This window comes from Oenanthe melanoleuca, chromosome 1A, assembly GCF_029582105.1.
Source record: "Oenanthe melanoleuca isolate GR-GAL-2019-014 chromosome 1A, OMel1.0, whole genome shotgun sequence".
Classification (NCBI taxonomy): Eukaryota; Metazoa; Chordata; class Aves; order Passeriformes; family Muscicapidae; genus Oenanthe; species Oenanthe melanoleuca.
In genome coordinates, this window is record NC_079334.1 from 28,245,433 (window position 1) to 28,365,514 (window position 120,082).

General features: G+C 40.6%; 2 protein-coding genes across 3 annotated transcripts; both read right to left on the bottom strand.

Moving 5' to 3' along the window:
- Positions 1-13,957: 13,957 nt before the first annotated feature.
- Positions 13,958-89,602, bottom strand: CRADD (CASP2 and RIPK1 domain containing adaptor with death domain). 2 transcript variants are annotated; one of them, XM_056482013.1, is made up of 3 exons: positions 89,383-89,602; positions 85,807-86,112; positions 13,958-14,476 (listed from the first exon to the last, which is right to left on the bottom strand). In XM_056482013.1, exons 2-3 carry the CDS (start codon positions 86,102-86,104, stop codon positions 14,181-14,183), a joined length of 594 nt encoding a protein of 197 aa, XP_056337988.1. In that variant the 5' UTR covers positions 86,105-86,112; positions 89,383-89,602; the 3' UTR covers positions 13,958-14,180. The 2 variants fall into 2 exon arrangements, with proteins under 2 accessions (XP_056337988.1, XP_056337987.1); XM_056482012.1 differs by lacking the exon at positions 89,383-89,602 and adding an exon at positions 88,918-89,169.
- Positions 89,603-96,980: 7,378 nt separating this feature from the next.
- On the bottom strand, positions 96,981-104,254 carry SOCS2 (suppressor of cytokine signaling 2). Its single transcript, XM_056482017.1, has 3 exons — positions 104,164-104,254; positions 102,415-102,685; positions 96,981-101,525 (listed from the first exon to the last, which is right to left on the bottom strand). Exons 2-3 carry the CDS (start codon positions 102,557-102,559, stop codon positions 101,077-101,079), a joined length of 594 nt encoding a protein of 197 aa, XP_056337992.1. The 5' UTR covers positions 102,560-102,685; positions 104,164-104,254; the 3' UTR covers positions 96,981-101,076.
- Between the last annotated feature and the right edge of the window lie 15,828 nt (positions 104,255-120,082).

Here is a 120,082-nt window from a genome sequence, read left to right on the forward strand (position 1 = left end):
ACAGAGATGCTTACTGCTCAGGTGGTCTTTCTCTGCATGCTGGGGAGGTTTGCCTTGTAAACAGAACAGAGGAACAGCCCCTGGGACTGCTCTGGGCTGATGCAGAAACAGCTACCACCTGCCCCTGCTCCTCCAGGGAGCCCCAACTTCGGGGCATAATCAGTCCTGGGTTCCTTTGCTGAGAAAGCCAACAAAAGTTATTATCATTAATATAAATTGTGGTGATGGACTCCCTAATTCTGTTCAGAGAGGTTATTACACAGCTATTACACTGCAACAAAATGTGACCACTACTGATCTGGGCTGGTTTGAATTAATGATCCAGAAATGAAAGGTTCTATATCCTATTAACAGTCTGCCAAGTAATGCCAAAGCCCATTACTTTGGTTTATTTGTAACCCGTCAGGAAGGACCCAATGCAAATCCAGATCTGGAGTCAATCCAGAGAAACTTGAAAATGCATCCCTACAGTCTCTCTGTAAAAAAGGGCAAAGCAGTGACTGCAGTGGGGAAACACTCATTTCCATTGTGTCTTGTTCACCCAGATGGAGAGTGATGGTGGAAAGTGACTGGGGAGACATGAAGAGGGACTTGGACCCCCACTTTGCAAAAGCCATCTGCTGCACCAGGGCTGCAAGGTGTAAATGCAAGACAACTACCTTCAAATGCAGCTCTGGACAGTGCACAACCTTGTCCTGTACTTTGCTGGCTGCATCTGGCAAAAGAGGAGCGGGTTTGGCAGTGGCAGGTGTGCAGCCCCTGGTGTGCACTGTGGGGACAGGTCCAAGCAGGTACACCCACCCCATGGCCTGTGACGTGCAACCCCTCTCCCTGCTGGTCGATTTGAGCCAGCAGAACCCTTCAGCTGGCACAGGCCACCACAACAGGACTGTCCCATGGCATGTTTCAACCCAGCTCCCCACCCTACCACCCACACGACTGTTGGTGCAGGGAATGAAAGTTTGCTACACAGTGATAACTTCATGTCCTTGTGTTAATTCAAGCAATAAAGTGATAAGGGAATACCAAGAATACTGTGCTGGGAGCGAGTTATGATTGTAGGGCCATGTGCCGGTCTTGGCAGCTTGATGCTGGTGATTGCCTATGAAGTAGCCCAGGTAGGCTGTGTGCTGGGCTGGCAGCCCAGTCACGTGCAGCACTGCAGGTTTTCTTCCTGCTTACTGCTGAAGACTGCAAGTAAGGATAAGTGTACAAGTGAGCTGAGGCGATCTGCAAAAAAGAAATCACAGCTTCCCTCCCCATCATTACCATCTGATGTGAATGGAGGAGGAGAAGGGGGAGAAAAGGCAGCCTTTCTTCCAGGCCCCCTGCATCCTCTGCTCCCAAATAAGCTGATGCAACAGCATCACCACCTCAGCAACTGACTGCAGCCTTGATCCAGTCCAGACTTTCTGCAGATCCCTACTGGAAGGAAGCCATTTTTCTTGAGTGTATTTCCAAGAAACAGTTGACAGGCTTGGCACAGCTATTCCTGGAAATGTTCAATAGGTCATCTTCTGGAAGAGAGTGCTGACTGATGGAATTGAACAGATCTTGTTCTGCATGCCGTGCACTGCTCACTCCCTCTCTCGTGGTATCTTGGCATTTGCCTTTGCCCTGTGCCCAGGTCCCCCCCCACTGCCTCGGCATCCCCAGCCACTGCCTTCAGCGGCTCACCAGCCTGCGTCCAACCTGCTCTGAACCAAAGTGGCCACAGGATTCAGTGTGCTGGGAACTGTATTTCCCTCCTGGCAGCACTGCCGTGACTGTCTTGTGCTGCCAGTACAATTGCTGCGTGAAGGCAAACGTCCCCAGACTGTAAATTACAGAGCTGTCCCCTTTGCACACAAGCACCAGTGCCATAGAAATCTTGTGTACATACAGAGACAGGCATGTGCGTGGCAGTCAGGAGCATGGGGACATAGGCTGTCCCACTGTGCTGTCCCTGACACAAGCATATGCTAGAGGTGAGCTTCTAGCTTTTGCATCATGTTGTTTGCCAGCAGTGAGGAAGCTCAGAGTGAAGTCATACTAGGAGAAAGTTGCTTAAGGTGAGGCATGCTGATGTGGGAAAAACCCAAGATCCATGTTGGGTGATTTCTTCTGAGCTTCTCCTGTGTTTAACCTGTTTCTGGTGGTAATTGCCAAGGAAGATCTATTCCCTTCACTGTTTTTGGGGTGGATCCTGGCATCTCTTGCTAATGAGGAAAAGGTCTTGGACAATGATCACGGCCCAACCTGAGCCAGGGCAGGTCAGGATGTCTTGCTGGCACTCCCACCCAGGGTGAATAAGTGCTGCCATGTGCCAGGACACCCCCGCTGGTGTCTGTTTACCAGCTTTGGCATGTAGAGACCGCCAAGGATTGTGCCCTCAGGGCATCAATCAGGGAGAAAAGTTGCTTCATTTTAGAAAAGCACTCAAGTTTGCTCTATGCAGAGTGCCATAGCCTGGCTCTGCAATGTCCCAACCAGCCTGGCTGCAGAAGAAGGAGAGCTCAGGACCCCACTACATCTGAGTTTCAGGGTCAGGCTTGCCTTTCTGCCCACAATAGGTATTTTATATCCATGTTCAGAGATATTTAGCATGGCTGGATGCTTTTAATTCTGGCCTAGATAGCTCCTTATCTTGCTGAAGGATCGTTGCTTCTGTAACAGCACAACCAGAAGCTATGTGCTACTACCACCAACAGCAGCCATGTAATGCTCCCTGCCACTGTCCAATGAGAGGAGCAAGAGCAGGGCTTGTCTTCAGGTCCATCCTCAATACTTGAAGATGGATAACACCCTGGAAGTAAAACCTAGGTTTTTAACTAGGATGTGACACAAAGAGCTGCCCTTTCACCTGCACTTGGGCTGTGGTGATTCTGCAGGTTAAATACTATTTTTCTTTTTCTTCTGCAGTCTGTGAACACAACTGTTCACTAAAATTATTTTTAAACAATGCGTTGCAGGTTGTATGTTGTCCCACTTAATGTTATCCACAAATAAGGAACTTTCTGTAAAAATATCAAGACCCTGTTTACAGATGAGCAGTGCAAGGGGGGGTGACCCTGAGCTCACTGTGGGGTGCACCTGCCCTGCCGCATTGGCAAAGCTGTGTTTTTCCAAATCTATGCCTTCCAGTGCTTTTTCAGAGGCATTAATAAATATTTCAAATCATCATTTATTACTGACTTAATCACTGGTTGTCACCACTCAGCAAGTATTTCAAACAGCTGACAGTGAGAAACACCCTGCCATGAGCAGTATGCAAGAGGAACTCTGGAAAAAAGAAAAAGATCTCTAAAATAAAGGAGGAGTCTTCAAAGTAACACTTTTTGGGGTCCTTGCTTCCTACGGGGTGGACATACAGAAAAATGTGCAAAAAAATCTTTTATCAAGCATTCATTCATTCATTCATTCATTCATTCTTAAAAAGCTTTTCAAAGACAGTGTAATTTTCAGAAGCTCAGGGATACCAGTGGGACCAGCTGCCATGCCTTCCTTGGGGTCTGGGGTACCTGCCCTGGCAGTGGAGGCTCCAATTCCATGGTCCTCTGCAGTGTTGAGCAGTGGGAGAGCCTCCTAGAAGAGAAGGCTTTGCAGAGCTGTGTCCAGCTGAAGAACACACCTTTCACCTGATCCTCTAGAGACCACTTTTCTTTATGCAAGACCTGCTGAGTCAGCAGGAAAAGCCTTTTATGGCTAATTGCAAGGTCAGGATAAGGGTAGGGAAGGGGTATAGCAGAATGGACAAGTTGTGGGGTTTTGAGTAACTGCAGGAGAACTGATTGTCCTCCAGATGAAAAAGAAATCCCAGCCTACAGTCTGGGACAGGATTCACATGGAAAATGTATCTTTCAAACCATACAGTGTTTATCAATAGAACATCCTTTTCTAAACCTAGATTCCCTATAGTTTGGTGTCTGCTGATGGGGCAGCTAACAGTCAGTTGCTTTGTCATTTTGTTCAGAGCTGTAAGTTTTTAGAAGCTATTTAGAAATATCTCTTCCATTTTACTTGCCTGTGCATCTCCTCAGTATCTGGCCAGCTTGTTGCTGATACTTCTCAGTGACTCACAGATAAAACCTATTTAAAAAAAACCCTGAGCAGTGACGCACCAGATGTGCAGTGAATTTTTAAAAACATGCTATGACTTTTTAGGAATACACGCAATTAATATTAAACAGATGCCTGAAGTTTCCTGCACAGCTGTTTCTCTGTTATGTGTCATGACTTTTAATGGCACTGAGGTGAGACATACAGACATGAGGAAAAGCAAGCCTATTCCAAATTCAAGCTTTTAAAATTCTAGCAACAAAGAGTATAGGGGGCGGCAGAGGTGGTGGGTTGAATCCAAGCCACTGAACCTCTCACAGGGCACAAAACAGAACATATTTCTTCAGGAGTGCTGCAAAGCAGATATTCAAGTATTTTGGTCAAGATAACATATACAATCTACTGCTGGGTATTTTATCACTTTTGTTGGGAACCCTCGTCTTTGCTGGTTTCCTCCAAAAGATGTATTTTTGTAGCAAGGATCAACCCTGTGTTTTTACACAGCTGGGACTAGAACTCGATTACAAGGCTGCATTTTCTTCCAGAATCCCTCTTGCTGTGCATGAACTATTTAGACAAACAGTAGGCATTTCTTCAAGGAAGTTTGTCTACCAAGTTTCAATTTCCTTTTATTGGGTACATGAACCCTTTATTACCCCCAGGAAGGCCTCCCTGAAATTCACCTTATCAGGACATCCACAACTAGTGAGATGGCAGAATGATGGCAGCAGAAGCATTAGGAGTTGAAAACACCTTGTCTCAAAGGGGAACGGGATGGGACATGACTGATTTAATTTGATACAAGGGATGGGATCTCAATTAATGTACACACCTATGGCTGATCTGGGCAGCAATTAGAGTCACTGGGGTGTGAATTCATCTCATCCTAGAAAAAAGCATAAGAAAAAGTAGATGAATTGCACCCAAAAGGCATTGCCTTCCCTCCCTTGACTGTAAAAGGATGTGATAGGGATCAGCTCTGATGCAGGTGTCACTATGGGAGATGTCTAAAGTTAGATGAATCCTTTGGCCTTCTAACACTAAATGTTTGGCCAAAGCTGGTCATCTATACTCCCTCAATAGTCGGTGGAAAAGAGATCCTTCAAGACGATGTCACCCATTTTTACCTGACAGGTGGATTGAGCTGCCTGCCAATAGGGCCCGTCTTCATTCTGCTGTCCACAGGAGAAGTGTAGGAGACATGCCTGATCATTAGCTGATGAAAGTCAGTAAAGCTGGTGAAGGGATGATGTCAGGTCTCCATCTTGTGGGGTTTCTTTTCTTCAGGCTCACATCCTCCTCATTCACAACTTCAGTAAGGCCACAGCTCATCTTTTGGCTTGCATGGTGCAAATATGTCTGTACCTCATTCCCTGTGTCATTTTGGAGGCTTGTTATAGTTCTGAGATTTGCTTTCTCACTATTCATCATGCCTTCTGCAGAGAGTCACAGCCAGTTTATCAGTTACCAGGAGCATGCTCTCAGGGCTGAAAAGCAATTTCCTTTTCTCCTCTTATTGCAGGAGCCTAAAGAGAGTTTGATTTATACCATCAGTTTTAGATTTAAAAATCTTCAGCTTCACCTAGGTACATTTCCTGGAGATCAGCAATGCTTAGTATAGTAAGCATTTAGTAATGCTTAACAGATGAGCAATTCTGCTATGCCATATGATCATCTCCAATACATTAGGTCTGGATTTTTCCTACCATGTTAGTTATAGCCACTATCAAACAGTGTCACTCTTCTTTTCCTCTTTCTCTTACCAAGCTTATGATCCCAGGAGAGGTCACAGCAGTGAATGTGGCAACCCTGCGTTTGCCTCTTCTGATCAGCTGTACTTCTGGCTTGCTATTGTGCAGCACTCCTACTTTGTTGCTGTAATAGCCCTTAAAAACATAAGTGTTCGCCAACATGCTCATGTAGGAGAGTACAATGGCATTATCTGAGAAATGTCTGCTGGGGAAGTGGCATTCACCACTGCATGGATGCCTTAAACTCAACTGTTGTTGGATTTCTGCAGGGCTTGTCAGAAGTATGAGCCACTGTGGTTCACCCCAAGGTTCTACACAAACCCACACTGTCCACAGTGGGGGAGGCACAGTGGTACTGGCCATGCATCAGGCCTAGCTTGGGCATACAGCAAAGAGATGCCATGAGGAATAAGCAGGAACACAGGCCTCTGTACTGAGCCTAGCACTCACCCCTCACTCTCTTCCAAGTTTGGAACAGGCTGCCCAGGGAGGTGGTAGATGCCCCAATCCATTCTAGGCCAGGTTGGACAGGTCTCTGAGCAAGCTGCTCTGGTTGTTTCCCAGCTGATTGCAATGGGCTGGACTAGATGGCCTTTAAAGGTCTCTTCCAACCTAAATTTTTCCACGATTCTATGATTTTATAAAACTTCAGAGAACAACCTGCATTTCTAAGATGGGACAGTTGAGAAAGATTTTGAAGCAGCTGATACTTCTGTTGAGTTTATTTGGTTCCCAAGGAACCAGCTATTTTGCTTGGCAGTGTCTTGAAGCAAGGCTGTTCTTTGACTCACAGGCCCATACCAGAGCTGGGCAAGTCCCTCACAGCCTCAGACCAAGCAGATTTATCCAGCCAAAGGAGCCTGACCTTCCTATGACACCCTCCAGCTCCACCAGAACTGCACCCAGTAACATGGACATTTAGATGCATCCTCAGCCCATGCCCTGAAAACCACCAGGAGGGCTTGAATGGGATGGCCAAGCCTCATTGTCCATCCCTGCATGGTGCATGTCCTGATACTGGCAGAGCACTGCTGTCCCCTGTGTGGTAGGACAGTGGTGGCTCTGCACCCCTCGGCCACCGCTGGGCGAGCGGCAGCCGCGGTCAGAAGCGTTTGTTGTTGCTGGCTGTGCTTGGTCGAGTGCCCACTGGTGCTCCTCTCGGGACAGCTTTGCTTCAGTCACTCATGGCTTGTCACCTTGCCAGGATGCACGCCTTGTGGGATTAGCTTTTGGAAATTGCAGCTGGGTTCCCTGTGAGCAATGTCCCTTCTAGGAAAGCATGTTAAACCTGAAGCTATCCTGTCAGCTGGATTGCACAATTTAATCTGATGTGTTGATAGTGTCTGCCTTGGAACAGAAAAAAAGAGAAAGAAAAATCCTACTTCTGTGGCATGTGCTGGCATCTAAGGACAGGGGACCAGCAGGCAGGGAGCTGGGGCAACACTGGGAAAGAAGCATATTTCCTCTTCTCCTGACCCCCTTTATTCCTGCCCTCTACAGGCTTATCCCTCTCTGATCTGCTTGCTACTCCCTGGCTTTACCAGATGCCCAACAGCTGACTCACCAGAGGCCCAAGCTGACATGGAAGCAGTGAAACCAACAATCCATCACAGGGAGCCCAGTCTGCAGCTGAAACAGAGAAATCACAGACCTCAAACTCACAGCCAACAGGACTTTGTTTCCACTGTGATTTTCTCCAGATCTTTGTTATTACTCTTGCCTGCTGATATTATGTGGCTCTTGCTTTAGACAACTAGTTTCAGGGATTTAGTGGATTTCCTTTTTTCAGAGTTCTGTGGGACCCACATATTTGGTGGTGGGTGAGAAAACCTAAGTGCATCACAAGGACCTCTGGTTGTCTCTTCAAGGCCCATGTTGATGTGCTTTGTACCATGACTGAGAAGCACACCCATGCTCCTCAGGGCTCTCTCTGCTCTGCAGAGGTGTTTGGGCCTCCCCCTGCTCGCTGTGCAATGGCTGCTTGCTTTGACAGCAACCCTAAGTGTGCACAATCTCAGGCTCAGCCTTCATTGAACTGTGCTCACCAAAAGTCTGCATCACTCTGCAAGCAGCAGTCTGAAGTGGTTTCTCAAATGTCGCAAAGTCAGGACCAGAAATGGAGAGCAAGAATATGCAATTATTGAGGCTCATTTCACATGCAGACATCAGACCCAATGCCACAGAGAGCCCAGTGAGAGGCAAAGAAAATTCCTTCAGAAGGTTTGGTTCCCAGGTCTCTTTGTGGCTTGTTTATAATCCTGAGATTTTTCTCAGAAGTCTTTATTATCCAGAACAAGGGTGTGTGCTGTTCGCATGCTGCTTCTTGGAAATTACTGGGAGGCAACTTACTGGGAGGTAATTCTAGATGGGAATCTGAACAAAAGGTGTTGCTCAAGCATTTCGAAGAATAATTGAGCACTTGCTTTGCAGTTTGTTTAATAACCTGAAAGATGGATCCTTATCAGAAGTCTCCACATGCTCTAGTTACTCAATTGCTTTCTTATTTAAATAAAGACTATCAAACATGTCCATAAAAATAAAAGTGCCTCATAAAAGGCAGTTTCTCCAAGGTGTGCCTGCTCTAGATAATTAAATTAAATGCTATATTTTCCTGCTAGCATGTCTTTACATCCTTCTTTTTACAGGGGTGATGTGTGCCTGTTGTTCTTTCAAGGACAATGACTGTGCCATGAGTCCCCAGCACTACTCCTCTTAAGGTGCCATGGTGGCAGATATGGGGTCATCTTTTCACTGACACAAGTACTACTTTGCACTATTCATTTCAAAGTAAATGCCACAAAAATAAAATAAAATAAAAAAAACAAAACAAAACAAAAAAAAACCAACATAAAAGTGGAGCCATTCAGCAAAGGACATTGGTAAGCCTCCAAAACCAAGTTAATTTTGAGTTTTGGAATGAGAATAATCCCATAAAACCTGGGATTTGATGGCTCAGGAGATCATTAATACATTAATGGAGTTTTCCACCTTGGGATCAAGGTTGCAAAGGCACTGTTGACCCAAAAGAAGCACAATGTAATACAAATCTGTGGGTTTTCTTTCTTCTTTTTTTTTACAACTTTCACATCTAATCCACACAGAACCAGTCCTTGCTATCAGACTTGGGAAATGCTTACTACATACACAAAACTCCCTTTCCTATTGATTGCTTCAAATCCAAAAAGATTGCTTTTTCAAAAGGAGATAGTAAAAGTACCATGCTTCAGCAGGTTCCAGTTAAAGAAAGCCTAATCCAGAGCTCACTGAAGTTAATAAGAGACTTTTTGTCTCTTAGCTATTGGGGCTTGAACCAGACATTGGCTTCAGAAACAGTACCTGTATCACATACAGATGTTTTAATGCAGTCTCTTCCTGCAGAAGAGACAGGAATCTTCCTATGCCATCATCAGCTCAGACCACCAGTTTCAAAGGGAAACTGCAATTAATCTCTTTTCACAACTAAAATGCTAGGTTCAGAAGTGAATTCTGCTAAAATACATACAAATTTTTAAATCTGGTTATTTTTTTGTTTCTGGCAAGTGCTCATTTTTCTCAGGTCATCAGTTAAAAAAAGACACTTCACTCAGAGAGGAAAAAAAGCCAAATCACTTTTAGATCTTTAGATCTTAGGCAACAGTACGACACCTTGAAAATTAAAATTCTTTCATTTAGTGAAATTGGGACAAAGATTTTGAATATTCATGTAAACAGACAAAGGTTTTATCAACTGTCCTTTTAGCTCTACTTCTACTATGTCTTGACATTGCTCTATGTCTATGGAGAATATGGAAGCTTATATAAACAGATTAGCTCTCAGAGACTGTTTTCATTTCCAATAAGAAACAAAACTGGCAGCATGATCACATTTAGCATGAGATGAGCATGCCTTTTATTTTCTTTGAATATAATACGACATTGTTTATTTTTCCAGACTTTTGGAAAATGTTTTATTCCATAGATCAATGACTGTCATAAAATATGACTCCAGATGGAAATTTCCCCCACTATATCTGGGAGAAGTGGCTCATAGATGACTGCATTTTCACTTTATACTCCAGCCACTCTTAAATGCTGGCAGTCTGACATGCTTTTACCCCATCCTTTGTGATCGTTCATACAGCTTATGCAGGTGAGAATTAGTGCTTTTAGGTCTTGCCTATCACCATGCTAAGAGTCCACCTGTACTTGCAGAGTACAAAACAGTTTTAAAGAGCTTATTTTCCACTTAGAAGAGTTAAATGGGATGTCAGAGTCTTCTCTGGAGACCGAGGAAGAAAATCAATGATGACTTCTTCCAAGGACTGCATGTTATGCCTTCTGCTTCAGTGGAAGCTCCAGCAGTGGCCACATTTATGCTTTCCTGTCTTGGAGCTCTTAGACTCTGCCACAAATAAGTAGATACCAATAATACCAGTTTCACTAGTGAGGATTTTTCGACATTGGTTAAGAAACCTAAACACATCAGAGAGAAGTTTCTGCTGGCTCACCTTTGCCAAACTCATGCTCCACCCCAAAGCCCAAAGAGGCTGAGCACCTCACCACAAGCAGTGGAACTGGGGTTCCCCTGGAAGTTAGCCTGCCCCTTGCACCAGTCCTGGAAGCCCAGTAGGCAGGGAGGACAGGAGCCCCTGTGCAAGTCTCCTGTCATTACCCAAACCTTGGCACAGAGGAGTTTGAGGCAAAGGGAGAGATGGGGAAACTCACTGAGTTGCCTCAGTCCTGAACAACACTCAAGTCACAGGCTTGTCCATGAAATTTAAATAAATAACATTTGCTCTTAAATTAGCAGAAAAGAATAAACATTTTAAGATCTTCTGAGTGTTCTGTGAGAGAATACGAGGCCTTACTATACATCTGAAGAATTAAATTGTCTTAATTGCATCCTTGTGCAAAATAAAGCATTACATACAGCAGAAAAATATTTTTAAGTGGATGGAAAAATCCACTGGGTTAAGGAATACTACTGTCAGTTAAATGTATCCCTGCATTTGTGTAGTACAAAAACAAGCTTTAATAAAAATGAAGAATCTAATAGGAACATTTCCATTAATTTAAAAATAACAGCAATGGAAACAATCTCATAAAAACAAGTAAACCTCTCCCTTTAATATTTGCAACTCAAGTATTAGAGCATTCATTTAGGTCTTGGGAATGTGAAAGCATGAAATATGAATTATGAATTATATGCTTTGCTCTACAATAGGAGAGGTAAGGTTTTACAACCCTTGTCTACCTGTGGCTCCTGTAATTTTAGTACCAGGTGCAAGGGTTGTACCATTTAGCCCACCTGAAGAAGTTGGCAAAATTACCTGATATGATACTCACCCATCGAGTTTCCAGAGGATCATAGTAGGTACTCAGACATCTGTACCTGGCTTGAAAGGAAGCCTTATTTGGCATGAAATTTCATATCTACTGGAGGTTGTTTTCTTAACCATTAAAAAGGTTCTAAGTATATTAGTTATGGATAACCTGACATTGGCCAGCTATATCCTGGGCTACATCAAAAGAAGTATGGCCAGCAGGTTAAAGGAGGTGATTCTCTGCTTCTTCTCCACTCTCAAAAAACCCCACCTGGAGTGCTGCTAACAGCTCTGGAGTCCACACACAGGAAGGACATAGGAATGCTGGAGTGAGTCCAGAGAAGTGTCATCAAGAGGACCAGAGGGCTGGAGCACCTCTCCTGTGAGGAAAGATTGTGGTAAGTTGGGACTGATCAGCCTGGAGAAGAGAAGGCTATGGGGAGACCTTATAGTCCAGTACCTAAAAAGAGCCAACAAGAAAGATGGAGAGGGACTTTTTACAAGGGCATGTAGTGATATGACAAGGAGGAATGGCTTCAAACTGGAAGAGGGTAGGTTTAGATTAAATATTAGGGAGAAATTCTCAGCTGTGAGGGTGATGAGGCACTGTAACAGATTGCCCAGAGATGTTTCGATGCCTCAATCCTGGAAGTGCTCAAGGCCAGGCTGGATGAGGCTTTGAGCAAACTGCTGTACTGAAAGGTTACCATGGCAGATGATCTTGGAGGTCCTTTTAAAACCAAACCATCCTACAATTTCACAAAATGAAGATCATGAAATGAAAAGTTCACCCAGAGAAGAAGGTACCAGGGTCCTGTGAGTGTGCCCATTACATTACTTTACCACCCAGACTGGTTGCCTCCTTGGAGCACTGTGCTTATTCTGGGTTAACTGGAGATGAACAGCCTTGAAGACAAGTCTGTGTTCAGACGTGGTCCATGTTGGTTCAGAACAAGATAAGGTACTTACATTTATGACACTGGGACTCAACTTCTTCCTCTAAATCACATTTTCAATAGTTTCTCCTGTCAATCATCTGTAGCTTTTTTTCCTCCAAGCTGCTGCCAGGAAGACTACTTTGCCTCTCTTCCCTAATATGCAAAACATGCTCCTGTCAATCTCACTGTGAGAATTGCATCAAAGTCCTCATCCCACTCCCTGTGCTGGGCTGTGCTCATACAAATTTGCCAGATGTCTGTACACCTGCTCTGGGATGGTTTTCCACCTAAAAAGAACATGTTGGCATTAAAGCATCATGAAACAGAAAAAATAAATAAATCCCAAACCCTAAATTGATTTATCATGTTTATATGGAATTTATCAATATTGTTAATCTCTGGAAGTAGGATATGAATAGCTGTGATCTGAAGATGATTAGTTAAGGTCTGAGTGAGGTATAGCAGTATCACAGTTTGCTGAAGGTCAGAACTGTATACAGAAGATTAAAACCAAAATATTACCTGATTGCTTCTGAACCTGCAGGAGCCAGATCCTGCCAGGATATGTTTTCTGTTTCCATGCTTCTAAAAAACAAGGTGTATAGGATTTCTTTTGGTATAAAAATAACAAATTTTTAAAAATAAAAAGCAGTAAAGTTTATTCTTGCCCCAGTCAAGACTTCAGACAAGGCTGTTAAGCTGTGAAATTAGAGCAAATTTTGCGGGATGGGAAGTTCTGTGGCAATGACTCTGTAGATGAAACATCTAAAGTAACTTGTTCATAAATAGACCTAGAAATTCAACATCAAAATTCTGTTCTACATTTACTTTATAGCAAACTACTCAGGGAGAATTAAAATCTATTCTGCCTCTTATTATTTGGCCTCAGAGGGTAGCTAGTCACTCCCATTGCCTTTGGGTATCCTGCAGAGTGATCCCCATTTGCCTAGTCAGCAAAAATCTCAGTATTTTTTTCCAGCAGGAATAAAATCTCCATGACAGAAAGGAAGGAGGAGACGACCACAAGCTTTACAGTTTTTCTGCATAAAATCTTCTCTTCACTGGTGGTACAACCGCACTGGCAAAGAACCGAGGACAGCAGTGTCCAAGCTGCCTCCACTAGGTGCAGAAAAGCTGGTAGATAGCAAATGAGCCTGGTGGATGGCTTGAGGGGTGCTGGAGGGAGAGCAGTGGAAAGTTCATCTTGACCAGAAAGGACCTGCAAAATTCACTACCCTGTTGAGTGTGCAGTGGTCAGAGCAATGTGCCTCTGGATGCTTGACCTCACCATGAAACAAGTTAGCCTGGAAACAGAGCACAGTTCAAAGACTCAGCAGGCACCAGACAGTCTCCCAGTTTATTAGAAGAGACAAACATGGACAACTTAGAAGTTGTCTCCTTTTTCAGGCTGCTTCTTGCTCAGTTTACCTGGTTCTTGCCTACTTCTGGTCATTTTTCCACTCTGTATTCCCTGAGAACACCCCACCTGTGACATGGCATATGCACATAGGGCCTGCCTGCAGAAACCTACACCCAGTAAATAACAGCAGAAACTCTCATAGGCACACTACACTCCTGCTGCTTCCACTTAGGGCCTTTTTCAAAGGCAGACCAAAGTGGCAGCCATCTATCCTAGCAAGAAACTGTATGCGCTGAAACTTTTATAAATGTGAGTTTAGCCACCTGCAATAACTGTTGTAAAATTGTTAAATTAGTAATGGTGATTAGTCTCATTTCTTGCTGTAGTATCAGGGAACTAGCATGAAACAGCAGTAAAAAGGCTCCTACATGATCCAGAAAATAAGTTAAACCAAGTCTTGCTCCCTTAGTGAAATTGAAAACCTTGCTGAACTCACTGCAGGCCCACCTGCTTGCAAGAACTTTGTCACCCTATATCCCCACTGAAATAGCACAAAAGGGAACAGGAAAAAGCGATCCACTTTTTAATGCCTGCTAAAAATTAATCTGGCATGAAAAGAATTACAAGTCACAAGATGCTATAGAAAACTGGAATGTTTAAGCTTAATAAAATCACAGGTCCCAGACCCACATTTTTTTACAGTTTGAGGCATCTGATCTTCAACATACATTTCCATCCTCTTTACTCGATTTAATGAAATACGTGGAAGCTGTGAATAAATGGCATGGTTTCACTCAAGCATGTACTGTATCACTGAAGGATCCACTTCCTCTGCCTTCAGACTGGCGTGCAGCCTTTGGATTGTTGCTTGTTTCCCCAAACGCTGTTTCCACAGGACAAACGCAGCTACGATCTGTGACTGCAGGTTGTGAGGGTGATTGACTTTACATCGATAGATGTCAGTATGGGACAAACCCAAGCACAGAACTACATGCTCCCATTCAGGTCCCAGCCTCCTCGCCAGCTTGTTCAACTGCTGATCTGTTGGTGACATCTTCAAAATGCATGGTGCAACTTCAGTTAAGTCTGTAAAAGAGAAAAAAAAAGGAGAGAAAGAAAAAGCATGTGTGTCACTAGGTAATGTTGCAAGAGTTAATGGGAGACCTTGACAAAGGAGGAAATAAGCATGAGCAAAGATGAGGTGAAAGACTTAATTAATCAAAGAAATGCAATACATATTTATCCAAAAAAATTATTTATGTAATCAACCAGAAGATTAATCAGAGGAAAACTAATGCCCAGTGGACCATACTAAGGAGCATTGTGGTTTTGGATGTCAGTAATCCAGACATCAGAACAGTACACCAAAGCTTAGGCTTCCAAAAGTAATTATAGATGAAAAAGAAAGGTTTTCAGGAAACCTGTTTCCAGCAGCCATCATCATGTGCTTGCACCAGTATGATATAGTGACAAGTGACAAACATGGGACTAATAATACTTTAATACTCCTCTTCTGTGACTCCATTTACACACTTCAGAAATAACTTTGATTCCTTAGTTAATAGATATTATTCTATTTTTTTCCTGAGAGTTGTTCACAGGAAATTCTGTCCTAAGATGCTACTTACCCTTTGTGCTCCGTCAAAGTGGCAAATTCATCCTGAGGAGACCAGCCTTGAGGGCTTTTCCACTATTTGAACAAATCCATAAGCATGGTTCAGGCAAACCCAAATGAACAAGGCATCAGCACTGTTCACAAATACAGATTATGCTTCCTTATCCCTCAGCCCAGTTCTTGTAACACTCCTGAAAGCAGGCATATATGTGCCACACCTCCATTCATCTGAGCTCCTTGAAGATGTTTTCAGGAGAATGCAAGGAGGTCCCATTTTTTCTCAGAGATTTTTGCCCAATGTTAAGTCTCTTAGGATTGTCCACATACCCAAGAGAATGCACTCTTCATCCAAAAAGATGTTTTAAATTGAATTGGTACCTGAGGAGGACAGGATCAATACAGCTATCAAAACAACTTTCATAGGAAGCATTAAGATAGCTGTAATTATCGTAGCAAGCTTGCTTGAACGAAGCATTTCTTACAAACACAATTGATCTCTTTATGTGTTCCCCAGGATAATCTGATAATTAAAATAAAACACCAAAAGTATTCACACAGTGTTAGTAGCCAAGTGAGAACACAGTGCTATTCAGAAACATGCTATATGGGATCCAGCTCACCTAACTACAGATAACACATACTAAACTAAATATGCTGGGATTAATTATTGCTGAGAAGAGAAATAGACTCTTCTAAAATACACTGGAAAGAAGATGTCTAAAATAATCAGATTAATTAAATAAAATCCTTTAAATGTTCACATTTCTCTCTACTTGTAAAAGGAGCACTGGGTATAAGTTCAAATGTTGACACAGATGCCAGTGCCAGTGCAATGATTCTGCCTGTAAGTTCAAACCACATGCCAGCCTTTAAAAAGATGCATTTAGAAAAGCAGCATAAAATACCTACCAAGCATATTTGTTCTTTGATAGCCTTTGTGATCAAAAGCTGAAATGAGCAATCAGTGCAGTCTGCAATTGCGGCTCTACTTCTCTTGCTGAAGATACTGTGACAAAACACAGGCATCCCCTCGAAAAATGCTGATTGTAGCCTGTTGGTCTGAAGCAGCAGACTCCCTGCAGAAACACTGCTTTGCAAAATCTAATTTATTGCTCCAATATCATGCTCAGAGTCTCCACTACATCAGAACAACACCACCAGGAAGCACCATTCCTTCATTTCATCAAAAGTAATTGTTTTTGCACAGAACACCCAGAGCCTGCAAATGTTTGTACAATTTCAGTCAAATAATACACAAGAACTATACAAAGCTGCTTTGAATAAAGACAAAATTGCTTTCTGAAGACTATTTAGGTCTCTTTGATCTTCCTGTCTCCAGACTGCCAAAGGAATCTGGGACAAGTGCTGGTTTGTGGATAGGGCAGAGGATGCACAACTTCTGAAGAAGTCTGAGCAATACCAGTGGGGCTGCCCTATGCTGTCACATCACATGTGATACCAGTTTCACAGGTAAGTTAGGACAAGGCAGTCTTTCATGAATGCAAACACTTGAGAATAAAATAAATATAGCTACACTGTGCTGTCACCGACAATACTTTTTGATGCTAAACCCTTTCCTTGGCTTATGGTCAGCTATCCAAAGCAGTAATAGCTGCCAGCCTGGGCTTTCTGTTCTTACATAGAAGTTTTCATATGTCACTTCCACTAGCAGAATGATTTTATGGTATTGAAATCTGATCAAGCAGGAAGGCCTAACAATAATACATGTCAGTTTGTCCATCCAGCCTTTGATATTAGGCAGGCATTTTTACTACAACAAGTATCTTGCCTTCAGTCTGTTATCAGCCCTTTAATAAGGATCAAAATAAAACCCATCCAGGAGATCTTTTCATCTTATGCTACCATCTGATTCTAATATGGATGTGGAAATTTCTGGGGCAGAAGCCAAATGTTAAATTTAATACAAAGGACTGGTATTTCGGTCTCATTTTATTCTCTGTGATAGCTCATTTTCAGCTCTGATACAAAAACACTGAGGAAAATTGGAGATAAATATTACATGACAGGCAATGTTATTTAGAGGTATAGAGAAATATTCAGTGAGATCTTTCAGTTATGATAAATACAAAATCACAAAAAGATCTGGATATGTTCTACGATTAATGCCACTTTTAATTTAATAAACATAATGGCATTTGAGGTGAAATAGAAATGAGTTCTCTGTGCTCATGCCCAAACTGCTTTGAATATATTGCAAAAATATTAAAGATACCTTTTTATTAGCTATGTTTACTACAAACTCTCACTTATAATCTCCACTTGTCAGGAACTGCCTGAGGGAGGCAATGAGATTAGAGAAAAAGTTTCAATTATGCAGATCCTGCAGTTGCACTTGAAAGGTACATCAGGATACTGAGACTTCGTTTTTGAAAAAAAAAAAGGTCAAGTTTTTCTTGCTCTAAGTGGGTCCAATGAGTAGATGTATGTGCTTCTTTCAGGCTTCTTTCAGTGCTTCTGCTTAGCAAAAAGAGGACTGCAGTGTTAAAAACAGAAGGAAGTGGAAGAAGTGGGGCTTGGGGCACCACCAGAGGATGTTGAGGATTGCTCTGGAGAAGGCAATTTGTGCTGCTGTCACCTCTAGCGAGAGTACCAAGCAAAACACTGTGTCCAGCTGTGGGCATGGTCTAAGCTGCAAGGTGCCGGGGCCACAGGCTGCAGAGATTTAGAGGCTGAAGTCTCACTGCTCATGATGAAGCCACTAAGGTCCTGAGGAATGAGGAGCCAACAGCTCTGTGCTGGGGAGACAGCCAGCCTGGTGCAGAGCTTCTCTCCCAGGACCACCAGCCAGCTGGCTGGCATGCTCTTGGGAACATGAAAATCCCCTTCCATAGGGCTGGAGATGGAAAGGACACTCTCCACTCTGGTTGTGAAGCTGACACGGATCCACAGAAAGACCTGTAGCTCCTTCTATTCAAAGATGTAGCACGAGGGAATGTGCTTCTCCCCATCACTGGTGAAGGAAGCTCACCCACACAAAGCTATATCCTAATTATTCCAGTTAAAAAACAGGAGATGTTGACAACTTCTGGCCTGCGTGTACATCTGTAATTCCAGACCACTGCACAAAACAAGAGTTACAATGGTGCTGGTGATTGTGGACAGGAAACAGAGCTGGATATAAATAGTACCACAGATACAGACCAGACAAAACAGAATCACCCAGATAACAAAGATACAAAAAACACATGGGGCAAAGGCAGACAGTCACTGCTTTTGTATTTCTTTTTCTTCAGAACATCTGTAGCTTTAAGTAGGAGACTCCAAGAAGATACTAGAAAAATCAGGGAGATGGGAAACAAACTCACCTCAGTTGTGTCCCACTCGGCACAAATGGGAGGGTGTAACATAAAGTCGACACAGGAGACAGCAGCAAAAAGGGCTGAGACATTTCTGGGTCACCTGCAAACTACCCAGCTGATTCCTCAGAACTGCTGAGGCCCAAAGTGTTTACGGTTTCTTCTACAGGACCCTTCTCCTTGTACGTGTTACTTCTTTGTGCATGACCAAAAGCATTTGTTGGAGTTTCAGAGAGACTTCTCCCCTTTGAAGTCAATACATTTCAATACAAACCCAACTTTTTTGCTTTTGCTTCCTGCTGTGTAAAAGGGACTTGGATGGAAATTGCATCTATATCCAAAGAGCTGTAAAAGTCTCAATCAGTTGCTGCCTAATCCTTCAAGAAAAATGCCACAGACAGTTCAGGATATATTATGGCCCATCTTCTATCTAATAACTAATAAATTTGTCTGTTGTGAAAGGTGTTTCTGCAGACTAGTCTCTGCTTCCAGCACTGCCTCGGTATTTTATCTGGTTAAAGGACCATGTCCATACTTGTCGGATAAGACAGAAGGAGCCCTGGAAGAGGAAATGGGAATCCAGCTATCTCTGTCTGAGCTGCACATTCTAATGCTGAGGTGCACAGATGTACTCCATTTCTCCTGGTAAATCATTACAGAAAAAATATAAAGATTTCCCTGGGAAGGGTTAAGAATGAGTCCTAGCCTCCAGAACAGCACCTACTTGAGAGAAAACTCTCCTGGGAATCAAGCAGTATGTTGAAATAAAGCATGCAAGAGCCCTTGGCAGGAACAATGCTAGGAAAATGTTCTAATTTTTATATAATCACATCAGAAACACATTGGTGAATCTGGTCTTCAGAGCCTGCATAACTGGAATGGGACTGTAAAGAGGAGTAACTGCTTGGGCATGCATCTGGCCCCAGCATCTCCTCCTGCTAAGTGTACGGAGTCCTTCAGCGATCTGGACTCAAGAGACCTAACTTAACTCTCTTATCAGATCCTAGCCATGATTTCTGAAGAGTTCAAAGCAAACATTTCAGAATCCTCTTTAATCATCTTTAATGGCATCTGGAGAACAGTTCTTCCCTGAGAAGCAGTAAAGTTAGATTAAGAGGTTCTACAAGCAGCAAACCAAAGAAGCCTCCCTTCCCCCCCAGGATGTGAATCCTACAGCTGACTTCAGGTCTTCTCCAGCTGCTTACCTGTTCTCAAGACACTCATGAAACTGCTCCTTTTCTTAACAACAAATAGACAGGCTTCTTGATGTTGGACAAGAGGTTCAGAAGCTACTAGGGCTAAAGGCATACACACAACACCCCATAGCAAAGGAGTGCATGGCCATGGTTAGTAGAGGAAATTAAGCTAAAAGGGACTCTGAAGCTCCTCAGAACCATCACGGCTAACATGCCATCAGTGGGGGCACTTCAGCTAAAGGAACACACCTAATAATGAATCTAGTGGGAGGTTCTGCCTCCCTCCAGCCCACTCATTCAACTAGCCTGAGCCATAGACCCAGCACTGGGTACAGAATGAGCATGGCTGCCAAGACTGTGTGCTGTGTGTTTTGGCAGCTGTGCCATGTTACAGAAATTATTTACTGATTGAATGTCACAACAGTAAACAACTTGCACATAAAAATGTATATTTGCTTTAGAGTAAAATCCCCTTGCTGTGAGCACAATAATGAGAGTGTGTCATGAAAAAAAACAACACTCAGCAGATCAGGTTAGGACAGGCATTCATAAGCCTGAGGTGAGGTTGCAGAACCTGAACTGAGGGACACTATGCAATACTTCCACTAATGGACAGATTGGAGATTTCTAGGAGCTGCAACCCCCCCGAGCTGCCAGAGATGCTGGTTGAAAGGGACGGCAGAGAAGAAGCATTTTGAGGGATCCCAGTAAGTGCTACAGATCATTGAAGTAAAACACAAGATTATGGTAGAGATCTTGGTGCGAAGGATGGAATAAAGAGAAGTTGTTGGGTAACTGCACGGGATGGCTTGGATTTGTTACAAAAGATGGAAGATTACAGTAAGTCTCCATTTGTACAGCTGCTCTGCTGCTTATATAGTGCTCTCTCCCAACACAGGTGAAACTGCCTATCCTCTTCCTACATCACATTCAAATTCATAAGCCAAACTGCAACCAGGAATGACTGGAGTGCCAGACAGGAAATTATCACACTGGATATACAATATTGGCAGGTCTTCATGGAGTGTCTAGCATTTAGTCCCTCCTGTGCAAGTCAAAAATTATCATGGAGCATTATAAAGTTATTTCATTGCAGTGAACTTTGGGATACAATTTGGGATCTGTTTAAACACAAGAAGCAAGTTCAAATTGCTAATCAGTGAAAAAAAGTAAAACAGACTATCCAGAAACCAGCCCCTACTACATAATTTGGGTGTTATTTGGTAATCTTGTGGTCATTGTTGCTAATTAAACACCAGACTGATTCAAAGGCCGAGAAGGGAACATTAGTATTTTGCAACAGCTCTGAATAATCATGCTCCAGAGAACATGGAAAAAATATTTCTCTTCTAGGTATCAGCACATTCATATATTCTATGTATCTGCAAACAGCATGGGTCACTCAGCCCATCCAAAGTCTACTCAAACCCATCAGGTCTGCCTTCTGATTTCAGTGGGTTTTAAAGAGTGTTTGACCAAGGAGTGAGAAAAATTGAACTGTATTATTTGCAGACAGATACTGCTCCATTAGAGATATTTTTCCATGTATAAAGTTAACACACCCAGCTTGAATTCACTTATAGAAGAAGAGTAAAATAACTTGGAGAAGTATAGCCCTCTCCTGCTTTTAGCATGTGCATGACTGTTTCTGTCTCTCCTGCCAAATGTGAGCAGTGAGTTACATGGGTAGCTGCAAGGTGGGAGGCTGTGAAAATAGCTGTCCCACTTGTTTGTGCTGATTGCCCCCTCTGAAGGCACCTGCTGGCTATCAAAGAAATGCCAACCTCCTTCATCCCATTTCAGGCTACTGGAGAACACCATCTGATGATGACTACTAAGCAAGGGCTGATCTCTGTTTTCTGCTTGGGAAATCCAGATACTTCCTTCCACAGAGTGGACTCGGCATGGGGAAATCCTGGTAATGGAAAACATGCACCTTTGTAGAAACAAAAGGTCCAATATCTTCTTAAGAATGTATACCTTCTTCCCTAATGCAATCAGTTCAAATCTCAGGCAGTTAAATACCCAGAGTAACCTACAGAATGGAATCTGTACAGTAAATACATTGAAAGAAAAACACCCAAGATAAAGCTTTAGAAAGCTGACCATGTTACAGTAAAACAAATCTAACAGAGAATTTTATGTTTGTTTGAGTCATCATGCTTCACTGTTTCCGTAAATTGATAACTTCTGATCTGATGAATGCAAACATTATATATGGAATTTGCATGGATAAAACCAACTTCTGTCAATTAGTGATCATAAAACACTTACTTGTAAGCATACTTCTGTCATGGTAATTTACATTTTCAAGTATCTTAATTAAATTATGAAAGGCACTAATCAAAAGGAAAGCAAATATGAACTACATTTTTAAGACTGGCTGCATTCTTCCTCATTGTGCTGGTTTTTATGACTTGCATTAAAAGATGCTAAGTTCTCTGTCTTATTTTTAACTAATTGGAATCTACCATACCTATGACAGTCAATATGCAGAATAAATTGTGACCATGATCCTTTGGTACTCAAATCTATGGCACTTCCCTGAAGCAAAGCACAATCCACCCAAGGAACCAAATTCAGCTCCTTCCTGCTGAAAGCTTGCTGGAACTCTGCATTAGTGGTGTAATTAAAAAGTACATATATCTTCATTTGTTGGGAGCTCTAAAACACCATATTTTGTGACATAAAATACGTTTTGGGTATTAGGATAAGAAAAACACAAAATTTTGTGAATTTACAGGTAATTCAAGAACACAAATATTTCTATTTTGGCTCAATACCAGCAGCTAATTCATATATTCTTTATCACTTGCTAAGGACTTCCTAGTAGCAGCAGATGTGGAAGCAGACTGCTAAAATCTGAAACATAAACATTCAGAATTCATGACAAAAGTTTTCAGCTGTATTCCCACCACTCACTTTCAGTAGCTATGCAGTTTTCTTGAACATTTTTTAATCTCTCCTACAGGTTTTGTACCTCTACAGATCTCTACTATATTGATAGTCTTCAGTACTAATCTGTATTAAACAGATTGTCAGAGAAGTCTGTAAATGAATTAATCCTCTCTTCAATTTCCATCCTTTTCAAGCCACAGGGAGTAGTCCCTTTGTTTAAGGAACTGAAAGAGATTGGGTTTTCACATCTTTGTTCACATTTTACTGGAAAGAGCAGGGAGGAAGTTTCAGCAGTTAATAGTGTGGATGTTATTTTGTCTCCCATGCAAAAGAAATTAATTACAATCCCACACAGTATTTCTCTGCTGCTTCATACCATGAGATCAAATAATTAATTTCATAAATAATTGGCAGGTGCAGATGCATGCAAGGAAAAGAGCACCTATGCAAAGTAAACAGAAACACAACATACTATAATGTCTACTCTCCTTTCAGGCAGGATGACCCTGCATTACAGGCAGGATTTGATTTCATCATACTATGGCTTTATACTTTACATTATATATTGTTGTAGACACTGAAGTAGAAGTAAAATTTGCTTGATATTTCCTATTAACTTCAAAATTTTATACATAAGTGAGCAATATGCATGAGCACTGAAACCACAGCTTATGATGGCATCTTTGCAGGGTGCCTTTGATATAAATGCATGAACAGGATCAGCATGCAGCAATACACTAAGAGAAAAAATAAATATCTACTCAGTTGTTAGGTTCTGTGGAACATTCAAACTTTCAGGAACTACTAGACAGTACAAAGACACCTGCTAGTCTGAAAGAGTAGAGTTTTTGTTTTACAGGCCAGCAGTTACCCCAACAGTTAACCCTAGAAATAATGCTGAAAAAAAATATATTCTGAAGTATGCTACTGCATTTCTATATAGTTTTCAATGCTCTGCAGCTCCTAGTGAATTGAATGATGTTTGATAATACAAAAGTTTCAACCATTAATTATAGATCTGAAGCCCACAGAGCCATAATTTCTCTTAGTCAAGTTTCTTCTCCACGCTATCACAAATAAAAATAAATGATCAGCAGGTGATTGTGTGAAGTTGTGGTGATCATTCATATTTGTTGTAGACTTCTCATGGTATCATAGGAGGCAAATGTTTACCCATGTGGGTTGGGCAGCTCTGACAGATTAATTCACCCACTCTAAGTGAAAAACAAAGCTAACTGCAGCAATTAATGATTGTTTTGTCAGCGAGGTGACAAAATCATCATGCAACTTTTGTCAGGGGATTGGAAGCTAACTTCTTTTGACAGACATTACTTGAATGCTTATTTCAAAAAGCCTGAACTGTCTTTCAAAGAGCTGAGGCAAGTGTTAATGCCGTTGCTCCTTTGCATGCAAGAATCAAAGACTCCTTCTTCTTTTCATCTGCTGAGTATAAAAAGTGAATAAACCTTTTTTACTAGCAACTTTGCTATCAAGAAATATTTCTAAAGGTTACAGCATTCAGCAATAAAATCATGTGCTTGAACTTCAGCTATCAATATTCCTTTCATGCAACAACAACAACGGCACTGCCAGTATGGACTGTTTTCTTCTAAAACAAAACTAATCACACATGTTTCCCTTGCAGGACTTAAACCAAATGTGACAATAAGCCATTATATTTAGCCTTGATAGAACTATTCATTCCTCCTTGAGTTTTTTTTTTCTTCAAGTTGGCTCTTCTTTTCACTTTGGCTCGAGTCTCTAGAAATATCAGAATCAAGATCTGCACAACAGATGGAGCTTGGTTGTGAAGAATGCCTTTGGCTGGTGAGGATCTTTCCCTGGCAGGTGTCAAACCAAAATTAATACTGCACATATTATAGTGAAGTGAGACTGCGTTCCTTCCTGACCACAAAAATATATTAATAGAACAAGCCATGCAGAGCAAGCTAAAACAGTACTGTCATTCTGCTGAATCCTCCACTGCTTGGCATATTATTTCATCACTTACATCCGTGCAAAACAAATAAACAAAGTGCAACAGGTTAGCTTAGTGTCTCTTTAAAAATATTTTGCATAGCTGTAATAGACTTCACAAAATGGATGTAGACCCCTCCTAGTTTCTTTTTTTCTTCCATTTTTTGTATCAGTGCTCTAAATGTTATGAACTTTAGTAGACTTTTTGACATTACAAAATCCACAGGAAAAAGAAGGTAGTAGTACTAAAATAGAGTGCTCAGCTACCATCAGTTGCTATGCTCGGCTTGCCAAAGGCAATTCAACAGCCTGGGTCAGAAGACAGAGCTTTCCATAGGTGTCAGGAAGGAGGGCTTCAGGTGGCATCACCTGCTTCTCTCCATTTTCAGATGAATGGGAGGCTTAGTACCACAAGCAGCCCTCTCAAGTGCCAGGTCAGTCGAAGATACGCAAGAAACCAATTTGGAATCTCATGGCTGGTTTCACAGATCCATACTGTCCAACAGCAACTTTAGCTATCCAGTAGTGCCGTAATTTTAGAAGGTCACAGCCACAAGACTTAGTTATCTGTAAAGCAAATGTGAGAATGCATTTTTGTGTGCACACACACACTCACACATATATATGTGTATGCATGTATGTATGTATGTATACACAAACACCCCTTAATTTTTCAAAATCATAATTAAATATATGAAAGTTTTAGATATATGCAAGTCAAATTCATTCTCTTTTTAGCATTTCATTTTCACAAATCCAGGTTATGGATCTGTCACCTGACCCTGGTAGGCAAAGGGTGAAAATGGGAGCGTGAGTGAAGTAGTTTTCAAAACCGAGGTCCTAACTCAGAGAGCACTTCACACCAGCAGGGATTGGATGAGCACTTCTTTCCTGCCTTGAGTCAGCACTGACCTAACAGCCCGCACCATGTGCTCAGCAGCAGGGCTCGTGGCTGCCCTGTGACATGGCTGGTGCCGGGTGACACAGCACGCTGATCACTGCCGTCATTAGAGATCAGAGAGCACCGAAAGTAAGGTGATGACTCACAGCTGCAACCATGCACTCGGGAGCTGAGGACCCAATTATTCTTCTGCTCACTCAGGAATAGCATTTTGCCAAAGGAACTGAATTAAGTTCAAAATTAAACAAGATATTAACAAACATTTGCATTACTTAGGCTATTTGTAGAAGATTTATGCTAGTATTAGTGGGATGATTCATATGCAAAATCTAAACATCTGAAAAAATATTTTGCTTAAACAATTAATTTTCATGTCTCAGGCATAGAGAACATTTTTCCTCATAGTTTTTTAGTCTACTAGCTGCCAGACTTTGATCCAGAATGGAAATTTTAATAATTTTGGCTTTTGTACCTAACAAATCAGAAATAAAAATGTTTTAACACCAGAATAAAAAGACTGGACTATCAATGGACCATAAAAGATTTATTTTACTTGGTTTGGGATTTTTACACAACTATGTCTAATCTAACTATAACTGAAAAAAAAACAAAAGGCAAAACTAAAACTAGACAAATCTCTTCTGTCCCAGAGATGCAGAAATACAAGTGAGGTTTGTGTCCCTGAAGGAGCCAAACCTGAAATCCTGCTACAAACAAGAGAGAAGGGCTGTTATTTCCTTGACAACTGTTCTCAATATAGCAGAAACCTCTTAGAGGTAACAATGGAAAAATAATCTTAAAAAAGGATTTTTTCTTTGCTTAAGCAAACATTTTTTAGGTTCTACAAACTCAGAAACAAAGAAATCAAGAGGCTTTTTTCATAGTGCTGAAAATTTTAGCAACAGAACTTTGAACACCAACATCTTTTCCTTCCTTCCATCCATCCCTCCCTCTTCAGATGCCATTATGCACTGTTTGACTTTATTACAGAAATCAAACACACCTTGAAATAACCTTCTGATTGATTTGAGGGTTAGATAGGGTGAAGTATTTTGATCTTCACATTCAACATGTAACCTAATTTTGTGTGTGTGCTCCTCAGAGAAGAGAAGATGACCTGGTGATTCGAGGTTAACACATTCTGCAGAAGTGGCCCCAGGTTCCCCTTTGCAGAAATGCACCACACCACATCAGCATATGAAAACCCAGCCCTGCTGTGTGCAAACCACACAGTGCCCCCCCACCTAACTGGGCCTTCCACTTGCTCTTTAGTGTGTGGAAATACCCTAATGACAGAGGGTTCATGTGCAAGATTACAAGCACCGAGTGCAGAAGACAGATGAAAATTTGGCTGCAATTCTTTGGTGTTCTCTGATCTTGGGAGATTTGAGCTTTGTAAGTCTGTTACAGAGCCTAAGAGTTGTATGCTAAAGCCACAAGACTGACCTATTTAAATACCTTTACTCAGTTTTCTTGATTGAAAATGGGGGCTTCTTATCTACTCAAAAGAGGTTGACAAGAACATGAAGGTAGTGCTACAACCCAAGCTTTTCAAGACATGTTATTTACCAGGCATTACATAGTATATTTATACTGTATTTGAGACATTTGAGAACTTCAAGCACCCCATGAAAAATCCTTGCTTGAGACATCTTGGCATTTATACATAATCGAAGGTTTTCACATCCAAAATTGCCTAGTAAAAGGGAATAGACAAGCTGAAAACTGCAAAGAGCCTCACTGTTCTCAGGAAGCTCTGTGCATGCAGATTGTGAGACTCAGGACAAGAATGCTTGGATCACTTCAAGAAAACACATCTCTTTTTAAACAATCCAGGTCTACAGCACTTGAAAAAGAGACTCAACAGACCCCCCCTGTAAAGCAAGCAAGGAAAGTAGAAGCCATTTTTAATATGGTTCTTTGTGTCATGCAAGTATTTCCACATGAAAGTAGAGAAACTCAGTCAACCAAAGTGCCTGTGTCTGTAAGTAAGGCAGGAGCACAGCTTTTACAGGGAGTAAATCTGTTTGGAACAGCTGAACAAAAGCTTGAAGAAGGAATTCATAAAAGAAGGAAGCACAAAAAATTGTCTCAGATACACAACTGAAAAAAAAAATTGTAGCTCTGTAAACCCACAGAATGCTCTTTTAAAGACTCTAAGGAACACAGAATAACTTGAGAATATCTATCTGAAAAGATCAGAGCTACATGCAGGGACAGCAGGAGGCAGCTGAAGCAATCTGCAGCACAGCACTAGTGCTCATCAGTCTCTGACCCCGAGAAAAAAAGATAATTACTGCATGAATGTGCACATTAGACCACATCTGAAAGCCTAGGAAAATACACATCTCTGCCAGAAAAAGAAGGTGAGAACTCCTCAGGTTTTACACAGTGGTCTACATCTCTGTATGTCCCAATCTAATATACTTTCTTCAACTGACAACACAGCTGTGGCTTCAATTTTGAAGTCCATGTTTTTCTGAGGGAGTCATTAAATAGAACATCTTTGTCCTGTTCAAAAGAAAAACAAATCCATCTCTATTTTTTTATTCCTCTGCAGCCTCAATTTAATTGTGCAACATTTCCTTTAGAAACAGCTCTGAAGATGTTTTAGATATGACCTCATTTATACACCATCCCAGGCTTTCCAGGAACTCTGAACCATCAGGCTCCTGGCCCTTCTTGTATCTGAACTACTGAATTTTAGGGCTTCCATGCTATACTGTCTGGATTCTCCCCATGCAACTGGGAGGGGAGAAGTTCTGATAAATACAAACACTAGGGAGGGGAGCTTGCAGTCTCAGGTGTGGGTTGTGAAAAAGGCTTTGTATGTATTAGGTTATGTACACAGAGTTTGCTATGATTATGCTCAAATAACTCCAGAAAGCTTGGCCTACACAGGTGAAAAAGGAAGAGCACCAGAGGAGCCAACAGCCCAGCAGCTCATCTATCCTGGATTTCCTACTCATGACCACAGCTTTGAAAGGTGCCCATCCTCAGATGCTGATGGAGCCCTGCTTCACCTCTACAGTTTCAATCAAAGAAGCCAACTGACCAGGTCCCAGAAAGATAAATAATAGATTGTCCCAAATAATCTTGAGTAAGGAACTGAGCATACTGGAATATGTAAATCCACAAAGGTACTGATAGCAAAAGGCAGCAGACAACCAAAGGGGTCAGTTGCTATTTGAGCTAGAAGGGCTGAAATGTTATGGAAACAATAGGTACATATCTGCATCTCAACTCTACTCTGCCAGCTGTTCCACATGGAATTTTAAGCCATTGGGTTTAATATGGAAAAGCATTATCCTTGATCCAAATTCTAATGTCTGCCTTTACACAAAGTGATAGTTTTTCCAGGACAGTTCACAATGTAGATTCCTTTTGGTCTCTTACTCTTAGCACTGACTTAATCTATTCCCACCTTCTGCCACTTGCTCAATCTCTCTTCTCTCCCCTGCCTCATGTTGCAATTGCTGGAGGATTCTGGAGCGAGGACAATGTGCTACTACCATGTCCACCCACCACAGAAAGGCAGCTGGTCTTTTCCCCAACCCAGCCCTCTCACTGGATAGGTAGACTTGTGTGTCAAAGGTATGTTGCAAGTTTTTCCATGACAAAAATCTCCTCCTACTGAAAAAAAAAAAAAAGTTTGTTTTTTTTCTTTTTCTCTTCCTTCTCCAACTTTTTCTTTCCTTTCCCCACTTTTTGAGCAGGAAGGAGAGTGACAGAAAGAATAATGATTTCCTCAGCTTCTATTGGAATAAAACCCACAAAAATTTTCCACCAAGAGTGAATTTTTTTCTGGTTTGTTTTGTTTGGTGTTTTCTTGTTTTCGTTTGGTTTTGGGTTTTTTTTTCCCCCAGTGAGGTTTTAAATTTAAAATTTCCTAAGTAAGGGTCCATTTAACACTGTCATTTTGTGTGGAAAGTTGCAGAGACCTGGTACCTCTGTTTCACTTAGCACAGATTCCAGCTGTAAGTGTGGCAAGAGGTCAGCTTGAACTTTTCTCTTGAGCTGCTTCTTTTCAAACCTCTTTTCAGGGTTTCAGTTGTATAAATCAAGCCCCATATCCCAGTGTGGATGCACAGCTTGTCAGGCTTTCCTTCTGCCAGTTGGCTCTGCACTTCCCAGTGTTAATTCCCACTGCCTCCACAGGTTCGAGAAGGAGGGAGGAAAGCACTAGTGAGCAAGGAGAGGACCAGAGCAGCCAAAAGCTGCAGTGGCCTTCCCATGGATGGAGAGAGCATCACACATGGGTGCAGCTGGTAAAAGAGAGGAAAAAAATGCTGAAGCCATTGTTTTTCCAATAGCATTGATGGGCAGGTCTCTGAGCAGGTTTGGGATCCTTCAGTCACTGACAAGAACAGAGTGTGTGTATGCACTGCACACGGTCTTGGTGTCAACTCAGGACTCAACCTTGTTTCACTTGTGCTTTGTCTCAGCAGATGGCACAGCATGATGGCTTTTGGGTTAAGATTTTGCTGCCAAACCAGCCCTGAGCTGTTTTCAGACTGCTGCTCTCTTTACCAATGCAGAAATAGCCATCTCCCTAATTCCCTCCTTCAAAGGATTATTTTTGGTATTACAGGAGCATATACCTAGCCAGACTATATAATTAACATTACACAATTTTTAATTATCTACCTATAACCATCTTCTTGCTCTAACTGGTGGTGGTGGTGTTGAAGGGTTGTTTTGATACTACCATGAAAATTTGAATTTCCAGGTAGAAACTAACTCAGGACAGAACCTGCACTACTAGGTGTAGAAGGTGACCATCAATCCAGCTGTACCACATCTCCCATGAAAAAAGGCTTGTGACACAGAAACAAGCCCAAACCTCATTTGCAATAGCAAGCACATAAGGCAGGACTGCTCCAGAAAACACAGTGACAGAAACACATACTTAATTAGTTTATTACTTTGTCAGCTGGGGTTTCTTCATTTATTTTTTTCAGGAATGTCCTATAAGCCTAGGTTGTTAACTGACTGGGACAGTTCAAGCACAGTCTCCAAGTCTGTGCTGCAACCACAGAGCAGCACAGCTTCCTTTGGGTATCTCTCCTTCTCACAGTGCAGCAGGGCTGACTAGCACAGCAAGATGTAACTCCATGCCACCCTGACCTAGCAGCAGGATGTTGGCCTCCTGAAACTCAACAACCATCTAAAAAACATGAAACAAGTGAAAATCCAAGCTCGTGACCTTGCTGGCACAAGTAAGTTTCAGACAAACCAACATAAATACAGCTCTTGGAAACACAATGAGTTCTGGGGATAAACAACCATCATGCTCTTTCCTCCATACCTCTGAGTTTGCTTGCTCCTGGAAACAGTGAAAGGAACACCCCAACTGCGTGTATAACTCATGCACTTCTCAGCAGACCGACATCAAGTGTTGATCCAGCAACTGAGCTGGAACACAGCAACCCTACACCGGCAGTAAAGCACCACTGGGTCAGATGTTATGGTGTCAGCCCAAATTAAGCATCATGAAGCATGCATCAGCCAAGCCAGCAGTCCTCCTTAGCTTCAGTGAGCCTTGAGCTGTGCTATGTGGAATTACTGCTTTCCATATGGAATATCTCATTCAAAGCAGGGGCTGTCACAGCAACTGCAATAGCACCACTGATTTTTGGTGTGATAAGATGTATTTAGAGCAGGAAAGTATTGCTCTGTGAGCTGAAAAGCAAACCAAACAATGAATGATAAAGTAATGAGCTTCAGGTTTTAATATCTGGTGTCAGTCCCATTTCCCAAAGCAAAGGGTAGTTAATGTACACTGTAGACATCTTCTGTCTGAAGCAATACTAACACATAATCTCTTTATTTATACAGCACATGAAGTGTCCTGCACCCTCACCCACACAATGGTCTGATTCTAGATCCACCCTACTGTTGTTTGTGGGAGGAAATCTAGGTGTGTTGCAGAATGGGTCCTGATATTCTGGAACAGCAGACAATGTGATTCCTTCCTCACAAGGCTCCAAGGTCCTCCTAGACCAATTTTTAAAAAGGAGAGGACAGGGAGGGGAGGAAATGGTAGACAGATCTGTGTTGGAACTAAAAACTCAGGACTGCACAATTATATCTCCTGTCTTCCACATAAACAGCAAATCTTTTTTCTCAGGGTATGAGATGATTAGGAAATTCCCTAAACTCACCTTACTTTGGTTTCTTCCCTCTTGTAATGGTGATTTCAAAAAAAAGATCAGGACATTAAATGTAGTCTAGACTATTGTTTCCAAACACTTCTTTCAGCATAGAAAGGACCAACCATGGAATAATAAAGCAAATCACCCTATTACACAACAGGCAAGAAAACTATTTGTGCTGCTACACTATGTTTTTAATTCCTCTGAAGGCAGCTTTCCCCTAGGGAATTCCAGTAATCTGACTGATTGAAGTCTGTTTTGACAAGTTATAACAGTCCAGAAAACCCACCTACAAAATTACATCCTGGTAGCATCTTCCAAAGTAAACTGAAATCTTGGTATCACAGCTCATTTTGGAAAGTACTGTGCCATAGCTTTCATTTGTTATGAGAACATAGCTTGAGTATTAGCTGTAGATAACAGGTGGTGTTACACGTATTGATGTGCAGCAAGATGTAATTTTCCCCTGTACCAGGTTTTCGTACCAGCAGAAGCCCCATGGATCATCTCCTGAAACTGACCAGAATAAAACCATCCAGTCTTAATATATTCTTATTTCATCTACTTTCTTTCACTTTAGGTGAACACATTGCAAAGTCATCTGCTCACGCTGAGGTTGTTTGGCCATCCTCAACAAAGTAAATCAGAACAAGCATAAATGTCCTGTTTGAAAAGACAGGAATACTAGCAGATTCTAAGGACCAAGCAATGTTATGCTGAGAAAGTCTTTTTACTACTCCCACCAGCAGTGACTGCAGGCCCCAGTCATGTGCCACATGCCAGGCACAGCAGATGGTTCCCATCACAAAGGTTTTCTCCAGTTACACCACTAGCCTACCAGTCTCACACTGTTTTTTGCTTGCCACTGCCACGGAGAGAAAATATTTGACTGGGTATGAAGCTCTTATATATAAGGAATTTAGGATTCAGAGGGCAGAAGTTTTAAAATGCTAGAAGTGAAAACATTTTGGAAAGTGAGTCCCAGTAAGTATGGATGGACCAACCCCATTCCATCTCTGGGCTCACCTCCAGCCCGGATGAGTTAGAACATCCTGGAGATATCTACTAGGAAGACAAAGGAGACAGAGATACTGAAAAGCTAGGAAGTCCCAGAACAACATATTTCATTTTTCCATATTTTTTTCCTGAATATCCCAAAACAGAAAGCAGACAGATTTTTTGCAGAAGTTACTAGGATTTATTAAAGACAGGATATTGATATGAAACATTCATGACCCTCAACTTAGCAGTATTTCTCTTGGATGGGGTAATGAAGTAAATTTATTACACATCAGTGCCAAGAAGCTCATAATAAAAATACAGATTATAGTTCTCAGATTCATCAACTCAAACCAGATATTGTTGAAAAAACAGTCCAGCAGGAAGAATGTCTCATAAGATTTTTGCACTACCAAAGCAACATATGAAATACATATTTTATCCAACAATAGGATACAAAGCAAACAGTTTGATTTAAAGACCCTGACACAAAGGCAGCCTGTGAAGACATGAGAAGGAGACCCCTTGTCATGTTATCTCAGGTGTGGAGTGTGTGGAAGATGATAGATATGTTAGACATGAGCAAAGCAAGCAGAGATTTTACAGCATCCAGAGTTGATTATTTTATGAGACATGAAATAAATTAATAAAGCATGGATAAAGCAAGATAGAGAAATACTGCAACTTCTTGGGAAGCCAGGCTTCAGCAAAGGTTCAGGCAGATCACAGCCATAGCAAATATTCACATCAATTCTACCCATATCATTTAGTCCCCTCTCCTCTTCCATTCCTGACCTTCATTGCTTTTTTTACAGGAACATGTCTAGTGAAGAATCAGTAATCAAGGACCAATTTATAAAATTCCTGATAGTGAGACCTAAATATTTCATTCTGCTTCTGCTGCACTCCCTACAAAGTAAAGATACCTCTTCAAAATGGTCCCAGAGCTTGCCTGTGTGGCATCTGCATGGTCTGCATGGCTCCAGGAACACCGAACACATCAGCCTGCTGTGAAAGGAGGAACTCACATGTCCTTAAGTACGATTGAAGGCATTGTCACTGCTGAAAGTTTCCATAAATTGGAGTATAACAGACCAACCCTTTAACAACTCGCCTCTTCTCATTCCCAGACATACTACCAAGGGGAAAAATTTCTTCTGCCAAGGATTTCCAGTGTTTCCAATTCCTCACTTCTTCCATCTCATCCTCAGGAAAAACAAAGCAAAGCCAAAAAAACACAACCCTCCTCCAAATTCCCAAAACAAAGAAAAATTAAACAAACAGAACAAGTAAGCACCACAGTGTTTCTAAATGCCTTCCAAAATACAACAAACAAAAAAACATTTAAAATTGCTTTAGTTTGGGAAAGTTACTAACCATGAGATCTCTAGTGTGTGTCTGTGTTTAATACAGAATGTAATGGAAAAAAAAAAAAATAGAACTTTAGTGACCATCCAAGAAAGATTTCATGAAAAACAGGGTGGAAAGCAGTTTGTTTGGATTTAATGTTTCCCCAGAAGCATCTCTAGTCCAAACATTACACCACAGGTCAAATGGAGGGGAGCCAAAAAGTGAAACACTTTAAAAATAACCCCTAAAAAGGAAAGTGAAAGTGGCCAGTCTACTATATATGTTATATATATGCATATGTATGCGTGTATACGTATATATATATATGTGTGTGTGTGTGTGTGTGTGTGTGTTAGAATCATAGACTGGTTTGGGTTGGAAGGGACCTTAAAGAATATATAGCTCCAACCCCCAGGTCATGGACAGGGACACCTTTCAGTACATCAGGTTGCTCAAAGCCCCATCCAATCTGGCCTTGAACACTTTCAGGAACGAGGAATCCACAACAGCTCTGGGCAACTTGTTCCATTTGCCTCATCACTCTAACTAAGAATTTCTCCCTAATATTTAATCTAAACCTACCCTCTTTCAGTTTGAAACCACTCCTCCTTGCTCTGTCACAACATGTCCTTGTAAAAGGTCTCGCTCCAAGTTCTACCTTTTGTGACCACGAAATGCAAATTCTGTGATAAAAACCAAATTTGGGCTCTGATACCATCACTGAACATCAGTAAATACTGCAACCTACACATGGGAAGTCCAAGTGAAAAATATAAGTTTGGCTTGTAAAATTCTTCCTGACTGGTACTGCTGCTTTTAATAAGCTTACATTACAATACTTCCATTTGGAACTGACAGTTTAAAATACTACAAACTGTCCTCAACCCTCCATTGGAGCCCTTTCAAGATGCCTCCTTGCAGACAGAGAATCTCAACAAAGCTCTCACATGAGACCACTTGCCAGCAACATCAGATAAACTGTACAGGGCAGGTGCCTTGGTAATGTTTTATAGCAATAAAATTCATCTTGCTGGTCTGTTTCACACATATTAATACTCACTTTACTTAAGATGTTCTTTCCAAATGAAGGAAAGTAATCTGTTCAATGTCTGATAATTCTCAGACACCGCGTCATGATGTTCATGTAAGTTAATTTCTCCTTTATAGCATTTCCATGGATCTCAAGGTTGAAGATGCTGAGGGAAGAGAGAAGGATGGTGTCGAGCACTATGGCAATGGAAAGCTGCCCAAGAAGATTCTCACAGGCAAACCTTGCAATTCCTTCAATGCCTGTCAAATTGTCGAGATCACAAAATGCCTGCAAGGAAATTTTTTCTCTTCTCCAGCTGGTCTTTGAGACAGAGATGTGTGCCATTTAAGAGGGAACCAGAGGATTAAGCATTAAATTGCCTGACAGAGCACTTGAGGCTCATGCAAGTTAAATATCTTAATCAAAGAGCAGACAATTCCAAACTTCTTGTCAAGCATGTCTGAGAAAGAATTGATCTTACTAGAGGAAGAAATGACCAGCAGCTTGAAGCACTCAAGCAAGAAATACAAGCTGTAGAGGAAAATTTTGACACAGCCTCAGAGGATGATGAGAAGAGCTTTGAAAACCTAATTTCTCCTGAGGCTCAGGAAACTGAAGGGAAACCCCCTGAGAAGTCAGGGGAGCTGTCACCTATCTACTCTGATGTGTCATCTTAGGGAAATGCTGTAGTCTGAAAAGGTAGGAAAAAAAAAAAAAAAAAAAAAAAAAAAAGAAAAGACTAGTTCTGTGTCTTGGAATTGACCCAGAGCAGGAGACTTGCTCCAATACCACAAGCTGAGCACTTCAGGCTTCAGAAGTTAGCAAGCTCTGGAGAGAAACAGGCAAATGCAAACAACACTCCAGGGAAAAAAAGCTGATGAAAGGTATTGTGCTGCATGCTAAAAAAGGAAAAAGAACAGTGCTTCAAACAGCCAAAAGCTCCACAGAGGTCTGAACAAATGAAAAGTGGTAAGTACAACATGGGAGACTTCAAAGACTGAATTTTCATGGGACCTTCAAATGCTTTCCTGAAGGCTGAGGCTCCCTCTTTGCTGTGCGCAGGGTGAACAAGACTTCTGAGAGCACAGTCCACAGCAGCTGGCAGACTGGGCAAGAAACAAAGCAATGAGAAATGCTGAGCCCCTCTGTAACACAAAAGCCTAACAAAGGGCCACAAGGAGGTATGTCTCCACTCATGATTTGAAGCCTAGAATTCTCTTCCAGAGCTGGATAAATACTTCATTTCATAAACAAGCAATGTCATAGCCCTTGCAATGAGATATGAGAACTTGTGCTGCCACTGACACCCTTCACACAATATCCCTACACTGACAATTCATTTACAAGGAGGTTTGAAAGCACAGCCCTCAGTTTCCAGAAAACTGCACTGATCTCTCTGTCCCTCCAAGTGAAGAAGTTCCTCTGGCTGCTCTCAGACACCAAAGGCATGTAGGGCTTTCTAGCCTCCTGCCTCTGTTCACAACCAGTGGTTGATCAAAGGTCTGCAAATGACTAGTGAAACTCTCAATGTGAGCTGCTAGAGGAGATGAGTCTTGAGCAGGCTGCAGCAGAATTTTCTGTCCCAGCAGGATCAGTGGAAGCAAGGGAGGAAGTGGGAAAATTGAGTCAATTGAGGAAACCGTCCTGGCCAGGAATGTCTTTGGTTTCTTAACTGTCTGGTTTAAAAGAAAAAGAAAACAAGCAAACAAACAAACAAACAAAAATAATATTAAAAAAAAAAAAAAGGCTGTGGTAGAAAAGGCACAGCCAATCAGTCAGTCAATTCCAGCTCATATATTTCCATAAGTGTTGGCAGTGTTTTCTATGTAAGGGATGTCTACTGCTGGTGAAAGAATTCTTAGATGTCAGAGAATTCCCCTTGATGACAAACTCTCCTCAGACAAGCTTCAGTCTGAGCAATTTCCCTTTGGAAGCTTTCACAACTTGTTTGTTCAAGCATTCTGAGTCTTAAAAGAAAAGCCAGTTGGCTATCAGTTGCATTTCCAAACCTGACTCACTGAAAGAGGCAGTGCTGAAGTGTAGGAAAATTCCTAAATTTAAGACAGCAGGAGCATACTACATACTTGACCTGAATACTTTACCTTTACAGAAAACATTTACATAAGTCCTTGGTGTGTCTCAAAAGGGTGTACACACAAGCTGTGTTTAAGAATCATTTTATCTGTTACTAAAAGTCATTCTCATCTGGATCATAACTTGGCAACTGAAAACTGGCAATTCTTACACAGGAAAGTATATAGGCAGTAAGTAAAGAGAAATACTGCAATCTTGTATGTTCTAATAACCTAAACTCCCCCTTAAGTTCTAAAATCTAAATTATTTTATATTGTCCATTGCTTTGAATTTAGACATCTTTTCTTACAGAAAATATTGTGGACTTTCAGTCAGCCCCATGAGCTGAAGGAGCTGAAGCTTAGCTCTACTAAGCTTCCCAGTCTCTAAGCAGAGATTTACAAGATAGAGAATTCATGACCTGGCTCTGCAAGCAGGCAACAGATTGTTCCACATTTTAAAACCTTTAAAACATATATGAAATCACAGCAGTTCTGCCCTCTTCTGCTCTGCTTTTGAATGGTTATGTCCTTGAGATTACCTTCTGTAGTTTGCATGTTAACCAAATCAGCCTTGCAGGTTTGTTGGAAATCCAGAAGGCTTTGCCAAGAAGCTAGAAGCTGTTCTCCTCAGTTCACATCTCCCCTCTAAGACAAGTCAAGTCAAGCAATGCACATACGAACACAACACACCTTAGTCCAAACTAAAGAGCAGGATACAGCCAAACTCTAATTATTAATCCAAGAGCAGAGCATACTCCCACAAAGGGACATAACAGACCAGCCAGCACAAAAGTAGGATTACGAACAGTAATGACAAAAAAGAAAATGTTAATTATGGTATGCGTCTCCATTATGAAAAAAAGTCTAAAAATATCTACTCATTTATTCCCAAACTTCAGAAAGTGGTTACTATGCCAGTAATATATGATTTTCAATCACAGCATTTGGTGGCTTTGTCTTAGTTTTCTTTGTTGCTGATGCTGGCAAATCACATACAAGGAGAGCTAATAAATATTCCTCATACTGGAGAATGCTCTAATGCTTTCTGAAAAAAAGATCTAAATGATGCAGTTTCTCTTTCTTTGTATGTGTGTTGAGGGTTTTTTAGCTTTGAAATGGGAAGTGAAGTGCTCATCAGCTGCAAAGTGTTCCTTTAATATCAGCCATGCAACAATTACCTCTTCAATAACCATCATTATATTAAATTACATGCTACCCTTCCTCAGCTCAGTGTGAAGAATAGCTGTAGAATAAAACAAGGAAAAAAACCCAACCCACTGAAAGGCCATTGTAGAATACTGTGCCCACCACACAAAGGTAAGTATACTTCCTGCAGGGAAACTAAGTATGAGTTAAGAACTGCCTGTCTTTGTTGGAAGTCTTAAGTAAAACCTAACTGAAGGCCCCTCACCTGTTCCAATATTCATTTCATTGTAATGATGCTGTGGTATTGCTGAAAATACATACATATTGCTGTGTAATTCAAGAGTACACAGTTTTGAGGAGTCAAATAGTGAGGACAATTTTGCTTTCAGCATTTTCTTAATTTTTAATAATTTTCCTAGCAACCTAAACACTTTCATGAGGTCTCCTTCAGTACAGAGAAGAGATTTATATATTCTGCTACCTTCTCTGAATAACCAGAAATAGTTTTGTTTTTCCTAGATAATTTTAAAGATATATTTGTACTTGCTGGCTTTTAACAAACAGGTGTACCATTCTGAGGCTTTAAAATGAAATTTGTTTTGAAAAGTGGCTTATTGAAACCACATTCAAATTTTCCATATTTTATGTCTTAGTGACTTCCAGATAGAATTAATTCTATTTACAAGATATAGGTTTGGGATTTGTTTTTGGGTTTTTTTTTGGTGGTGTCTTTTCTTAACTCTTAGCTTGATTGACTGCCCAGGAGCTGAAAAATCAGCTGCACTCTGATTCAGTTATTAATACTGATAGTTACAACTATGCAGGACAAGACACGCATTCAAAGAGAACAGGACAGTGTAAGTAAAGTCAGGCTCAGTGTAGGTAACAACTCAGCAAAGAGTGTCACTGAATAGAAAGCAGTTCACAGATACACATGCATTTCAGCATTCTGAAAAGAACCAGAAACAAACTCCAAAGAGTTTCAAGATTTCGTGAGCAAGGCATGTTCCTTGCTGATGGATAACTCTGTAGCAAGGCCATGAGCAACCACAGCATCATGAGCAGAGGCAGAGAGAGGCCATGCAATGGAGGTGGACACTGGTGGAACTGGAGGGAAAGATGAAGAGTCCTGCTTCAGGATCTGCAGTCCCAGACCACAGCTTGAATAGCAAATGACAAATTTCCTCCATGTTCCCAGACAGAGAAGGTTGGATGGAGAGCAGATACCTCCCTGTCCATAGCAGCATTCTGTCCAACACCAGGCTGTGTGTTGAAGAATGCTGGGATCATCCATTTGGTGATAACTTTGTGTAGTTCTGGCTAAGCTGGACCAGTAATAATGATCATGTGGATAACCAATGTTTCCTGTAAAGAATGTGGAACTACTTTTTCTGGTTGACATATAATTAGGCTGTGAAGCACCAGCTGCTGAAGTTTCAATGCATAGAGTTTCAATTCCAATTCCAATTTGCATCTCTGAAAGCAGTCATGACTTTCTCTTCAGCTTTAAGAAATCTTGTTGGAGATTGGGGGATCTGGTTGAGAAAAGAGATGACCACAAGCAACAAGATGATGAATGTCCCTGAACTCACTCTCTTGGAATTAAAATGCTGCTATTGTTGGCACCTTTGGCAGCAATGAGATGCATCACAGGGAAACCCACTGATGTTTATCATTTCTCTATCAGTTTCTCATGAATTTCCCTTCTACTCTGCAAGGATACAAGTTTTTCAATTTCTGAGAGTGAAGAGCTAGCAGATATAGTCCATACTGAGAGCATAAGTTTGGGGGTTTGAAAGCTCTTACGTTTCCTGAGAAACAGCTAATAGGCATCTGCTTGATATTCATATCAAGCATGACAGAGACAATGCCCATCAAAGTCTCTACTGTGCATTTTTTTTATAAAAGTAAGAATACAGTACCATATTTATGGTTCAGAGTTCCAAAGTATTCATATGATGTGCTGTTTTCAAAATGCCATGTCAGAAACTATATGCTCTACTAAGCTTCCAAAATTATTCTGGAAACATCAACGATCAAATCCTCGACTGGGGAGCCAGCTATGTGGAAAGCTTTCTGTGGGAGTTCAACTCATCTGCCAACTGAGAGAACATGAACCAACATGAAATCTTTTCTGTAAATCTGCTGTTAAAATAAGGAGCAGGTGAACTGAAGTCAGAGCTACAAGGAACAAAGATAACATCTATCAAATAGCAGCACATTCATGAATATCAAGGTATCTTACAGCACATCAAAGCATATCTAGATAATCCTTAACTGGATTTTATTTCAGACCATGCAGCACAAATGGCCACAATCCTTAACAAAAACACTTTTTAATCATCATGTTTATCATAGCTCCTAGACAATTTGTCATTAGTTGCATCAGAGAGGACATCATTGCATTTTTTTAGGTCAGAGCACAAACCCCAAGAAGACAACATGTTCTAAGCTATTTCCAGTTTCTTTTCTTTCTCTTGGGCAGAACTTCCAACCCCTACACTGCAAGACAGTAGTAATTTAATCATATTACATTTCAAACCATGTGGAGGAATCATATACAAAATATGATTAGTAATAGAAGGTGATTAGTACTTTCATTTATTTCTTTTGCAACATCCAAAATGAGATAAAAGGAGACAAGAAGATAGTCTTTATTCACTAACAAATCTAGGAAGGACAGATTTGAAGTCTAATAAAAATAAATAGTTGTATACACAATTCAGTTCATCTCACTATCACAGAAAGAAAAGGGGAGTTGTAGAAGGACCAGATTTGCTTTATTCTTTCATTTCCTCACTGGAAGAACTCATGGAAAGGAGATAGACAGAAAAGGAATAACATGGACAAACAATACCATTAAACAAACTTTTTTCCAATTGATGCACACCTACTGCAGGATGGAACAGTAACACATAAGGAAAGGAAAAACAATCTGGCTTCTGCCTTCCAAAGGAGCACACATGATGAACTGAACCTGCCCATAGGACACATCAAGCTTGCGATTGCCTGGCATATACAAATCTTGGCATAACTGAAGGGTCCTATGAACTCGGAATAATTTTGGCTAGAAGGGACCTCAGAAAATCTCCAGTCCAACCTTCTGCTCAGAGTAGAATTGGCTGTCAGGTCAGATCAGGTGAATCTTGAAAACCTCCAAGAACAAAGTCTGCATTGCCTCTCTGGGCAACCACGGCTTAACTATTCTGGTGAAGAAAATATTTCTCCTGAAGTCCCCACTTCAATATATGTCTGTTAACTCTTACCCTACGACTCTGCATCCCTGTGAACAGCCTGGTTCCATCTCCCCAACATTACTGCAACATAAGCAGGGAGGGGCAGAGGTCAGGTCCCTCCAAAGCAATTTTTTCTGAGATGAGCCAGGCCTGGTCCCTCAGCCTCTCTTCGTGGCAGGTGTACCATCATGATAGTTCTTTGCAGAACTCAATCGAGTTTATAGTCTTTCCCATGCTCAAGAGACCAAAACAAGCCACAGTACCTAAATGTGCCTTCATGAGTGTTGAGGGAGATAATCCCTTCCCTTGATTTACTAACTCCACTTACCTTATAAGAGCCCAGGGTACTATCAACCATCTTTGCTGCCAGAACACTGTTGGGTAATATTTGCCTGCTATTTATAACATATTCACATTCCCTTTTGACAAAGTTTCTCCGCACAGTCAGTCACCTGTTTTGCTTTTTTTCCAGCTGCAGGACTTCACATTTGGTCCTGTCCTAGTTTCAGCCAGGACAGAGTTAATTTTTTTACAGTAACCAGGAAGGGCATGTGGCCAGACCCTACTGTTACTCAATACCATCTCATGTCATTGCAATGGGCAGGAGTAAGGGACTCTTTCTCATTTCAGGACAGGAAGAAGTGTGGTGTGGTGGGGCGGAACAAGTTGGTATTTGGATTGGGAAGTGCCATTCCTGAACCACGACAGGCCCCAGTGGCATTCCTGTTGACTCACGCTACCCAGGTCTCTCTGATGGCAACCCTGTGCATCAGCATACTGACTGCTTCCCCCAGTCTGATGTCATCTGTAAGCCAGATGAATGTGCACCTGGTCTCTTCACCCAGGTCTCTGATGTTCAACAGGGCATGTCTCAACACACACCCTGGGCTTGTCTCAGGCCTCCAGGCTGAACATGACCCATTAAACACTAAAACAGCCCAATCCAACTTCACAGCACCATGGAACAGGATATTGCATTGCTTATACTAAAGCAAGTGGGTTTACAACAGCAATATCTCAAACTGCTTTGTGGGCTACAGTAAGTTTCAAAAGGTCATTAAAAAAAGTATGTTCTTACCTTACTTGAAATTGAGTCTGTGAACATTAAGAGCCACCATCTGTGCAGATAATATATAATCTTCTTTAAATGATTATTTGTCCTCATACTTCCCTCTAGGTAATATTTTCTTTTTTTATATTTAGGACATATCACCATGCCAGTAACACTCGCTACAAAGGAACAGACAGTCAGGTGCAAACCACCCTTGAGCACAGATGCTTACCATATACACCTTAACAGGCTGCTTATAAAGAAAACACAGTAAGGAAAAAATTAGGCTTTTCCTCACTCTACAATTTGCCAAACTCATAGGCACAGGAAGTTCTAGAGGTTAAGTAAAACTGGGCTCAAAACAGATTAGATATATTCACAGGATAAACAGTCTCTAGTGACTACAAAACAGTCATCCAAATGCAGCCTTTGGACATACTGAAGATCTCCATGTCTCCATCAGTACCTCTTACCAACCTCTTTCAGAGAAGCAACACTGCACTAGGGTCTTTTTCTAAGCCACTTCCTCAAGTCCCTCTAATAAAGAGGAAATGTTTAAAATAGGGCCTCCCATTAAAAACCCCAAAAAACAAACAAAGCAACTTCCCATCAACTGCCTCATAGACATCTTAAGCTCTCACCGAAAGATCTTTTTGTCTCAGCTCCCACAGTACTACAGGCTCATGTTAAATACCCCTGTGTCCTGGACACCCTGCCAGGCTATGTTGCAATATTATGCACTGTGACATAAGAAACAAATAAATTCAGAGATCCAAGTCTGGATCTGAACATTTGGACTAATTACAAGAATGTTTGTACTTCTAGAAATCAGCATCTCTACTAATAGGCTAAGTCAGCATCTTCTATGAAATAGTATCCATTCCTCAAGGAGCTGGCTAACCTGGAGAAAAAAAATCTGTTATTTGATTCAGATAATAATTTTCCAACTCTTTCTACAAAATTCTCCTTTGCTGTGCTGCCTACAAAATTTCAGCAATATTCAGAGGATAGAGGTGCTGAATTCAGGGCCTACGATCATGCAGACTCATACCACTCATAATGCACTGTGGAGCAAGGTGGTTGGTTTGTTTGTTTGATAAAAAATTGCAGTGGAGTAAATAAGGGTTGGGATTTCTGAGAGGCACAGCAGATTTTCTGTTAGATAGATGGCCTAAAAGAGAAATATTTTATTTTTTTTATAACTTAGGAGACAGAGTTGTTTCCTTCTAATTAGGTATGAGACAATGAAATGTTAGATGTGCAGCTGGGCAGCTCAAAATGTAATGAGAAGGAGTGGCAGGTGATGTGATATAGCATGATGAAAGTATTTGGATATGATATTATAAGATAAAAAGTTTGGATATTTGTAGGATTATTGTTACACTAATTATATTTAAAATCCAAAAGCAGGGTACAGGTAATAAAAGCAGGGTTCACATGATAAAAATCAAATCCAGTAGTTTGATTTACATGGCTTATAAAAGCTCATGTATGTGGAGCTTCCTCCAAAATGGTGACTCTATCTTTTTATCTCAAGAGAATAAGATGATCAAAAAAGTAAGTATAAAAGGAATCTCAAAACACTTGTGGAGTTATGCATTTAAAGAATTTCCCCTTTGATTTTAGTAACAAAGGAACTTTCTGCTTCCACATAAATGAATAACTTGCTTATTTCCTCTTTGATGTGACAGTTTATGCCAAGTGTGACCTGGAAGAGGAATCATCTGCAAAATGAAGATGAGGCTTTGCATTTGCATAATGATCCCTAGTTAATCCCTAAGCCCATAAAAAATGCATATAATAAAAGTAACAACAAAACCACACAATTTATTGCTGTCACAGTCAAAGACAATTTCACAACAAATACCACTTTCCCAGCAATGTATTAGTTCCTGTCATCTTCCCAGCTCTATGCAGAAGAATCAGAGCTGGTTCTGTGCCCCAAACAAATGCTTCTAGGAATTATAATAGACTGACTTCTGAAATGTATTATTAATGCCATTTTTGTTTTTATCGCAGGTATTTGAATAAACAACTTTTCTCATAGTTGGAGTTTCTATAGGTGAGTCAGATAACAGCAGGTAATCTGCCTGAGATTTCTAGAAAAGTCTACTGTTCCTCAGTGGGAGCTGAATCCCGATGCACAGACATGCTTTATGAAGCCTCTGACTTGGTTCACAAGTCTGTTGTCTCTGATTCATGGGACTATGGACACATTTCAGTATGATGTTAAACACTGTCACTGCTCCAGTGATTTCAGTAGGAAGATCATAAGCAGTGACAGAACTATTACCTGGCTACAGGACCCTAAGTGTTTTTTCTGCTGTCATGAGAAGATAATTTCACTAAATTATATGGGTTTTTTAATTGCTCCACACATTTTTAACTTACAGCTGACTCACCTTCAAACCTTACCCACACCCAGAATCACAAGAAATAAACAATATGTCATTGTTGTGCCTTCTATCTGGGGATCAGAGAGTAGCATATCCACACTGCCATGCCTTTATTAATTAGCCAAATGTTTTCTACATTTAATAAATTGACATGTAGAGCTACAGTAATTTTGTTCCTTGTCCATCCTTTTCTTGCATCTGTTTTTCCAGAAAAGTATGAGTGAGTTTAACAGAAATGATGAGGTTCACAGAAGAATTACTGTGCAGAATACAGAAACTTAATGTGGGAGGACAGGTTAAACAGTGCCTTCTAACTCCCTATTTCTTCAGTCAACCCCACTCTTAAAATTGCATTGATGAAATGCTTAACTTCTACATTTTCTGCCTTGGTCTTATCACTGGACCATTTTCTGCCTCTTAAGGGAAAGTATGGGGTTCCCCAGCTCCATTCCTATATGGCTACACTATGCCAGTGACAGCAACTTTGCTATGTAGTTGCTATGAGTTTTTTTCCAGATTTTCTAGTCTTCAAATTTTCTCCAGACTATGAGCAGACAAGTTCAAGCACCCAGTGCTGGAGTGTTTTAGCAGCAGCACAGCTGGGCTTCCACATATTCTCCACTGTCCTCAGACAGAAGAACCTGGGTACAGGTTACCAGCACAAAGGGTCCCTCTGGCCAAACCTTAGGAGCAGATACAAAGGGGTCTACAGACAACTGCTTCTTATCCAAAGTATCAGCCCAGTCTTCCCAGAGGCATGCTGCTTTTCACCCCAACTCACAATGGATGAGTGCTACAGCAACAGAGGGTGGATAAGGGGCCACATGTGATCTAGATTTAGATGCTGAACCCTCTGCTCTCTCTAACATTTTGTGTTATCACATGCCCTTTTACTACAAATTGTTGCCCTTGCACTAGCTTCAGCTGTGTTGGAATACAGGACAGATATGTGTCTGGCTACAGTGCATCTGCCAGGAAATCTTTCAGTCTTTACTAAATAGAAATATTTAACTTGTCAACCAGCAGTTTCCTCCAAAGGTTAGTGACCTCTCTTATTAAAAATATGAACCCTACATCTAATTTGAAGTTTTCTGGCCTCAGAATCTAGCCACCAACTCCTGTTATGCCTTCTGTTCCTGTAAAAGTGACCTTTTAGTAACCCCTTATTTTAGCATCATGTATTTTCTCCCCATGAAAGCACTTAAATGTTACAAATGATCAACACTCCAGTTTCATTTTAAAAAGAGAACTCAAATGTTAAGTTTAGCAATCTTAAGTAATTGGAGGATGTGTAAAAAATATCTTGTTGTCCCTCATTTCTACATTCTCCTAATTAGAGCCAAATGTTAGAAATATCCTTAGAAAGACAGAAATAGGCAAGACATTCCTGCTTGGCCTGGTTACACAGCATGACTCAACAGTGGCCACAGATTTGCAACACATTTAAACTTTTATAAAAAGGGGGAAAAAGAGCACTACTTATGCAGGCAGTGAGACAAAGTAATTCTCTGTAAATTTAGCATAGCATTGAACACTTACAAATTATTAACTAGCATGGAAGCTAAAGAATTTAATTAACACAAAAGGAAACAAAAAATACCCCAATCGGAATTGTACAGCAAAACTGTACAAAATCATAAACTACAGATTTTATTCTGATTTAAATTACAGTATGAAAAAAAATTAATCACATTTGAACAGCAAAAATATTCCAGTGTTATCTAGAAGAAAGGCCTTCTTCCCTTTAGTGCCTAAAGATGTCATAAGTTATTATTGCTAACCTGCTTCATTCAAAGTTCCAGAATCATTTTGCACTGATTTAATATCCTTTTTTTTTTTTTTTTTTGCAACTAGAATTTAAAAAAAACCAGCTTGAGAATTTTACTAATTATTCATCAAATTAACTTAAAATACATTTTCTCATCTTAAAAGTAGCCAGATTCAGGCTTAAAATTGCAACTGAGCAATTTCACAGCTTTGAGAGATTTGAGCAGCTAGTTAGCAAATTCACTGTCTGAGACAGTAATGCAACAGTGTATTAGCTGTTCTTTTATCCTCAGCAACTTCCTGACAACCTAGTAACTCAACCTGACAGCATTCTCAAACGAGATGACTTCTGGGTGGCAAGGGGAGAGCAGTGGATGTTGTTCATCTCAGATAAACAGAGGATACAAAACTGGGAGAGGTGTCTGATGCACTAGAGCGCCTTGCTGCCATCCAGAAGGACCTGGACAGGCTGAAGAAATTGGCCAACAGAAAACTTGTGCAGCTCAACAAAATTAAATGCCACATCCTGGGCAGGAATAATTTCAAACAGCACTACAGGCTGGGAAGCAGCTCCCTAAAGAAGGATCTAGGCATTCTGATGAACAAGCTATGAGGCAACAATGCACCCCTGCAGCAAAGAAGGCCAAGTGTTCAGCATTGCAGGAAGCAGAGCATCAAGCAGGAGGTGAAGGGAGGTGAGCCTCTCCTCAGTCCTGGTGAGACACAGATGGAAGGCTGGGTCCAGTGCTGAGATCCCAAAAAAGAGACACATAGGCATGGTGGACTGAGTCAGCCAAAGGACCAGGAAGATTGGGAGGGCTTGGAGCATTTGATAAATGAAGAGAGGCTAAGAGAGCTGGCAGTGTTCAGCCTGGAGAAGCTCAAGGGCATCCTATTCATCCTACCCATTCCTGATGGGGAGAAGCAAAATAGATGGAGCCAGGCTCTTTCCAGTGGTGTCCAGTGACAGGATGACAAGCAACAGGCAGAAATTCAAATACAGGAAACTCAATTTAAACAGAAGAAAACTTCTTACAGAGAGAGTGATTAAACACTGGACCAGGCTGCTCCAAGAGTTTGTGGAGTCTCCACCCTCGGACATGCTCAGAATTTGATGGTTTACAATACTCAGCAACATGTTCTGTCTGACTGTGATCTCAGCAGGAGGCATTGGATTAAATTATGTCCAAGGGTCATCGACACACTCAAACATTCTATGATGTTGTCACTATGTATGTGAAAATAGATATTCTTTTCATTAGAGATATAGTTTTGCCACTCTGAGCAATAAAAGAAATATGAGAGGAAACAGTTTCTCCCTTGCTTGTTTTCTCTCCTTCACACAAAAAAATAAGGCAGCCCCAAGATTATTTTAACATTGAACACAAAAATTAAAAAAATTCAGCTCAGGTTCCTTATCAAATAACAGTAGACTTTCTAAAGAAAGGACTGATCAACCTTCCATAGACAACAAAGGGCCCCAAGAGGCCTCCAGTTCCCCTTATGTTTTGGTAAAAGAAAACTGCAGTTCAGATAAAAAGAGAGATTCAATATTTTGGCCTTGATAAACAGATTCTATACAAATGAGTAAATGAATCTCAGGAATGGGGAGATGCTTTGAACATTTAAGCTGCCTGCTATAGTCTCTCAAACCTCATAAATTGCACCTAAGTTTCAAGGACTTTTGTTACTAATACTGGATTTAGGAAGCTCTACTTCACTACAGAAAAAATGTACTTCAAGCTGCTTTAAAATCCTAACATGTATAATAAAATAAAAAGCAAAGCAGCAAATACAGCTGGCAGTGCTTGGTTTCTGTGAGCTCCTCTGCTATTTGTATCAGTCCACCATGCAGAACTCACTCCAAATGGATGTTCTGGCAGAGGTCCCAGACACACATGCCACCAAGTCACAAGCAGCTCACCGTCACACTACTCTCAATAATGAGAGCTACAGCAGCAGTTCAACATCTTTTCCTCTATGCAATCCTGGGATACATTCCTTATGTCCTCTCCTGCCTTCCCCTGCCAGATGGAGAACTGCTGACTCCAAGAGAAACAAGGAAGGGAGAGATAGGGAACTGCAGGCTGCCCCATGAGGAAGAGGCTGCTCTTGCAAGGTAAACCATGGGTAGGGCAGCAGGGACTGGGCAGGGGTAGCAGGAGTAGGTGCCCAGATCTGACCACAGCTAGAGAAGGGTAGTCTGGCAGCCCCCACAGCTGAAAACTGCTACTGACCGGCACTACTCCCACAATGCTCCTTGATGTGTTTGCCTTCCTCCTTCATCTTCCCCAAACAGCCAAAAACTTCCCAACTCCCCCAGCCCTGCCCTAGGCACCTCTTCCCAGATGCTCCCTTTGCTCTTCTCTCTGAAGCACACAAGGCACAACTTTCCCCAGCCTCATCCCAGTACATTCCACATTCCCCAACAGACAGAGGTGTGTCCTGGCTTGGCAAGCCACTGAGCTGCATCACTGGGAAAGGAGAACAGCAAAACTTTATATGGTGTGAAAAGTTGCTTGGATGAGAGGGTAGGCAGCTGGTATGTGAGAAGATTCAGAGGGAAAAGCTGCAAAGAAAGTTGAGTCCAGGTGACACACTCAGTGGTAGGCACAGCAACAGCAGGAGAGAGAAAAAAGTAGACAAAGATCTTCCTTCAAAAGAGTTGGAAAGGATTATGTAGGATTGTGACCACATTTTTCCTCAACCATCCAGGCCTGCCTTCCAGCTAAGCAAAAAACAGGAAAGTTAATTTTTTTTATTGTGCACAAAGAAGCTCTGAGAAGCTTCTTTTGAGAAGAATGGCTATTCCTTGTTCAGGGGACAAGAAACAGAATTTTCTTTTGCACATTGCTTCAAGCATTGAGATAATCCAGGTGCTGTTTTCCTCCTGAAGCCTGGGAACAGCCCTAAGCATATACAAAATACTGATGAACAGAACAGTTAGCTCATTCCAGAAAGCAGTGGAAAGGAAATGCAAAAAGATCCTCCAGACTGACAGCATACATGTACACTGGAAAGTGAAATGGATGCTTTTGGGAGTGGCCAGAAAGGATGACAGGTGAGGACAGGAGCCTTAGCCACACTCAAGTCTGATAGAAGGGACTGAGGGTTTGGAAATCAGAGAGTGGAAGCATGAGCAGCTTGAGGCTTTTATGAGGGAAATCACAAAGAATGTGATGACTGGGGGAAATGGGGAGAGTTCTCTAAGGAAGGTACTGAGACATAGGCATATGCATTACATCATTGTCTTTCTCTCTAGGCCAACAATGTAACACATATGTATGCTCTCTGTGCTCCATGCTGGGTACCTGGGTGGGTTTGGGGTAGTGTTTTATGCAGTGCACCTGCATCACCAAGATGGAGGAGACCATGCTGATCAGGATTTACCATGAAGTAGAAAACACCACAGTCTTAAAGTCAGATTAACCATTCTGCTAAATCAATGAATTTGCATACTACATACAAGGCAAAGACTAAGGAGGAGGAAGGCAGTTTCCCATTGCTTTTTTTGGATACAACATAAACTTCATTATGCAGCTTTAAATCAGCCTCTCATGTTCAGGAAAAAGGTGCCTCTTCCCTCCACGCCCACTAGCTGAATTGAGGATATCCATTCAGAGGATAAGTAGCATGAAAAATCACTGAGTATCTCTGGGTTACAAGATTTTGGATGGTTTATTTTCCCCGCCTCTGCGGTCAGCATAGCTGAATAGGAGAAAAAGCTGTGGTGTGTCCCAAGAAAAAGGAGGCTTCAGAGGGAAAAGAGGATGACAAACATGAGACAGTCTAGCATGTGCCAGCAAAAGCAGAGACATCATAAGGGTGGCAATTTGCTGCCTTTTCCTGATGCATATGTGAGTCCAGTAGGGCTGTGGCAACCGCAGCCAGCACTGAGTCCTGCATGATGCACTTTTGGAGTGGTACAGCTTCAAGGATTCAGCATGCCCCTCCTTTCAAGAAAGATGTGCAGATTGCATGACATTTAAAACACATTTCATCATCAGGGCATATACTCTTCTTTAATTATCTCAATTAGCTACCAATAAATCACTCAAATGAGAAATTGCTTTCCAAGATAGCACAGGTATGTACCACACCTGCCTGACTTCAGCAGCACAAGCAGATAATTTTTCTAGAGGGATCTTAGGTATTGGTGTGGTTTTTTCTTACTGTTTTTATATATTTTAGCCAGCCAGAGACTTCTGCCCAACAGAAAACTCTTAAGGTTTAAATAATTAATGTCAAATATTATAAGTTTAGTTCTCAAAGGGAACATGAAGAGAAAAGCAAAATCCTGACTTATCTCCACTGTAAGTAAGCCTGCAGTAAAAGTCTAACTTAGTTGTTCCTCAACAGAGAGGAAATTGCAGCATTGGAAGAAAAAACCACCTTGCAAATATAGGGCTTCACTCAAGTTACCTATTATAATGAAGTGAAAAAATGGATGTTACTCCTGTCACCTGTAACTACCACAGGGTGGACCCAAGTCAGTCTCTATGCACAACTAGAAGTGTCACCCTGACAAGCAAAGGCATGCATATTGTCAGCAATGTAGTTTTCTCAGCATTGAGACTATAATTTAATTTGCTGTGGTTGGCATGAAGTAAACACCATCTATTGGAAAGGATATTGTCTGTATTATTAGAATCCACTGAAGAAATACCACTGGAGAAAAGGAACAGCTTAGACTCAGGAAAATCCAAGTGAGGAAACAGAAAAGCAAGGCAGTAGAAAGATCAATTTTCTGTCCCATCAGTCTAAAAGAACAAACATTAAATCTTCAAATGGGTTGTAGATCCTGTGTCTCCTTCTGAAGGTATCCTGCAGAAATGCAGGCATTATATACTGCTTACTTACAGTTTGCTTGGCTAAAAGCACACAGCTGGTATATCCTATGATATTGGGCCTTGAATGGAAGAAGTGTGAAACGTGTCCCAGGATACATGCCAGGAAAAGGAGTAGGAAGGTATTGCTTTGGGAAGGAGCAAGTCTTAGCTTTTTGAAGGCTGTTTAAGGGAGGCAAGATACAGGCTCAAAGCAGTGCATGATACAGGCCTGTGCATGCTGGATAAACTGCCAAGAGCCAGGTCTGATGCAGAGAGAAACAATCAGTCTTCTGCAGGGCTATGGAGGAGCTGATTTCACTACCAGCTGTTGTCTGGTTTGGACCTGCTTTCCCCTTAGATACGGTTGGAAAAGACCCTCTTTGCACACATCAATAATTCTTACTCATAAAATAAACCTGGACTACAATAAATGAAGTACTTGTTGCTGCGCACTGGCTGACTACTGGGAGTGCACTTGTACTCTTGATTGACCACTCAATTAAGCTGAACTCAGAGTCTTCTACCAAAGACATTATTGACTTCTCTCAGATGGCAGGAAGTATTATAATCTAAGTAATTATAAAAAGGATTAGTGGAGCTGTATCATTTTACATCATGTGGGAACCAGACTATTTACCTTAAACTGCATTTAATTTCATAGGCAACTTATTTCAGCTTTTCCTAGGAGTTATTATTGTGATCCTGAAAAGAGAAGGAGAGCTACATTGGGTATTAAGACTCAATAAAATAGGTTTGGCAGCTGAGAAACATATTCTGAGATAACAGAGCAAGTGAAATTCAGTTCCTAAAAACAAGCTTGAACTCTGCTGATGTGATATTTTCTTGTGTTTCGCATTTACTAGTCTAGTGTTTCCTTCCCTCTTCTATTTTTTTTTTAATTTAAAATAATTTGTAAAATAGTAGGCAATAATAATAAATATATACTAGGCAGCCTCCAGTGACTTCTTCCTTACTAAGAACAGGATATGGAAGTGCAAACTTAAGGAAAATACTGCTATAGTTTCCTCTGAATACTGGGGTCATTGGACTTAGGCCCTGAGAAAAAAAGAATGAGGGTGAATATGAAAAATGCAGAAAAAGAATACTCCTAAGAAAAAGTCTGGGAAAATGAAAGTATGAAATGAGAGGAAGATTGGCTTGTTTAATGCAGAAAGTAATTAGAAAAATGATAGGAAAGAACGAATCTCCTACTTTCATAGAAGCCAGTAAGAATAAAAAGCCAGCATGTTTATCAGAAGCTTGTTGCAAATGGCAACAAGCTATTACATAATTTCTGTAGCTTTAAAAAATCAATTTTAATTATTTACTTATGCCTTCCTTTTTTTGTTTTGTTAGTAAAATCTCTCTTTCAGAGGGAAGTGTTTGTTTAATGTAGTAAGAACATATCTGCAATTACTGCTTGAGGGGTTTTTGCTCAATGAAGTGCAATTAAACCATATTAAACAGTTTAAAAGATAACACATAGAGTAAAAAAATTAGAAATCTGTTTCACTGCTTTCCATCTTAAAAATAAACTCAATGAATTGATGGCTTTATGTTTTAAATTCTAAGTAGAACATTTCTTAGTTCCAGAATTCCTGGAAAACAGTAAGAGTAACTAAGAAAAAAAAATAGGAACAGCAAAAGCTCAACAAATAGCAACTGTAACTTAATAAAAATTTAGTTAATTTCATACTCAGTTGCAGGAAACACCTGCAATTATAACAGAAACTTTGGTCTCTTAGTTAAACTATCAGACTGAAATAGTTCATCCATATTCTATACTTTAATGTGTTTTTAATGTGGGTTTTGCTGGGGAGGGAGGATCATCCACTAATTATTCAAAAGCTTTAAACTTTCCTGTTCTATAGTAAAAAAAAATTCCTCAACCTTGAGAAAGAATAAAAATTTAAAGCTCTGACTGTGATTCCATCAACAAGCAGCATTTAATAATTTTCTGCTTACTGTAAAATATTTGCATGAATGTTAGGAAATAATTCTGAACATTTCCTTCACCTTCAGGCTCAAATGCCCAATGATAATTTACCATATTAGAATCAGTCATATTAAAGAAATATGCTGCCCTCATTTATTACTTAGACTTTTCGAAATCTTCAGCCAGTAAAAGTCAATTTATGGAAGTATTTTCATTTTTCAGGAAATATTCTTAGAAATTGCAGCTTGTTAATACATGCAGGGAAATATTAAAATGCTTTCCTGCAGTGCTGCTGTGCTGGGGGTTTTTGGTATGCATTGTAGTCAGAAATGCCTTTAATACAATAGCAAGCAATATTAAATTTATCAACTTTTACTATGTTGTGTGCAACTCCCCAGTGTTAAATCTTTCTACTAAGCAGTTCAGCAACTGGCTGGCAGGGAAGAAGACTGGCCTGGCTGAATAGAGTTTTGGCTGGAAATTAAGGAAAAAAAAAGGAGAGTTTATGACCTTTGGAAGAAGGGGTAAGCAACTAAGGAGGATTACATGGATGCCGTGAGGTTATGCAGGGAGAAAATTAGAAGTGCCACAACCCACTGAGAACTTAATCTGGACAGTGCACCCTCAGTAAGTTTGCAAACAACACCAAGTTGGATGGGAGTATTGATCTGCTGGAGGGTAGGAAGGCTCTGCAGAGGGATCTGGATAGGCTGGATCAATAGGCCAAGGCTGCACTTGGGCCACAACAACCCCATCCAGTGCTACAGGCTGGGGGAAGAGTCACTGGGGAGCTGCTCAGAAGGAAAGGACCCTGGGGTGCTGGTCAACAGCAGCTGAACATGAGCCAGCATGTGCCCAGGTGGCCAAAAAAGCCAATGGCATCCTGGCCTGTGTCAGCAACAGTGTGGCCAGCAGAAGCAGGGCAGTGATTGTACTCAGCACTTGTGAGGCCACACATCAAATACTGTGTCCAGTTCTGAGCCCCTCACTATAGGACAAACATCAAGGTCCTGGAGTGTCCAGAGGAGGGCAATGAAGTTTAAAGTCACAAGTCTTATAAGGAGCATGGGAACTGGGGCTGTTTAGCCCAGAGCAAAAAAGGCTTAGAGGGGAACTTATCACTCTCTACAGCTGCCTGGAAGGAGGTTGTAGACAGGTGTGCGTCAGTCTCTTCTCCCAAGTAACAAAAACGAGACAAAACAGCCTCATGTTGCACCAGCAGAGGTTTGGATTGGATATTAGGAAAAATTTCTTCAATGAAAGAGTAGGCAAGCATCAGAACAGGCTATCCAGGGAATTGGTGGAATAAGCATTCCAGGAAGTACTCAAAAAACATGTAGCACATGTGGTGCTTAGGGACGTGGTTTAGCGTTGAAAATAATGGTACTGGGTTAATCTTTGGGCTTGGTGATCTTTGGGGTCTTTTCTAACCTGAATGATTCCATGATTGTATGAAAAATCTCCTAAATAAAAGTGATCATGTAGGCAGAGAATGAGCAGTGGAGGGAAAGGGAATATGAGGAAAATGGTAAAGGGGGAAAAAAGACAACATGAGCAAGCAAGATTCTCTGCTGACAGTAGAAAAGATGGAAGACAAAGGAGTAGCATTTGTACCTAAGGAAGGAGGCACACATGATGGGAGGTTATCCTTAACAGCTGAAAACCTGTCATCTAACTGGATCTATAAATAAGAATGGCATATCAAATGGATATGGGATTTGGAGTTAGGTTTTTGAACAATACTGCACTTAAAAGATATGGCAGCAGGCAAAGGAATGTCAGTGAGTAAAAAAAAAAAAAAAAAAAAAAAAAAAATTAGAAAGAAAAACAGATTCAATACTATAGAGTGAAGTAATTGAGAGGAAACACAGGATTATGCCTAATCCAGTACAGGAAATGGATGTGGTTAGTGAGAAACAAGGGAAATGATTGTGTACCAATACTGAGGTCATAGACCAGAGAAGAAATAATGGGATTTCAATTGCTGATGCTAAATGTGAAGCAATATATTCAGGAATAAGAAAAAATGTAATCAGGATTGGAGCACGACTATGTTTGGGAAAGATGAAAAAAGAAGTAAAAATGGTGGACAAGAACTGAACATAAAAATAATGGCAATGGGACTAGAAGCAATAACATGAATAACACAAAATCCTTTTAGGAGAAAGACACTGTGCAATAGATTCTCAGTTCTTTTAAAGGAGATCTCATCCTCTTTTCCCCCACAGAAATTTTTACCTGACACTCAAAAGACACAATTCATAGTAGAAAACAAGATTTTAAATTATGAGTTAGAAATACCAAAACAAAAGCAGCAGGGGCCCAGTTATTTCTGGATGTGAAAGCCTATGTTCTTCAGTTAAAATAGTTAAACAAGGAGGATGTTGGGTATTCTTAGGATTGATTTTGGGAGTAGCAAAGTTTTCTGTAAAACAATTGGATTAAGAATATAATGAGTTGTGAGACCATTATTTGGTTTTGTTTACATTAAACAGAGAGATAACCAAAATGCTTGGAATAAAAGTTCAGGACTCAAAGGAGAAAGTTTGATAAACTAAAAGAAAATAGTTTATTAAATATTTACCTGGCCTGAGGATGTATCAGATAGGAAGAACTATCTGAGGTCTTGAGGCATTGCTACAGAACTAAAATGAAAAAGCAAGACCACGAACAGAAGGACTGAAAGCCAAATTTATGCTATAAACTGGAAACTCATAAGCTGGAAATATCAAAGAGAAACTCAGAAAATCGCACAGATAAAATCATATATATTTTATGTATCATTATATCACCCTGATATAATCATAAAAGACAAAGACACCGCTGAAGTGTATCTGATAATGCTTCTGCTAGACAAAGGTCACTGCAGTGCCCTTGTTGTACAAGTCAAGAGCTCACCTCAAGCACTGAGCAAAGGTTTTCATTACCCATATTAAAAGAAACTCTCAAACTGGTGCAGAGCAAGTTTACCATGGTGGTGAAAAGAACAGATAAGCTTTTCCTAGACAAGAAGAGGACTCTTGGTTAACCCTGGAAGAGGTAGACTTCTAAGAGAGCTACAAGATTTATTTCCATAAATATTTTGCAGAGGCAGTAAAAGAGCGATTTAAGCAAAACAACAGTGTTAACTTAAGAACAAGTGGATATAAACAGGCCACAATGAAATTCAGTCAGAAGCTAGAGGAAAGTTTCTAGCCTGACTGCACAGAGGTTTTGGAACATAATTTTAATGACAACAGTGAAGACAAAGAACTTAACAGGATTTTGATCACTTTGCAAATGGCATAGCAGGAGGAGGTTGCCTGGAATAGTAAGAGAACAAATGCTAGGATCAGGAAATCTTTTCCATTCCTAATTTAAAGAAAAAAAAAGTTCACTGAAACTTGGCAGAAGCTATTCAATGCTGTGTTTAATGGCTGTCTTTGTTATTCCATGAAATGTACTTAAAAGGATTGTTAAAAGAAAAACCTTTCTGTTGAAAGACAGCATGGTGTTTTTATGAATACAAACAATAAGTATCCTGGAATCCTAGCCAGCACACTGAAAGCCCACTAAAATAAGTTGCAGCAAATTAGGAACAGTGATAACTATAAAAATTAGGCATTCTTGCAACAGTCTAAAATTCATATATTCTGGAGGTATGTATTTTGGTAAAATTGACGATAGGAAAAACAATCTGTGGTTAGGACAGTGGACTGGGAGTTAACAGTTCCGTTCCTGAACCTGACATAAACTTTAGGGAGGTCATTCATTCTGCTGCTTAATTTGATTGCTGTAAAAGTAAAATAATCATCTTCTTTTCCCTTGCCCAATATAGATCAAGGTCTCCACACCTGGAGATGGTGACTGTTGAGAACACCAGGCTGGTTCTCATATTACATTTCTCATGTTACTGCGACCAGAAAATTGATCATGCAGGATGACTTTGGCTCTGCTGGTTTATTCCCACTGTGCTGGCTTCTTGCAACAGACTGAGCAGTGCTTTTACAACTAAAATCACGCAACAACTTGGAATCCAACCATGACAGAAGTCAACCTTTCTATATCAACCTGAAATATCAAAGCTCTGGCTTGTAAAGGAATTATATGTAAATGGAAGACAATGCAACTATAACCACTCCTCACATGGTCAGTCACAAAACTCTCATATTAATAACTGCCAGTCTTCAAGTTCAAAAGTCCAACTCAGTCACACTCTTAAGATTTAAGTAAAAAAATGTACATTAGCTTCATCTTTAATATCTTTTCATAGAATATACTCTATATTTTAAGAGGTCTCTTTGAATGCTTGTTTTATACAGCTTCAGTATCTCCCACCAACATAACAAAGGGAAAAGGGATAAACCCCAAGGATTTCAGTGTAAACAGAAAACTTTGCTACATGTCTGAAAAAGTTTTTGTAAAAAACAAGGGTTCCCACGTTTGCATAAAGGTTGACTTTAGTCCACATTTTGCAATTGAAGGCATTCCATAATTCTCTTGCTTATTATTATTTCTACAACCTCTAAGGCAACATGGAATTCTACCCCTATGAATTGAACACCTACAAACTTTCATCTTCATTTTAAAACCCCAGCAGCTATGAATTAATAAACCATACTTAACATGATGTGAGACAGATTGTACCTACCTGGTATGCAGAGAGCAGAATTTTATTATTTTCCTTCTGCCAAAAAACCCAGTGAAGAGATGAAGCAGTCTTTCGATAGATCTGGAAGATTGCCCATGTTACGCAACATTCACATCATGGCACACATTATTTCAGGTTCCTGCTGAATGGCTACGTGAACAGTGCAGATTAATCCCATGCAGAAAAGAAACAAACAATGCTTACAGTTGTGCCAGCCAGAAAGTAGCCACTCACAGTAACACTGCTGAGGACTATTTCATACAAGAGAGATAGGCAGATAGACATTGCCTTTTTGCATTTGAAGCTGGTTTGTCATGCATTGCACACAGGCCAAAGGAAAAGCTTCAGGTCTTTGTGCAAGGCCTTATGTAAGTAACACCAAACTGACACCTTCAGGTAGCTACATGCCATTATTCTTTATCAGAAGCATTCCTGACTTTACAGGCCCTAAAAAAGATCCTAAAAGAAAAAAAAAGCTCACTTAGGTCCCCCGAGCCTAGGAAGAGTCCTGGTGAATGAAGAAGTGATGTAGACTAAAGAGAAAGGGTCCTCTTGCATACAGCTCTTTACAACTGGAATTTGCCTTTGAGGGCTGATGCTTTTATTGCACAGCCACCACAGGCCACATCCTTGGTGAGAGTATACTGATCTCTCTCCTTTAAGTCAACCATATTTGGGGAATGGAACTGCATCAAATACAACTCAATGGGAAAGCAGGTCAAAAGTTAAATCTATCACAATCTCCAGGCACCAACAAGCATGTTAGCAAATGAAGGGAGACAAAAAAATCATGAAAGGCCATACAACACCAAGATACAAACTGCAGCTTATGAATCTTCCAAGTTCCAGTCCCCAGGAAAAGCATGGCAGGTACCTACTGCTATGGACAGGTCTTCTTGCAGCTTTCCCTCAGTCATTGGGCTACAATCCTATTTGGAAACAAGTTGGTGAGACAGATGGACCTTGGTCTGCCTTCATATGACTATCCTTAGACCTCCTGGAATGAGTCCACAGAAGGGCCATGAAGATCATCACAGGGCTGGAATTGTAGGAAGACAGGCTGAGAGAGTTGGGATTGTTGAGTCTGCAGAAGAGAAAGCTTGCTGGAGATCTTATAGCACCTTCCAGTACCTAGAGAGGGCTACAAGAGAGTTGGAGAGGGACTTTCAACTAGGGCATGTAGTGACAGAACAAGGGGAAATAGGAAAAGAGGGCAGATTTAGATTTAACAAGATGTTTACATGTAAACTCTTCCTAATATTTATTTGTTAGGAAGAAATTCTTTACTTAGAGGATAGTGAGGCACTGGAACCAGTTGCCCCATCCCTGGAAGTGTTCAAGGCCAAATTGTATGGGGCTCTGAACAACTTGGTCTAGTGAAAGGTATCCCATGAGCTCCCATTGCAGACAGGTTGGAATGAGATGATCTTTAAGGTCCCTTCCAACTCAATGGTTATTCTATGATTCTATGATTTTTATGTTTCTATTTTCTCAAAGTCTGTTCACACACACACAAAAATAGACACACAATATGCTTTTCCAAAGAGTCAACGCATGGTATAGTAGAAATCAGTGATACTTCATAAAACACTGCCAACCCCGAGGGGTTTACACAACAAAATGACAAAACAAAATAAAAATCTGGAAATAACAGAGGCAGAAGAGGAAGTTTATTTTACAAATTTTTGACCAGTTAATTTGTTTTTCAAAGTTTGTTTCCATAATTGGTAGGGGTGATATTTTTACATCATCAAGAATTCTTTGCAGGATTCAAGTTCTTATGGGAAAATTTAAGCTCTAAAACTGCTACAAATTGCATCAGTACAGTATTCAACATGTTATACCCTCTAAGACTGGAATTCTCATGGGGTTTTTTTCTCTTCTGGTGCTTCTCAATATTAGCTTACATAATGAACGTTACAAGTGTAAACTGAACCTGCTGATGAAATGGATGCAGAGTTCTCCCTCCTACATCAAAACTTAGGAAAGGTTTAGGGAGAAAATCAGGGCAGTGTTTTATCTACTGCAGCATTGAGACTTCTCTCCCTCTGGTTATATGGGAGTAACCTGAAAAAGATTCTCAAAATATATTCTTGATCTTGGGAAACCTCTGGAGTGCCAGAACATCCCATTCTGGTGCTAATCCCATGAGCTACCAGTTAATTTCACAGCCATTAGCCAAAACCATGAATGTGACTTCAGGTGAGCTGCACCTGCCCTGGCAGGATTTTGATGGCACAACTGTGTGATAAACTTTCTTTCCAGAAACTGGGTCCAAGAACCTGTGATAAAGGGCAATGGTCTTCCCCTTGGCCAAATGTCTGCTCCCACTATGTGAATCTGAGATCGTTTTTACCACCCTGGGCATGGGAGAGGATACAGCTCAGCCTTGAATGTTCTCCCTGCCTTTACCCAGTAATGAAAAAATCAACGGCCATAGGAAAAGTCTATCAAGGTGTTCTGTAACATGAGAACAAAATTCCTAAGAATCTCATGCCATGCCAGGCAAACTACAGGCAAAAAGACAGAAGAGCCTGCTGGCTATAAAGCACACTGTTAATCTTTGCTTTTCTCTTCCTCTTCCAAGCAAAACAGTCCCAACTCTAGGAATTTTACATAATTCATTTTACTGCCTATTAACACAAAATTCTGTTTACTGATTCAGATATTGGTGGGGGGTGAGGGGAGGAAGAGATTAACTTCTCCCCCTTCCTTGCCTCAATTTCCCTTGTTGTCCATCACAGTGTGCTGGAGGTCAGGCAACACAGGCAACTGGGGTCAAGCAGCTACTCCTTCCTGCTGCACTTCCCTTTTTCCTTCTCCTCACATCTGATGCTTCCTGCCCTTCTGAGGACCAGAAATGGTCCCACAGATGTGTCCCTAGTGATGATCCTTTTCCAGATGTCTCCCCCTGCTTGCTCGTGGCAGCTGCTCTTCCCTAAGCACATGTGGGCCTGGCAGCGGTGGCTGCTTACCAACACCCTCCATAGGGCACCCCACAGCCTCACTCAAATCCCTTAATTTACACCCCAAACCCTCACTGACAACAAAACCCCAGAAGCCAGGGCTGTTGTAATTCCAGAAATCACACTGTAAGCCCTTCTTTTGAACCAGCAAAATAAGGAAAAGAAACGGCGAGAGGCCAAAACACGCATTGCCCAGGCATCTCCAAAAGCTGCAGCAGCTGGGCTGCTAACGCACACGGCTGACATCAGCCAGGCTGCGTTTTTGAAAGCAACTCATTCTGTTTTTTCCAGACAAAATCAGTTTTAGCTGCAAAATCCAGAAATCCAGGTGGGTATCTCTGGTTTGGGGAAAGAGAGGGGGTGTTTTAAGCATGGGGAAAATGCACTGGCAGGGTGTGGGAAGGGAATGTTGTATCTGCTGGGGTTGAAGTTGGCAGAGTCACACCAGCAGGACTGTGAATTTTGTGCCAGTAAAACTTTCAGGGTAATGCTCCAAAAGTAATAGCTGTAAATATTTATCTTTTATGCTTAAAAAGCCTGACTGCACAGAACTGCTAGATGCTGGTGCATGCACTGGAGGGACAGGAGAACGGGAAAAATGTCAAGGCCTGGGAAGTTGTCTGCTAAGGTCCTTCTAAGGTAAATTTTCTGTAGCCTGTTAGCAAGAAATCATCCGTTTTAGAGAGAAGCACGCATTGGAGTGTTTTGTTTTCTCAGAGAAGTGTGGAATTTGAAGCCAGGTCCTTTGGCTTATCTGTTGTAAACCATGACTGTTTCTCAGCACCACACCACTCAGTATTTCCTAGAGAAGGGATTCTGAGAAAAAAGAAAGAGCCCCAGTTCCCTAGAAGCATTAAATTAACACAAGGGATCTGTAAACGAAACAGCAGAGGTTTGAAAGCTTTACCCTTTACTGTTTCCTGCTTTCTTGGAAAAATCTCAGTATTAAAACAGATTGGATTACATTACAGGACTAGTTGCTGCTGAAGAATTTTATTTTGGGTTATAAAACACAATGTTTGCTGTTTTTCTAATTCAATTTGCTTTTACCTTCCTTATGTCACACTGTTAGTAAGGCTCCTGTGAGAAAATGCAGGTTGTTATTGCCTGCAAACTACCCCAATGATCATCTGCTCTCACTTTGTAAAGTAATGTGGGTAGAAACTGTGTAGTAAGTATAATGCTGATCTAAAGAAGAATGTTACGATTTTAAATCCATTTACAGCTTTTGCTTTGGGCATATAAAAAAAATGACATTAAGAACTTGTTTCCCAAATAAATCCCCAACCTTAAAAGGTTAACACATCTCTAAATTAAAATAAACAGTAATCCTAACACTACCAACCAATTTACATCTCTGAATTATAGAATGTGAACAAGTGATCTTGTAAATTTTATTTTCAAGGGTTTGTGCCTTTGTAGTGAAGTTTTCAGCTAGAATAACAACATCAGCAGCCTCGTGTGGACTCGGAATAATTTCACCACAAACGGCTGACTATAACTGCAGCCCTGTGCCTGCAGTCTTGACAAGGAAGACTTGCATTTAACACAGTGGGAATTTTTGCCAGGTGATAGCTACAGGATCAGGCATCCTGGATAGGATAAAAATCTAAAGCGTATTTTTATTTAATGTTTAAAAGTTTTAAGTAGGTGAAGTGAAAATTCTTGGCTCTCCCAAATGACATCAAAGATTGAGGGAGGAAAAAAACAGGAGATTCTTGGTAGCAATATATTTAGCACCTTTCTTGGAATGTAATTGTTACTGGAAACTTTGGGGGTGTATCCATATGTGTTAACCACTCTTATATAGTAAAGTCTGGTTTCTGAACTCATAAAAGTATTACACAATATTCTAACTACCTCGAGAGGCCTGATAATAAAATCATAGTATTTCACAATAATTCTAAAGATAAAGAGAATAATCAATTTAAGCTAGGAAAAATATTCTACTGCATATGCTACTGCAATTACAATTTCTATGCATACTGCAATGATGCTTCTCACATGGCAAGTATGATCAGAGTTAAAAATATAAAAGTGGCAGGCCTAGACAAGTAATTGACTCTGCCAAATTTATATAGGAGTGTAAAAATTTGATTTAATTGTGGCTTTTTCTAAGTATTCATGGGCTGTATGAAAAATGGGGGACAAAGGGAAGTTGCAGTGAAAACAAGTGATACAGGTCAGGATCAGATTGTTTTTCCTGTCATCTCTTAATAATATGCATCTGTTTGGTTTTGTCTTCCTGATGCCACCTGTATGCTAAAACAGTGAACTTTTAATGAAGAACATTAAATTATATAATAATGCCTGTAAACAATAACCCTTCTTGAGATGGCACAGGACAGCACAGAACTACCAGATTTGAAAAAGAGGGAGTTGTGTGACTGGAAATCTATAGCCACTGCCCAGGCTGTTCTGGAGTGTTTATAAGCAGTTTTCTTTAAAGGTAAGAGAACAACAGGAGAGTCCACCAAAATCCTATACATTCCTTTTGACAAATACTTTACCACCACCACCTTTTTAAAAAAATACATACATCAATCTAAATGTCTGCCAAGATATTTTTAAGCAAGACAGGAAGAAAATATAAATGATATGGACTAACTAATGAAAATTACACAAGAACTCTACAGATTTTTAAATTATTTATTCTGGTTCATCTTACATACTAATGTAGTTTCTACTATCATGAACAGAAAATATAAACAACCAAACACACAGTTATTACTAGTAAACAAATACTTCGAGTATAAAAGTTTCTGCATTTCCAACTGAAATACTGACATCCTTTTCAAAAAAATTAAATACAAAAATTATGGCTCAGACTTTCCTGCAATTTGCAGGTGACTTAAAATGACCTGAAAAATAAATTAAGATACTATCCACCAAAATGAATTCCTAGTTTAGTATTCAGATCAAACAGCAACAAGGACAATAGCTCTTATTATCTTTTGAATGTAATTTTAAAACTTAGGCACCGAATTATAGTAATTTTGAGAGCAGAAGGAATAATTATGATTCATACAGAAGTCTTTCTGTCTCCCAACTGCAAATGTATGTACTAAGTTATAATAAAGTAACAAAGTACTTGCTGAAGGAGAAAAAAACAATTTTTGTTGTTCAATACACAGATGCCTTGTTCAGCTCTTAACACTTTCATACTTACTTTCTTTTACCTCATCTCCTTCAGAATACATTTACCACTGACCATCAGATATTTCTAATTGCTGCCACTGTCTGCCTTGGGACATGAGGGGTGCTCTTTATTACAACTAAGTCCCAGCTGCATTAGAAAAAGCCATTAATGGACTAAAAATATTCCAGGTTGTCATAACTAATAAATATCCATGTCTGAATGTTTTTAAAGGAAGTTAATGTTAAATCTAGGTACTCTATTTGAGTCGCAATTCAAATAGAAAGGAAACTGTCTGAATTCTTCTCTCTCTTCTAGAATGCAATCCCTAAAAACTTCTGGGAACTCTGGATTTCAGGCAAATCAAACCAATATTACACAAGCATATTGAACTTTATAGAAATAAAATATTTTAAACTCTTTGTAAGGTTCTACACACACTTCTTCTTTATACAGATATATATGTGGGTAAGTGTGCATACACATCTATTTTAGACACCTGCATATGTCTGACTTCTTAAAAAATCTTAAATATTGATCAGAGATTGTGTTATATAACCTAAGTGCCAAGCTACCCACAACCAACAATAAAAATATTCTCAGAAAGGATTTTTCTTGGGCTTCTGTAATATTTGCAGAAACAGTTACATATTTTTAATATTTATAGCTAAAAAATTATTCCGCTGATAGTTTTATGTAAAAAACACAGACATACTAAATATTTGGTAAAAGTCTTCAAAATAAACATGATTAGTGAATATAGTACAGTATCAGCTATTTTATATAAACATTCAAATTTTTAGACCATTATGCTTTTCTTTTTATAAAGAGGCTGTGCTAACAAATAGGTTTTAACAACTTACCAAATATACAAAATATATTTATTTTTAAAATAATATGCTTGGAGGAATATACTGCTGATATAAATGTGGGTGATATGACAAAATATTTGCTTTGAGGACAGGGAGTGACAGAATTAGGAAAGCAAATTCATTCTGTCTGAAATATTTAAGCAATTTCGTGGCTTCCTACTCTAATTCTTACTCATGGTATAGAACATGAAAAAAGTCAATAAAGCTTGACAATAAAGCCAGAGATAGTGCCATAACTGATAGCCTTGGGTGCAAAGGAATAAATGGCTTAAATGCAGAACATGGACAGATTCTCAGTTGATGGCCCACTTGTTTAGTTGCTTTCAGTGGGACTGTGACAATTTAAACCAGCTAAAGGCCTGCTGCACCATTTTCTTCTTCAAACAATTCAATATGATCCCTGCTCCAGGGAGAAAGGACGACAAGATTTCTAATAAAAGGAATACCACCACCTGATCTTGTGTTTTCTTTATTTTTAAAATAGGCAGAGCTCTAAAAGTCAATAATAATATCCCATTGTAGATGTGGGACTGCAATCAATAAAACACAGTAAATTCAGTTATGGGAAACAGCTTTGAATGGTTTTAATTATATTTTCCTAGAAAGGCTTATAGAATGTTATTGATATTTGACCTGGAAAGTTCTGTTTTCTATTACAAAGTACATAATATCAATACAGCACCATATATGTCTGCATTCAAAGTCCTTAACCCTTTGCAGGCCCCAAAGGAAAGGAGAAGCAGGTGGATTTTTTATTTTTTTTTTTTTAAATCTGATTAAAACAGATGTCATCAAACCTGTCACCTGTCATAAAGCATTAATCCTCAGTTGAAATAAAGAAGTAATGAGGTCTGAAACATCATCACATTCTAGCATGGTGAAGAAAGAGAGCAGACTATTCATTTTGTCTATGATGGTAGCTGTATTTTAACTGCTAAGATGTCTTTTATTTTACAGCTGCCTCATTCTTTCTCTCTCCTAAATCCAGCTCATCTGCCTGGCACCCCTGGAAGCCTCTGCCTTCTGTCACTTTCCTAAGAGCACATACCAGCTGAAGGAATCCTTTATTAAATTAGATACTGAATTTAAAAAAAAAATAAAGCCATACAGTATGAGCAAAGGAATCCAGTTTCTCAGAACTATAAATTTCAAATACATCTGGTCTGGGAGGAGGACAATAAAAATATATGGAAAGTGATTAAGAAGTGCTCCATGATACCCACTCTAGCTAGCTTCCACAGGTCCTGTGGGTCCATCCACCCTATGCATTCATACCACAGCTAAGCAGCTCCAGGAGATGCATAAATGAATATTATTGCCTCCAGTGAATGTAAGAGAAATCAGGCTGGCAGTCACTTGCCCAAGGCGATGTTTTAAATCAGCGTTAGAACTGGGAATAAAGTTTCCAAATCATTCTGCTTTTCTGGTTCAGGCACCATTCAGTGGATTGCAGCACACACACACACAAAAAGCCACACAGACAAAATTAACAGTTTGGTGTAAAGGGAAAAGTATTTCAAGACAGGAGCATTGTGACCAGGCTAACAACAGCCAAATAAATGCATTCAGGCTCAATCAGAGCACTCACCTAAATTGAGACTACTGATAATCCCCAAAGAAAAGTGGATAATTTAAAAGCCCTTGGCATTATAAGCACACCAGTTCAAGTAAAATGAAGGCACACTGTGGCCAACAGTAACCACTTTGTTGCTTACAGTACATACACTCTTTATATTGTATGCACACACACACATATATATATACATATACACTCACAAAGACACAGAATACAGCTCTCCATGATAATTCAGTAAGGTTAGAAGTGAAAAGGAGCTGCACAGTACTTGAAAGGATGACAGAAATGAATGGAGACAGCAAGGCTCAGATACATGCCCCAGTCAGACATCGGCAGGATACAGAAAATCAGAGCTATAAATATAGGTTAGAAATACACAGGAGCCGCTGGTGCAATAGGTCAAGGGAGTTGTTTCAACACCTTGGCATGCTACGCAGAATGAACTTTAAAGTCCATTAAAAAGGGAATATATAGTGAGAGTGAAAAGGCAGCAAACGTAAATGATTAAAGAAAACAACCTCCCACGCAGTTAATGCTCTGCTGGGTTATGTCCTGCACCAACACAGCTTCAAGCTGATACCAAGGGGGCACCAACACACAAAGTGATTTTTCTTGCTCTTTTCTTTTTTTGTTTTAAATACCGAAACAAGGTTTCTTAAGAGCCACAATTAAAATGCAACTGTTAACCCTAAGAAGGCAGGGAAGGAATTTTTAATGAGTGAAGTTTTATTCCTAACTCAGTAATCTAGGGATTCTTTCATGTTTCTCAAGAAGCTTTAAACTAACCAGCTTACTATTTGGATGGATGGCACATCTGGGAGTGGCTTGAAAATGCCATTTACTGAAAATGTAAGCAAAAGGCTCTTAGGGTAGTTTTTGATGCTTGAGGAAGAAGTCTTTGGAGAAACCATGTACAGTGATTACAAGGGCAGGGAGTAAATTGATCAGTCTTAAAGAAGAAGTGAGTTTACTGCCCTCAGACTGTGACAGAACCAGTCTTTGGAAGTGTGAGATGTATGGCATTTGGGTAAATGCACTGGGTCAAGCCAAAACATAAACCAAAATACAGATGAGACCACACAGAGGGTTCAGAGCCAGCTCAACAACAGCATGTCAGGGGATGGCTTGTGACTTGCAAGACAGGATGTAAAAGGTACAGTTAAGCCTGGGTGAGAGAGCCAAGAAGTAGAAATGCACAGAGCTACCAGAGCATCCCTTAAAGAATACAAATCCTGCTCATTTACCACAAACAAATGGAGATCTGCATGTCAAAGAAGGGATGAATGGAACAAGCCAATTGGGGCAGCAAGACTGCAGTCTGAAGAGGAAGCTAATAGGTTGCAGAATGCGTTGTCCACATCCCACCCTCACCTTTGCTACTGACTGAGCACCAACAGATCTTTCTCCACAGGAATAACACTTTTGGCTGATCTGCCTAAATGCCCAGTTCCTGGCATCATTTTGCCAAACACGCTGCCCTTGGTTTTCATGAAGAAAAAGCACTACATTCACCATGAAGAGGAAAGGCAGACAAGACTTGAAAATGTTAACCCTCTAGAGTTAGAAACTAAAACCATGCATTGCTCCCTGTGCCATGCCTGCAGCTGTGGTTGGCACACTCCAAATACCCCTCCAGGACATGCCAGGCAGAAAGGCAACTGGTCTTATGAACGGCCTGAGGAGAGAGGAGATTTTTGGATCCTGGTTTGGCACCCTGACAAAATTTAGTCATGGTCCAGATCAAGACCAGAGTTCCCCATTTAAATCTCTCTTCTGCAGGCACAACTGTCATGTAAACAATCATTTGTACTCCATTTTCTCTGGTAACATTTTTAGGAGGAGAACAATAAGATGGCATGTGTGACTGCAACCCATCTCAGCCACCCGTGGGAACAGAGCAAACAATGAACTTTTTTACATCATTTTTTACTGTTGACTTGGAAATTCCCTTTTCAAACCATTTTTATGGGTAGTCATTGTGTCTTGGACAAAGATGAAAATCCACGTAAACTACAGATTAGTTTGGAAAGTCCAAGTATTATAAATCAGTTGGATCAGAAATTCTGAAAAAATAGCATAAAGCAGCAATGATGCTTGTTGACACGGCAAACTGAATAAAAAAAAACAACTATTCCCGAAAAGTCAATTATGCACTGTCATTTTTAGCAGCCAATTCAAGACAGAACATGACAACACACCAGATGTTACCAGCTGCAAATCTTATCTCAGTCCCAGAGGAAGGGGGAAGGACAAAAACTTTAGATCATGTGCAATATCATACAGACAAAACAGGTTGAGTAAAGAAAGTGGAGGTTTAAGCAGCTACTGAAACCATGAGCTCAGCTGATTTACACTGTATGTTACACTAATTTCCTCTTTTCCAAACCCAATACAAGGTGTTGGTCACAATCTTCTGAAAGCTTTAGAAACCTGTGCTGTAGTTAACAAAGCTTCTGTGGTAAGTTATGGATACCTGGGTTCACCCTGGTGTTAAAACTCCTCACAGCAGCAAGAGGTGCTTTGCAAGAAAAATTCAAATATTTGGAAAGTGCATACTCTGAAAAATCATGCTTCAGGGCACCTGGATCCTAAGGATCTTCAGTATTACAACAGTCAGCTGTATTTTCATTTATGAGTTTTAAACACTAACTACTGTAAAAGCTTCAAAGCCTAACAGTAAAGTGCTTACACAAGATCAAAGCTTTCAAGGTTTTTTTTATGTACTTGATAAAAAAATATATCATTGCTAGCCTTTAAGATGCCTGACAGCTATATTAATCTTAACAAGAGCTCTAGGCTCAGTGCCTGATGGGAATGTGAGATATTTCTACTCTGAGACTTTACCTAGTACTAACCAATCTAAAGTTCAGATTTCCCCTACATATTCCTTAGGGCAGGCCACAGAGTAAACCTGAAATCTTCATCTTAAGATATATATAATAAAAGCCAGCAGATGCTGCAGTGACTTACACTCCATAGGCAAGATTCTTTACAACAATTAAAATTAATTATTAGAAAATTAAATCATTTTTCATGTCACCATCCAAAGGTCCTTCACTTTTTTCCTTTACAGATTACAAATTCCCTTTTCTATCACACTAAGAACAAAAGCAGAAAAACATATAGTGGGAAAACAAAGGAACAACAAAAAGACACCCTTGCCTAATTCACAGAAATGTGTTTATTTACCAAAAAACTTAGATAAAAAAGTATCTTCTACCTGTGGTTCATATTTCTCATGGTCCAAAAGAAAATAAGAACTACTATGAAACATGATGAAAAAACACAGAATGGACAGGACTTTGTATATCAAGAGCACCTTCTCCTTAATCTTGCTTTGAAATGTTTCATTTGTGTTCAGAAAAAACTCAACAACAAAAATAATCCAAAACTTAAATTTTCAGCTTGCAGAAGAGTTATGACTGGCTTTATCTTCAAATAAGAAAGATCCTTTAAAGTTCAATTTCAAGATTTTTTAATGAAACTACACCAATTTTTGAGCTTTGAAGATTAACTGAAACTGTACAAAACAGCTGCAGACAACAGGCAAACTTCAGCTTTTCCTCTGGATTTAGTAATGAAGAAAACAACCCTGAAATTAAATTCTGGTGCATTTCACAGTATAAATGTAAGAGACACACACTTTCTGTACCAGGAAAAAGCTCCAGCTGCTATCTACTGCTTGTTCAAGTGCAAGACACTTTACTGAGAAGACTATGTTCACCAGGGTGCTACCTAAAGCAAAAGACCCAACTTGTACAGATGGATAAATGTAAGTGATATAAAACAATTCTAAAGACAAGCCATTTACCTTTCTTCAGTACTGAATACCAATCACTTAATGCAGATTTCCCCATTAGAAAACACCAGGAATAGCAACAGATTCAGCTGGTTTTCTTCCCATGTTCAAAGGTTCACCAGTCAGCCTCAGTACATCACAAGGTAAGAGGATCATGGTCTGCCAGGAAGCATCAATTCTCTTAAACAGACTTATTTCAGTTATTAAAATATATTCCTTTTCCATAGGAAATAAACTACTTAGGTATGATGTACATTCTAAATTCAAGCTACCAGAGTAGGGTGACCCACTCAAAGCTGAGAACACCTTTCATCACTTCTTCATAACCTGTAGGCAAAAACAAGTGTAGAATTAGTTGTAGTTCTGTCAAAGTGCTACATGCTCTTTGGTATTTGTCTGCAGATGTCAATATTTATTTTATAAATCTGAAGTGGTTGGGAGAAGCTTTGTAATAGCACATTTCCCATATCTCAATACAAAATCAAACCTTGTTTTGAGTGATTATCCTCTGCCTCTACATCTGAGGTAATTAATTTTGGTGTTTCAAACATGGCATATGCATTTTCTTCACATATGTATTGTATGATCACTTAGAATGAAAATACTTATGACTGTGGTGTTAAAAGACAGAATTTTTATTAGCTACCTCCAGTCAAATGAAAAAATTGAAAAGAGTAGTCAAACCTATGCCTAAAAAGGCAGTCACTGAAAACACTGGGATTAAATGCTCACTTTCAACTTACTCTTTCCTAGACCACTGTCCTGAGTGGATTTCCTACCTGGGACAGGTATCAGAGGGTTAGATGTGGGGAAACCAAGAAAATTACTGCATATGACTATCAAGGTAAAAGGGAGCCTTGAGGGTCAAGGTGTTCAAAAAATGTAAGAACAGAAGGCCAAAGAGGAGTTTCAAACAAGGCATCTCTGATGCCATTTTTCTCTGTCTGGAAACAAGACAGCAAAATGGAGTGGAAAGAGGTCCTGTCACACTATAAGGATTCCCCCAGTCAATCTTCCTTCTCATGGCACTGTGCACATTCAGTTTGACAGAGCCTGGCAAAGGTTAACAATAGGTTCCTTGCCACCATGGGCGTTAAGCAAGACAGACCCAGCATGGCTGTCCTTTCGCTGTCTCTCATCCCAGTGGTTATACTACAGAAATGCTGAACAAAACCTCAGGCATCTCTCTTTTTACAGCTAAGACCTGATGGGTGAAGAAAGTTTTCTGAGCAACTGCAAATCTGCTATAAGGGAAGGAATATTGCAAATTACATAATAGATCCTACAGGTGGGAAAAAAATCATCATAGCCTTATACATCCCTACAACTCCAATACAAGGCAAAAAACACTTGTAAATTTGTAATGCAGCATGTATAAGGATAGGATTAGAATTGGATTAGGATAGGATAGGATAGGATAGGATAGGATAGGATAGGATAGGATAGGATAGGATAGGATAGGATAGGATAGGATAGGATAGGATAGGATAGGATAGGATAGGATAGGATAGGATAGGATAGGATAGGATAGGATAGGATAGGGATTCCATCTTGAGGAAGCTCTTTCTTGAGGAAATCTATAAAGCATAGTAGGAGGAGTAAGCCCATCAGCTGTGGTCAGGAATCAGTGGGTATTGCTACACATCTGCAATGATGTAAGGAAAAAGCAGTAACTGTAACTGTATAGTTAATATATATAGTTAAATAACTGTAACTGGAATTGGAATTTGTATCAGATATATAACATCCTGGAAAAGATAAAAAATCATCTCAGCAAGCTTGCATGTCACCTCTGCAAAAAAATGGTGAACGCTTTTGTAGAAGGTTACTTCAGGGTTATTTTGGTACTGGCAGTTTCTCACACAAGGAAGAAATTATATCCAAAAACTGAAACATAATATTCCATTTCAATGCCATTTTCTAATAAGCATGTAAATAACTCACAGCAGTATCCCATGGTGAGGCAAAGCATGACAGCTCTTCATACTTTATATATTCTATGTGCCAATGACTTTTTTTTAACTTTTTGATACCATTGGACTCAGAAGGTGGTAAGAAAGCACATGAAGTAATATCCCACTCCAAATATCTTTAAGAAAGCAGAACATGCAATCCTAGAGAAAGATCCAATTAATAACTTTGCTTTTAGATCTTTAAAGATGCAATACAATGACACTCATTTTATTCACAGAAATTACATTAAACTTTTCTCTGGTATGTATGACCAACATGCTTTGCATGCCAGAATTAAATGTGTTATAATGTTGACTGATATATAAAATGGTTATGAACATTAAAGTAGTAAACTGAGAATGAAAAAATCTATCTAGAATGGGGAAAATGCTAAAAAGTTGTGGCATAGGCATGACTGGAATCAGATAAGGAGAAAGGAGGTTCTTTTAAGAATTCATGTAAGGGGGCATTCATGTAAGGGGTACAGGATTTTATACCCTGCTGCCATATTAGTTTACTCAATAAAGGACAGGACCTAATCTATTCACAGAGTAGCTCTTCATTTTTTACACAATAATATAAATGCTTTTCTTGATGCACAAGATTAAATTAGGAGTCTGAGTAAAAATAGTGATAGCTCTATGGGAAGACAAAGGGTTGTGGCAACAGCTTTTAGAGTCAACAGGAACTGAGCAATAATAAAAGCTAGAAGCTACACTTACAGCACAGAACAGGAGAAAAGGATTTTGTTTGTCAGTGCATATCCAAGAGGTGTTCAAATCTTAGCTGGTGCCAAATCAGAAGGGCAATTAAAGCCTGGAAGTACAGAATTTCTTACTACCTCCCTCTCCCAAGAATAGGCATGCTTTGGGACTCTGTGCCCACCTTGATGCTCCAAGATTAATTGATTAATTAATTAATTACAGTTATTAGATCCTCAATTCCAGGACTTCTGGTATTTTCCAGCCATGTGTGGAAAGAGTTCATAATTAACCCACAGGCAGTAATGCAAAACAGTGATGAAGTCTGAAGAGCTCTAGGCTTGTCTGGATATGTGTATCCCAGATGATGTTGCTGACATGACAACAATTGTCCCAGAATGAATCTATAAGTTAAGGACAATGTATAAAAAATAGTGTTTGTCTGTATGTACATAAATGGGAGGGTTTGCAATTTTAAGTAGACAGTGTATTATTTAGTACAAGAAGCACTAGGCATGATGACTGTACAAGTAATTCATAACCCTACCAGGAGGAATCAGTTGGCATAAAAGCAGAATCAAGACAGGGACATTCTGTATATTCCTTCAACTTAGAGCTCTGAAGTTTTACAGACAAAGTTACCCAATATCTGATCATATTTAACAAAAGAATGCTGAAGCTGCAAAACCAATATGTAGTGTACTTTGTCTTGAGGGGCGCTATTTTGGGGGCTAGACACTAACAAATACACACAATCTAAGACCAATGTAAAAGGCTTATGCACAAAAGCAAAAAGCTAGTTCTGCCTTTCCTAACGTTTACAGGTAATTTAAACACAGAAGATTTACAGAGAAAGTCATGGGATTACTGTTGCTATAGTTATCAAGATTATTTTTCTTAAAGTCCCTGCACTTGTCAATGAACTTTTGAATTGGAAGAGAAAATATATTTGTGCATACAGAACAAGAGAAGGAAACCACAATGCCTTTTTAATCAGACAACAAAAATACTCTGATACAGGAATAATTTTACCAAGTTCATGAGCTACTGAGCAGTGAAAGTAAAAGCTGTTGAATCATAAATTCAAGGCAGTAAATCACAGTTCCCTTAATATCTGGCTTTGTGGGAAAAAAACCAAACCAAACAAACAAAACCCAAACAAACAAACAAACAAAAAAGGACAAAAAAACAGACAGAAATTCTCTAAACCAGAGCCTTGTATGCCAAGAATTTTGTAAAAGGGTGCATATAGCAATGGCAAAATTGCAGTGGACATTTAATCACACTAGGAATGTCTCTGATCAGCATTAGCCAGGAAAACACCTTGTCATGCAGCAGGCTAGAATATGATATTCAAGTAAAGAGCAGAGTTTACACTCCAATTTTTCATGGTATGAGTCTGAATAGAAAGGTATCATGCTTTTTCTCTAAATGAGTTGATATTTATTATTTACACTACTGTGGGTGAAAAATTGCAAAACAAAAGAAAAATGCTAACAGAACCCAAACAAGACATATACAACCCTATAATATTCCCCTGGACTCCCTGCACTTCCTTCAGTGGAAACACAGTTGGTTTCACTCCTACAGACTCTGTTTATATACACATTATAGCCCAATCCTGTGGATAATTAAAGTAAACTTGGAGCAAATAATCCGACTGAGGCCAACGAGTGTGCTAACAAGCTTACATTCACACAAACAAATGTCTGCAGGTTGAGTTTGACAATAAAAATATATTAACTCAGATCTCTTAAATTAGCTAATCCAATTAAATTTTAGCAATGCACATGTTTCCACTAATTGGAATATGGACAGCATGCAAAAGACTTCTGTCTCCTGGAGACTGAGGAGATCCTTTCATGTTTTGTCTTGTGCAAGGTATCAGATCAATGTAGTGCCATGCCAGGAGCTGGACAACTTTATCTTATCCCAACAAAAGCATGGTAACAGCCTTTTAATAAACAATAGACATTGGTGCTAAGCAGGTATTACTCATTTATTCTTCTACATTTCATCCTTTTGTCATATTGGAAGCTGAACAATCCCTAACATAAGCAACAACTTTTAAGAGACAAGTGAAGTGTGTGTACCTACCCTCTGCATAGGAAAAGGACTGTTGCACTTCGTTGAGCAACTTAAAGATCCATTTAACATTGCTATGTATGAGAACTAGGATGGATGAAACATAAATAATGATAAACGCAAACAAGACTCTCAGCTACAGGGTTAATTCTACTCCATTCAGGTGCAAGGCAGAGACACAATTCAATCCCCTTATCCCAGAACAGGTCCAAATTATTTTGCTGAAATCCATGCACAATTTCTGAGGAAACTTAGGGGCATTAAGGAGAGGATTCACAAAGGCCAGCACACCAACTAAGAAGTGGCCTCAATTAGCCCAGGTGAAACAAAGAGAGGAACTCAAGCCCTAACTCTTCCTAGGACTCAGAAAAAGTTCTCTCAACTGCTGGAAAGGACTTTGTTCTACTCAAACTTCAATATATGATCTCTCTCTTGGAGCTATTCGTCCATAAAATATTTACAAACTCAGCTGAGGGGGCACTTCTTATATAAACCACATATGAGCTTATTAGGGAAGTGTCTAAGACCTTAAGTGACAAGGAGGTGCCCTGCCTGTTACACTATGGGGTGATACCAACATTACACCATTGCATGTGAAGAGCTGCACCTCGTTGCCAGCAGCTGGCAGGGGCAGCCCTGTCTGACAGGAGCATGCTGCAAACGCCTGCACGATTCAGTGCTGTGGGTGAAATCACTGGAGAAAGGCTTGGCCGTGCACCCCAACAGCAGTGAAGGGAGAGGCGCTGCACTGCTTGGCACGGCTGACAGGCAGCCTGGGACCCGCCCAGAGCAGCCTTTGAAGTGTCCGGGGCGCTCCCACAGCAAGAGCAGTGCCTGGGCACCTGGCTGAAAGCACAACAGCAGCTTGCTGGGGAATGATTAAAGGCTCCCCATTTAGAATAGAATTTAGGTGTCTGCAAGAGGAATGCCCTGAGAACCCTGAGTTCATTTCTACTGCAAACAGCTATAGCTATAACCTGAAGTTGCTTTTAAAACAAGCACTTTGCAGATGTAATCATAGATCCACCATGAGTACATTAACCAAGGGGATGATAAAGTGTAATGCCACCCTAACTCCAGCAATTGCTGGTCAAGAATATGAATATTAAACTAATCTTATGTGGGATGTAGCAGAACTGGATCACAGGGAAATAGATGACTTTTTAATTAAATGGAAGAGGAGTATGAATAAAGAACATGTCACTTTTAAAAGCTGAGCAAACAAAGCCATTGCCTATACTGAATAAAATCATAGTTAAATAAATATTTTCTTTGCAAAAAATTACTAAAAAGTACTGGCTTTCCTTTTCATTCGAGCTTTTCTTGCTCAGTGGTTACTTTGCTGAGGATTCCTATGCCCCTGCTTAAAGGCAGCACTACCTGCCTGTGGAGGGAGCCTACCTGCCATCAGGGCCAGTCAGGGATCCCTGGGGCTGGCAAGGGGCTTAGTCAACCCTTTGCCTGTCAAAGTCCTTTTAATCATTCTTAGCACATATTTTTATTAGAAAAATCAAAAACTGAAACAGGCTCTTTGTTAAAAAACTCAACATATTGTTAACTACAAATGAAAGCTAAGACTTTTCAAATCATATGCACAGGACTAAAATTGCCTTCTTTAAAGCCAAGGGGAGCTTACCCTTGACAGGAGAAGGGTTGAATGAGCTTGGGTTAATGATGAGTACTTTTGAAAATCTCTGGCAAAGTGATGAAATAGTAAGATTAAGAAGGCTGACAGAAGAAGTGGCACACTAATATTGATTTATTTACCTTGATCCAGTGCATTAATGCTTATTTCCTGCACATACAAAACCTATAGCATAAATCAAATTGGCTCCTTCTCTAATGTAAATTGGAAGGAACACCAAAGCTTCACTTCAGTTTGCAGCAGCAGAGATCGTCAAACACACGTACAACTCCTTGCCAATAAATCAATATATGAGGTTTACTCATTTGCAAGAATTAATTACTCAGTTACAAGTTTTCTCAGTTACTCTGGAGCATATGTTAGTGTGTGTCTGAGGGGCACAAGGGACGTTAATTAGCATCAACAAGTTTATTCACAGAAAAAGCAAGAGCAGGAAGAAAAAAGAAACTGACATTATACTGGAACAATGGCTGAAAGGGAAAAAGAAGCAACAAGATCGGTTTTCTGTTTACACAATTGCCAAGTAGATAAAAAATAGCTTTAAAAGTCTTATAAACAAAACAATACATCTTCTGTATTACTTGGAGGTAATAAGTGATACTTGCTCTAGTGCTCCTAGTTCTCCTTCACATAAACAAATGCATGACTGTAAACTGATTTGGCATCAAAACTTAGTTGCATATGACAGTGCAGGGAGGGCTTCAAGATACACTAACTATGTGTAATTAACTGTATCCTAGAAGAACCTCCTGACCTTTGCCATACAAGTGACATTTCCTGGTGAGAATTAAGTCACACCATTGCTGATATTCTCAGTTGACAAGCAAAAGGAGTGTGGAGTCTAAACCAGTAATAGCTTTCCAGATGTGGAAATTATTTTTCTTTGAAGATCAAGTCATGCTGCCGTGGCAGTGCAGGGAAGACAGCATAGCATCCATTCTTTCACCAGACAGAACATTTTAGTCATCAGTGGCAAGGCCTTTGTCCTGCTCTAATCAACAGAAGTCTGGCCTCTGACTTCACCGGAGTCAAGACTTTTACTGAGAGACACTACTCAGCATTTTTACTGACTTTGGGAGGTGATGCAGCCTCCACAACCCAGACAGGTTAAGGTGAATGTGTTGTCTGCTTGGTTGGTTTTTAAATAGCATGCATAGACTTAATTTATAAAAGGCAATAGATTTTCCTGTGCAATAAAAATACAAAAATTAAACAAACATTTTCAGATGATGCTACAAGGCAATGGTGAAGGTTCTAAAAGAGGAGCTGGTCAGCTCTGAAGGAGAATATTAATGAAGAAAAAAATTCATAAAAATAAGCCAAGAGAATCTTAAGTAGAAAATTTTCTCAGTTACTCTGGAACATATATTAGTATGTATCTATGGGCCACAAGAGCCATTAATTAGTATTGACAGAATGCCTATATTGATGACATAATGCAAAAATAACAGCTGCATCTTCTTTTTTTATGCTTACAAGTGGCTTTATCAAGATGCAGGATCAAGTCCTTACAAGAAAGTTTCCAGTCTGCTCCAGAAAACAATTATCACTGTCTGCACAAAGCTTCTTCAATGGCTGCAAACAAGACCAACTGTGGGAAGTTGGGAACAATGAACAAAAGATCTCAAGGATCATAGAGGATTGCATCTGTGCATGTTTTGGGAAATGTAAAACATGGGGACGATTTTATCATATTGTGATGCAAGTTGAGGAGAAATATTGACAGAGAATTAAGGCATTTTGTCCAATGGAAAACTACAGGTAGTGAACTCTGTAAGCCATTTGGAATGGACATACTCCAAGATGAGAAACAGTACAATGAACTCTAGGAAACAGAGATACTTAAATAATCAGAGAAAAAAAAAAAATCAACATTTATTTGTATGCAGCAGCATCTCTGATATGACGCCTATCTACATCTACATGGATGTATGAATACAGAATTCTGGAAAGACAGGATTCCAGGATGGCAGATTCCATTAATTGACAAAACCATCTCGTTCCCTGGCCAGAGAAGGCTACATCTGTCTCAACAATCAGTACAGAGCAATAGGATAGTAGTCATACACTGATACAGATTATGCTGAGGATCTGGTGTTCAGACTACACACAGGTGCAAGGTTTCACTTCTAACTAGTTCTAGTCTGGTCCTAAGAACCCAGAGACCATTTACTAGTTTGGAGTCACCTGAAAGAAACCAAGTTCAAACAATCCCATTCACTTAAAAAACACATTCCTAATCTGAACTTGAAGACACACATAAACATCCAAAGCACCCTGTGTCAGCAGCAGTTGAATTTGGAATAAAATCCCATATACTGAGCTTGGAGAGTTTGAAAAAAGTTACAGAATCACAGAAAAAATTAGGTTGGGAGGGACTTTTGGAGGTCATCTAGTCCAACCTCAAAGTAAGGCCAGTTTCAAAATCTGATCAGGTTGCCCAGGGTCTTGTACTGTTGAGTGTCAGGTGTCTCTGAGGATGGAGATTCCAAATCGTCTTTGGGCAATCCTACTTGGTCTGCAAACTCTCGTGTGAATTTTTTAACTTCGATTCAACCACTTTCCCTCACTACAACTTGTGGCTGCCACTTCTTTTCCTTTTGCAACACAGCCACAGGAAGTGTATGACTCAAAGTTTTCTGAGTCTACTTGGCCTTTTATCCTCCAAGAACAAACTCAGTTGTTTCAGCTTTTCCCTGTAGCTTACATTGAACTAACCACTTAAATGGTGATCTGCAGGACTCTATCAATCTTTCCCTTGTACTGGTGGCATGAAGCTATATAGAGTATTTTAAATACAACCTTCTAATACCAAGTATAGGGAATAATCACTTCCCTCAGCCTGCTTGCTGGCTTTGCGCTTGCTGATGGAGTCTTGTATGTGGTTAGTCTTCATCACCATACTTGTTGTCTATCAAGACAACCACCCTTTCTTATCCAGATTTTCAACTAGCCAGTCAGTGCCCATCTTGTGTTATTTTGTGGGAATTTTGTATCCCAGGTGCAAGACTTTACAGTTCCTTCTCCTGAACATCATAAGGTTCTTGCTGGCCCATTCATCCAGCTTACTGGGGTTCCTCTGAGAGACAGTCCCACTCTGCTGTGTCAAATTATCCAAGGTCTGGAGTCATCCTGTTTTCCAGCTTCAGGCACCATTCAGAGGGTCATGGAACACTAAGTGACAAGTGAGCAAACAAAGTTAATTCACCTACAAACTTCCTGAAGATACAGTCACTCCCATCACCCAGATCTCTGACAAAGAATTGGCCCCACTGTCAGCCCTGAGAAATATGATTCCTGATTAGCCACCAGTTCGATGGACATCGAAGCTGCAACCACAATCCTCTTAGACTGGTGGTTCAACCTCTCTTTCAACCAATCTGCAGGTCATCCATTCAGTCCATACCCTCCCAGATAGCCATAAGAATGCTATGAGACTGTGCTGAAAGCCTTGCTGAAGTCAATTAAATGAAATCTGCTGCTGTCATTCACAGAGGCAGCTGCTTTATTATAGAAGGCAAGAATCAAGTTAGTTAAGCTTGATTTACCTGTGGTATATCCAAGGTGGTTGTTTCCTGTTACCTTACTACATTTTGTGCACTTGACTTACCACAGCCTTTCAAACATGACAGAAAACAGTCTCTCAAAGACATAGTCTGGCTCCCTCAGCTCTCTCAGATACATCCCATCCAGCTCCATGGATTTATGGAGAACACTGCTTGACTCAATCCCTTCATATGGGATCACTAAGCCCTACAGTCATCCTTTTTCTGCTGAAACATTATTACCACCATATGAGAGAGTAGCAAAGTCTGATGATTGGCCAGGTCTTGGCAACCTCTGTGATCCAGTCCTTGGGGAAGCAGCAAACTTTGGAAGGCATTAAGTCCGGTCAGTACATAGATGTCTCTACTTCCTGTACCAGGGGAGTAGCTGGTTTAAAGAACTCACTCCTCCTTTCTTGCTTCCAGGTTTATATGTTTCATTAAATCTACAGTATTATTATTAGCCTCCCATATTTGTGTTACTGAATACAATACCAAGTATGGGTACATCTTTCCATTAACTTATGTGAGAGAAACTGCTTGAGGCTGGAAACACTACTTCCTAACACTGATGCCTAAGATTCAGGCTTCTCAAAGTGAAAATGTAAGATGAAAGCAGCATAAAGCCAGTTACTTATGAACATGGCAAAAAAAGAAAGCAAGATACTCTTTAAATGGAAAAAAAAAGAAGAAAAAAAATCTATACACGCATTAAACTAAAAATACATACACAGAATGCTCCACAGTACCAGAGAAGTCAATTACTTGTCCATGTCGTGATGCATACGGTTAATATTGAGTGTGTGCACAAACCTTTAATGCCAGACTTCACAGATCTCGCTGCGGTCAGGAACACAGCCAAAGCCATAAATGTAACACCCGATTTTCAGGGGAGATGGGAATGTGGAAAAGAGTTTGGGAAATTCTCCTATGAGGATGCCTTTGAATTGCTCCAGATAACCAGGAAACATTTCCTGTAGCCTCCAGGCATCAGGATGTGGCACAAGGGCATTTCTTCATCTCCAGGTCAACCAAGTGAGGCCAAGGCTGCTAAGCCCATCCCTTTCCTTCAGACACACATGGGAGGAAACTCCCCCTTCTGCCACTGGACTATACAAGAGAGGGGAGGGAAAGAGAAGAAAGAAAAAACTACTGTCTTCTGTCCACCATTTTAGAGAGAGAAAAGGGTTTCCTCAGCTGCTTTTCCTATCTGACACCTAAATGGAAAAGGCAAGAGATCAGGCTGTTTCCTCACTGCATTAGATGGGAGAGGAAGCAGGACAGAAAGAGGGCAGGAAGCAGCCAACAAAAGGTAAGAAGAGATACTAAAATTCCCCATGTACTAATGCTTTTGCATTTGAATCCAAATTCTTAGAAATCCACAACCAAGCTGTGGAAAAAGGACTTTGGGAAAGCTGGGAGGGAATGAAAGGATGTCTGGCTTTCTCAGCATAAGTACATGTTTTGCTTTGTTTTGTATTTGCATGCTTCATCCAAAGTGTTACACAACATGAGGCTTTATAAAGCTATACGGCAACACACACTCCCCACACATCCAGAGAAAAACCTCAACCACACTAAAATTTGTTCAAACAAACACCCAGGTCTAGCAGGACACTAATGTTGACTAGGTATCACAGCAAAATTATGCATTAGAAAATATTTCCTGCCTAGTTCTGAGAATACAGCTTTCCCATGGCAATTCTGATGCCCTAAATTCACCAACATTTGCCAGATAGCAGCAGCTGCTCCAGGATTCCTTTGGCAAACGCCATATCTCACTTTTTTGTTCTCAGTGTGCTGCAATTTCCTGTGGAATGAAGAAATGTATACTACAAAGAGATGCAGTACTAACACTTTTAGAAGTAAATTATTTTACAGCACATGTATTATGGAGAGAAATAGAATACTTGGGCTGAGAAATTCCCAGGCGGGGAGAGATTAGAAAAACAATCTCATAAACAAACACCACCAAAACCTGTACTTTTTTTATTTAGTGCAAAAAATATTGGGTAACTGTTGCTGTTTGCTGTTCCTAGAAAGAAGGGAAATCTGTTGCCAACAGCTGTAGTTTTTCATAGGAATTATAAGACTATTTTGAAGATTTATGTTCATGACAAAGGCATAAAGTTATCCAAACTAGGGCAGAAAAACCAGAAGAGTCTTTTCCCAATGAAACAGACACACATTACTTTTGTTAACTCTTACTGTGGCAGTAGTTTTGATCTTCAAAACCAGAAACTTATGCTGTGGTTGATGTTTATAAGGATTAAGTCTTGCAATGCCACTTTGCACAGGGTGAACTGGCTTATCACAGGTTGTTATACAAGCCAGAAAGATACCCCATCTTCTCTAAATCAATTAAAGTCTAAATACTTACCTCCAAAAGCACATGACTTTAAAGTTCCTTCTTGATATTTCAGGGTTTTATAACTATGCTTTCCCTAGCATAGTTGAAAAGGTTTCCTCAAAGCTGTGACCATCTGACAGATCCACAGGAGAGAGGAGAAAGAGGACCCTAGGCAAAAGGCATAAAGTAAACAAGCATGGGGAAGAAATCTTGGGTCCCTTTGCTTCAGTTACACAGATGCAAATGGCCCTACCTGCCTGCATATCACCCTCCTGATTCTCTCATGCTCTCATTCTTCCTCATGCTCTGCAGGATTAAGCTCTTCTGTGTTCAGTGGAACTTCATCAGATAACAGTATACAAAACTATTATTTTAAGTCAACTGACATTCAGCAATAAAACTCAGGATATCAGAGGTTTTAAAGTTCATTTATTTGCAAGCAGCCAAGCAGCATAGTCTGGGTTGAATCCTGGGCCAATTTATAGTTCCACTCTATGCTGGTCCATGAACATTACACCGAGTTACACAACTTGGGAATCAATAAATCCATTGCCTTGAAACAATTTGCTCAAAGACTCACAGTGAGTCAGTGGCAGCGTCTTGCCTAGATCTCAGACTTTGGCTTCCATTTTACAGTTTCTTGGTCCACCAGATCATATTTATACAACATCAACAAAAATATTTTTATTTCTGGTTTTCTGAAATTGCTGTTTGTTTGATTTGTTGGTTTGAGCCTTTTTTTTTACTAGAAAAAGAAAATAAACTAAAAGTTTCTAAATAATTAGAGTTGTGATTTTGTAAAGCAACTATACTTCTCAGCTGAAGGAAGGATCTCTTTGAACAAAATGCAAAACAATTCAAAGGCCTATACAAAAAAATCACTCTGTACATGCCAGTTTTCAGGTTCAGATAGACATAATCTAAGTCTAATTACTGACTTTAAAAATTCTACATGTAATCACTGGGAAAGAAAAGACTAAAATAAAACCTTCCATCAAGGATCAATTTGCTACCACTCCTTAATCCTGCAAAAGGGTCTATAAAAACTAAAGATAGTTTCCTTAACAGAATTTAATTGAGCATAGGCAAGCGAAAAGACAGCATTCCATTGCCATAGTATTCATGATCCAAAGAAAAAAAAAAAAAAATTAAAAATCTGGGGACATAAAACTAACTTCAATTTTAAGAGTTTTAGGGTCTAAAAGCAGGATAATGCATATGTGGCAAGCTTTTTTCACCACAAATGGCTTCTTTAAAACAAATTACCATTGACAAATAATCAGCTATAAGAATAGTTTCCAATAAAGCAAGAAGTTAAGTTATCTAGCATGGCACTAGAGAACATACTTAATTTTTAAATGTGCTTATAGTTTTATTAGAGCCAATGGCTTTTTCCATGCTTAAGGCTAAGCATATGTTCATGTACTCTGCCAGGACAAAAGCTTCCAAGTCTGTTGTTAGAATGCAAAGCGAAGCTTTTTATCCCAAACCACATTTTCTTGCATGTAATCAGCACTGATGCTGCCACCATAGTTTCCAATTCATTCCAGGGCACACTCAGCATTTATGAGGGCACAGATGGTGCTCTCTTTCTTTGGTTTCTAAAGAACATGCCTAAATATTAAAACAAACTTGGCTTTCTGCCTCCTATCCTGTTCTTACTCTCTGTATTGCCACCATAAAAACAACAGTAACCTTTGATCTAACCTGGAAGCCTTTTCTAATTTACACACAAAATCTGGCCATAGGACTATCAAGTACAGTCAGCCCACTGAAACCAGAGAACCCGATATGCAGAAATCCAGCACATTAGTCACAAGTGATCTAGAGCAGGAACAAGCAATCCACAAAACAATCAAAAGGACAAAAACTGGTAACAATTTTTTCAGAAACAGACTACATAATCCCCACTGTATTTAAAGGCTGTGTGTGTCTGAACTGTAAGCTGCATTCACCAGCTTAAGCAGCAATTATCAAACAAAGAGGCTGATTTGTAAGGCAAATAAAGACCACTAGCATAACAGTATTTAAGCGAGCAAGGCCTTTTCCAACACACTTTTTGCATTATGCTGACAACTTGTAGGCAGCACAGGACATTTATTCCCAAACTTCTGAAAATTATTTACTCATTTCCAAGCACACACACAGCAACGTACAGAGAGACCAACAGAAAGAACAGCTGTTACAATATTCCATTAAAAATGTCCTAAGGTAAGATAACCTCAGATTTGTCCAGCAGATCTTGACAAAATGTTCTTGAACATGCAGCTAACTGAGACGCAGGTGCACATGATGGTCAGTGGGTCTTAGCCACCCTTCTTCACAGGCTTTCAGTCTCACGCAAAGCACACTGACACTGGAAAAATCACACGTCATGTGCATCAAAATATGTATGAACAAACTCAAGTGGGGGTACAGCAGGAGGGAAGGGCTTGAAGAAAGATTAATCAGACTGCTTGGAAAAGATGTTCCCAAATGAGGACTATTTCACTACCTCATTGGTAATATGAGGTGACCCAGTGCATGCTGTCAGAATGTGGGACAAGAAACGAGCATTTAAAGCAGTTGTCTTGACTTCAAAACAGCTCAGCAATTGCATGCATAGACCGGTAAAGAAATCACATCTGATCTCATCTGAACAAACACCAAGTCTAGAAAACTAGTTTTAGAAGTACATTTAAAAGCCAAAAACCAGAGATTATACTCAGTAATCAGTTAGCTCCTACATTTGTTTTAAAAATAAGCAACGGCTAGTAATTTTGCAAGTAATGATCCTAGATATTTGCACTCCACTAAATATAATAACCTAAATAAATCTAAATTAGCATATAGTACTAAATCAAAATTACATTAAAATCATAATAAAAGTAAACAAAAACTCTGTAAATATAAATGATTCAGGAGCAAACCACTGTAAAACATACATAAATGAAACAGTATTAGATATGGATGGCGAAGACACTGTTCTGCAGCTAGTCAAAACTATTTTTTATAGTGCATTCCCTTTGAGGCAATGGATTATGGGTTCTCCTATATCCCAGCCTCTCCCAAGGTAGCCCCTCCTGCTGCCTCCATGTCTCCTGAAACTCAGCCCTGCTCTAGTCCCAAACTTTGCAATATTTCCTGGTGTTTGAGTGGCTTCCAGGAAATTCAGGCTGTTCCCTTTTCTTGGTATCATGAGTTTACACAACGCATAACTTGAAATTACCGGTACATTCAATACTTTCAAAATTATGGCTTGAGAACAAACTTCAAAATAGCAGCACCAGCAGCCCTGGCCTTACCTGAAGGATCTTGTACTGTCATTTCCTTACGCTTCAGGATCAGCTTGTCCTTAACCCATGGGAACTCCTGTAAGGAATCCAAGAAAGCATCAAAAGCTTTGGGTCCTCTGGTGGGGAGAATATCAAGGAGCATCATGGTTTTCCTCTGACTAGTGGTCTGGGCTTTTATTTCTTGAACATGACTGTCTGTGAGAATCCCTTCTTGGTAGAGATACTGAATAACAAGTCCATCCACCAGCACCTCTGTGCAGAGCTCCAGGCGCAGGGAGCGTAAAAGCTGCTTGTCTCTGGCATCCATCTGGCAACCTAGAGTGTGTGAAAAGGAGTAAGGAAATGTGTGAAGATTAAAATACTTCAACCTTTAACATCCAGAAGTGATATCTGAACATCCAAAAGTGATGTCTGACACCTGTCAACCTTTAGAGAAAACTTCAAACTCAGAATGACCAACCTGGCAAAACTACTAATGATCCCCATCATCTTCTTTCCACTCAGATTTCACTGTCTCACGAGGTAAAATGATGCAATTTCTGGGAAATACTAGACAGGAATAGAACATTTGGCATTGCAAAGACCAGTCCTTTGCTGGAGTGAAACCTATGCCAAAATATCCTGTTATTAACTGGTTATGGTCCATACTAAACGCAGCTAGAGCACTTGCCAGTCCTTAAGAGACACTAATCCCCCAAAATTAAAGAGATGTCACACCTGACCACTGATAAAAATACAAAAACAGCAGCAGGACTGGTAGATGCATCTCAGCCAGGCAGAAGCAGCAGCAGCAGCAGGGACAAAATCAGCAGGTAGCTTTGGTCTACACAATGCATTTCAGCTTTAGCGGGGGTAGAAAACTACCTTATGTACCAGGTCGTTCTCACCCTTAAATCACCCTGGAAGACTGCTCTGGAACTCAACTGATGAGAAGAAACTTTCTTTGAATTTCCATCTCAAATTTATCCCCTTCTACTTACAAGCATTTATTCTGCCAAAACTGCTCCTTAGCTTAAGTAGCTCTTCTCCCTTTCTTCTAATGTGTTGACAGGAAGCGATCGGATGCCCTCTGCCAGCTTCTATTTCACTTGACTAACACTCTGACTAGATAAAAGTTGAAAAAGATGCATTTTATAGCCACTCTACAAAAGAATAATCAGGGTCCAGAGAGACCAAGCAGCTCATCCAAGATCAAGTCAGCAGTCCATGCCAGACTTTCGAACTGAATCAAAGGGTCTAGTCTAGTCCTTAACAACAAACATATCCCTGGGCCCACTAATGGCACTTGAAAAAGAAAATGAAAAGGACAACACAATTAAATACTTTCTCATTACTAAATAATGAAGTCAAAAAATGGCAGCAGGTGTTGAGTGTGATTATCAAGTGGGTTTCTCATAATTAAACTAGACATTGCTGCTTGAACCACTAGACTTTGCAGAAATTCTACTTCATTCAGCTTGAGGATACAAGGACAGAGAATTTTCAAAGCTTTTACATGAAACCTGATGAAGTCTTCTTACCATCAGAGGCACCTACTGACTCCCAGGGCCCTATCAAAGATTGTTTGGTTGGCCTGGTTGTTAAAATCCAGGAGGGTGACCAACAGAACATACTGGCATGTAAATGGCACCTTGGAATGCAAGAATGCAAGAGCACAGTGCCATGAGAGAGAGACTGGAAAACCCTGTCTGCGACATCCTCTGACAAAGCTACTTTCCAAAAATGCTTCCATCAAGTGCCAAAAGAACTCCTGGAAAGCATCTTCCTTGAGGACTTCATCATTCTTGGGCTACCCAGTGCATTTCTCATCCACTCTAGTGGATTTCAAGATGCTTCCTTTCTGTCTAGGGATCATGTGGGAATCAAACACTGCTACGCCAGGCCATGTCCCTAAGAAATTCTAGTTTGCCAAGCAGAGTTCAAACATCAAACTCCATCACGGACTGAGACAGTAGGGCAAGCAAGGAGATGAAAAAAGAGCAGGCAAGAAAGAGAACTGGATTTTCCCACATGATGTTAGGATGCTAATTTTGGACAGGTGGAGCTAAAGATTTTGGTCTCCAACATAGTACCTTTGCACTACAGGAAGTAATCTCTGGACTACAGCAAAATGCAGGTAGTAAATCCTACCACTTCTTCCTTCTAGGAGAACACCCCTGAGCTCATGAAGCACTTGCAGAGTACAAGAAAGGCATCCAGCAGCACCTCTGGGGGTGTTATCTCAACTTAGGCAGAAAACTATTTCAGATACTAGAAAATTTTTGTTTCACATTCTGAATGGGACCCAAGAATCCCCATTCAGGAGCCTCCTCAAGTGCTGGATGAGGACTGTACAGAACTTGACGAGTTCTCTTCTTCATGACCAAAGTAGCCAACACTTTTCAACCATAAAGCTCTTACAAACCAAAGGTTGGCAACTTTGGGCACTGAGAAATGCCTATCAAGCCAGGAATCTGAAGGGAGAATTTCTTCCAAACAAGGCCTTTGCCTTGCTGACTGCAGAGTGCGCACGACTGAGGGTTTAAAGTCCTAGCACTGGCCTGGTAAACCTCCAGGATGGAGCACACTGATTTCTAAGGTCTTTTTGAAGATGAAGTATTTCTTTGTGTGTGTTTACTGTGAGAAGCAAATGTCTGAGTTAGGAACTAAGCAGTTAGATATGGAAATATATCAGGATTTCGATGTGTAACAGTGATGGGACAGAGTTTAGTGCAACACGGAATTAACAAATTCATTTTAATCACAGTCTACATCTAGGGATTCAAATTAGCCCTGAATTAAATTTAGTCTAGTAATTTTACAGAAAAAAATATGAGATGTCCATTTACCCAAACGATGACACGGTTCAAACATTCCCCAGATACTTCTGAAAATGGATCTGTTCCATTATAAAGCCAAATTTAAAGAAATATAGCCCATGACTTGGTGAATGAGCATAGCCCTTGACTCATCACCACACCAACAAAAACAGGTTTGCATTTTTCTGTTTCTGACAGAACAACTGTCCATGAATGGGGATAAAACTTTTCTTAAGAACCCCTTCTGATGCTAAAAAGGCACATTCACTTAGGCCTTTTGCTAGAAACATATCACCATTTTCAGAACACCAACTGCACTCACCTGCATAACCCATGAATGAATTCTGGCTACTCACAGCAAGACTACGGGTTAAAAACCTTACACTTACACAAACAAACACACACACACACACACACCCAACAAAAAAGCAAGTTTTGCTTTTAACGTCCTCCCTGCCGAGGTGTGGCAGCCGCTGCTCTTGCAGCAGCCCGGGGCCAGCTGCGCGCAGCCCGGCCCGAGCCCCTCAGGCAGCGCCGGCCCCGGCCTCCCCCCGGGCAGCGCTGCGGCAGCGGAGGCGGCCCCGCCGCCCCGGCCCGGCCCCCCGCGGAAGCCCGGCCCCCGCCCGGCCCCGCAGCGCTGGGGGTGCTGCCGGACGGCTCCGCAGCACCGCTCTGCCGCTTCGTCCTCAGCGGCGCCTGGGGCGGGACGGGACGAGCCGAGCGGAGCCGTGGGCAGCGGCCGGGAGAGCGAGCAGTGTGAGGGGAGCGCCCGCCGCCCCGTACTTACACGAGGGGAGCGGGAGGCTAGCCAGGGCGCGCCGGCGCCCGCGGAGCTTGCGCGGAGAGCACCATCTTTGTTGAAGGCAAGAGGGCTCGGCCGGAAGCCGCCGCCGCCGCCCTGCTGCGGGCCGGCCGAGGAGGGGCGGCCGCTGCCGGCCCGCCAGCGCGGGAGGGGCCCGCGGCCGCCATGTCAGCTGCGGGCAGCCGGGCCGAGCGGCCGCGCCGGCAGCGGCCGGGCCCGCCCGGGAGGGAGCCCGGCCCGCCCGGGAAGGAGCCCGGCCCGCCCGGCAGGGAACCCGGCCCGCCCAGCAGGGAGCCTGGCCGTGCCCTCGGGGCGCCGCCGCTGCTCGGTGCCGCCGCTGCTCGGTGCCGTAGCCGGGGCGGGGACGGGAGGTGTCTCCGCCAAGGAGGCGCCTTTCCAGGAGTTCGGAGGACCTGCTGCGCTCTCAGGAGTCGGGGTGGTGGGGGTGTTTAGTGAGGGGAAGGGTTGTATCTAAAATTGAATTAGAAATTACGAAATTGCAGTTTCAACAGCTGATCTCATTACTTTCTAGGCACACTAGTTCCTATTTGAGTATGCACTAAGCTGAACTTCATCCTGATGCTGGTATGGTCATATGAAACACAGAGCAGTATTATATCGAATACTGTGCACATTTAGCTTCATTACTTGCATCTGAACAGCCTGAAAATGAAGAAACTTTAATAGATGAAAACCATTTAGCAAAGTAAGAGCCGGGCTCTGTCTACCACAGTGCTATGCATATTCTGATTTTATACCTCTATTACTGAATACTGTCTTATTCACTTCATTTTATACGGATATCTGGAACCGAAATACGGTAGAAAAGGGAAGACTGATTCACAGAGCTGTAAAAATGAGGTGGTGTCAGTTTCGCTCACACATCATGGAATAACTTTTTTCCGTCTTTGCATGGGTGTCAGGTGTCACACGGGATTGAGTGGTGTCAGCCCTTTTCCTTTCATGTCGGGACCGCAATAGCGATGAAAGGGTGAAAAAAAAAATCTTCAGTGCTGGAACGGACTACCTTTGAAGCTGCAGGCGGCCACAGCAAGCTGGCTGTGGTCTGCACAGCGTGCTAATACTTACCCTCTGGAAAAGCAGGAAAGGTGGTTGCTGCAGCTGCTGCTAGAAACGTCGTCACCTTGTGAATCCCATTTGTACACTCTGTTTAGACTAATCGTACAGATTTAAGGGCATTTGAAATACTTAAGGGTATTTGGAATCTGGTTGTGGAAACCTTTACGTGCCTTTCCTAGATACTGTACCCAGGAAATAGTTGCTGTGGAAAAATGTAACCAGAAGTATTATTGGTAGAGTTCACATACTGCCTGTGCTTAACATGATATTTATCTGCAGGATTTTGCATAAAGATAGGCAGTCACACTCAGGAAGCTTAAATCCTTTTCCTTTGATTTTCCTGTGGCTAACAGTTGAGAAGTTATGTGGACACAGAATGTAAATCAGCCTTAGAGGCAGAGTTTGTATGCTGGTTTAAAGAAATGTTTTTTGAAAATAGACACATTTATCATGTGGATAGCTTCTGCAGAGACGCTATCTGTTTGGCAGTTTTAAAGAGTCTTTTGGTTTGATGACATAATGCTTTTATCTATAATTATTTCCAGTTAATAAATTTTATACAGGGGTCTTAATTGTTTGTGAATAATTAATAAATCATATCTTATTACAATACATCTGATAAATCAAGGTTGTTTTTTTTTTTTTGTCTCAGGCATGCCTTAGTCTTCTAGGAACGCAGACATAAAAAAATCTAAATACTCCTCTGGGTTGCTTCAGAGCAATGCATTAACATATTTGACAACACTGGAAACCACACAAGTAAGTCATCATCAGTAACTCCAAGACAAGAAGTATGCTGCTATTGTAGCCAAAGTACAGCTGAGGTGGTTTTAAATTTTCTTGCCACAACATTTGTTGTATTAGTTGTGAGAAGAATCATTTGTGTACAGCACAGAGCAGCACCAGGGAGCAGAGGCACCACAAACTGTCTGTATGATCATTCCTCAGCTCAGCATTACACAGCTACTGAAAGTTTCCTTTCCAGGCCTCTTATACTTCTGATCATCAGTGCTGCATTTTTTTTTTTTTTTTTTTTTCCTTTCAGTAGTGATCTAAGGAACTATATTATATCTGGAACTGGAGTGACCAAACTTGGAGTTTTCAGAGAATCTCATCATTGCCATCCTGACAGCTGCTTTTAATTGCTGATAATGTGGTTGCATTTTAAAATACAAAATTAGGACAAGCAGTTACATCACTTGCATTTACTATATCTTTTTGCCAGATGGGGCAATTAGGCTTTTTTAATTTTATACTATCCAAGAATGTCTTAGAAAGTTAGCAAAACATATGGATATTCATAGAGCAGCCCCAGATTCCACCCAAGGAAATTACAGCAGTTATACAGTCACCATTTAGTCACGTATTTGCTTGCAGTCTGAACAGAGAGAGAAAGAAGGAAAGCAGTGAAAGGAAACAGATAAGCCTAGGAAGGAAGAGGACAGCACCAGAGGTCCAAATCTGATTAAGGAAAAATCTGGTGTTTCTTTTTCCTTCCGCTAGTTAATAGCTAGTGCTGCAAATTTATTTAGTAGAAACTGTAAATAGGCTACTGGTATTTTGAGTTCTTTAGCAATGCAGCCTGGGTTTTGATTATATAGTACAGGTACAGGATGAGGATGCAGAGAGTTAATACTTTAAGTCCAAGGAGAGAAGTCCTTAAATTCTTTGTTTCAGTCCCATTTGGGTTCAACCCTCCCTAAACATCTTCTAGTTCTGTTCTGGTCCAAGTTCAACAAAACTTCAGGGAAATGGTTTGGTTCTCTTTCAGTTTTAAGGACAAATACATACATATATTTTCTATATATTTGAGCCAGTTTGGTGTTAACTCAATGTCCCACTAACTGCTCAAATCTCAAAGCTAACCGTGTTGATTAAATAAGTATTTCCTAGACTTTGCAGATTAATGGACCATATTCAATCCTGCACATCAGTATCCTCAGACTTTTAAAAGCTTGTTCTGTCTGGTTCTACAGATTGAGGGGCCATAAGTGGTCATCAGGCCACACTTTTAAGGACTGCTGAATCCAGGGTCACAAATCCAAATCTGTGGGAACCAAGCTAAGCAGTATCTCTTCTGACAATGCTATTCACTTTACATGTGGGTTATTCCAAGTCATAATCCCAGATTTTTACATTTATTATCCACTCTTTTAAAAGCTCACTTGAAAGTCACAAACCTTTATAGAAGCTGTACTAGAATAATGAGAATTTTTAAAATGCTTTTGAGAGGACTCTTTATGCTAATTAGAGTCAAACTCTATCCAAGCATGTGTGTATTTTGTTTTCTACAGACTAGTTTGTTTGCTGCTGATAACAAGAGGCCAAATGTGTTCTTAAGATTGGCACAATCAGTGTGGATAATGGATTAGGATTATACAATTTGGATTATGCTGTTTTCACTTGTTTGCAGGACAGCATTCCAGCTTTAGGGACAAAAATAAAAATAGGAGCCTCTAGATCTGTTTATTGAAAACACATCTAATTGGTTAAATCTCTCGCAAGACCTCCAAAATTTGGAAGGGAAAAGAAAAACATATTTTGTATGCTTGCCTGTCAGTTTTAGAAGGAAGATCATAGAAACCATTTCTCTAAGTGAAGCATCTCAAAAACAGTGTTAAAATGTAAGTCAGGGTGAGCCAAACTAAATGGCCTGAAGGCCAGATGAGGCAAACCATTGCTGTCCACTGCTGTCCCAGGCAATAACCCCTTCCCTTCCTCCCTCTTCTTCTCCTCCTCCTTACCCTGGTCCCCATTGCACTCCCTTTTGCAGCTGTGGGCCCTGTAATGCCAACATCCCAATCTGTGTGCCAGTCACTGAGAGCCTGGCTGATGCCAAGGAAGGGAAGGGTTTGATATAGAAAGTCTGCCTAAACTGTAGACAAAAACTTAGGCATTCTGTGCTGGATACTGGCAAGATTTGAGGGCACTAGGTAGTCAGGGAAGGGGTGTTGCTCTTCAGGTGGCATTTGCTACTAGAAAAATTATTCCTTATTCTTCCTAAAAAAAGATGATGAGCAGGACTGAAGCACATCACTGAATGGGATCAGCCCTTGGGCTGCTGCATAATTGTTCTAATACTTTGTAACTTCCATTCATTTAAATAATAACGACTTTAAATGCAGATCAAAGAGAGGAATTGATATAAAATATAGGTGACACGTTATGAACTTCCTTAAAAGTTGTATTTTATTAAAAGGCACGTCCAGCATGTAGGTAAAGTATAGCACAGAAAGTTTTAAAGCATCTTAAAACATGGAGTTTAAACTGATTCTGTAGTGTCTATATATTTACATTTGTTTCCAAAATAAAAATAAGTGTTTATTAGCAGTACTACAATTAATTCTTAGTGCTGTTTACTATTATACATATAATCCCTAGCAAAAATTTGAATGAGAAATAGTTATAAAAAGGAAGCAGACATCAAATGCAAAACTTTTGTATACATTTCATTTAAAAAATCCAATGAACTATTAAAACAGCCCTCATGTAATTAATACTTGCAAAACATGACTCAGTATTTCTCAGAATTTGTAGTCCTTTAAATACATTAATTAATGTAATTTTCTATTTTTAAGTTTAAAGATTCCTTGAGAAAATAGATTAAATACTGCAAGCCTCTTATTATTTATCATTTATTCCAGACTTATTTTTTTAATGTTAAGCACCATTATATTAATATGAGAACAAAGTCACTAAGAAACCTGAAAAATCAAACATTGACAAATAACTAAAATGAATTAAAGATTGAAGTCTGAAAGCTTTTCACAAAACCAACTTACTTTACTCACAAATTACAGCATATGACATGGTTTTCTAATATTTTAGATAAAAGACTGGAAAGTTGCTTTTATTTAGGGGGAGAATAGCTGTTTTGGTGAGCTTCTGTTGCTTTCCCAGGATTTGAACTGGACAAACTCATATACAATACTTATATTTTGAAAGGTTCTTACTTTAAGGTTAGACTTGAGAATCTAGTAATGATTCATGGAATGTTTTTACAGTTAGCCTAGCAAGGTATTTACCACTGCTTATACCTTTCCCATACGTCCTACTTCCAAACAAAAAATACCCTTCGATTAAAAATTCAACTGATCTATTTTGTTCCCTTTCAAAATGAAACCTGCCTGCCTGCAGGCTAGTGAAGCATCCTGCAGTAGGCACTGTGTCCTCCCTCTGTCAGGGGAGTTAAAAGAAACAGATGAATTTCCAGAAAGCTTCTCACAAGCAGTTTCCCACACAGAAAACATGTCTGAAGCACTCCAGCTCAGGAAGGAGCTGTGCCACATCCACTGCAATCTAGTTAGACAAGGATCTCACTTTCCTAACTTACTTCCTTCTCTCTTCTTAGCAGTGCTGCCAAAGATATTGCCCTCATTGCAGCTTAAGTTCCTACCAATGTTATTTGAAGAATAAGCTACTTTTCACCCCATGCTGAGAAATTACAGAATGTTGAGTCCACCACCCACTTTACAGATGGATTAATTGCAGCTTTGTCTTTAATAGTGCTCTTCCTACAGAAAATGAACCAGCTCAAAATCCCTTAAACAGTAAGAGCTGATCCACAACTTATTCTGCCCTCCAGAGGTATCAAACAGAGTAAGAAAAAAGTAAATGTTTGTAATAAGGCATCCAGAGCAATCTCTCAAATTTGGAGATTCCCCCTGAGGCAGAGTGTGGGTACAGTGACTCAGCCCAACAGATCCTATTTCAGGGCTGCAACCTAAAGAGATACAGTTAAATTGCAACAAAGCATTTTGAAAGCATATATTTGCACTTTCAGCTACCAGATTTACAAGGATTTTCCATAAAATCCTGTTATCAAGCCTGATCCAAATAACTTCAAAAGAAGAATTTGCACCAAGCTTTGCCCCATGTCTAACATACCTCTGTATTTACTATTTGTTAACTAACAGTGCACCAAGTTGCAAACCTCAGCTATGAAACGTCAATTATAGAACCGCTGGACTAGAATCAAAAGGATTTACTTAAATAAACCCTGCCCTCCAGTGAATGAAAAATCAAGACAGAAGCATTGCATTTGTTTATTTGGTGTTTTTTAGTGTATTTTGTTCTTTGCAACACTCACCACTGAACTTTTCCTGGATATTATCTGTTTGAAGCTTTTCCTACTAAATGCCAGCTCATTCCTTATGCTAATATAAATAGCTTTTGCTGCAGTGTTATATTCCTCTTTAATAGCATAGAAAGGAGTGGTATTATTTTGGTATTTCAGTTCCTGGAAAAGTAATGGCTCCAATTCTGGAAGAAAACAAAATGAAACACAGGTGCAATCCCTTTTTAAAAATAGAATCTAAGTAGAATAATATACACAATTTATGAGGCAGATTAATCAGCATAATTATAGTGATATATTTTTGTATTTCTATAGACTTTCTCAGAGGCAATGGCTACTTTAAAGCCCTATAGATAACGTGATTAATAAACACAGTTAATCCTTCTCCTGCTTGGTATCCCTGGCACCAGGAGAGACTGAGTTTGCTATAAGCTAGTTTTCTTTTTTCTCAAAATTGAGCTATCTAGCCAGACTTTGTCTATGTGTGGATTCAAACTGTACTAATACTAGTTATTCCCCTAAACCTTTAATCTCTGCTAATACACCTTTCAGCACTGTACTCATCCAGGTGGTTAATTATTTGATACACCTTGTGAGAAGAGCAACCTCTCACAGGAGATCCTGGCTTTTCCATGTCCTTTCCCTCGGGTCCCTTCTCAGACATGAAAGCCAGACAAGTAATTCCCTCCTCAGAATGCAGAATATTTCCTCATATTTGTGATATGAGAACTTGTGTTTCACCTAGCTTGTAGTGTGCTCTCTAAGACAGGGGATAGGGATCTATGCTGGTCAGCACCTGAACCAACTCTGCCTCTCCGTTCCTTTGATATTCAGCCTATTGTAGAAACTACCCAATTTGAGCAAAACTGTGGCAAATTGCCATGTTGTTGTAAAGCAAGCTCAGACCATGGTGACTGAAGTTATGTGTCAGTGGAATGTTGTTTCCAGGCGTTTTCAGTCATGCTAGTGGCTTAGCAAAATACTGAGACTTGCTGAATCTAATGCTAATAGAGAAGTGGTTTTCAGGAGCTAGGCTGAGATACCAAATCATCTTGTCATCCCCACTTCCTTTGTGTAAATAGAACTCAGCTCAGACCTTTCAACTAATTTCTACTTATTCTAATTTGGAATTTTTTGGTTTAGATAGTAAAAGTTTCATTAATTTTCATATTTTTAGAATAAAATTTCTGCTTTCAACAGTTTTTTTTTTATTGTTATTGAGAATTAGCAATAGAGTTTTTAGAATCTCTCAAGCCATTGTTTCCTCTAGCAGTAAATATGATACTTGGATTTATTTTAATAACTGTAAAATTGGCAGAAATTTCATTTTACTTTATTTTAAATAACTCTTAGACATGATAGCCATGTCTAAAGATATCTCTTCCCATTTCCATTATGTGTTTTGGCTTAAGGAGAGCAAAGCCCTGATATCACTTGACTTACTTTCCGCTGAAGTCTAAGATTATAGCCAAAGGAAAAATCAATAGGATCGCTATCAGGAATACAAGAAAAAACTCTTGAATAGAGCATGTAAGTAAATAAAGTTTTTTAAACAATCTTTAACAAGGTAATTTACCTGCAGAAACATTTTACTAAAACATGTGACTTGGCTGAAGTACAGAAATTTGCACAACTACAGAACTCTGTCCTCCCTGTCATATGTAGATTCTGTTCTCTCAAGGTGATAATACTTAGTCTCATTATAGGAGTAAATTCCTCATTGTTGTAAGATATAATAAAACCCTTCTGCCCCCCATATTCTAGTGAACAATCCTTCCTTCTTGCTAATAATTTTGTATTGCTTATCTAGCATGTGGTTACATACAATATAATTAGGACAATACTGACAAGATCAGATTAAAATAAAATTACTTCTAATGCACTGGGCACAGCTGCTTGGTTACATTCCCACTCTACCCACTCTTCTTGTACTCAAACCATTTTCTGTCTCTGGTGATAATACTACTACCCAGGAGATAACCATACAACCAAAACGCTGCCCTAGTTTACACTTCTAGGTTTAGTGCTGAACTAAATACTGTCACCAATTCAATTTTCATCATTAATATTCCAATTATGTTTATTTGTTTTGTTTTTTTTTTAATCGTCGCCTTTTAGGATTGTAGGATTCTCAGTTTTACTTTAAGTGAAATGAAGAGGTTTTCTAACATTCCAGGTATAAAAACTGGAAAATCTGAAACTCCCAGAACTCAAAAAAGAAAAACCAAACCAACACATGGGGTGAAAAAAAAGCTTAGGATTAAAGTCCTTATCATGATTTTTGGCTGACTCATGGGCATCGAACCTGTGAAACTGGCTTTGCTGCACATTCTGTACTAGCAATTCAAGATGATATATATCAGTTAGATGTAATTTTTATAATCTGAAGGGCCCATAATTTAAAAGCTAGTGCTGCAAACAAGCTACAACATCCATAAGGTAAAGAAAAAAAAAGGCACAGATTTTTTTTTAAATGTTTGAACATGTCTGAAAATTTTCATGTCTGAAAATTCACAAAGTCTACATGCAAGATCTTTGTACTGCTGAAATCCAATAATGTTCTATCATCAGATTTTTTGTACCAGAAAAAGTCAGTTCTCTGTGCTGCATTAGAAAGAAGCCAAGCTTTCTGCAAGCTATGCTGTGGTTTAGTTTTACTAGTGCAATGCATCAACCCTAGGACTGGCATCCTAATGAGGACAAGAACTGTTCTTTCATACAAAGAGGACTAGTTCCCCCTCCAGTCTGTTTAAAATATTGTTCATAGCTTCAAGCATACTATAGTTACAGAGCCTATTTTTCCTCACAGGAAGTAATACAAATTACACGAAGTCTAGGTCAATATGCTCAATGTTTGGTGACTTGATTCCACATCACAGTAACTAATCTTGATTAGTTACAAGAATCACCACCTTTCACTTTGCCAGCACTTCTTGTCCTCAGCCTGCCATTTGCCCTTGTGCTTTGGAGAACTGTTATTAAAAAAAGAGCAAGCTTCCCTGTGTCTGCCTCTTGTTGTTCCTCAGAGCTTGGCTCTGCTGTGGGGTACACTTGGCCTGTGACTGCTCACATAGTCTGCCAGGAGCAAGCCATAAATAATTTCTTATATTTGCAACATAGCAGTCTCATTACATCCCAAAGCTCTTACCTTCTTAGTCTGCTTGCTCCAGCACTGGTATTCATGATTTTAAACTCCCAGGGATTTATTTTAAAGGTCCTTAGTACAATGTGATTACCTTTGAGACCCCAAGCATAAATCCCTGGCTGAAAAGGCACAGAGTAGAATGCTAACACACCGCAGATTAGAGTGTTTGTGACTGTGATGGAAGTTATTCCATATAGCAGTTGTCTTACCACAGGATAGAGCTAGACAAAAACTGTAAGAAAAGATTCATCAGAATGAAATTGTTCCCAGGAACACAGTTTTTTGACAGGCTCTGCTCACAGGAAAAGCTCCTCAGGCTGAGTGTAGCAGATCTTAGCAAGACTGATGACAAGAACCATGTGATTATGACACATACCTAGAATACAAGAGCTCTTTGGGTATGGGAACCAAAGGGTGGTCACCATATAATGTGAAAAACTTCCAAATACATTTTGGAAAGACATGGGGAAAATTTTTACATAACAAAATGTTTTGGTTTGTTTTTCAGAAGAAGACTCCTCCCATTTCTATACTAAAACTTGAGTTGAAAATGGGATCAGAAAATTTAAGCCATGGAGGAGGAGAAACCTACCTTTTCCATAGGAAAAACAAGAACTTATCAAGTATATGTCATACCAAGGAACCATTCACTCTGCCTCAGTGGCTCTGCTATTCATTTCTGTCAGCATGTCACAGGCAAAACTGAGTGTGTAACACTGGGACTTTAGATGCAACAAATAAGCTGGTCAGTACTCCAGAGTTTATGAGAAGGAACAGAACATCTTGACAGTACAACAGAGAAGTTAAGTCACAAGAAAAACAAGATTATTATATGTTGTTTCTATTTCAGTCTGGGAAAAGCTAGATTACAACAAGTCTTGACAACCCTCCTTGTTCAAGCACAGGTCTTTGCTTTAATTAACAAATAAGCTAGGAAAAGAATTAAAATTATTAATTTGTTAACTAAGGATGAGTATATGTCCTTGTTTCTCTCTTTACTGCTCTCCTGTTATTATCATCCTGTGTAATTCTTCTATTAAATACTTTACATTTCAGCTGAAGAATGGGTGCTGAGGGTCTTAGTCTTCTCTTCCTGTTTGGAAGACTACTGTAACAGAAAAAGCAATGTCCTATGCTAAAACTCAAATACAGGAATTCAGCAGGCAGCCTCTAAGCCACTAATCTGAATGTAATCCAGCCATACTTTTAAGCAGCACCACAAAGGCAAAGCAGGGGTATTCATCCTCACTGATACATGTGCATTTATCTCAGTATTAGCTGGGAAATTATATAAGTTCCTATAGAAGACCACTCTTTCCTGAATAGTAGCAAATCCATCCATACAAAAATTGGGAGATTGTTGTGCACTTTGATTTACTTTATTGAGTAATCATTTGATAGCTACAATGGTGAATTGGAAGTTTAAAAATAAAATAAAAAGAAAGAAAAAGAAAATAAAAAAGAAGAAAAAGGAAAACCAACCCCCCCCCCCCTAAAAAAAAATCCACAACATATTTCCCCATATTTTGGGAAACAGGCTGAAGAAAACATTCTACACTGTAGAAGACACATGTAACTGCTGATATCCATGTTTTGACATTGGAACTGCAAGCCTGGAACATATAGTTCTAAAGCCTCAACCAAAAGAGGCTTAATAATAATAGCATGGATACGTCACCACTGTGAAGATGTTAACATGTTAAGAATTCTGGGATACCAATCTGGTATAATCAGCAATATACTGGGTTCCTGTCAAAGATGTGGCATTTCTTATTAAGGTCAGCTTTCAGAGAACTTTGAAAAACAATGTTCTAGACTGATTACTTACAGTACTCCTTTGCTTGCAGAAAAGCAGGAGAGTAGTTCAATAAAAACTGAATGCATGATCATTTTTCTGACTGGATTTGATTAGTTGCATAACTTTAGCAAGATTATCACAGTGTGATCTAGCTAAGCTTTTAGGATTATATGAACACCAGCACCAAATTAATCTTGGAATCAGACAACTGAGATACTTGTAAACTCTCATATTCTCTGAGCATTTATGAAGTCTCTCCCGGTCCCACTGCTTCAGTAAGCATTTGATAGTTAGTGCAGCATTTTATTGAAAAAGCAACACAATCTGGACAGATTCCTGGCTTCTCTCTCCTTGCAATAATAGCATGCCACCTTGTTGAACCCCCAAAGATGCAAACAGGATTATTTTACATAAAGTCTCCCTTTGTAGCATCTGAAATATAAACCTTTCCCCCAGAACTGCCACTGTTTTGATAGTGAATTCCATGCTGAGTTGTACAACTGGTTACTCAGTTCTTTGGCTGATTTTAAGAATTGCATTCAAAAGTTACTCTGTTTTAGAGGCATTTAGAAAATATAATTATACCTGGTATTGATACTCTTTCAAGTACTCTTTTAGTCTTGTTGGTAATGGCAGCTCCCAGATCTGATTTGTGCTCTTGTTTATAGCTATTCTGCAGCGGTGTTGCAGAGATGGAGCAGACGTATAGAGGGGTTTGTTCAAGTAAAGGTGAACTGTTCCATTTGAAGGTGTTTCAGTTCTATCCTTGCACATAAGAACATAGTACTCAATCAAATGCACAACGCTGTTGAATTGTTTAAGTCTAGATCTGACACAAGTGATAGAGTCCAGTCTAAACTTGCCATCTTGATATTCTATACGTAGATTGGTCGGTCCCGCTGATGTTTTTACCGATATAGTCAGTAGATACTCTGAATGCGAACTATCCCTAACCAAAAAGGTCCCTTCAGGGGCATCCTGTAACCTTTCTTTGGCTTCAGCAACAGTCATGTTGCCCCAGTACCATCCTGTTAAAAGATGAGAAAAATAAGGGGTTTGTTTATTCCTGTTTGTTTTAAAAGCTGCTCTCTGGCTGATATAGTTCTAGTCACCCATTTCTTTTGTTGTTTGAAAGCTAAAGTCCTGCAGGCACAGTAAATTTTTATTTGCTATTTAAATTAATTTGTTTTACAATGCGCCTCGTTTTGACAGAGCCGTCCAGGTCATTTTTATTTTCATGTCTATGCATACACACGCACAAACGTCGGTGCAGCGTCCTGCGGGGCCGACACCGGCGGCACGGACGCGGCGGGCCGCCCCCGGAGCAGCAGGGACGCGTCCCGCGGCTCCCCGCTGCTCTCCCGCCGGGAGCAGCGCTGCGTCCGCCGGCAGCCCGCAGAACGCCCGCTTTGGGTAACTCCGAGCAGGCTGCTGTTGGAAGGAGCTTTGTCTAGCTATCGAAAGCAGTGGGATAAGAAGACAACTTCGCCGGGGTAGCTGCGGTCCTGGGGCGGCTGCGATGAAGGCAAAAAGCCCTTCCCTCCGCCCGCAAGCAAGCCCCGCGTCCTGCGGGGCCGGGCGAGCCGCCACACCGGCGAGGGGAGCGCAGGTACTCGGGGTCGGGGGGATGCGGCGCGGAGCCGCCCCGGCCGGCGGCAGAGCCCGGCCCTCGCCCGGCCGCAGATCCCGGGCTGGCGCTTTCGCTTCGGCCGCCGCAGTCCTCGGAAGGTCGGAGCCGTCGCCGCCCTTCTCCGCCGCGGGAACGCGACCCCGCAGCGCCGGGCGGCGATGGCCAGGCGTCGCACGGCCGCCCGGCTCCCCTCTCGGCCCGCTGCGGATCCCCGCCGCGCCGCTCTGCCTTCCCCCGGACAGCGCCGCCGCCCCCCGCGCTTCCCCTTCCCCGCCGCCCGGGCTTACCTGCCCGCCGCAGCTCCTCCATAGCCGCGGCCAGCTGCTCCGCCTCACGGCACTCCTCGGCAGCGGGCGCCGCCGCCCCGGGGTGCTCCCAGCGCTCCCCGGAGCTCCCCGCGCTCTCCAGGGACTCGGCGGAGCGCAGGGTCATGGGCGGCGGCGGGCGCGGCCCCGCTCGCTCGCAGGTCGGGGGCTGCCGGCAGGAGAGGGCTCCGCTTGGCCGCGGGGTTCAGCGCCGCGCCGGGTGCATGGTCCCGGCCCCCAGCCCGGGCGCCGCCTGCGAGCGGAGAGCGTGGTTAGCCCGAGCCCCGCGAGAGGCGCTCCCGACGCAGAGCGTATCTCTGGCGATCCCGCTTCGGAACGTCCCAGCATCCAGAGGAGGGACCGGAGGCGAGAGATCACCTCCCGGCGGAACGGGGGAGAAACATCTCCTCCCCCTCGCCGTCCAGCCTGTCCTCGGCTCCCCGAGAAGGTGGTCTCGCTTTATCGCAAAGCCGAACCCGCTGGTGCCCCGCTCCCTCGGCTGGGGCAGGCGAGCCCTGCCGGCAGCTCCGGGTCTTTTGGGGAGGGAGGAGGTCGTGGGGGAGAGCCGAGCAAGTAAAGGTATGAGAGAGGAGGGGTAACTACAGAGTGGGGTAGAGGTCCCAGCCCCGGCGCTGCCCGGGTTTCACGCTGCGGTGCGCACGGACACCTTCCGGTAAGGTCATCTGCGAGGTCGTACCTCTAGGAACGGGAGCCCGGCGTGGGCCATGCTCCTGGGTGGGTGAGCTCCTCTCGGGCAGCGCCGTACCCGGGGAGCTGCGGGGCGGTGAGCCGGGAGCGCCGGCCCCGGGGGCTCGCCGGCCGCTTGGGAACGGAAGGGGCAGCGCGGTGGAGGACGCGCTATAATTAGCGCGTGGCAGGAAATATGCTTTTCCCGCTCCATTAAATGGTGATATTAGGGGGGAAAAAAATAATCTTTCCTCTTGGCTGAAGCTAACGGGGGGGACAAAAAGAGTCTTTTCTCTCCTGGGTGCACCGCCACATCAGGAGCGACACAAAGCCGGGCAGTACCAGCGAGGGGAAGCCCAGCCGGCTTGGCCGGAGTGGAGGGACGGGGATCACGGAGAAAACCGGGAGCCGACTGCCGGTGCTTGCGAACCGGGCAGTCTCTGCCTGCGGGTGCGCAGCAGCCGCCAGGTGAGGGGTTATGCTGGGGTGGTTCCTCCCCTAACAAGTTCTGCGGCGGAGCTCAGAAACTTTTCCAAATTAAACTGTAGCGGCAACTGATAGGGTGTTCTGACAGGATTCTATCTCAACATATGTAGGTAAGCACACACGCGGGAACCCCTCGACCAAGCCCATCCCCTCTTTTCCCCGCGCAGAAGCTCCCGCCGCCGGCTCGGTGACCGGGCGCAGGTGCGCCTGTGACCGGAGCGGCTGCGGGCGCGGGGCCGAGGAGCGCAGGTGGGAGCAGCCCTGCCAGCGGTGTCCGGGCGCGACCCCTTGTGAAAGGGAGATCCGGGAGCGCTCAGCCGCGAAGCGCCGCCGCCACGGGAGCTCGGTGGGGACGGGAGGCTTGCGAGGCGGTGGCGGCGGGCGGCAGCCGGGCGTCCCCCGGCCGAGGCGCGCAGCGCTGCAGCAGCCTGCCGCCGGCGGCGGGGGAACCTCCATCCCGGCGGTCGGCAGCGCCTGCCGGGAGCGGGGCTGCGGGCTGCCGGCTCTCGAAGCGCGGCAGGGCATCGGGCGGAGGGGGACGGCGACAAGGGGACTCACCCGGGCTCGGCGGGACGGGGCTGGGGCCGCCGCTGCCGCCGCCTGGAGGTGGGGCGGTCAGGTTGTTCTGGCTGCCGGCGGCGTCGGCAGGCCGGGAGGACACAGCACCCGCCGCCGGGGAGAAGCGTCGAGGCTGTGCTGGGGCGGACAGAGGCTGCCGGAGGAAGATGGTGCTCCTGGGGAAACAACACCCTCCGCTCCCCCCCCCTCTCCCCGGCGCGGGCGGTCTGCTCGCCTTTGATTGCGAGGCGAGGGCATCCTGCCCCCGCCGCTCCCCCCTCCCGGGATGGTTACATACAAAGGCTGCTTTCCAGGAACTTTCCAGGAACCGCATCATGTGACAGGACCCGCTCCGGCGCCTCCGCCGCGATCGCGGCCAGCCGGGGCCGACGCACCGAGCCGCCGCCCCTGTCACGCCGGGGCAGCGGTTGCCGATCGCTGCCCCGCGGCCCCCCCGCCTCCTCCTCCTCCTCCTCCTCCTGTGCCCGCGGAGCCGCGGGCGACGCGCAGGTCAGTGCCCGGGGCTGCGGAGGGAGCGGGGCCGTGCGGGCCGCCCCGCGGGCACGGCGGGACCCTGCGGGAGCCGGGCGAGCGCGGCCGCCCGTGGCGGGCCCGGAGGGGCGAGGGGCGCCCGGCCCGCCCGGCGCCGGCAGCGCGGGCACCTGAGCGCGGCGCGGGGCCCGCCCGGGGCCGGGAGCCGGCAGGGCCGCTGCCAGCAGCGCTGTGCCAGGGACTTGCGGCGGCCGAAGCTCCTGGGACACCCCACCCTGGTCTCCACCCCCCTTCACCCTCCGGCGCTAAATACCTCGTTGCTACAAACAGCCATGGCCCGCCGATGCGCGCGCCGATTTCCTCCTCCCCCTCCCCCCCTTTTTAAAAAATTATTATTATTATTTTTTTAATAACCACGAAGCTGTTTTTCAGCGTAAAGATGGTTGATTGCGCCGTGGGTGCTGCTCGCTAACCAGCCACCTTTCGCTGCTGCCCCGGCGGCCCCGAGCCGACTTTAGAAAGACACACACAGAGGCGGAAAAAAAAAAAAAAAAAAAAAGAAAAAAAAGGAAAGAAAAGAGGGGAAACAAAGCAGAAGTAGCCGTAATAGTCTCACCCCAGCCCTTGGCTGCAGCTCAGGGCTCCCTGCAAATTGCAAGGGGGTTTCTGGGAAGGAGAATTGACGGGAGAAGGATTGAGGGGTGTCTTTTCAAAGATTCCAGGAAAGAAACCCAAACCTATAAAATAATAAAAGATAATATCTTTAAAAATCGGGGAGGAAGGGGGGAGGGAGGCTTTGTTATCAGAGGGGTAAATGAATATGTATGAGGCTGGAGTGTCTGGCGGAGGGAGCAGAGCAGCTCCCCTGCACAGAGAAAGCTCCCACACTGAGACGCTGCCTCGGGTCGCACTCCCCAGTAACGTCTGAAATGCAGCGTTTCTGTAAAAAAAAATAAAAATAAGGATTGAGGAAGGATTACAAATCCCGAAGGATTTTGTAGCATTTATTGCTTATGATTCTTCAGCATCAGGGGATAAGAGAATTAATAGTCATCTTAAAAATTAAGTTCTGTATTTAGTGATTAGGTAAATTAATCTGAGAAAAAAAATCTACTTTGTTAAGTGAAATATCGGTCAGTATGATTTCATCTGTTTGTAATGCCTGGGTGCTTTTGAATTTAATTTATTCAGTTTATGAAAAAAAGGTGGTTTTAATCACTGGCAGCAGCAGCACAGATTTAAAATGAGGTCTGAGGAACAAACACGGGCTTTCTTAAGCATTCTCAGAAATGGTTTAAAACAATTTAGGTCTTGAAGGTCATTCTTGTTCCTGTTTTTTTCTGTGAAGTTCAGATAGCCTCAGATCCAGCCTCCAGTGACGGTTGTGGAATCCCCACTAATATTTTTTCGTTGGATTGATGTGAAGAGGGGAGATAATAGGTTTGTGCCCCTTGAAATTTAGTTGACAGTTCAGCTACCTATGACATGAGAACTTGCAAAAAACCTCCATTACTTTTTCAGAATGGCACTGACTTCAGTATGTTCAGAATAACAATAAAAAATTAATACAGATCTCTTTTTATTACTGAAATAATTCTGTATATCTACGAACAGAGCTTTTGCTCAAAAATAGGCTATTCTGATATCACAGTGTTCAAATTAAGGCTATTTCTTTGAAGTTCACTAATGCATCTTGGAGAAAAGGAATACATCTTGTCTAGATGCAAAGCTGCTTTTTCACAGCTTTGCTGTTCTCTTTTCCTATGTTATTTTAATAATGGGATTTTTATGTGGGTAGTATCTCAAGACTTCCTTTGCTTCTGCTGTTTATTCGTCACTTGAAGTCATAATAATTTGTTTCTAAAACCACAGCTGGTTGCTATAAAGGCAGAGGGAGGAAGACCACGATTTATGTGGTGAATGAGAAACAAGAACAGAAGAATGTAATAAATGTTTGTTACTTAAAACTTCAGATATTGTTATGAAAAAGGTAGCATAAAAATTAAATAGGCAGTATAGCAGCAGGATCTTTCCTAAACAGAGTTCTGTTAATTTTTTTTCAAGAGAACTTAATGTCTCTTAAAAATAGCAATAAATATCTGATAAACTTACAAGAGTAATGAAATTCAAACTTAAAAACTGCAAATGGATCTTTAAATGACAATACTGGTACCTCATAAGAGTGCTCTGCTTAACAGTTACCTTTATTCTCTGGCTTGAGACATCTGAAAGAGCTCAGTGGAGTACGTTTTGTATTTCACTGTTTCTTTCAACAATGTTACTTGCTCTTTTTCTCCTCTGTCTGCATGAGTCTTCCATACAGTCATGGGAGAGAAAAGGAATAGTTCTAAGGGTAAGAAAAGGTGACTAAATTAAATTACTTTTGGGACTATGGGCTGAAAGTAGTGCATTAAACTACTTAAAGCTACTTTTTAGCTTCTTTGGAACTGGGATATTTAATACAGGTCTGGTCTGCCTGAAGAGTTTTACTTTATAAAAATCAGAACGGAGTAAGAGAAAGATGTGAAATGGAGAAAGAGAAGAGAAGGAGCAGACTCAGAAAATTTAGCTTTCCATCATGTAAACAAAACAGGGTTTTTTAATCTGCCATGTAACAAACAGTAGTTCTTCTAAACCATCACTTACATAAAAACTATATACAAGGGGGGATTTAAAACTTTTATATACCATTCAAACCAAATGCTTTATTTATTTTTAATCTGTGTGTTTTGGGGTAGCAATTCTAGAACAAATACTGTTGGACATATGCAAATATGAATGCTTCTGAGCCAGTTTTAGAGGCATATCATCCGACTGGAGATGATAGGCACAAACTTAAGCAATTCCTATTTTTTTCCTGATACTTCCTACTATTTATGAGTGTTAGTTCTGACTGTGTACCATCCATATAGTAGATATTTTTAATCAAGTTTTATATTAGTAGTGAAACTATGAACATTAAGAGTTCTTGAAAATCACAAGCAGAATATACTGTTTCTGACTATTTCAAATGCATATGCTCAAGACAGGGAAGGGTGAGTGATTTTTTTTTTTTCTTTTCCTTTAGGCACAAATCCCTTTCATGACCAAGGAAGGAGGCAACAACGTTTTTACAGCCCTGCGAAGCGCCTGTTACTAGAAATGATTTTCACTTTGTTCCTGAAAAGTATGCCAAGTTTACTGGTGAGCTAGTATGCTGATTTATTTATATAATATGATGTGAGCAGGGAGTGGGGGGGTAATGTGTTTCTGACTCAGCTGGTTTTGCTAAATTTGCTCTTATTCACTGAAAAGATTTACTGATTTATTAATATAATTTACCTTGCTACCTGAAAGAATACAAGGGGCCTTTCCTTACTGTCTTCATCTTTAACTTCCCAAAGATACAGCACAGAATATCCATTATCCATGGCATACCATTTGGCCAGTTAAAATCCCCTTCAGTTAAAAGGACAGCTATTGCTCATTATATACATCTACTTATTGACCATATTTTGACAACTGTTTACCTGAACTAGTCTAAATAACAGTGTACAGCTGCCATGGTTTCTCCCTGTCCTGGGATTACAGTCTGGTTCTTGAGCAGAAAAATGTGACTACTCCAGCAAAGTGGAATGAGTTAATTGTAACTCCACAGCACGGACGAGGTCTGCAGTGTGAACTCTTAGAGGATTTCTCACTTAGCAGTTAGGAGAAAGGTTTGCTTATTTCACAAAGAGTTCCTAAAACATAATAAATAAAACATAGAGAAAACAAATATTTTAGTGTATGGGATCACCCTGCTCTTTCCAGCTGCCTGAGGAAAAGAATGTTTTGATGAAATAGATTAAGATTTCTACCAAACAGTTTTACTCTTTACCAGCTGCCACCTTATTTCCTGCCATTTTTATCTGTTCACATGTGAATGCTTTGTCTTTCTTGATAACATACATTTGGTAAAAGAGAATAACAAAAGAATTCAGTGAATAATTTCTATGAATCAGAGGTGCTCTAAAAAGAAACCAGCATTTGTAATTTAAAAGCAAACATCAAAAGATGGCACCAAGAGAGTAATACTTTGAAACAACATCCAGATTAGTTTCTTTCAGAGACAGTTGATAAAAAGAAGGATCACTCCCTTTGATTCAGTGGATAGGTAGACAGATAATAACTGACAAGCACAAAACTGACCATAAAAAGATGGCACTTAAGTCTATCTCTCATCTCATCATGTGCTGTCTACTACCTAAAAGAAAAGGCCTAAACTGCATTGAGTAAGAGGTTACCTACACACTTGGGATCTTCAATAAAAATAATTAAATGTAATGCTTGCTTAGTTTGTCCAATTTATAATTTACTATTAAAGGTAAAACCAAAATAACATTAAAATATTTTGGATATGCAAAGGAAAAATAGAACTTGGTGACACTAAGTATATATAAAAAAAAGATAATTTACACAGTAGTTTTACTTTGTTATGTTAGTCTTCTTTATAAACAGCATAATTCTGTTCTATCACTGTGCTATTTTGTGAATTATCAAGTTTCACTCTGACTAAAACTAGCTAAATATTGCTGAAAGGTACTGGAGAATAAGCTGTAAATATACATTCTTTGATAGCATTTTCTTCCCATTCATGTTTCCTTCTCACTAACATGGTAGAAAAAAGGGCTGCTGGAAAGGACCATTTTTGATACAGTCTTTTCAAACAAATACTAGGGGAATATTTGATATGGATTTTTATATTCAGATTATCACATAAAATCTGTGACTGTAATATTTATTTACTTTTTTTTTGGCTGAGAAAGAGCATATAGTTGTATATATGCATTACACCTATACACACATTGAGAACCATGCTCCCTGAAGTTCTGGATTTTTTAGAAAAACATATATTCTTGGTTTTCTGTTTTTTGTTTTTTGTTTTTTTATTTTTTTGGAAAAATCCTAGAGATAGCACAGCTGAAAGCACTGTGAAATCTTGCATTCTCGTCCTAGAAGCTGCCAGAAAAAACAAGCCTTTTATGCTTGAGGAGGCTCGAGATGTTTTTCTGCCAGTTGCAAGTCCTACGCCTCAAAGTAAAAGAGAGCAAGTAATGTCTTTGAAAAAAGTTTTCCTGACAGACAGCATGAAGGCAGCTCTCCTATGCTTTGCCAATCCATAAGTAATAAAGTTCCTTTGTTGGCAGAGAGTCAATTTTAAAACTAATAAGGAAAACTAAAACAGGTGATGCAGTGGCTATCTCTAAAGGGGAGATTTTTGAGTGAAAAGTGAAGTAGAAACTGGGTTATGTGTCTCTGAATAAATGGCCTCCCATCAGAAAAAGATTAATTTTAAATCACTGTTCTAGTTCTTGCATTAAGGATAGTTCAATTCACCCAGAGCTATTTGGCCTTGAGGATGAATTCCTACAATTAAGTGTTTATGATTGAAAGTGCTGCCATGGAGAGCAGACAGATGAATATCATTTTAGGAGTACTGTGAATCATTAAATGAGTTGTAGAACCTTTTTCTGGGCATGGGCCACTTTTAAATTTCAGGTTAAGGCTATAATAGACTTCAGCATAAGGCCCAACATGTTGCTGTACTTAGGGGTTTGAATAACAGGATAATCAACATTGACTAATGTATTTATATAACTTTAAACTTCTTACAGTTAATTGAAAATACGTTGCCATTTGTATGTGAATATTCTGCTGAGCTCAAATACATTTTTCAGATTAGTGCATTAAGTGTTAGTGTCAGGTAATGAACCTAACCTGCCTCTGATGTGTTGGCTTCTTTTGGCTCGAGATAGGCATGGCTGCTTTCCCTGCTTCAGTATAAAGAGAGGCTGGATGTGGAATGTCATACAAACCTGGACAGATGACAAGAAAACAGCACTAGCTGCCAGCTACCTTCTCTCTGTTTGTCAGGATTAGTGCTTGCTTTTTGCCAGGATGGCTCAACGCATCGTCCTGTATCCCCCTGGCATACTGGGAGGACACAAACTGAAATACTGGCCAGACAGGCTGGAAGTTTTTGGGTTCAGGAGAGGAAACACACATAGGGCTACTCTTTCTGGTTAAGGAAAGAGCATTGGTGCACAGCTCGCCTTTTCTTGGCACAGCCTGTCCATTCCCAGAATTGCTTGCTCCTCCTGCAAGCAGTTTTTTCCAGGTATGTGGAAGTATGTGTAGTAGATATAATTCGACAGGCTGCTTGAAGCAGTATCTCCCCCCCTGTACTGTACCCAAAACTGTCCTGTGGCTCTGACAAAGCTCTGCCTGCAGCAGGGAAGAGAAATTAACCAGCACATCTCCTCCTTAACAACTTCAGCTTTCAGACTGTTGTTTTAAGAACAAGCCCAGTTTCAGTGTGGCTCAAAACTGCCATCAAAGAGGAGCAGCCTCGTGAGCTGTTTAGTCATGAAGTGGCAATTCTGTCCTGAGGTGGGGTTAACAGCTTGGGGGGAGAGTAATAACTCCTTCAGTCATCTGATTTTAATCCCTTACCATATGTTACTTGAAGTCCTTAGATGCCCTCTACTGCCATATACCAGAATTAACAGATGGCTCTGTGTAACCAAATTCAGATTTGCTTAAGTTTGTTATTATCTCTCTGTCTTCATAAATTAACAGGGGAGGGAAAATAATATCCATAATTATTACAAAATATGCAAAGCATTTTATAGAGTGTGAGTTTGGGCTAGACATATTTTCCGACTTTCAGTGCCATTGCCCTATATTTCAAAATTCAACACTAATTTTAGAAGTCTCTAAAGAGCTCATTTCTCTGATAAATTATCCCTCTGTGAATAAATGTGATCTGGAAAGATGCCTGAGGCACAGCAGAATTTTTCCCCAGCATTTCATGCCACATGATGCTAGACAGAAGGAAGCTGCAAAACCTGCTGCTGCAGATCAGCCTTTGTTCTGGTGAGGAAGGAAAGGATACATTTAACCATAGGATGTAGCTTTTGTGTAAGACAGAACAGCAGGTAAGGGTGTCCCTAAAATGGAATAAGAATGAAATTTCTGTCCTACCTTTGCCTGTGTTATGACAGGTTTTACGTGCTGGCAGGCACAAAGCAATCCTAAGTCCTAAACAGAACTAATCTTGGAGGAAATAATTCCCCAAGCTCTTAAGAATCAAGTGGCTCTGTGGTGCTTGAGCTTTAGCTGTGTTGGGTGTCAACTCCTTCCTTCTATAAGGAAAAACCAGCAAAACCATCCCACTTTAATTCCCTGTCCCAGGTTCCTATTGCTGATCTGAGTGGGTTTGGTGTTATTTTGTGTACATTTTTGAACATGCCTTACCTTTCATGAGGAAAGTTTTATTTCTTTCTACTCCGGGTGTTTGCTGGTGGTATTACAAACAGAAGCAGGATGGAGCATGAGCTTTCCAGTGGAACATGTGACAGCAGGAACCTGCTCCAGGTAAATGGAGGACATGCAGGAGGGCCTTTGCTAGGCCACTAAAAAGATCGAGTTCATGAAGGGTGCAACTTTCACACTGTGCTTTCTTTTCCCTCCAGCACAGTCCTCTACTTTCAGGCACACTGGTCTAGAATATGCTGCTTACATTTTTCAGGAGCTTTTATAATTTTTTCAGAACATAATCTCAAGCTAATACAAGTCCATAGCAAAATCTTATTGTGAATGGGGGCTTTGTTCTGGGAGACTACTTTTAAAAATGCCAGGTTATCAGCTAGCCATTGCACAAAAGGCTGAAAAATGAATTTGTTCACATGCCTTTGTCTCAGCATATCCCTTCCTTCAACCCCTCCCCCCACTTTCTTCAAGAAATGCATAGAGTTCTTCAAGTCCTCTTGGCAGGTGGGCTATATAATGTTATGGTGGTAAACCTGGAAAGCTTTACCAATTTATGCTACATTGCATGTATTGTTATTAGATCCCCATTTTCCCAATTTCTTTAAGGGAATTTCAATCTTTCAGTGGCTTTTTTTCTTCCCCTATCCATCAGGAAGTGAAATCATGTGTCCACAGAATGTAAATAATAGCTGTTTCTAGTCAATTTACATTTATATGCTTAGCACTTAAAAATAGCCTATTTCTAGAGGCTTTCATAATCTATTCAAAATTTCTTCTTAGTCAGAGGTATTAGTGAGATGTTAATGAAATCCCTTTGGACAGGCTGATCAAAAAGGCGCAGCAGCAACAATGAAATTCTTCAAATGACTGATCAGTTGTGCTTCTGAGTTACACTTCAGCAATCAACTGAAGTGTATCTTTTAATCTCCTTGGGCATTTTAAAATTGGTTCCTTGGGCTGCTCTAACTGTTTTAAGGAGGCAAAATATGCCAGGTAAGGAGATCAATGGTTAAAAAAATCAGTGCTGAACTGGTAGTGTATTTCTAGCAAAATTAATTTATCATAGAAGTACAGCTGAGCAGGAAGAAGAAGAAACAAAAACAACACCTGGCAAGGTATTTAAAGGGAACATCTTATTTGTCAGTGTCACTGTGTTGTTTGAATAAACAAACACCTTATGCCCTGAGAATAACTGAAAAACTGTTCTTTGTTTTTTCTGGTTTTTGATTTTTACTATTTTCTTTTGTTGACATTTCATGAATCCTAAAGCAGATAGGCATTTTTATTTATTAATGCCTAAAAGATGATTTTAAGAATTATGTCCAATTACTGTGGGGTTTTATCCTCCAGAAAACTCTGGAAGCCTTTCACCTCATTATTTTGCCAAGTGTCTCAACTTGAACCTTTTCTTCAGATTTCTTTGATCCTCTGAAGACTGAAAATTACAGAACAACATTTAGTGACCTTTGGTATGGTTCATTTATTCCAATGTTGATTGTGTTAGAAGATGCTTGCTCCTAAATCCACTAATTTTCTTTAGTGTTACAGAAATGCACTTTATTCTATGCATATTTCAGAACAAAATCCTTTTATTTTTACAGGAGTCTCAACTGCAGCATCTTCGAACTGGAGACTCTGGACTGGTGACTGAAATTGTTTAGAAAAGACTAATTATGTGTGTGAGTAATCTAAGGTAATCTGAGGTCAGGTAATCTCTAAAAATGCTGTGGGTTCACACTACCTGATTTCAGAGGGCAAGCTTATATTACTAAATTTTAAAAAAAGTCCCTTCTGATGTCAAGAAGCACTTATACTGGGAATATAAGAGGACCATATATAGCTTATATTCACACTAGCTGGGCTAGTTTCCTCTAGAGCAGACCCATATTCATATCCCACAGTCCTTCTTAGACTCCTTCTGGTGCCCCTCCAGACCCAACATGCAATTCTGATTTTTCTGTGTTATCTTTCAGTTTGAAGTTTGTGAAATGATGTGAAACTGTCCAGTGGTCAGTGAGAAGGGTGCTTTCCTAGCATCAGAGTGCGAGTATGTGTTGTATGCTCTGGGATGCAGTAAGGTTTGAGGGCACAGACAGCTTGGCTGATTTGGAAAAGCACAACTTGTGAAGTCAAGCAGGATGTGACCTTGGTGCTGTCCCTGCAGCAGTGGGCCATTGCTCTCAGCAGGGTTTGTGGAATGGGGGGAGGCAATGAGGTGTGGGAGCAGGGGGTCCTGAGCTTGCTCCAGACTGCCACAGTGACAATGTGCCCAGAGGGATCCTGAACATCTCTCTGCTGCTAGTACCACCTTGGGTGTGGTAAAGCCCAGGGTCCTGGTTTCACCTGCCAGAGTTACACAGGTATTTTCACTGCAGAATAAATGCAGCACTGTTAAAGAAATACCAGGCTTTTCCTGTATAATTTCCACAAAGTCATGAGTTAAAACTTGGTCGTATTTAAACAAAACGCTTACCTAGTTTTATTAATTCAAGCTTTTGTGCCTGGACTGGACAAGGCACTGTGAAGATACTAACCACTGCTGCTCTTCTCACAGGCCACTGTGTCACTGTATCACCTTTCAGCCTTACCAGCGGCCTCTCTGGGTTCACTTCAAATCTTTCTCTTTTTTTTTCATTCAAGTCAGTGAATTATAACCCCAAGCAGACAACACCCAGCATGTTCCTTTCAGTATTTTAATACAAATTAAAATACTCTAGAAAGGGAATTTCTCTATCATTTTTCTTACCTCTGCTTATGATGAATTTCCCATGAATTTTATTTCCTCTGTGCTTCTTCTCCTTTTTTCTTATTCTAGTTCTAAATATTGTGGAACTCACTGGCACAATGTTACTCCATCACTAATGCCAGGATTTTAACTGTAGGAAAAATGGCATTCTGTAGGGAATTCTGTAAACATCCATTCTTGGAAAATAACAAATGAACCCACACTAAAGTGAGTCAGTATTAAAAATTACAAAAGAAATTTTAAAAAGGATGTGAAGCCTTATGTTATTTATACCAACCAAACAAATGTTAATTAGTTAAGGGTAAAGGAAATATTTTTCCTAGCATTTGTTTATAATTCAATAGAAGTCATCAGTTTATCTTAACTAAAGCAAAGGTAACTTCTGCAGCACAGCTCTGATGCAGTGTAACACTTACAGACACTGACTTCAGAAAAACAGTACTTAGCATATTATTTGTTTAAACAAATCAAACACATTTGAATTAGAATAGTGTTTAAGACAAGAAACTTTCAGCTTTAAAAACTGAGAATGTTTTAAAAACTTGGTGCTAATGATTAGAAGTGTTTAAAAAACACTAATCTTGCATGAAACTATTAAGCTCTGTTTTGTTACCATTAATGAGTAGGAAATACTTGTTTGCACAGGAGGGTCATGCTTCCATAGTTTAATCTTTTACTTAGGTTAATTTTTATTCAACATGGTAATGAGTTAATGCAATAACTTTTCACTGTTCATTTAAATTTTCTCTAACTTTCATGGTCGACGTTTTATTAGTTTTAGCAGAAGAGATGCTGAAAACCAGTTCTTGTAGATTTTTTTTTTAATGATCTCACATTTTGCTGGTACGGAGATCCTTTTGCTAAGGAATTAAACTTTGGTAGCAGTCAAAACTGGTCTTATTTAAAAAGATAAACTGCCTCTGAGTTGACACTGTTTTTCATCTTGACAAGCAATAAAGCTGAATATAAGTACAATTCTTTCTGTATTTATGTTTCATAAAGACCAGTTGGCAAACTTCTTAGTTCTATTGGCTGTGCCAACATCTTGTGCTGTCTCTACACAACGAAAAGCTTTGTGATACATTGATTATCACTTCTCACTTATATCATGATGCTTAAAAAAAGTGGCATGCCAGACCATAAACTTCTACTTCTCCAGAAGCCATGAGATGCAAAATTGCTGAACAAACATGCTGTTTAGTTGATGCAGCTCCCACATACTTCCCACTGTCTGATCTGCAGTGTTCCAACAGCTGTAGAACTAACATTCCGTAGCAATTGTATTTAAAGTTTCAGATAATTCCATGCAAATTGCCTAGTAAATCATAATTTATCATGTTTGTTTTTGTAGAAGTACCTAAAGATAACAGTTGAAATCATAGGCTCATTTTATAAGAGATGCCAGAAAGATACGTAACTATTTCTCCAAAGAGCTTATTATTTTTAGCATTAGAGGGTTGATCAAATACAAGGTGAGATTAAAATTCCATACACAGCATACATTTACAAATTAAATGTGCATGAATTACTCTATATAGAAAACCAAGTGCTCCTATATATATACTACATAATATTGAAGGCTAGCAGAAACATCAAAAATGGTTTTATAAAAAAAAAATCAATATAGGTATCTGAATCTCATCTTCATCCTCCCTTTACAGAAAAGGAAAATACATCTCCAGAGAACAACGTGTTACATATTCTAGACAATAAAATGTTAAAATAAGATCAATTGCCTTGTGCATGTACTTTTTCTGTGCTGACTGACCATAAGGGGAGCCTGTGAAGATTAACTCAGGTTTAGATGTCTAATGAATATCTGTCTCAATCTTGGAGATAACCCCAACTTTTATGTATTGTAGGTACACAATTTGTTCCTTTATACTGGTGACTAGTGGGTTAGCTCTAGGTCAATTTTTTAATATTGCAGCATTAAAATAAAATATACATCATCTACTATAATCTACATCTATTTGATCTCTCCATTTCATAACTTTGTATTGGCTTTGAGGACAAAATGAGCATGTGAGAAATTACAGCAGAGAAGCTGATAAAATTCATAAAGACTGGAGTAACTGAGAAATGCAGTGCTAACTTTAACAAGCAGTCAGTACTGTGACTTATAATGACTTGCCACAACGATTTATTGCGGGATAGCAGAATTTGGGCATGACAGATGAAGTTCAGACCTATTACAACAGCAGTAAGAGAGAAGTTTCCTATAGAACTTAGCTGGAGGGGAGGGAAGGATGGCTGGGCAGATGGGCAGGTGGGTACCTGCTGCCTCCAGTGCACTCATGGGGAAGTGAAACAAAATCATGACACTTGATGTGTGGGTCCCATTACTGCCCCACTGTCGACTCTTTTTTTTTTTTTTTTTTTCCCAGACTGGGATGGTGGAGCTTTTTTTAAGTCTCTGTTTTTAAGACACCCTAAAAAAGTTAAAGCAAACAGTAACAAAAGTTTGAGGCTTGAAATCCAAGGCAGAGCCCGGCCCCGGTGCCGCTGCCGCCCTGTGCGGTGCTGCCTCCTGGTGGTGCCAGGCACAGCCTGCACAGCAGCTCCCGCGGCGCACCCGAGAAAAAAACAGCCTTAAAAGAATCTGTTTTGTTTTAATCTGGGGACAATTAGAGGAGGGAAAAGAATTCTTTTCACTAAGGCACCAAGATTAATTGAGCTGTGATTTAAATGGTCCGAACTCTTGCTCGGGAGCACTGGAACAGGCTGCCCAAGGAGGTTGTGGAGTTTTCTCCTCTGCAGACATTCCAAATGCACCTGGCTGTGCTCCTGTCACCTCCTGCAGGTGACCGTGCCTTAGCAGGAGCGTTGGACAATATAATCTCCAGAGGTCCTTTCCAAACCTAACAATTCTGTGATTCTGTGAATTAAAGGCAAAAATTTTAATACGTGATGGAAACAGTTTTCTAACAGCATGCAGGGCAAGCAAGGCTGAGACGTTTAAAAAACAGAAATCCCTCAGTAAGATGTACCCAAGTGTCTACTATACACAGTAACGACCCTAAGATGCTCTAGAACACTTAATAACTACTAGATACAAAGCAAATGGCTAAGTGCCCAAACTTGGATACAAAGTGCCAAAACAGACTTAATATTGTCAATTTTATGCAACTTGAGTTTTCAATTACAAAGAAAAAGGGCAACATAAAATAGAAATCCCAAACTAACTTTCAAATGGTTTTTTGGTGTTGGGGGATTTTTGTTTGTTTTGTGTTTTTGTTTTGTTTTTGTTTTTTTGCATAGAAGCAGAACAATAATCAAGTGGATGAATTCGGAATTCCAAGTTTTCAAGTGAAGAGAAACAATGACAGTTATTTGAGACCTAGAAAACCAAGAAGAGAGCTTCAGATTACTGTAAGAATATTGTGTCATACCTCAGGTAGCCCAGGAAAAAGATCTAGTAAAAGAAAACACAATTATGATTGAAGGCAGCAGCACAATGCAAGGAAAGATTTTAAAACATCACTGTTACGAACTAATAACAAAAGGAAACAGGGTACATGTAGTGAACATGTGTTTTAGACAGTTTTCAGCCACTGGGCAGAAGAGGAAGTACTTCAAAGATAGCAGCTAAGCACATAATAAGTTTCTAGCTCCCAAAATGCCTGAAAAGCATCCAAAAGTGTTTGGGAAACATTGTGAAATCCAGTATTTCTACAGTGATAGTGGATGTTTGATCACAAACAGGGTTTGACAGGCAAGAACAGACAAATGTTATAACAGAACTTTTCTCTGTAAAGCAAAGTTTCTTAGCAGCATTAGGCAGCAGTAAGCAAAAATATAGGAAAAAGAATTGTAAATTTAAATTAGGCCAAGGGTATCTCCTCTTACACTGAAGTCAAACGTTGACAAATTATGTCTCAACTTTCCAAAAATAAAGGGGATTCAATTTTATGCTTTGGAACATAACAAAACACTACACAAGATGTAACCTCATGCACACACTGGAGTCCTTACCAGGCACCACAAATTGATGAAATACCAAATTTGTTGTACTACAAATTACTACAATTTTAATTTGTAGTAATTTCTGCCTGAACTATTTTAAAAGTTATAGTCCAGGCAGAAATAGCCACAATTATGTTCATGCAATTGAACTTACAGAGTTAAAGAGCCATCCTTCACAGAGACCCCACAGACATTACTTCACAACAGCAGACTTACTGTGGGAGCAACACACCATAATAGGGAGCCAAAATCACTTGGCTGATGGTGGCTTGAGCACGGACTTTGATATCCTATAAGCACAACAGAGTGAAGGAGCAAAATGATTTCATGCTCTCCAGGGATAAACCATTATCAGCTACCCAGCATTCAGAGTTAAAAATGCACTGGCACTAGTTTTCTGTAAAAATTTCCACAAGTATTTAAAGACAATGTTTTTACACACATCCAACATTGCTTTTTTCACAAATAAAGGATGTTCAAGGGAAAAAGGTTATTCAGTAGTATCTTTAGAAACTAAAAGTTTCTCAGCTTCTCAACTGGAAGAACTTCTAGCAAAATCTGTAAAAAACACACTGGCAAAATGACACTAGACTAACAGAAGAAACAAAACCCTTCCCAGGTTATCCAAATTGCTTTAGAAGGTAAATGCAATAAAAATATATGATATATATGAGATAATTATTTTCTGATTATTTAGAAGGATCTACTAAGGCGGCTTTATGAAGCCACTGGGATCTCTGCAGCAGCACCATGTTCCAAGCTAGCCCTTTCTATCAGAGGGCTGATGCCTAAAGCTGTAGACTAGAACAAAGGTTTTTCCTTTTCCTGAAAGAAAAAAATGTTACATGATGTAGAATATTACAAGAGGAAGAATATTTAAGCACTACAAAATGCTAAAGCAGTGGAGTTGTTTTAATTTAAAGCATTTTATGTAATAAATGGTCAATCCTTCCTCCTTGGTATGCTACAAATAGCAGTGATTACCTCACTGATGCAAACAACTTCTACTGTGATACAGCTAATCCAACTTGTGTATGTACACAGAATTCTCACTGAGTGGCAGTTGGGGTGGGATTAAACAAACAAAAAAACCCCCATGAATCATGAATGTACACAGCTGTTCTCAGATATTTGAGAAAGCTGGATGATTTAGAAGGGCAAGTTACTGTGCCTTGGATGCTAGAAATTAACCAAGTTGGCCAGTTTGCCATACCCAATAGGCTTAAATAGTCACTTGGCTGATGTAGAATTAAACATGGAACCAGGTATCTTGCAAGTGTAACAGAAGAAGGAAAACTAATTGTTTTCACAAATACCTCATACAATATTTTCCATAAATATTATTTCATTAATACTTCAGTATTCAAGCTCACCTGCTGTTACTAGATTGCTAAAAAAAAAAAAAACAAAAACAAACAACTA

Excerpts from the sequence above, each read along its gene's own strand:
- CRADD (XM_056482012.1), bottom strand. Across the intron at positions 14,477-85,806 it reads GACAGTACAAGATCCTTCAG|ACTTAACTGAAGTTGCACCA; the intron begins GTAAGGCCAGGG and ends TCTCTTTTACAG.
- SOCS2 (XM_056482017.1), bottom strand. The coding sequence starts at position 102,559 with ATGACCCTGCGCTCCGCCGAGTCCCTGGAGAGCGCGGGGAGCTCCGGG. Across the intron at positions 101,526-102,414 it reads GGAGGAGCTGCGGCGGGCAG|GATGGTACTGGGGCAACATG; the intron begins GTAAGCCCGGGC and ends ATCTTTTAACAG.